Source organism: Cervus canadensis, chromosome 5 (genome assembly GCF_019320065.1).
Source record: "Cervus canadensis isolate Bull #8, Minnesota chromosome 5, ASM1932006v1, whole genome shotgun sequence".
NCBI classification, from domain to species: domain Eukaryota; kingdom Metazoa; phylum Chordata; class Mammalia; order Artiodactyla; family Cervidae; genus Cervus; species Cervus canadensis.
Genome location: NC_057390.1, coordinates 59941603 through 60085781, shown reverse-complemented (window position 1 = coordinate 60085781; position 144179 = coordinate 59941603). Strand labels below are relative to the sequence as shown.

The 144179-nt window shown below is 41.6% G+C and overlaps 2 protein-coding genes and 1 non-coding gene across 10 annotated transcripts; 1 reads left to right on the top strand and 2 right to left on the bottom strand.

Moving 5' to 3' along the window:
• Positions 1 to 15520: 15520 nt before the first annotated feature.
• Positions 15521 to 15593, bottom strand: TRNAC-ACA. The gene has a single exon. It is a non-coding gene; the product is annotated as a tRNA-Cys (tRNA).
• A 35035-nt stretch (positions 15594 to 50628) lies between these two features.
• RAB1A (RAB1A, member RAS oncogene family) lies at positions 50629 to 80003 on the top strand. Its single transcript, XM_043468904.1, has 6 exons — positions 50629 to 50866; positions 66145 to 66217; positions 72060 to 72155; positions 76260 to 76355; positions 77725 to 77856; positions 78200 to 80003. Exons 1-6 carry the CDS (start codon positions 50844 to 50846, stop codon positions 78395 to 78397), a joined length of 618 nt encoding a protein of 205 aa, XP_043324839.1. The 5' UTR covers positions 50629 to 50843; the 3' UTR covers positions 78398 to 80003.
• CEP68 (centrosomal protein 68) lies at positions 78534 to 105258 on the bottom strand. Of its 8 annotated transcripts, XM_043468902.1 has the most exons (8): positions 105111 to 105258; positions 99346 to 99433; positions 95324 to 95719; positions 92275 to 93777; positions 90739 to 90861; positions 87938 to 88034; positions 84119 to 84291; positions 78534 to 83181 (listed from the first exon to the last, which is right to left on the bottom strand). In XM_043468902.1, exons 3-8 carry the CDS (start codon positions 95675 to 95677, stop codon positions 83158 to 83160), a joined length of 2274 nt encoding a protein of 757 aa, XP_043324837.1. In that variant the 5' UTR covers positions 95678 to 95719; positions 99346 to 99433; positions 105111 to 105258; the 3' UTR covers positions 78534 to 83157. The 8 variants fall into 8 exon arrangements, 4 of the variants coding, with proteins under 4 accessions (XP_043324837.1, XP_043324835.1, XP_043324836.1 ...); XM_043468900.1 differs by having other exon boundaries at positions 78534 to 84291; XM_043468903.1 differs by lacking the exons at positions 78534 to 83181; positions 84119 to 84291 and adding an exon at positions 84296 to 85491.
• Positions 105259 to 144179: the final 38921 nt, after the last annotated feature.

Genomic DNA, 144179 nt, shown 5'->3' with positions numbered 1-144179 from the left:
CACCCCGCCTCAGGGAGTGAGCAAGGGAACCTGTTACTTGTTTTTCCCTTGCTCCTGCTGCAGTCCTAATAAAATCTTGCCTGAATTCCTCATCAGGCCTCTTATCAATTTCTATTGACTAGAGAGCCCATGAACCCCAGTCAATAACCAAATTACCGTAAAATGGTAGGAGCTTCTACTTTTGCTTTCTGTGGTCTTACTGCTTCCAAAAGGGTTCTATCACTACATCTTGGACCAATATAAAAATTAGGTAATAACTTCTTATCTATTTCAAAATGCCTATCTAGACTTCTTTAAAAGCATTGTACACACATACGAATCTGAAAGTCGACCCTTGAAAAGCAGATATAACAGTAACAAAAAACAGGGATTCTCATTTGCTGAAGTGTTAAAGGTAAAAAAAAACAAAACTTCAGAAAGTAATTAACTGATAAATTGTAAATATTCTTCTTTCTTTGAAACTCTTGCTAAAAATATTATTAAAAATCACTTGACATATTCAGCAAGTGGGCAGCAAGGACACCAATTTTGTAAAATATATCTTTTCTTTAGAAATAAAAACATTAATGATTTCTTTTTTTTTTTTTAGCTGTGCTGGCTCTTTCTTGGGGTACAGAGGGCAGTCTCAGTAGTTGTGGCATGTGGGCTTGTCTAGTTGCAGTGCAAGGTCTTAGTTGCCCTGCGATGTGTGGGATCTTAGTTCTCCCACCAGGGGTCAAACCCATGTCCCCTGAATTGGGAAGGTGGATTCTTAACCACTGGACCAACAGGTAAGTCTCTAATGATTCAATTTAACAGCTCACCTTCCTTCTCCTAGCTTCATTTTATAAAAATATTAGAATTCTTTCTCCCCAAATAACCAGTTTTGTATCCTAATTCATCCTTTTACATTTTGGGGTTATATAAAGAAGATTCATTATACATAAGAAATAGTCTATATTACTTTTTAATTGAAGTGTAATTATCACAAAGAAAAATGCACAGATATGAAGAGTGCATTTTGTGTGTATGCACACATGCACAAAATGCACAAATATGAAGTGTATATTTTAATCAGTTTTGACAAGCACATAAACCTGCATAAACCACACCCCAAAACCCAGAGAGCTACTGGTGCCTTCTTCTAGTCAATCCTCTCCAGAAACAATCTGTTCTGATGTCTTTCATCATGGATTAACTTTGTAGGTTGTAGAACTTTACATAAATACAGTCATTCAGTATGTACACTTGTGTTTGTCTCTTTGGCTCAGCATCTTTTTGAAATTCATTCATATTGTTGTATGTTATCAGTATTCCATTCGTTTTCATTGCTGGGTAGTATTTCACCCAGCAATATACTTTATGAATATACTTTACTTTGTTTATCCATTCTTCTGTTACTAGATATTTTTTAAAGTAATTTTATCTATTTATTTTTGGCTATGCTGGGTCTTCATTGCTGCACACAGGCTTTCTCTAGTTGTGGAGAGTCGGGGCTACTTTCTAATTGCAGCTCATGGGCTTCTTATTGCAGTGACTTCCCTTGTTGCTGATCATGGGCTCTAGGGCTTGGGAGCTTCAGTAGTTGTGGCTTCTGGGCTCTAAAGCACAGGCTCAATGGTTGTAGTGCACAGGCTTAGTTGCTCCAAGACATGCTTGATCAAGGATCAAACCTGCATTGGCAGGTGGATTCTTTGCCATGGAGCCACTAGAGAAGCCCCCATTAATAGATATTTAGGTTATTTCCAATGTTCCACTATTATAAATAAAGCTACTTTGAATATTCATAGACAACTAATTTGTAGACATGTTTTTATCTCTTTTAAGTCAATTCCTAGAAGCAGAAACAGTTGGGCAGTGGATCAGACTATGTTTACTTTATGAGAAGGTGATTAACTCTGACAAATAAGAAAAAGACAAACATATAGAAGAATAGTAGAAAGACTTGAGCAAATTTTACAAAAGAAGAGATCCAAATAGTCAATAAATATATGAAAATATCAGTTATCACAGGAAAGCAATTTAAAATGCATTACCACAGTGACTAAGGTAAAAAGATGGAAAATACCAAGTATTAGTGAGCAGATGGAATGACTAGAAAGAACTTGCGTAGACTACTGGTGTTGAGTGACAAAAATCAGACACACAAAGGTGCTTTCTTTATGATTTTATTTACACAAAGTACAAAACCAGTCAAAACTAATCTATGAGTTTGAAGTCAGCATAGAAATTATCCCTCTGTGTGAATTATGGTAGTGACTGAAAGGGAACACGAGGACACTTTTGGAATAGTGGTTTAGTTCAAGAAAATTCCATGAACTCTACACTTACTATACATGCATTTTTTTTGGAGATATTACAGATCTGGTTCCAGACTCCTGCAATACAGCGAACATCAAAATAAAAAGTGTGTAACATGATTTTTTGTGGTTTCTCAGTGCATGCAAAACTTATACTGAAGTCTATTAAGTGTGCAATAGAATTATGCCTAGAAAAACAATATATATACCTTAATTTAAAAACAATTTATTGCTAAAAATGCTAATTATTATTTGACCCTTCAGCAAATCATAGTAGTAACATCAAAGATCGCTGATCACCATAATAAATAAATTAATAAAGAAAAAGTCTGAAATATTGCAAGAATTACCAAATGTGACACAGAGACACAAAGTAAGCGAATAGTCCCAATAGATCTGAAAAAATAGCCCCAATAAAAAAAAAAAAATAGCCCCAATAGACCTGCTTGACACAAACCTTCAATTTGTAAAAAACACAATATCTGCAATGTACAACAAAGTGAAGTGAAGTAAAACAAGTTATGCCTGTATACATAGTATAATTAAATAAAAATTAAAAAAAAACAAAGAGACCACAACCCAATACCATCACATACCCACCAGAATGGCTAAAATTAAAAAGGCAGAAAATACTAAGTTCACAAAGATATACAGCAATAAAAGTAGTCATACAATCCCTTTGGAAAACTGGTGGTATTTACTAACTTTAAAAATATGTATACTTGTGTGTATATGCAACTGTATGTATATTACCCTGCACTTCCATTCCTAGGAATACATGCTCAAACGAAATATATATTTTAAGAAATGTCCAAAGCAGCAGTATCCATAATAATCCAAAGCTGGAAATCACCCCAATACCCATCAATGATAGAAAAGATAAGTTGGGGTATGCTCCTACCGCCCAACACTATGCATCAATGAGAATGAACAAACTCCAGTTGCATGCAACAACATAGGTGAACTTCACAAACTTAAAAGTTGAGAATCCAGATATCAAAACATAGGATTCCATCTACAGAAGGTCAAAAATAGGTGAAACTAATCTATGATGTCAGAGGGAGGATATGATTAACTTAGGGGGCTTTGTGATTGGTAGCAGACATGAGGGCTCTTGGGGTTGTAATAACGTTCTGTTTTATGGTCTATGAACATTACACAAGAATGTGAAGTTTTCAAAATTCACCAAGCTAAGCATTAATGGTCTGTTCTGTGTACTTTTCTGTATGTATATTACACATCAATAAAAACTGACTTTAAAAAGGCCCTCAGATCTGAGATCCAATATGACCTAACCTTACTCACATGCTATCTTGTCTCTCTGGGTCACTAGTTTTTCCTTTCAAGGTTATCAGAAACAGTACTATCAAAAAGGGAAGTTCTTTTGCTCCTTGCGGCACTGTGAGCATAATACACACGTGTTTTCTAGAACAGTCTAGGGACACAACGTTAAGCCATTAAGCCAGTCATCAATGTATAAAAGCTGACTAGTTTAGAAAAGCAGAAAAAAAAAAAATGCAGTATAGAGGTGGCATATGGTATCTACGCTAGTTAGGTAAATCATTAACCCGGGCGCTCTGTGGTACAGGGTATTTGACTAACCTTGCAAATTAAGTCAGGCAGCACAAGTTGAGAACGCTGTGGCCATCTTTCTGTCTCAAGAAACCAGAGAAGAGAACTAAGTTTGCAAGGCATTCCAAGCACCTGGTGTCTCAGTCCAGTTGTTGGTTCTCTCGCTAAATTTGTTCCCTCTAATCTGTAAGGGAAAAAAACACCTTCAAGAAAGATTTTTAGATCCTGCTGTATAACACCGGGGACAATATTTGATATCTTTGATAAACTATAATGGAAAAGAATATTTTAAAAGGTATATCTATGTGCATTAATATAACTGAGTCACTCTGCTGTACAGTAGACATTGGCACAACATTGTAAATCAACTAAGCTCAATAAAAAATTAAACTAAAAAAGAAAAAGAAAGAAAGATTTTTTAAAGGATGTAAAGGAAAGTCCAAACGAAATATCCCTTCCCCGCCTCAATAAATTCATGGGAAACTTCCTGGGAGAGTTGAATGGGTTGTTGATTTATCTACTGCCAAAGACTGAAAAATAACCTAAGGAAAGCTTAAATGATTTACCTTTTCCCAGAACTAACTTCCCCCTCCCTTTCAGAAAGCAGTTCTGTGTCAACTTCTGGCTGAGCAGCAGCTGCAAGGAATACGGATCATGCAGGGATGTGTGCTTACTCAGCCGGAGGGGGCCGCGCAGGAACGTTACGGGACGATTTGAACGGAATCAAATAGTTTCTGTTTATTTAAAATCCCACTGTGGCTGCCAGATTAAGTAAGCCAGGACAAAACTGCCTCAAAAACTTGGAACAGTTCGCCACCACTTAACAAAGTAAGCCCAAACTCTGTATTCTTCAAAGTTCGTTCAAGGTGACTGTTTCAGCGAAAGGTGGTGTATTTCTGTCCTTGTTGGGAAAGTATGAAATCAAACACGGTATATTGTAGGCGTCTGAGTAGTGGGAGCAATAACAATTTTGTTCAGCCACCTTACTTCCTCCATCCCGTTTCGGTGTTAAAAAGGCATTGCTCTTGAGGGAGAACAGAGCAGAGAGCCAGCACTGGTAAAGAAATAGCGAACGCCAAAAAATGCTTTCTCTGGTATTTAAATGTAAGTAATTGTTTTCAGCTATTCTCAGTATTCAAACCTGGGTCTTGTGATTACCTGTAAAGAAACTACGATAGTTTCAGGACTACCACATTTTTCAAGTACCACTGGAAAAAACTCACAATTAAGAAGTCCTCATCTGATTTCATCTTATCAAATGGTTAATATTTCTCAACTTCCTGGTAGCTCAGATGGTAAAGAATCCGCCTGCAATGCGGGCGATCTGGGTTTGATCCCTGAGTTGGGAAGATCCCCTGGAGAAGGAAACGACTACCTACTCCAGTCTTCTTGCCTGGAGAATTCCATGGACATAGGAGCCTGACAGGCTACAGTCGTTGGGGTTGCAAAGAGTTGGTCACGACTGAGTGACTTTCAACTTCCTGCTAGCAAAATATTAAATGCTAGGCTAGCTGCTGGACTAATTATTTTTAGTTGTATATACATTGCTTCCTCAATTGTATAGGAAAGCTTTGAAGACAAACGTGGTTCCAGTTTAGCTTTTCAAGAGTTTTTCAACCCCCCTCCCTGTCCAATCCAGGGTATCCATATGTGTCCCATGTGTTGTCTGAAACAATGGTGCTTGCAAATAAATAGCAATAGAAAAAAATAAAATAATGAACATTAGAAACAAATTTGAGAGTATATTTGTATAACCTTGTGGATAGGGAGGTCTTCCTAAGCAGGACAGGAAATTGAGAGAAATTAAAGAAAAACTAGGCATGTTTGACTACATAAAAACTAATATTTCTTTGCAAGGCAAAAGATACTGTAAATAAAAAGAAAAGAAAAAGTGAGGGAAAATGTCTGCAGTAAAAATGACAGAAAATGGTAAATATCTTCATAAACTAAACCTCCTACAAGTTGATAAACAAAGGAGAACACAATAGAAAAATGAGCCAGTATATGAAAAAGCACTTCATATAGGAGGAGCTAGGAGAAGATGCTCAGTTGCACTGGGAGTCAGGAAAATGCTGTGAATTCATGAATAAAAATATGTACAAGAAAGGCATAAAAGTAGCCAATCTGTAAGTGGTTGCCTCAGGGACCAGAGGCCTAGGGGAGGGTAGTAGATCTGGGATTTGACGGCAAAAAGGATTTCAACTTGAACTGCAATGCCTTCTTTCTTTTATTAAAATATGTTAAGATTTAAGGGAAATGTGACAAGAAAGTAACAGCTATCAAACTTGAGTTATGTCTGTTGGTGAACATGTGTTTGCATTTCTTTAGGTATACGCCTAGGAGAAGAATTGCTGGGTCATAGGAAATGCATATGTTCTAGTAATGTCCTGTTTCTCAATCTGAGGTGTTGGTTGCAGGGTGTGATCAGATTATGAAAATCCACTGAGAGATATACTGATGTGTACACTTTGATAAAAAGTTAAACAAGAACAACAAAAAGTGAAGTTTAACAACTTTGCTGAGATAACTTTGACATATAAAGACTGTATACATTTAAGGTGTACAACCTGATGTCTTGATATATTGTGATACCATTTTTGTGTGTGTGATACCATTTTTAAATGATTAGAGGATTTAACTGTATAGCACAGGAAACTCTGCTCTGTGGAGATACCTGGATGCGTATGCTGATTCACTTCAATGTACGGTAGAAACTAATACAACATTGCAAAGCAGCTATGCTCCAATAAAAACTAAAAAAATCAGATGAGGGGAAAAGCAAATTATATAGATTGAAGGTATGACCTTTATACAAATCAAATCTATGTATACTGACTTGGTGGGATGTCCCTGAGAAGCTAAGTGAAGAAAGCAAGCTGAGTATAGACTGACCTCATTTTTGTAAAGATAAAAAACAAAAATTCCTCTAATGTGCTTTTGTGTATATAAAATCAAGAAGAAAAGATTGCGAATAAATAGATTTACATTTTATTATGGAAGGGCACAATTAAAAGAGGAATGAGAAGAGAGATAATTAGCTTTTCTTTGGTCAGCCTTATATGGTCTGGCTTGCTAAAATCAGAATAGTTTCTAGGTATTTTTTTATACTTCTTTTTTTCCCTTTAAGGTTTAAGATTTTATTTAACTCTTTGATCCAGGACATCATCTCTTGCTGAGTTAGATTATATCCTCAAATGTATTTTCACAAAGGTATGTCAACCCTCTTTGCATATTTAGAATGCCTTGTTGCTATTTTTATTGAGCTATATAATATTATAAAAGTTTCAGAGTATACAGCATAGTGATTCACAATTTTTAAAGGTTATATTCCATCTATAATTATTTTTAGAGATTGGCTATACTCTCTATGTTCTACTATATATCCTTGTAGGTTTTATTTGATTTATTATAGTTTGTACCTCTTAATACCCTACCCCTATCTTGCCCCTCCTCCCTTCCCTCACCCCTCTGGTAACTACTAGTTTGTTCTCTGTATCTGTGAGTCTGCTTCCTTTTTGTCATATTTGCTAATTAGTTTTATTTTTTTGATTCCACTTATAAGTCATATACAATATTTGTCTTTCTCTGTGTGACTTATTTCACTTACCCTCCAATTCCATGTTGTTACAAATGGCAAAATTTTATTCTTTTTTAATGGCTGAATAGTATTCTATTGTTTATGTATATATAGCACATCTTCTTTATCCAATCAGCTGCTGATGGACACTTAGGTTGTTTCCATAGCTTGGCAATTATAAATAATGCTGCTATGAACATTGGGGTGCATGTATCTTTTTTTTTTCATTTATTTTTATTAGTTGGAGGCTAATTACTTTACAATATTGTAGTGGTTTTTGTCATACATTGACATGAATTAGCCGTGGATTTACATGTATTCCCCATCCTGATCCCCCCTCCCACCTCCCTCTCTACCCGATTCCTCTGGGTCTTCCCAGTGCACCAGGCCCGAGCACTTGTCTCATGCATCCAACCTGGGCTGGTGATCTGTTTCACCATAGATAATATACGTGTTTCGATGCTGTTCTCTTGAAACATCCCACCCTCGCCTTCTCCCACAGAGTCCAAAAGTCTGTTCTGTACATCTGTGTCTCTTTTTCTGTTTTGCATATAGGGTTATCATTAGCATCTTTCTAAATTCCATATATATGTGTTAGTATACTGTAATGGTCTTTATCTTTCTGGCTTACTTCACTCTGTATAATGGGCTCCAGTTTCATCCATCTCATTAGAATTGATTCAAATGAATTCTTTTTAATGGCGGAGTAATATTCCATGGTGTATATGTACCACAGCTTTCTTATCCATTCATCTGCTGATGGGCATCTAGGTTGCTTCCATGTCCTGGCTATTATAAACAGTGCTGCGATGAATATTGGGGTGCACATGTCTCTTTCAGATCTGGTTTCCTCAGTGTGTATGCCCAGAAGTGGGATTGCTGGGTCATATGGCAGTTCTATTTCCAGTTTTTTAAGAAATCTCCACACTGTTTTCCATAGCGGCTGTACTAGTTTGCATTCCCACCAATAGTGTAAGAGGGTTCCCTTTTCTCCACACCCTCTCCAGCATTTATTGCTTGTAGACTTTTGGATAGCAGCCATCCTGACTGGCGTGTAATGGTACCTCATTGTGGTTTTGATTTGCATTTCTCTAATAATGAGTGATGTTGAGCATCTTTTCATGTGTTTTTTAGCCGTCTGTATGTCTTCTTTGGAGAAATGTCTGTTAGTTCTTTGGCCCATTTTTTGATTGGGTCATTTATTTTTCTGGAGTTGAGCTGCAGGAGTTGCTTGTATATTTTTGAGATTAATCCTTTGTCTGTTGTTTCGTTTGCTATTATTTTCTCCCAGTCTGAGGGCTGTCTTTTCACCTTGCTTATAGTTTCCTTCGTTGTGCAAAAGCTTTCAAGTTTCATTAGGTCCCATTTGTTTATTTTTGCTTTTGTTTCTAATATTCTGGGATGTGGGTCATAGAGGATCCTGCTGTGATTTATGTCGGAGAGTGTTTTGCCTATGTTCTCCTCTAGGAGTTTTATAGTTTCTGGTCTTACATTGGGGTGCATGTATCTTTCTGAATTAGTATCTTCATTTTTTTCAGGTATGTTACCCAGGATTGGGATTGCTGGGTCATTTGGTAGTTCTATTTTTAGTTTTTTGAGAAACCTCTATACTGTTTTCCATAATGGCTGCACCAATTTACATTCCCACCAACAGTGTATGACGGTTCCCTTTACTCCACATCCCTGACAACACTTGTTATCTGTGTCCTTTTTGATGATGGCCACTCTGACAGGTGTGGGGGTGATACCTCATTGTGCTTTTAATTGGCATTTCTGATGATTAATGATGTTGAGCATCTTTTCATGTGCCTGTTGGCTGTCTCTGTTTTCCTTGTAAAAATGTCTATTTGGGTCTTCTGCTCATTATGTTTTTATTTATTTGCTCCACCAAGTCTTCACTGCTGCGAGCAGGCTTTCTCTGTTTTCGGTGAGCAGGGACTACTCTCCAGTTGTGGAATGTGACCTTCTCACTGCAGTGGCTTCTCTTGTTGTGGAGCATGGACTTAGTTGCTCCATGGCTTGTGCAATCTTCCTGGACCAGGGATCAAACTCATGTACCCTGCGTTGGCAGGCAGATTTTTAACCACTGCATCAGCATGGAAGCCTTTCTGCTCACTTTTTGGTCAGGTTGTTACCAGAATTGTTTCTAGTTATTTTTAATTGAGAATAATTCACATATGATAAAATTCACCATTTAAAAGTATATAATTAAAAAAAAAAGTATATAATTCAGCTATTTTTAGTATATTCACAAAGTTGCACAAACATCATCACTATTTACTTCCAGAACATTTTAATCACTCTGTGAATCTCTACTCCCCAAATGCTATACCCATTAAGAATTACTCTGTATTCCTCCTGCCTCTCAGCTCTCAAAACTACTGAACTACCTTCTGTCTCCTTGAATTGCCCATTCTGTACATTTCATATAAGTGGAATCATATGTGTATGTGCCTTTTCATGCCTGATTCCTTTCACCTAGCATGATGTTTCTTAAGTTCAGCCATGTTGTGTATATGTGTATATGTGTGTGTGTGTGCACTCAATCTCTCAGTCAAGTCCAACTCTTTTGCAGCCCCATGGACTGTAGCCCGCCAGGCTTCTCTGTCAGTGGGATTTTTCAGGCAAGAATACTGGAGTGGGTTGCCATTTCCTCTTCCAGGGAATCTTCCTGACCCAGGGATTGAACCCGTGTATCCTGTGTTTCCTGCACTGGCAGGCAGATTCTCTACCACCAAGTCACCAGGGAATCCTCAACCATGATGTAGCATATATCAATACTTCATTCCTCCTTATGGCTGAATAATGTTCCAACCTTTTTTAATCCATTCACCAGGTGATTATATTGTTTCTACTTTTTGCCTCTTATGAATAATACCATCATGAACATTGTGTACAAGTTTTTATGTGGACACAGGTTTCCAGTTTTCTTAGGTATATACCTAGGGATGGAATTTTTGGGCCATCACTAACCCTTAAGCTTCCCTGATGGCTCAGTTGGTAAAGAGTCTGCCTGCAATGTGGGAGACCCAGATTTGATCCCTGAGTTGGGAAGATCCCCTGGAGAAGGAAATGGCAAGCCACTCCAGTATTCTTGCCTGGAGAATTCCATGGAGAGGAGCCTGGTGGGCTTCAGCCCATGGGGTCACAAAGAGTTGGACATGACTGAGTGGCTAACACTTTCACAGTAAACCTGCATTTAACCTTTTGAGGAATTGCAGACCACTTTTTAAAGCAGCTGCATCATTTTACTTTTCTACTATCCATGTATGAGGGTACTAATTTTTCCACACCCTCTATGACACTTGTTACTATTTATGTTTTTTATTACAGCCATTCTGTTGAGTATAAAGTGTATAATGTTTGTCTCGATTTGATTTTCCTTGATGACTAATGATGTTGAACATCTTTTCATGGGCTTATCGACCATGTGTATACCTTCTTTGAAAAAAATGGATATTCAAATCCTTTGCCTATTTTCAATTTGGTTGAGTTTCTGTTGTTGAACTTTAAGAGTTCTCTGTATATTCTGAAGTCTCTTGTCAGATATATCATTTGCAAATATTTTCTCCCATTTTGTGGGTTTCTTTTCATTTTCTTGATTAGTGTCCTTTAAAGCATGAAATATTTTATTTTTTATGAAGTTAAATTTGCCTATTTTTTCTTTGATTGCTTGTGCTTTTGATGTGATATTTAAGAAATCATTGTCTAGTCTAAGGTCCTGAAACTATACACCTAAATTTTCTGAGTTTTATAATTTTCTGTCTTAAATATTGATCTTTAATCCATTTTTAGTTAATTTCTGTGCATGGGGTGAAATAGGAGTTTACCTTCATTCTTTTGCATGTGAATATCCAGTTCTCCCAGCTTCATTTATTGAAAAGTCTATTCTTTCCCCCATATTGAATTGTTTTGGTTTCTATATGATTGTATAGGTTTATGTCAGTGCTACTCCATTGATCTATAGGTTTGTCCTTATGCCAGTAGCACATGTCTTGACTGCTGTCTAGGTAATTTTTAAAAATTAACTAATTTAAAAAATATATTTGATTGAATTTAGTCATGTAACATCAAAGTAGTGAGCTCTCTCTGGGGATTTTATTGTTTTAAATTTTACTAATCCTCATATTAGTTTTCTTTAGCTGCTGAAACAAATTGCCACTAACTCAGTGATTTAACACAAAAGCAATTTATTATCTTATGTATCTGTAGGTTTTAAATCTGACATGGGTCTCACTAGGTTTAAATCAAAGGGTGAACAGGCCTGAATTCTTTTCTGGAAGTTCTAGGAGAGAATCTGTTTCTCTGGGCAGCTTTTTGCCTATAGTCCTTGGCTCACCCCTTCCTTCTCCTTCAAAACCAGCAGGACTGCATCTCTTTGACCACTCTGTCGGCATGTCTCCTTCTGGTTCTCTTCTGCCCCCGCTTCCATATTTAAGGACCCTTTTAATTACATTGACCCACTTGGATACTCCAGAATAATCTTATTTTAAGGTCATCTAAATAGTAACCTTAATTCCATCTGCAACCTTAATTCCCCTTTGCTAATTTATTCACAGGTTCTGAGGGTTAGGATGCAGACATCTTTTCTCGAGGATGGGAGACCATTATTCTGCCTACCACATTCCCATCACAAACTTTGAATCATAATACAAATGTTTTTTGATAGTTTTCCTACACTGTATGATGAGCTTTAAGATCATACAGCAAGTAAATGACAGAGCAAGAGAGGACATAACTGTTTTAATTCCATGTGTGGTGATCCATTTGCCTCATTTTTCATTCAAGAAATACTTATTGAACATTTATTAATAGATCAAGTGGCAGGCAACCTTATGCTGCTTTAATAAAGGCATTTTAGACTTAATTGGCTTGTTAGGGTTGAAGATCTCCAACATTAAATTTTTAAAAACAATTTAAAAAGAATATTTAATGATGGCTGATTATTTCTAAAGAGCTGACAGTACAAAACTCACTGATCAAGGGAACTGAAAAGTCATCCAATTCACCAGGATTGTGATACCAAGGTAGGAAATGCTAGTGAGGTTGGTAGGAATGGAGCAAAGCGGGGTGGGACACAGTCAAGGGTGGATGCCAGTCCTTGCAGGGATGCTCATTGAATGGACATGTGGCTTTTACAACAAACCCACCAACCAACCAGATACTTTCACCTCTGCTCTAGATGCTTTGTTACTGGGAAAAAGCTTGAGAAAAAGGGAAAGGTGTCTATGCAATGAAGGGGGAAAAAAAACAACTTGTAGGAGAGCATGTATCACAGAGCATACATCACAGAGCATGTATCATTCATTTACTCAATCACTCAACAAGCATAAGCTCCAGGCATCATGCAGGGAGTCAAGAATATAGCTCTGAACGTGGCACGGAACTCCTCATGCAAACCACCTCCCCAGCTGGGTGCTCCCTTAGTTGGGTGCTGCCATTCAGAGGATTGGTGGGACTGAGAAGGCTGTGTTCCTCTGCACCTGCCTGCTCTGTCCTCTTTAATTCTCTGAGGCCTGCACCTCAGTCTTCTTCCTGCAGGGCATGGCTCTTTCCTTCCTCCAAGTCCCTCAACCATAATAGTCCCAAACAGTCCATTTCCCAGGCTGCATTTATTTTCAAATAACCATGTCAGGGTGAGGCAGGAATGTTACGCAGGACTACAAGAAGCAGAGCAAGGAGGCCTATAAGGCAAGGGGCGAAGGAGGAGGAAGAACCTTCCAGTTTCTCTCCTCTTAAAAGCACAGTGGAGGGACTTCTCTGGTGAACCAGTGGCTAATACTCCACACTCCCAATGCAGGGGACAGAGGTTTGGTCCCTGTTCAAGGAACTAGGTCCCACATGCCACGACTCAGAGTTCGTATGTGCAACTAAAGATCCTACATGCTGTAACTAAGACCCTGGCACAGCCTAACAAATAAAATTTTTTAAAAAGGCACAGTGTGGTGAAATGGATAAAATCTGGTGTCTGGAGGTCCAGGTTGCCTGGGTTCAAGCTTGGGCTTTTCTGCTTGCTGCCTGAGCCACCTGAGCCACCTCAGACGTGTTCTCTAACCACGTGTACCTGTTTTTCCATTGCTAACATTGGAGGCATAGTTATTTCCTAAGGCTGTATTCATAATATGGAAAAGCATTCCAACAGCACCTAGAACATAATAAACACTCTATGTTAGCTGAAAGCATGATTTGAGGGGGCCTCTGCCACTGTGACATCAAGGTAGACCTGCTCAGCTCTCTGTCTTCCTCTGCAACTCTATTCCCGGTGGCCGTGGGTGGTTGTTGTTCAGTCACTCATTCATGTCCAGCTCTTTGCAACCCCAAGGACTGCAGCACGCCAGGATTCCCTGTCATTCACTATCTCCTGGAGTTTGCTCAAACGCATGTCCGTTGAATCCGTGATGCTATCCGACCATCTCATCCTCTGTTGTCCCCTTCTCCTCCTGCCTTCAATCTTTCCCAGCATCAGGGAAATGAGTCTGCTCTTTGCATCAGATGGTTGGAGCTTCAGATTCAGCCTCAGTCCTTCCAATGAATATTCAAGGTTGATTTCCTATAGGGTTGACTGGTTTGATCTCCTTGCAGTCCAAGGGACTCTGAAGAGTCTTCTCCAGCACTACAGTTTGAAAGCATCAATTCTTTGGTGCCCAGCCTTCTTTATGGTCTAACTCTCATATCTGTACATGACCACCGGAAAAATCATAACTTTGACTAGATGGACCTTTGTTGGCAAAGGGGTGTCTCTGCTCTTTAATACACTATCAAGACTTGTCATAGATTTTCTTCCAAGGAGCAAGTGTCTTTTAATTTTGTGGATAGCCCTCAGGCAAAATTCAACATACTCAATGTCCTAAAAACTCCTAGGGACAATAATCTAAATTTATACCGAATGGAAAAAGGAAGTTTGGCTCAAAGAGACAAATCTGCAGAAGTTTTTGAGAGGACCTTCTGCAAATAACCTCTGAGGTTATTATGCAGAGTGAGTTCATTTCTCTTTTTTCAACTTCCTGCTTCTAGACTTGTCCAGGAGCCTACCTCTGCCTCCCAAAGCCCATCTCAGTGCCTTTCCAATAAGATACATCGGTTGGCAGCCCTCCTAGTATGTATAAGCAGTTCATTTTAAAATAGAATCCATTTCTTGCTTTGATCTTTCTACAGTTAGTATTTAGTGTGCTAAGCAGAAAAATAGTCTTCATAGTCCTTCCTCCTACATTCTTCCCTTCTCTGTGCTGATCCTTTTCTTCTGGGTCTCTCTTCTTCTTCTTTTGTTTCCTTTGCTCTTTGTTTCCTTGAATTTCTCCTTATGACTCAGATGGAGCTGATATTGTCCTGGACTTGATATTGTTCTGAACCAGATGGATGAAGCAGCAGTACTTTTCTGAACTTGGTGTTTGACTGAAAAAGAAGAGACAAAGCTTCTTAGATGAAGAATCAGAGCTGGAGAGAGAAGCAACAGACTCCAAGGAAAAGACATTCCCTGAGGTGATTGGTTCATTTTTGGAGCAATCACTCTTCAACTTCCCAGGATGGCCAGACTTAGTTTCTCTTAGTTCTGGAATGAAATGCATGATGCTGGACTCAAGTGTTCCCCTAGTCTTCAATCCAGTGTCTTGTATCTCTGGGTTTTAGACTATAGATGATATCAGCTGTTTTATTATTTATTGTAAAGTGCCTGTCTCATCTTGGACCCACATATGATGAGTTTTGGTTGGCTGTTATTTCCTGAGTCATGAAGGGAGGGGTTCCAGTGTTCAGGAAGCCCAAGAGATGGATGAGGTTTGCTTGACTTCTTGGCAAACTCTGTTTAAAAACAAATCTTTTCAGTGATATACCCAAGGACCAGGTACAGGGTAGAAGTTTGCTCTTACCCCAGATGCCCTATTTATCTCAGTTGTAGTTAGACTACAAACAGTACTTCAAGAAAAAGAAAGTAATTTTAGTTTTGGACCATAGTTTATTTTGTGTGAAAGTGAAGTCACTCAGTCGTGTCCGACTCTTTATGACCCCATGGACTGTAGCCTACCAGGCTTCTCCATCCATGGCATTTTCCAGGCAAGAATACTGGAGTGGGTTTCCGTTTCCTTCTCCAGGAGATCTTCCTGACCCAGGGATTGAACCTGGGTCTCCCGCATTGTAGGCAGACGCTTTACCATCTGAGCCACCAGGAAAGTCACTAGTAAATAGCACCTTTGGACAAAAGGGATTAAAGTGATTAAAACAAAAAATCAACTTGTCATCCAACTTTTTTTCCCCTTCAAATTAGTCTCTGAATTTGATTGATTGGAGTTTATTTTAGAAACTGATTTTTTTTTTTTTTTAAACCAGTTCAGACAGCCATGTTGAGACTTGGCTTCTTGATCCTATAGAAGAGAAAAAATAATTTTTCCTCTACTCTTCTGAGTTCTTGGCTGAGACCTCTGTAATAACAGACAGAATAATGAGGGAAAAGTTAACAGAAGTTGATTAACATACATATCCCATGTATACATGGGAGACACCCGGGGAAAAATGAGTAACTCTTTGAGGTGGCTAGAATTCAGGATTAACTTCATCTTAGTAGGGAAAGGGGAGAGGGGCTGTAAGTCTCTTAAGGAGAGTAAATGATTTTTAGGGAAGATGAACAAGTCTTAGAAGAACAGATGGGAGATAGGATGGTTTGTGACAGAGTCTGTCTGGGTGTGGCATGGACTTCTAGTCTCCTGTCTTGTGATAAGGATCAGCCTTCTCTGGTTGATGGAACTCCTGGGGCAGGAGATTTATGACAGCTGAGTTTTTGGAGGGTCTGTCTTTAGGCAGATAAGAAAAGTCTATTTTTGCATTTGCTATTTTTCAAGTGTCTTGAGCTCAAAATAACCCAGCATACCAAAGCAGTGTGTTTTGAGGTGGCAGAATCTGCTACCCTTCAACCTTTCATTGAGAGTACACATGTGCACACACACATACACAGAACCCCTTCATGGAGGCTGTGACCTGGGGCGTATTAGGTTGCTCATTTAAAACAATCCAAGGGAGTTACCAGATTCTTCTCATAATTACTCCTGTCTTAAGTAGACCAAGGAAAAACTGATCAATTCCACAAGTGTGAAGGAGAGAAACTCTGAAGTTAGACGAGCAGATCCCATGAGTAGCTCTTCTCTCTGTACATTTCAGTAAATGTCAGCATTCAGAAGAGAAGGTCTACTACCATTATACTACAGCTCATCATTACACTCTTTCTGCTTTTTTTCTTCCCTCTGTGGCTTCTTCTGGTTCTTCTTCCTTTCCCAAAACTCTTACCTTTGGGGTGCCCCCAGGCTCCTTTCTTGGCCCTGGGCACTATCTGCTTTCATTCCCCTGCTATCTCCTTCAGTCTTGTGACTTGCCATTCCACTCGGGAATGCAGGAGTGTGCAAAGGTGAACAGCAAGACACCCTGAACTCTGAAATGGTTCTTTTAAACAAAGAGAGTTTGAGCGTGTACAAATAGAGACGCATAGAGCAAACATGGCAAAATGCTAAGAACTATTGAATGGAAGTAGAAGGCTTATGTACTAAATATATGTACAATTCCATATGTTTATAAGCGTACATGTTAAAAAAATGGAACTAGGTATATAAATATCCTCTATACACTGACAACTCCCAAATCATGTCTCCTGCCCAGAGCTTTCTCCTAAACTCCAGACTACAATTGCCCCCGTGACTTCCGCATTAGGAGGTCAAAGTAATATACCCCAAGCTGAACAGATCTGCCGTGCTCCTGCAAGGCTGCTCTATCAGTAGCTTCCCCACCTCATTTGATAACAGCTCCATTTTTTGGTAGCTGTTCAGACCAAAAACCGTGGAGGCAGTTTGACTCCTCCTTCCCTCACAGCCCACATCGCACCTGCGAGAACTCCTGTTGGTTCTGTCTGCAGAGTGTATCCGGGAGGCCATTGCTTCCCCCTCCACGTCTCTACACCCCAGGCTAAACCGCTGCCGGTCCTTCCTCGGATCACTGCAGTGGTCTCCCCAGTGGTCGCCCTGTTTCTGTCTTATCCCTTTCCACCTATTCTCAACTGAAAAGCCAGGGAGACTCTTTCAAAATGACGTCCCGTTGTGTTCCTTCTCTGCTCAAAAGCACAGCCTCAGCCAGAGCAGACAAGAAAAGAGTGGAAGCTGAAATCCTTCAGCAGCCCTGGGTGCTGTGTGGTCTCCGTCCACTTCTCTCGTGTCCAGCTCTGCCCGGGTCACCCCGGGCCCCTCGCTCTTTCTGGAATAAGCCCAAGTGCTCCTGCCTTCTTGGCTGTGACCCTTTTCCAGAAGGCTCCTCCCACCTTTTCCAAGTCTTGGCTTCCTTCTTCTTTTTGGGGGGCAGGGGCGGGGGCGGGGGACAGAGCTGAGGAGGTATGTGGGATCTTAGTTCCCAGAAGAAAGATGGAACCTGGACTCCCTGCATAGGAAAGATGGAGTTTTAACTGCTGGATTGCCAGTGAAGTCTGCTTACTGTAACTTCTTAACAAAGCCGTCCCTTGTGATTGCAGCCTGCTCTCCACACAGGCTAGATCCATCTAATTTTGCTTATTTCTCTACAGCACTTGCTACCTTCTGTCACACTCTTGTTTCACTTCCATACTGATTACTTTCTCTCCTACTTGAATGTCATCTTGGTGAGAATAGGGATGTTTTGCCTGCTGTTAAATGCCCTGTGCCGGGAATCCTGCCTGGCTCAGTACGGAGCCTAGAAGGCAGTAAATATTGGTAGAATAAATGAGTTGAATGAACAGTGATACTGTGGTTACTTCTTGAGCCAAGAACCTATACTGTGACCTTTAAGAGGCTATGAATTAAATTCAAGTCAAAAGTCTTCTAAGTTCAGAATCCTGAGCTAAACTCTCCTGTTACTCCAGTTTGTTCGTTATTTTCTTACTACAGTGTGCAAAACTCTCTGTGAATGGCCTCTTCTATGAATGATTTCATTGTTCTTTTTATTTTCTGTATGTTGCAATTCTTGGAACTCATATCAATCAAGCTGTTTCATTGATTTCACTTAGTACTTCCTTAAGGTGAAAGGACACTACTCAGTATGTGAGAATCAATGTGAGTTAAAGTCAGAATCAGATTCAAGGGTGAGTTAAAGTCAAAATAAGAATAATCTCCCTTTGAACTGTCAGAAATTGAAGTGTCACGTGGGATATGAAGAGGCACCTTTGAGAACACTCTGTAAAACTCACCCCCATCTCTACATCCAATGACAAGCCAGGTTCTGCCTAAATGTTATTAGTCCCCTGGACCACTATGAAAAATTTCCTTTTGATAACATAATAGATTTTTCTCAACCTTTCTTGGCTGATTCCTTAAATAGGAGACACAGAATTATCATTGTGCTTCCAGAAAGGACTATTTATGTAATGTGACATTGTTCTTTTCTATAGTAATTCTGCTACTAAAAACAGTCTATTCTAGAAGATGGTCTCACTTTCTTGTAACTTAACCATATTCCTAGACATTTTAAATGCCTTTCTTGGTTTCTCAAACTAAATCTTATGGTTTTAAATGGATGAAAACCCAGTAGTTACTGAATAGAAAAAGCTCATCTTATCCTTTCTACTCCTTCCTTTTCCCTTTCTATTAAGACATGAAAACTGGTGAATTCATAGAGAAAAGACAGCTAATAAAGGCACTAAAGGGAAATTAATTTTACAGCAGTAAGTTAAATAAAGGTTTCAAAAAAAGATCTGATCCCTGAGAGAGAAAATGGTAACATTAAATGTGGCAAAATCCCCACCAAAATTCTGTTGGTGAATCTGGTTGGGCAAAGGGTATCTGGGAGTCTTTTGCACAATTATTCCAACCTTTCTGTAAGTTTGGAATTATTTCAAAATTAAGAGTTTAAGGAACTTGCCTGGTGGTTCAGTGGTTAAAAATCCTCCTTCTAATATAGGGGATGCAGCTTTAGTCTCCGCTTAGGGAACTAAGACCCCGCATGCCACGGGGCAACTAAGCCCGTGTGCTGCAGCAAAGACCCAGTGCAGCCAAAATAAAAAAAATAAAAATAAATTTTAAAAGTAAAGGATTTTTCTTAAAAGAGTTTGATCCCTTTGGTAAAAGTGTTAGTCAGTAAGGCATCAGCATGTATTAAGCATCTAGCAGTTGCTAGGGAATACAGAAAGATGAATAACATTCAAATCTTGTTCAAATATTATTCATAGTCCAGAAAGGAAGAGAGACATGTAAATAAATGTCATGGGATAGTGAAGTGGGGCATCTCTGTCTCAGCTTCAACTGAGGTATCAGTGAATAGAGATCAGTGTAATAAAGTCAGTTGATGATAAGTATCCCCTTCCCCATGCACTATTTACATAGGAAATGAAACATAACTTGTTTTGCAGTTCCTGGACTCCTTAAACAGATCAAGTCTATAACGAGGGCAGGGGGCCCAGTCTTTGAGAAAAGAGAATTAAAATGCGACCTTTTTAATCCCATGCTTGAGGGGTACTCAAAGTAGATACCGTGGAGGGCTTTCAAATGTGTGCTTTTCAGAGAGAATAAGCAGAAAACAAAAACCCGAATGGCAGACTTAAGCCCTAACCTACTGTTAACATAAATGGTCTAAATAAACCAATTGAAACACAGGGCTTGATGGAGTCAACAAAATACATGACCCAACTAGATGCCGTCCACAAGGAACTCACTTCAAATATAACCACGCAGGTATGATAAAATGTGTTTCTTCCAGTTGGCGGTTGCAAAACTCAGACCTGAGACGTTTCAAACAGAACACAGAACAGGGTTTGAGCGAGGAGGGTTTGAAGGTAGGGTCAGAAGACTGCCCTGCGTTGGAATCGCCCTGCACTTCTGTACCCTGTCCCATAGGAGTGACTGCCTAGAACAGAAGAGGCTGGAGGGGGCCCAGAGGCCAAGAGGCTGAGGATGGAGACACGTGTGACTCTCCAGGGGAGCAGCGCATCCTCTTGGCAGGGAAACGGCAAGGAAGGGGCCCACTCATACCTCTCCCCCAGACCCCTAACTCTGGCAGAGTAGGAGAGGAAATGAGAAAGAAAAAGAGCAGAAAGAAGATCTAAGTTCTCCTTCCTGGTCCAGTAGGAAGATACTACCCCCTATTTGAGGCTCTGAGCTTTGATTATTACAGGAAATAGGACATTTTGGTTTTTGAAATGAGACTGTATTTGCTATTTCAGTTGACTCTAGGAAAAGCAAGCATAGGTCTGTCTATTTTCTAAGACTGAGCAGAGGCTTCACAGGCCAACTGGAATTTTCAACTAGTGCCAGAAGAGGCACTCCATGGAATAAAAAATGACAGCACTTTTATGAACATTGATGCTATCAAGAAATTATAGGGACTTTCCTGGTAATCCAGTGACTAAGACTCCACTCCTATAGTCCAGTGCAGGGAGCCTGGGTTGGATCCCTGATCAGGGAACTAGATCCCACATGCCACAACTAAGTTCTCATGCCCCAATTAAAGACCCCATGTTCTGCAACTAAGACCCGATGTAGCCAAAAAAGAAGAAACTATGGTTAATTTTGTAAAGAATGGCATTAATATCATTATCATGTTTTTTTTTTTTTTTTTAAGATTTCTTATCATTTAGAGATGCATCCTGAGGTGCTTATAGATAAAATGATATTGTCTGGCAGTTGCTTCTGAATAATACTGTTGTCATAAGTCATAAGTGTTATTTCCTCAGTCGTGTCCAACTCTGCGACCCCATGGACTATAGCCTGCCAGTCTCCTCCATCCATGGGATTCTCCAGGCAAAAATACTGGAGTGGGTTGTCGTTTCCTTATCCAGAGGATCTTCCTAACCCAGAAATCGAACCTGGGTCTCCTGCACTGCAGGCAGACTTTTTATGGTCTGAGCCACCAGCGAAGCCCAATACTGTTATGGAGAGAAAATTAGCACAGGCATAGGTGAACAGTTTTGGCCATGGGGTGAAAATTGTTGAAGCTGGGTGATGGGGACGTGGGAATTATTATACTCTTTTCTCTACTTATATATAGGTGAAAATTCCATTATATAAAATTAAAGAAAAAAGAAGAGTGAATCAAAGAAAGTAGGATTTTGATTACAATCTATGCATGATGCTTGCTCAACCTGTTGGTTCAACAGGCAAGTTAAGCGAGTGACACTGAGGGCATAAGACAGTAACAAGGGTAATAGCTACTCAAAACAGAGAACACCTCATGTAGGAGAGTGAAGAATGCTTTACACAATGGGCCATTTGTTTGGGGTCTGGAGAGTTAACTAGGAGCTTCTAGGCCAGAAGTGAGGGATACATTGAAGATGGAAGAAATTGTCATGATCTGAGGCAGGATTGTGAAGGGACGTGGTGTGTTCAGAGGTTGACTGCAAGCAGAATATGGCTGTAGTGAAGAGTGTGTGGGTACAAGGTGGAGAATGAATGGTTGGGTAAGGATGGGGCAGGCTTTGAAAGCCTTGGGTACCATGTTGGGGAATTTGCATTGTATCATGTAGCAGATAGAACAGAGCCTGCAGAGACTTTCCAATAAAAAAGTTGCATGATTCACTAGAAAGATGGTACTGACGAAATTATTTGCAGGGCAGCAAAGGAAATACAGACATAGAGAACAGACTTATGGACACGGGTGGGGGAAGGAAGGAGAGGGTCGGATGTATGGAGAGAGTAACATGGAAACTTACATTGCCATAGATACCCAATGGGTATTTACCCAATGGGTAAAATAGATACCCAATGGGAATTTGCTCTATGACTCAGGGAATTCAAACCAGGGCTCTGTAACAACACCCTAGAGGGGTGGGATGGGGAGGAAGGTGGGAGGGAGTTTCAAGAGGGAGGGGATATATGTATACCTATGGCTGATTCATGTTGATGTTTGGCAGAAACCAATACAATTCTGTAAAGCAATTGTCCTTCAGTTAAAAAATAAATAAATTTAAAATTAAAAAATATAAATTACAAAGAGTTGCATGATTCTATTAGGTTATATTTTAAACAGAGACTTTAATGACTGAGGGCTTCCCTGATAGCTCAGTTGGTAAAGAATCCACCTGTGATGCAGAATACCCCAGTTTGATTCCTGTGTTGGAAGATCTGCTAGAGAAGGGATAGGCCACTCACTCCAATATTCACGCCAGTATTCTTGGGCTTCCCTTGTGGCTCAGCTGGTAAAGAATAAACCCGCAATGTGGGAGATCTGGGTTCGATCCCTAGGTTGGGAAGATCCCCTGGAGAAGGGAAAGGCTACCCACTCCAGTATTCTGGTCTGGAGAATTCCACAGACTGTATAGTCCATGGTGTCACAGAATCAGACACGACTGAACGACTTTCACTTTAGTGACAGAATGAAAAATGTCCCATTGGGCGGGTGAGGTCAGTGACAGGGAGCCCAAAAGGGAAGTTATTGCTGCAATGCAGCGGACACAGGAAAGGGAAAATGGAGCCAAATGGAGTCTCACCAGAAACCTGGGTATTATTTCATCCTGTCTTCTAATAATTACTCTTTCTTCCTGACTTTCACAAACAGCCCAATCACTCCTCACTAGAAACCCCACCTAAACTCTCAAGCTACTTAATAACAACAAAGACAGAACATAGAGAATCCAGAAGTTGAAAAGATAAGACAAAGAGGACCAAGATAACTGTGCTGGGCACATGTCTCCTGTTTTTTGCCAGGGCACTTGCTAATGTTCTCCTAGGGACTAGGCACACAGCAGGCAATTAATTACTACTGTTTTAGGCAGTTGGATATTATTATATCTTCTGATGTAATGCAAGGAAGTACCAATATCACTGATGACATAGTCTAGCCAAAAACATCCAGTTGGACACATGAAACATTTTGATCTAATTTATAGCTTGTAGGAAATACAGGAGATAGAGGACCAAACTCATATATACAAGCAAGCAATCAGACAAAAACCAAAAGATGGAAAACCTGGCCAAGTCTCTTCATTAAGTTAATGTAGTGCTGCTTAGACTAGGCTAAATTAAGAGATGTAAGGGGCAGAATAACCAAATGAGATAGAAAACCTAGACTGAATCTTCCTCAATAAGATCAATGATAAAGATAATTAGGGATCCAGATATTGAGATAAAATCTGCTAAAATGAAAAGATAGCAAACATTGTCTGAAAAAAAAGGAATGAGGTTACAAAGCAGTATGTAACATATAATCTAATTTGTACGTTAAATTATTTATCTTTACAGAGATAAAGATTTCAAATATGTGCTAATCTGATGATCTCTGGTTTTGATTTTTGTTTATTTGCATTTCAAATTCTTCACTGCATATATCTGTAATAATAAGAGGTCATTTTAAAAATTGTAGAAAATATATTTCTTTTACTTCAGCAGGGTGGACCCAGCTCAACTTCCTCTCCCTATGATTTCTCACAGTTTATTCACTATAAAATATAATACTACCTTGCAAAAAGACAATGTGTAATTGGTTTAATTGTGAGGGGAATTCAATTTCACATATATTTAAAATTCATGAGTTAGTTATTCATTGAAATTAATGAGTGTTGCACCAAATGATTTTAATAGTGGACAGATTATACACAGCAATTTTTACGCTTCAGTTTATATTCCAGTGACTTCATTCCTTATTACATATTTGGTGACAATTCAATAAATACTTGTTGATGATTATGCAAAGGAAAAGTGAAGTTACATTTGCTCTTTCTTTGCCATCAGCACTATAGTTTGGAGACCAAGTTATGTGTTTCTGTCCTCATTTTCATTTTATTCCATGGTTGAAGCAGATGACCCACTTACTGTTTCCTGATTTTGAGGTAATTATATGCGAGCATTAGTGCTATTGCTATTTCAACTTCCAGTAGTTCTATAGATCAGAAATAGCAGTGGACTCAGAGCTACCATACTTGAATTCTAATACCAATTCAGTCACCAGCTGCCTTAATTTTTTCACGTATTTGCACAAGGCTAGATGATATCTAGGATTCTTCCTAGCTCCAAAATTCCATAATTCTAAAACATTGCATGTTTTTCCCAAAGTGAGATTCTCCAAGCAAAAACAACAAAACTCCATATGTACTGTGAGGCTTTAGCCAATTGGTATGAATGGGGTCCCATAATTTGCACACAATGACTTCATAGAGAGATTCAAACAAGAAATTGTTATTTTTTATATTTCCAGTACAAATAAAAGCAGTAAGTTGCCTCTAGTTCTATAGATGATCTGCTGGATTCAAAAACTACTAAAGACTCAAGCAGACTCTAATAAACATAGCAACATAAGATGCCCTGTTATTCATCACAGGGAAATACAAGTTTATAATTCAAGTTAGATAATGTTAACGAATTTAAGATATCTTTTATTTTCGTGGGCTTTGGGGTCAGGCTAACTCAGGTTTAAATGGCAGTTTTGATACTCTACTTCATTTTCCAAGCCTTCTATAGAGCTTTTTTTTTTTCTTTCTATAGAGCTTTTTATTTTTGATTTCCAAGGCCATTCTCTGTTTTCTTTTTTCACTAGTAACATACTGTGCTTATTTCACATAACATCTTCTCCCTGCACCATCACTGTTTCCAACAATTTCTTCTTTCTCTTTGCTTGTCCTGATCCACATCTTGACCCTAGAAGCTTTCTTCTGATGTCTGTTAATCCTCAGGTGTCTGCTTTTTTTTTTTTTAATTGGATTGTTGCTTTTTTTGTCATTGAGTTGTAAGACTTGTATTAAATATTATGGATGCCTGCGTGCATGCTCAGTCATGTCTGACTGTTTGCAATCCCATGGACTGCAGCCCACCCAGGCTCCTCTGTCCATGGCATTTCCTAGGCAAGAATACTGGAGTGGGTTGCCGTTTCCTTCTCCAAGGGATCTTCCTGACCCAGGGATGGAACACGGATTTCCTGCATTACAGGCAGATTCTTTTACCACTGAGCCACCAGTGAAGCCCCAAATGTTATGGATAATAGACCCTTGAGAGATAAGTGATTTGCAAATATTTTCTCTCATTCTGGAGGCTGCCTTTTTACTTTCTTGATAGTGTTCTTTAATGCAGAGATGTTTTAAAATTTGACAAAGTCCAGTTTATCTATTTTTTTATTTTGCAAAATGTGTTTGGTGTCATATCTAAGAAACCATTCCCTAATCCATGGTAGTGCAAATTTTCTTGTTTTTGTCTAAGAATTTTATACTTTTAGCAGTCCTGTTTAAGTCTTTGATGCATTTTGAGTTACTTTTCAAAATATGGTGTGAGGTAGGGATCTAACTTTCTTCTTTTATGTGTGACTGTCCAGTTGGCCTAGCACTATTTGTTGAAGGTATTATTTTTTTCCCCACTGTTGAGAATCAGTCACATTTGTTGAGATTTAGTTGACTGTAGCTGTATGGATGTACTTCTGGACTTCAATTCTAGTCTGTTGATCTATATGTCTGTTAGTATGTCAGTACTACATCATCTTGATTATTATAGCTTTATAGAAAGTTTTAGAAACAGGAAGTGTGAGTCCTCAAGCTTTTTGTTTTCTTTTTCATGATTGTTTTGCCTTTTCAGATTCCCTTACAATTCTATATGGATTTTAGGGTCAGCTTTTCTCTTTTTGTGGAAAAGGCTATTGAGATCTTGATCCTGAATCTGTAGATCACTTTGGGTAGTACTATCATATTAACAGTATTGTTTTCCAAATCATAATCATAAGATATCATGCTGTTTATTTAGCTGTTTAAAATGCTGTTTATTCAGCATTTAAAAAAATTTTCAGTGTACAATTCTTATATTCCTTTGGTTAAATTTGTTCCTAAATATTTATTCTTTCTAGTTTTATTGCAAATGGAATTATTTTCTTAATTCAGTGTTAAATTGTTCACTCCTAGTGTATATGGAAATATGACTAATTTTTGTGTGTTGATCTTATATCTTGTAATTTTGCTGTATTCATTTCTTAGCACTAATAGTTCTGTGTGTGTATGTATGTGTGAATGTGTGTGTGTTTATGATTTCTTTAGGATTTTCTGCAACAGGGATAGAGATAATTTTATCTCTTCCTTTCTAATTTGAATGCCATATATTTCTTCTTCTTACCTAATGACTCTGCCTAGAACTTTCAGTTATAATATTGAATAGAAGTGGTGAAAATAGGCATTCTTATCTTGTCCCAATCTTATAATGCTTTTATTTGAGTGTGTGTGGAGATGGAAAATCTGATTTGAAGCTCCTAGTGCGTACATGGATCTTATAAACTGAAATTCTCTGTAGTTGATCCAGCTGGTTGGGAGATCTTCTCTTATTACTTTTAGGCTTCTTTGTTCTGCTAAATCGCTTGCTCCCTGCTTTCTGGCTTCCAAAATTGTGATGCTGTTGTCTCTTCTTCCATTTTTCCTTTCCTTGTGAGTTTACACCTTAAAAAATTCCTTTATAATATATTACTATTGTTTTAATGGATAAAAGTATCATCTTTCCCTGGAACTCTAGAACAGAAATTAATAGGTTTTGTGCTAGCTATTATTTGTCATTCCTGACTCAAGCCCTCAGGCCTAATTCAGTTCCATGGATGAAATATGTTTTCACTTCTTAGTGACCCAGCATTACTGTTACTAACAGGAGTGTTTCAATAGTGCCTGTTATGACTTCCTCCTCCACCTTCTTCTCCAGATTTGGATCCCCTATCCACTGCTGCTGTCTTAGCCTCATGGTGGTACCCTCTGATTCCCACCCCTAAGCTGTGGACTCTGGGGTCCCCAACATTTCCAGGTTCTCAGAGCCCAAGAACAGTGCTGAAGCAAACAGAAGGGGGAGGAAGGAGCCTCCACTTATTCCTTCCCTGTTATTGACAGGTCTCCCAAAGCCCCTCTTGAATAGTTCCATCAAATTTTGCCTCTAAGCCTCTCTTACTAGTGAGCTCAAAACCAGTCCAAGGAACTAGATGGATGCTGGAAGCCCTTCCATTTCCTTCCATTCTCCATCCTTAATTCCCGCCTCACCCTGTCCCCAGACTTCCTCTCCACGTCCTGTTCCGAAAAAAAGACTCTGGCATAGGAATGTGTACATGCTAACTGATACAGACCTGGATGTAGGATTGGTGATGGAAGTGGGGTGTTTATGCTGACAGTAGCCAAGCAATAAGTGTCCTGTTTTAAATAGAAATGTTTGGATAGTGATTGCACTTCATCCCACATATGACAACTCTCTTTTCCAACTTTTTATTTCATTAACCAGGATAGAGTATCATTTTGTCCACAATGCACTTTACTAGAGATAGACACTAATTTTTTTCTATTATTAACAGAACAAATCAATACCACAGTGTCAGATATTTAATAATAGGGTTTGGGGCAATGATAAGAAGTGGGGGATCTCCCTGGTGGTACAGTGGTTAAGAATCCACCTGCCAATGCAGGGGACACGAGTTCGATCCCTGGTCTGGAAAGATTTCACATGTCACAGGGCAGCTAAGCCTGTGCATTACAATTACTGAGCCCATGCTCTAGAGCCCACAGACTGTAATAACTGTGCCCTACATGCTGCAACTACTGAAACTCACACACCCTAGAGCCTGTGCTCCACAACACGAGAAGCCACAACAACGAGAAGCCCACACACCGCAACTAGAGAACAGCCCCCACTTATTGCAACTAGAGAAAACCCGAGTACAACAACGAAGACCCGGTGCAGCCAAATATAAATATAGATAAAATAAATAAAGTTTTAAAAATGAATTAAAATTAAAAAAAGAAAAGGGATGCTGCTCCCTCTTGCAGCAGTGGATGAGAGAAACAAGATTCATTCTCAGCTCTTAATGATCTGAATAGTTTTTGAGCCTTAACTGGCACTCTGAGGAAAAGGCATAGTGAGGGCAGATCCTTCTTTGGAAATGCCTATATGAGCTTAGAGAGTTTATGTGGGGTTGACTTGCCTCAGCAATTGGATTTCAGCGGTAACTGAAATAGCTGATTGGCCACAGGACGGTCCAGCAGAATGTCTGGAAACACATTTAACAAATTCCAAGGAACAATGGGTGTGTCCCTGCATATGACAGTGATGTCATGCACTTTGCCCCAGAGAAAAGTGCTTTCTGTGAATGAGGTATTCAGTATTACAGTTGCACATTTTTTGGTACATATTTTAGTTTTTTTATATTGCTGGTGTTCCAATTTAATTTTTTCATTGTGGCAAAATGCACATCACAAAATTTATCAGTTTTCTCGCTGTAAGCGTACTGTTTGTTGGCATTTGGTGCATTGTTGTGCAAACCATCCCCACTATCTAGCTCCATATCTTTTTTAATTCTCCCAGCGAGAAACCCGGTGCCCATTAAATAAAAACTCTCAATACCTCCTTCCTCCAGCCACTGGCAATTGCCATTCTACTTTATGTGCCTATGAATTTGACTATTTCAGGTACCTCATATAAGTGGAATAGTGCAATATTTGTCCTCTTGTGATGGGCTCGTTTCACTTGGCATAATGTCCTCAAGTTCATCAGTGCTGTGGCTTGTGTCAGTTTCTTTTCTTTTTAAGGCTGGATAATATTCCATTGTATTTATATTTCACATTTTGTTTATCCATTTTGTCCAACTGTGGGTGAGCATTTAAGTTAATCCCACCTCTTGGCTGTTATGAGTAATGCCGCTATGAGTGTAGGCATAGGGCAAGCTGAAAGCTATACTTCTTACTGAGCACTTTTCAATCCTATCAAAGCAATTTGAAAATTACTTTTGTATAAAAAAATTAAAGAGAATTTGTGTAAATTCCTCAGATAATGTCGTTATTTTACTTAAGAAAAAGTGAAAGAAAAATGTTATATCTAAAACAAATAAGAAATTATTGAAAATGTTAGAAAAATATCAAGAAATGGCATTCTATGCATCATAATAGGTAGGTGAATGTATTTTTTTTTTAGATGAATGTATTAATAATTAGGTCTGTGAAACATACAGTTCAAAGATAGGTTTCCACTCTTGGCTACCTGTCTGATTTAATGATTCAGTTTGCATTAAAAATCCAGTCAGAGAAGATCCTGGGGGAAATTTTTGATCAACTTATAGAGTTCTCTTTTTAAAAATTTATTTTATTGATGTATAGTTGATTTAAAATGTTGTGTTAATTTCTGTTGTATAACAAAGTGATTTAGTTATGCATATATATATATATTCTTTTTCACATTCTTTTCCATTATGGTTTATCACATCATATTGAATATAGTTCCCTGTGGTGTACCGTGGGACCTTGTTGTTTATCCATTTTGTATAGAATTCTCTTAATGCAAGAATCTTGGACAGGGATGAAAGGGAGGCACGAGAGGAAGGGGATACATGTATACTTAGGGGTGAGTCATGTTGTGAAACCAACACAACATTTAAAGCAATCATCCTCTAATTTTAAAAAAAAGACAAGAAGAAAAAAAGAATCTTATGTTTTCTTCTCTACTCTTGGCTGCAACTTTTGATCTTTGGGCATAAAATAAATTGAGTTTGAAAACACGCTTAGAACAAGCACACTGTACTAGTGGTTCTCAACTGGAGAACTGTTCGAGACGTTTGGCAATGTCTGAAGGCAGTTTCGGTTGTCACAACTCCAGGGGTGCTATTAATGTCATAGGTAGAAGTCAGGATGGTGCTAAATGCACAGGACGGCCCTCACAAGAAAGAATTACACGGCTCACAGTGTCAAATGTCAATAGCACCACTGTTGAAAAACCTAGCACTACACAGAGAAAATATATTGAAAAATTACAATCAAGCTGAACAATCGATGTTTGAAAACAGTTGATCACAATGAGGCTACATTTCCACTTCTCATAAAGAATGCTGACTATGCGGCTCTGATATTTCCTTTTCTTTCTGTTTCTCTCTTTTCCCCTTCATCCTTCCTTTCTTCTTTTCTTTTTATATGACATGAAAGAAACTTATCTACCATCTTCTACGCTCATTCTGGACTTTTGACATTATTTTAAAGTGGTAGGAAATGTGATGGGAGAGAGGAGGAGGGTTGGCTTGGAAGTGAAGTGGAAAATATCGGCTGTGTGACCAAGAGGCATAGTTTTCCTAACCATCTATTTCCTCCTCTCACAAATGGGTTGGGCCGCTTTTCCTCTGGGCTCTGCTCCAGCTACACTGGGAGTTCCCTGCCAGGGTCACTTCTGATTGGTTCTTTCCTCATTTAGACCCATGGCACCTAAGCCATGTATTGTTACTATTGCCACCGAAAGTGGATGTAGTAACAATACTACCCACCCCAAAGGGCTGGGAAGGATCTGTACAGTAACTAAAAATACCTTCAAAAAATAACAATCATATAAAGGTAAACTCTAAGGGAATGAAAAGATATTAGGTTACCAAGGATGACTACCCAAAGATCAAAATCTGCATGGCCACATCTGGGGGTTCAGGAGGAGGTTATTTTCTCTTTTCTTTAAATTTTTTAAGCTGAGACTTTGTTTCTGCTACCATTGAATTGGGAGAAAATAAAGGCCGTTATGACCTTGAACTCAGAGTAGTTCAAATCCTTTTTTTTTTTTTTTGGTCACCGGAGAGCAAATTATGACAGAAAAGAAAATCTTCTAAATAATTGGGGCATCATGGCATGGATCCATGTGCACCCTTCTGGGGCAAGATTTAATCACTTTGTAAATTGCTTATTGTGACTGTGTTATAAACAATAATCCTGTATGCCTCATTAAGCCCCAAATGTAGGTCCTTGAATGAAACTCACTCCTTTCCTTGCCACCTTGACTAGATGCATTGTCTTGGAGGGTGTCTTGGAAAACAGGTGCACCTGGTCCAGAGTTAGGCAGGTGTGAGGTGTGTCAAAGAGCAGTGAGATTTTATGCTCATCAATTTTGAAAATCCACACTCTAGATTAACTCTCAGGGTGCTCTCTCTGCCCGACTCCCTTAATTGGTGGATCAATTAATAGAAATTGCCAGGCAGGACAAGTAGCTTGCCTCCTGAGATTCTGGACAGTCGTATTCTATATTTAAGTCTTGAGACAGAGTTTTATGAAATTCCAACCTGTCCTAATTTCTTCCACTAAAACAATTTAAAATATATTGGCTAAGAATGAGCCAATTTCCTCAGAGGTGGCAATGAAAAATAAACATAAATGTTGAATTCCCACCTTTCTATAGAAGTTTTTTTCCTGTACTTCATTTACAAGAGACCTATTTATTGTGAAGGGCTTCCCCGGTGACTCGGTGATAAAGAATCCACCTGCCAATGCAGGAAACGCAGGAGATGTGGTTTTGATCCCCACGTTGGGAAGATCCCCTGGAGAAGGAAATGGCCGCCCACTCCAGTATTCTTGCCTGGAAAATCCTATGGACAGAGGAGCCTGGCAGGTTACAGTCCACTGGGTCACAAAACACATGACTTAGCGACTAAACAACATTTATTGTGAACAGACAGTGGGAGTTTGTTGTCTAAGACAGAGCCTCGTAGGGCAGTGCCATTCAAGGTGGGATCCACTGACCAAGACCAATTGGCTAACTGTTACTTGTCCATGACAACATAAGCATGTGAATTGAGAGTCAGCATCTAGGAAGTTTCACAGCAATCTAAGCATGTGATTATTCTTTCTAGTACTTTATTTTCATTTCATTTGGCGAAGGTGTCAATAGATGTTGGATCGGAAATGAAAAAAAGCTGGTTCTTCAGTGAAGCTAGTTTGAGAATGCCGTTGTAGGGATTCTTTCAGCAACTGGGCTATCTTCTCCAGGGATGATTGAATTCATGTATTTTTCTTAGGCTATCTTCTCCAAGGATGATTGAATTCATCTGTTTTTCTTAGGCTGCAGAATAATTCTGTTCTGTCCGTTTGAGCTGCTCTACTTGAAAATGTGAAGATGCACACTTCAACTGCAAAGACCAGCTCTTTGATGGAGAATGAGTTTCCATCCCTTCTGCTTTTCTAGCCCCCTTAATTGTTTCCCTGTAGGAGTCATTTCATTTCATATCTTATGCAATACAAAAGGGTGCCCTTTGTGAAGTGTCTGTGATACACTGGCTGGGCCCCTATGTTTAAGGGGTGTTGAGGAATATCTCCTCTCTCTGGTGCCTCCACATTCCTTCATCGAATTCCAGGAGGGGGTGTATGTTATTATCATTCTTGTATCAGAGATGAGTGAGCTTAGCTGAGATGTGTGGTAGTCTGTAATGAGAGATGAGATCACCCTCTCACATTCTGTCATGGATTGTAAAGGAGGCTGATTTAGGCGTCTTCCTGGCCTCTTTGTTATCCTTTCAGCCCACACGCCCTTCCCCACCCTGAGAAGTCTTTCAAGGCTCCAGGGCTCCTCTGACTAGTGACACAGCATCTGATCAAAACTGATAGCTTTAGAGACCCTTTCATAGATCTGTATCTACTTTTTTGGAGGAGTATACGTGTATTGGGGGGTAGAGGGAAAATGGATAACTTTTTAAAGAAAAACTTTCAAACCTAGAATTAACAAATGATAATTATATCTTTCTTCAAGGTATTTTTTTATTTGTATTTAAAAGACTAACATTAGTTTCTCTGCAGTCTAAATCTTCTTCCTTTCCTTCCGAGGTGTATTTATTATCATTAAGTTGGCAGCTTATCAGAAAGGCAGAGACACTTTCTGTCCCTGTTTTTATAATTATCTATTTTATTTATTTTAATAAGCACCTATATACACCTTATAGTCATCTGTTGCTGCATTACAAGTCACCCCAAAACTTACTGGAGTAAAGTAACAACAGTAATTTTATTATTATCTCTCACGGGTCTGAGGGTTGACTGGACTCCACTGGGCAGTTCTCTCATAAGGTTGCAGTCAGATGGCAGCTGGGACTAGAGTCATCTTGAAGGCTTTCTCACTTACAGATCTGGTGGCTGATGCTGACTGTAGGCTAAGAACTCATCTAAGGCCATCAGCTGGAATACCTACGTGCAGCCTCTGCGTGTAGCCTGGGCTTCTACACAGCATGGTGGCTGGATTCCAAGAGGACCAAATAGAAGTTGTATCACTTCTTTTGACCTGTGTTTGGAAGCACATGGCATTATTTCTGCCTATCCAGATTCAAGAAGGGAAAACATAGACACTCCCATTTCTTGATGGGAAGAGTATAAATGTCACAATGTAAGATGAGAAATCTTGTTGTGGCCGTCTTGGAAAGTACAACCCACTGCAAGTACTTATTATGTGCCAGGAACTACTCTAAGTGTTTTACAAACAGTACCGATCCACAGTCAAGATGTGATACCATTTTGTATGCTTTTAATCCTTTTATAAGTGGCGGCATATCTTATACATCATTTTTGTCAACTTTTTGCTCAGCTTTATAGTTTTGAGCTCTATGTAGCTGATACATGAGGGCTAATTCATTTCTTTTTAATTGTTATTTTGTATATCATTGTAGGAATATATCACAATTTATGCATTCCTCATGCCCATATATCTTCATTTTTTTAACTGAAATCATATAGTATGTATTACTTTGTGACATCCGTTTTTAATTTATTTTATTTGGCTGCACTGGGTCTTAACTGCATGTGAGATCTAGTTCCCTGACCAGGAAACAAACCCAGGCCCCATCCATTGGGGGCACAGAGTCTTAGCCACTGGACCACCAGGGAAGTCCCTGTGACATCCTTCTTTAAAAAACTATAATAAGTGGTCAGCACTTTCCCAGGCCACCAAATACTCCACTAACACAAACATTTTAGTGGCTACATTGTATCCATCTATCATATGGATGGAACATAATCTTGGACTAAACCATTAGAGTTGAACGTTTAGATTGTAATTTTTTTCCCCTGTTATAAATAAAGCCACCAAAACCATCCATTTATATATTTGTGTACATTTTTATTGTTTCCTTAGGAAAATTCCTTTTAAGAAGCATGAGCAGATAAAGAGTATAAACAGTTTTGAGGCTTTCAATACACATTACCAATTTTAGATACACTTTTATTTTTACATTACAATCAATACCAGAAACACCTATGTATCCCCCACTTAAGTAAAACTGTGCCAACAGTTGAAGCCTCTTGTATGTAGTTCTCATTTCATCCTCCTCCTGTTTCCAGAGGACCTCGCTCTGCCAAATCTGGTATTTGTTATTCACACATATTTTTATATTTATATAAAAAATTAAACTACATATATAAAGATGCTTTCCATGTATTTGCATTTTAATATAAATGAAATCATACCATATGTATCCTTCTGCCACTTTGCTCAACATTACATTTGTGAGATTTATCTGTATCAATACATGTAACTTGGGTTCACTGACTTTTACTCCTGTGTAGTATTCCATTGAATGGATATATCCTTCAACTGATTTACCCAACAGCAATTTGCCACACTTAGTACTGTCAGATTTCCTAGTTGGATGGGTGTGAAGTAGAATCTCACTGGGGGTATCACATTTTAAAAAGCTTCTGAAAACTGATCTTATATCCAGTGAAAAGTGTGAAGGCTGATGAAAATTGTGAACGAATATCACTTTAAGAAATAGCTGGAGACACTTCCCTGGTGGTCTAGTGGTTAAGAATCTACCTTGCAATGCAAGGGCCTGGATTCCATCCCTGGTCGGAGAACAACAATCCTACATGCCTTGGAGCAACTAAGCCCATGCACTACCGTTAATGAGTTTGTGGGCCTCAGTGAAAGATCCCGCATGTTGTAGGAAGATCATGTGCTGCGACTGAGACCTGACACAGCCAAATAAATAAATAAATATTTTTTAAAAAGAGTAACTGAAGACAATAAGGCTACTTAGAAAAATCAGAAAACCAACAAGTTATGATGACAGTTCTTAAATGTAGGAAAGGCAGTGATATGGAAGGGATCTTGAGTTATTTGTCATTCCAGAGAACAGATTTACTTAAGGACTCCATTTCCCAGATGTGGTCAAGCAGCGATGAATGGCCAGCTTTCAGGAATGCAGGGAGCCCTGGGAATCTGGGAGGGAGGGTGGTCAAGGATGGACTATGGGAGTCCAGTGATGCCCCCAGAGATGTTGGCAAGCTGCTCACTTTTGCGGAACAGAGTTCTTAGCTTTTAGTCTCAGAAAGGTATAACCTAGATGAGATAAGCTGGCTTAAGATCCACCCCAAGGACCATCTAACCAGCTTTGGGGTTTTGTCTTACTAGTGGAAGATGCTGAGTGTTTATTGATGGGGTAATAGAGGGGATGGAGAGCAGGGTAGAGGATAGATTGTGAAGGGAGATTAGGAATAGTTAGTGAGGTAGGAATGGTTTGGGAGAGAGAACAGACATGTCTAATGGGAATTTTTTGTTATTTTGCTCTACTATAAACCTTCCCCAGCTCCCCAGGCAAGATCAGTTTTCTCTCTTTGAGAGCACTTACCACAATTCTAATAAACAATTAATTGTGTAATTATTTGTTTAATGTCTGCCTCTTCCACTAGAACATAAGCTCCATGATAGCAGAGAACATTATCTTTTCTAGTTCCCAAACCCTCATAGCCTCAGTAATTATTTATTGAATAAATGAATGAGTGAACTCAGGAATGTTTAGATGTTTAGATGTAGGTGTTTAGATGATGTCACCATCCCCTTTCATGGCCTCAGCTTTCAGTGTATTGGTAATTGAAAAAAAAAATGTATCTTGTCAATCCTATTTCTCTTTTGAAATTGAATAATAAAGTGATATTCAGGGAAAGTCTCTTGTCATATTCTAAGGCAAGTGCTAGAACATCAGAAGAATTCCATATAGATATTTTGAAGATGCCAAATGTCAATGAAAGGGGCACACGATTCAGCGATTGATCTAGGAAATAGCATTTGATGGCCCACAAAATGCAAGGAGATGATTCTCCATGGGTTGCTCATATTTCTTCATGTCTTGTGAGCAAAGGCACCAACAGGCTTTTGTTCCACACTATATTTTCAAGCATAATGTAGCCTGGGAAGCTGGAGATAGGAACAGAAGTTTTGTTTGCTGTGCAGTATAATAAAGACAACATCTTCCTCTGGGGCAAAGCTTGGGCAATGGGTTTGCTTGCTGTCCATTATCCAAAATTGGAGTTTCCTAAAGCTTGAGGCTCCTTTCCTGGAATGTAACTCACCGCATGTTCAGGCGTCACCTGGCCCTTGCTATGTCACCTGTAGGAACTGGAGTCAGAGAACTGATGTAAGAAAATGATAGTTCTCTGGCTACTGCTCTTGCTCTGAGTGATAAACTGACCTTTGTCACTAACCCAGGAGATTTGTTTTTGGTTAGCCTCCACAAAACTGTGGCAGACAAACTTGTTCACTTGCAAGTAGGATAGAATCTTAAATTATTCACAGTTCTTAACACAAGCAGCTGCTTATAAACATTCATATTAATTGATGACCAAGAAGAAATGTTTTAAGCATTTTACACCCTAATATGATTGATTGTCATTTACATATAGATATATTACAGTGGTTTTTTTGTTTGGTTTTTTGGCTGCACTATATAGCATGCTGGATCTTAGTTCCCCAGCCAGGGATTTAACTCATGCTCCCTGCAGTGGAAGCTCGGATTCTTAAGCTTTGGGCCATCAGGGAGTCCCAGCAGTGTTTTAGTTTTGATTTAAAGATTGATCCCCTGGAGAAGGGAAAGGCTACCCACTCCAGTATTCTTGCCTGGAGAATCCCATGGACAGAAGAGCCTGGTGGGTTACATTCCATGGAGTTGCAAAGAGTTGGACACAACTGAGCGACTAACACTCACTTTCACTTTGGAAGATTGATCAGGAATTTGGAATTGATATATAACTGATTATACTTTTTCCCCCTTTAAATAGTCTAAATCAGGCTCCCAGTTGGGATTTTTACAAAGAGTTTCTACTTTTCAGAAGCGTTTTTCTGTGATGAGCTGGGAGCTGCCTGTGTGTTTCTCGGTACTGACTGGTATGTGGTTTTGGAAGTATCTTAATTCATTCTCTCAAGTGTTTAGCATTGCCAACAACAAGCTCAGAGGCAAGAGCAATGCATGTTATTCTTTTGCACCCTCTCCTCCTTCTTATAAGGTTTGGCACAAGCTTCTATCAGAATATCATCACTATTCTAATGTGGTAGATTGACTTTCCAAAGATTGCTGCAGTGATATCTCCCACCCCACCCTCTTGCTCTTGTACAGTGTGACCTTGTCCTTCCCTCATCGAGAGATGGAATCTGATGTCCACACTGCTATATTTAAAATGGATAACCAACAAGGTCCTACTGTATAGCACAGGGAACTCTGTTCAATGTTATGGGGCAGCCTGGATGGAAGGGGAGCTTGGAGGAGAATGGTTACATGTATATATATGGCTGAGTCCCTTTGCTGTCCACCTGAAACTATTCCAACATTGTTCATCAGCTATCCTCCTGATAGCTGATATACAAGTTTAAAATAACAAGTTTTAAAAAAACAAATAGAAGAAAGAAATGGAACCTGTTTCTCCATCTCCTCGAATCTAGGAAGGCCTTGTTACTTCTCTGACCAATAGAACATGGCAGAAGTAACACTGGGGAAGTTTCACCCAATTTCCTTTCCTGGCCCAACAGTTCTGTTGCTGTCTCTTGGAAAGCATGGTTCCTGGGCTGCTTCCTCTCATAACTCAGCCTTCATTTTGTGAGAAGCCCAGACCATGTGGAGAAGTCCCATGTAGGTACTCCAGATGGCAGCCTCAGCTGTGCTCCTGACCAAAGTTCAACATCAAACTGCCAGCTAGGTAAATGAGCCATCTGAGTTGTCTCATCTAGCTGAGTCCTCAGGTGACTGTGGTTCCAGCTGACCTACAGCAGCAACTGACTCAGGGACACCAAGCAAGAAGTGCTGACCTGAACTTAGTCAACCCACAAGATCACGAAAGATAATAATAAATTGTTTGGAGGTAGCTTGTTACACAGACATAGAGAACTGGAAAAAAAAGGCCCCCGAATAGAGAATGTCATTTGACCGTGTAGTTCTAGCATTGCCATTGTTCTTATCCTCAATTGCTTAGAATATTTAAAAACAGGAAGCAGGTTTTACTCAAGATCTAGCAGAACAGCTGGTATCTAGCAGACATTATCAAAGTATTTTTAAAACTGAATTAATAGATAATTGGATATAAAACAAAAACCACTGTAAAGGTGTAAATCCTGGACTTTTCAAAAAAGAAATGTTGATTTTAGCTCATTTACAAATTAAGCACTTGGGAATTACTCTGCTTCCTTAATTTAAATTTATCTGCCTTCCTGGGCATGTCCTGATCTCCAGACCAGTATCAAAACAACCTGTTTGATCACAAGTTTGAGTTCATGTAGGAGGGTGTTCTAGAACTGGTTTTGCTATTGTTGGGCAACAATTTTAATCTGATGTTCTAGTAAGCTAGCATGAAGGCCCATTCCTTACCCCTTTTAAAGCTTTGAGAATGTTAGATTGAGGTTCTGGGGATGCTTTCTTTGGATCCAAGGGCATAAAGTGTTTTTTCTTTAAGAAAAAAGAAATCACTCTGAAGTATAGCAGTGAGCAGCAATCTCCTCCCCACCCCACCCCCAAGCCAGTTAGCTTACTATGTGCCAGTGTCCTCTTAACCTTGTGCTCCAGCCCTGCTGATCTCTCGACAAGTCCTTAAATACACCATGCTGCTTCCTGCCACTGGACCTTTGCACATGCTATCTTAGCCTCCCAACCCTGCCTCTCCATTTCTTCCTCTAGCCTCTAACTGTGCATCAGTTCAAACACAAGTTCCTCAAAGATGCTTTTTCTGACCTCTGCAGAGTAAGCGAGGAGCCTCAGTTACATGTTCCCCTAGCACCCTGTGTTTGTCCAGCATGTTTTGCAATTATAATTATATAATTCATTAATAACTATTTGTGTAACCACTTTATTTCTCTGAAGACGCATATTTTTCACATGTTTAAAAGGCCATCTACATAGTTTACTCTATACATTTAACATGACTTTACTATTCTACTGCTGTCATCAACATAATTTTACTCTTCTAGGAAACTTTTGACCAAGAGGATAAAAGTTACAAATGACTTTACTGTTGATTCCAGGGCCTTTTTGAAAGACCCATCATCAGCTCTTTGAAATAAATCCTCAAATGAAGATTTATACTCCAAGACTGTTGGAGCCCATTGCCTCAGTTTCTTTATTTAGTTAGTTATTTTTGGCTGTGCTGGGTCTTTGTTGCTTCACATGGGTTTCCTCTAGTTGCAGTGAGCAGAGGCTACTCTCTAATTGCGGTGTGCCAGTTTCTATTGCTTCTCTTGTTGTAGAGCACGGGCTCTAGGTACTTGGACTCAATAATTTTGGTTCTCAGGCAGCAGAGCGTGGGCTCAGCAGTTGTGGTACAAGGGGTCAGTTGCCCCACGGCGCGTGGAATCTTCCTAGACCAGGGATCGAACCCCTGTCCCCTGCATTGGCAGGTGAACTCTTTACCACTGGACCACCAGGAAAGTCCTATTGCCTCAATTTCCGTATCTACCAATCCAGACTATTTTATTGTGATCCTTATCCAGTGCTAACCATGACTTCCCTCACCCCTCAGTAAAAGACCCACCTTGAACCAGACTTTTAAAGCTCAACAGATAGCCCAATTTGCCCTTACTCCTCTTTGAGATGCTACAAAGTCTGTCTAGATAGTGTCCTTCTTTACTTTAGTAAGAAATAAACTGAGTTTTGTCATAGCAACACGTTGCCTTGGTGACGTTTGCAGGGAGGTATTTTTGATGCTAACATCCAATCAATGTACATATTTAGCACTTTTTTTCCCCTTGAAAATCTGCTATTAAATCCATGATGGAAATCAATGATGCCTTAGCTTTGAGGGAACACAGTCATTGACTTATAGATCTCTCATGAGAATTTACATTCCTCATAAGGGCATAGACCTGGTCAGTTTTGTTCTTTGGTTTATCTCTGTGTCAGAGCAGAATAGATATTTAAGTACACACTGCTATATTTGAAATGGATAACCAACAAGGACCTACTATATAGCACTTGGAACTCTGCTAATGTTTTGTGGCAGCCTGGATGGGATGGGGATTGGGGGGAGGATGGATACATGTATTTGTATGGCTGAGTCCCTTTGCTGTTCACCTGAAACTATCCCAACATTGTTTATTAATTGGCTACACCCCAACATAGCTGATGGAGAAGACTCATGAGAGTCCCCTGGACAGCAAGGAGATCAAACCAGTCAATCCTAAAAGAAATCAACCCTGAATATTCATTGGAAGGACTGATGCTGATGCTGAAACTCCAATACTTCGGCCACCTGATGTGAGCTGAGTCATTGGTAAAGACTGTGATGCTGGGAAAGATTGAAGGCAAAAGGAGAAGAGGGCGGCAGAGGATGAGATGGTTGGATGGCATCACCAACTCAATAGACATGAACTTGGGCAAACTCTGAGAAATAGTGTGGGACAGGGAGGCCTGGCATGCTGCAGTCCGTGGAGTCACAAAGAGCTGGACACAACTTAGCAACTGAACAACAATAATACCTTAATACAAAATAAAAGTTTTAAAAATAGGTGCTTAACATGCAATTGTTGAATCAATGAGTGGATCAAAGAATAGATGAGAGGCCAAGAGGGATTTCATGGGCAAAGGCAGCTCTTACTGATGAACCTTCCTGCCTAAGAGTCCTGTGGCAAAGTGACCCAGAAACGGTAACTCCACTTTCTTACCCTTCCTCTCTAACCCAATTCCAGACACCATCATGCAATCACACAGGACTTTGCCTGAAGTGCTGATGGTGACCTCACAGTGTCTTAACAGCTGCTTATCTGCTAGATCATCATTTTTATTTGCTCAGCTACTTATGTAATATTGCCATTAGAGGAAACAGAAGTTGTCCACTCAGGGTGCCATTGTTTGAAAAGTGAGTTATAAAAATGAGTTCCTTGCACATAGTAATGTCATGTGGCTTGGCTAATTGAAGAATGACTGGGAACAGAATATGGCATCCCAAAATATGCCACTTGGCATAAGGATTATTCTGAGCTGAAGGCAGTAAAAAAGAAGCAGATAAAAAAAAAAAAACCAAAACTTCTTTACCCTCTCATAGTTGCCTAAAAGCATAACATAAATTTGTAAAGCTGTACCACTCTCTCCTCTCTACCTGGAATGATAGAAGTTAATCATCAGAGACAGTTCTAGACCCTTATCAGCCCAGACATGGCACCAGAGGAGTCTAAATAACAATCATTGTTAATTGGCGCTTTTCTTGCATTATATAAATATAATGTATTATATATATCTCTATATATACACCTTTATATATATAGATATATATACACCCCATATATATATATACCTTTCCATAATTTGCCACTGGTAGAAACTCAAAGTCCTTTCCCTTCCTCTTGAAACTTCTCTAAAAGTTTATTATTCTTTTGTTGAAATGCTAACATTGTGTAAGTTACTCAACTCTGAGTTACCATCTCTGAGTATGCCCATGTGTATGTACAATAAACATGTTAATAAACTTCTGTTTGTTTTTCTCTTATTAATCTTTTGTATGTCTAATTTATGGGGCACTGGTTAATGAACCTAAAAAGATATGTTTTGCTCTGCAAGAGCGTCAGCTGAAACTCGGCTGATCCTGTTCAGAAGGTTATGCTGCTATGCCCATAGGTGGTGCCACGGCAGCAGCACTGGGCATGTTCCATAAGATGAGCCATCACTGAGATTTGTCAGCCAGTGTTGTAGCTGATAAAAACCTGACACTGTCATATACATATTAGAGAGTAAGTGACCAGAAGACCATGACTTGCTTTTCTATAGATCTAGAAACTTCACTCACTGTGCATTTACTCAGCAATTAAACCATCTTGGGCTTCCCTTGTGGCTCAGCTGGTAAAGAATCCACCTGCAATGAGGAAGAACTGGGTTTGATCGCTGGGTTGGGAAAATCCCCTGGAGAAGGGAAAGGCTAGTCCATTATTCTGGCCTGGAGAATTCCATGCACTGTAGTCCATGGAGTCGCAAAGAGTTGGACACGACTGAGCAACTTTCACTTTAAAACGTCTTAGGCACTGTGGAAAGTGCTTTGAGAGACGTGAATATTTTTTGAAGGACGCATTAAACACCTTTGTCCTGAATACATCCTTTTATGGAGAAAGATGAGCAATACCTGTGTTCAGTATAATTGACCATTTGTTAAAATATATTTGTTGATTTTATAAACAAGTCAAACACTAGGTATTTATAGAAAATCTGTTAGAGGCTAAGCCCTGGAGACGCAAAGAAGTTTTACAATCCTCAAGAAGCATACATGGAAGGGAAACTAACAAAATACCCAGGCCAACAGAATTGTGAAGGGCTCAGTGCTGTTGGTAGTGGAAGCTCAGAGGAGAGAGAAATCATTTCCCACTAGATGGTCAAGAGGGACTTCCTGGAGAGAAAGGAGACTTGAAATTGCATCATTAGAATGGGTATGACTTAGACGAATGGGAAAAGGAGGTGTACCTCTGGGCTAGATGCTAGAGAGGGAAACTTCAGAGGGAATTGACATTTTTGAGGTCCCCTCTACGGCAGGCACTTTCACAAACATTGTCTTCATTTAATCACCTCAAAAAATGTGGAGGACAGTGATGGCAATGAGGTCTCTGCTCTCAAGGGTACAAATTTTATGCTTAAAACAATTAGAAAACAATAGAAGCTGTTAGAGAAGAGAATACTAGACTGAATATAATCAAGTGTAGTTCAGCTCTTAATTTGTTAATGGATTTCCGGGATAGATTGAGGCTTCCCTGGTGGCTCAGATGGTGAAGAATCTGCCTGCAATGCAGGAGACCGGGGTTCAATCCCTGGATCAGGAAGATTCCCTGGAGAAAGGAATGGCTACCCACTCTGGTATTCTTGCCTGAAGAATTCCATGGACAGAGGAGCCTGGTGGATTACAGTCCATGGGGTCCCAAAGAGTTGGACATGAGTGACTAACACTAACTCTTTTCTGGTTTTAGTAACTGAGTCCAGAAGCCGGGCTGACTGAGATCAGGTCGGTACCTGAGAGCTGGGGAAGGTCAGGCTGTTGGAGGTATGCTCTGTTGGAGGTCCAGGTGACTGGCTGAGAGCCCTTTGTCATCCAGTACCTTGTGTATCTGGTATTGTTCTGAGAACTATTTAGGGAACTTTCAATCTGATTTTATTCAACACACCTCTGACTTGCCCTACTGATTGCTGAACAGTGTGGTGGCCTTGGCAGCACAGAAATATTGCAAATTGGAGACAACTTCACAGGAGGTTGAAGTCAAGGAACTAGGCATTCAGAGGGAGTTCTTCTGAGAGGATCAAAGGCCTGCAGTTTGATATCCATGGCAGCCATAGTACACTGTAGCCAATCTCTTCCTTTGTCCTTTCTTCCTGCTGACCTTGCCTGGGTAGATAGGAGTTTCTTATCTGTTATGCTTCAAGGCATTGTACCTCTTTCTGGGAAGATGGACTGAACTTTATTTTTGGCTGAAGAAAAAAGCGAAAAAGATTTAAGTAATCCTAGATGATTCTAAGGGCTTCCCTGATGGCTCAGTGGTAAAGAATCTGCCTGCCAAGCAGGAGACATGGGCTCTATCCCTGGGTCAGGGAGATCCCTTGGAAAAGAAAATAGCAACCCGCTCCAGCATTCTTATCTGGGAAGTCCCATAGACAGAGGAGCCTGGCCGGCTACAGTACCTGGGGTTGCGAAGAGTCGAACATGACTGAGCAACTAAACAGTCGCAGCAGCACTTACTAATAAGGCAATGCTTTCCTAAGGACCCAATCAATGAATATGTTGGATATTTATTAGGTATAAAGTACTATGCTATGTGCTGGTGGGAAGGGATACAGAGTTTGATAAGGTGTGGTCCCTCCTCTCATGGAGCTCATAGTCTAGCTGGAAAAACAAAACATATACATAAAATATTATAACTAATGATATGTATTGCTGTGCAATAGAACTTTCCATGAGAATGGAAATGTTCTACAGTGTGCATTGTCTAATAAAGTAGACATTAGTCACATGCAGCTGTTGAGCATCTGAAATGTAGATAGGGCAACTGAAGTGAATTTTTAACTTACTTAATTTTTTAAAATTAAATTAAATTAAATTATTTTATTTTTAGTTGCACTGGGTCTTCATTGCTATGTGCAGGCTTTCTCTAGTTGCAGTGAGAAGGTGCTTCTCATTGCAGTGACTTCTCTTGCTAAGCACGGACTCCTGGTGAGAGGACTCAGTAGTTGCTGCTCATGGGCTCTACGGCATGGGCTCAGTAGTTGTGATGCACAGGCTTAGTTGCTCTGGGGCATGTGGAATCTTCCTGGACCAGGGATTGAACCCATGTCCCCTGTATTGGCAGGCAAATTCTCATCCACTGTGCCACCTGGGTAGCTCAACTGGAAAAGAATCTGCCTTCCAGGCAGGAGACCCTGGTTTGATTCCTAGGCTGGGAAGTTCCCCTGGAGAAGGGATAGGCTACCCACTCCAGTATTCTTGGGCTTCCTTGTGTGGCTAAGATGGTAAAGAATCCGCCTGCAATGTGGGAGATCTGGGTTCAACCCCTGGATTGGGAAGATCCCCTGGAGAAGGGCTTGGCAACCCACTCCAGCATTCTAGCCTGGAAAAGCCCCATGGACAGAGGAGCCTGGCAGGCTACAGTCCATGGGGTTGGGCACGACTAAGCACAACACAGCACAGTGCCACCAGGGAAGTCCTAACTTACTTTTTTTAAAGTATATTTATTTATTTGGCTGTGCTGGGTCTTAGTGGCATGATCCTTGATCTTTGTTGGTGCGTGAAGGATCTGTAGTTGTGGCATGCGAACTCTTAGCTGTGGCATGTGGGATTTAGTTCCCCGAGCAGAGATTGAACCTGAGTCCTCCTGCATTGGGAGCACAGAGTCTTAGATACTCGGTCAACAAGGAGGTTCCAACTTACTTTTAATTATTTTAAATAACCATATGTGGATCATGGCTTCTGAATTGGACAGCTTTGTATGAGGCATTATGAAAAGCACTAAAAAAAGGAGCTGAGGTAAACAAAAGGGCAAAGTTTAACCCCCTTTAGGTTGATGTTGACAGCAAAGGCTGCCAGGAAGGGGTGTGGTTATAGTTGGGTCCTAGGAATATATAGAATTCCGATACGAGAATAAGAAGTTATTAGGTTGGTGCAAAAGTAATTGTGATTTTTGCATTGTTGAAATTAGCTATTTGATATTGGGATACATTCTTAAATAAATGTGGTTATATCATTTTAACATGCATTTTTCACTTTATATTTTTTACTAATGATGTATTACTTTCTGTTCATTGCATATATATTTGTTTTACACTGTGGAAACACTATTGGTGTTCAAAATGGGTCGTAAAGCAGTGGAGATAACTCGCAACATCAACAACGCATTTGGCCCAGGAGCTGCTAATGAACGTTCAGTGCAGTGGTGGTTCAAGAAGTTTTGCGAAGGAGACAAGAGTCTTGAAGATGAGAAGCAAAGTAGCCAGCCATCAGAGGGTGACAACCAGCAATTGAGAGTAATCACTGAAGCTGATCCTCTTACAACTACAGGAGAAGTTGCTGAAGAACTCAAGTTCGACCATTCCACGGCCATTCCGCATTTGAAGCAAATTGGAAAGGTGAAAAAACTCATTAAGTAGATGCCTCATAAACTGACCACAAATTAGGAAAAAAAAATCATCATTTTGAAGTGTCATCTTCTTTTATTCTACACAATAACAATGAAACATTTCTTGATTGGATTGTGACATGCAACGAAAAGTGGATTTTCCACAACAGCCAGTGATGACCAGCTAGCTCAGTGGGTGGACTGAAAAAAAGCTTCAGAGTACTTTCCAAAGCCAAACTTACACCAGAAAGGTCATAGTCACTTTTGGTGGTCTGCCGCCCATCAGACAAGGATACTGGAGTGGGTAGCCAGTCCCTTCTCCAGGGAATCTTCCTGATCCAGGGCTCGAACCCGTGTCTCCTGCATTGCCGGCAGATTCTTTACCATCTGCTGTGTATGTGTGTGTGTGCTTTTCAGAAGGGGTACAGTTTCTGGTAGTTCTAGTACTTCCACACCAGGGCAGCTTTAACTCTGACCTCAAATCGCATAGCACTGCCTGTCTTCCTCCTTCTCTACACTACTCCAAGCCCCTCTTCTGTTCTCTGACTTGGCTGGGATCTTGTTCCCAAGTTGTCAGTTAAATTGGATATCTCTGGACCACTTTAAGCCCTTCATTTCCCTTCACACCTTCAGATTCTACCTTCTTCTCTCTGGAATTGCCCCTCCCTTCTGTTTTATAAAACATACCATCTCTCTCTTTTAAAAATTTATTTTATTGAAATATAGTTGATTTACAATGCTGTGTTAATTTCTGCTGTATAGCAAAATTCAGATATACAGTGATTCAGATATATATATATATATTTTTTTTCATATTCTTTTCCATGGTGGTTTGTTACAGGATAGTGAATATAGTTCCCTGTGCTATATAGTAGGACTATTCTATATATAATAGTTTGCATCTGCTAATCCCAAATCCCCAAATCCATCCTCCCCCTACTCCCCACCCATTGGCAACCACAAGTCTGTTCTCTATGTCTGAGTCTGTTTCTGTTGTAAAGAACACAACATCTCTTGCCTAAATGAATCTACCTTTTAACTAATCTCCCTACCTCCAATTTCTATGGAACTCCAGAGTGCTCCCTTTAGAATACAGAGGTAGTCTCCTTATTTTCCTTCTTGGAAACTTTCTTGGTTCTCCACTGCCTAGTGAAGAAGGTTGAAACTCTTTAGCAGGTATTTGGAGCTCCCCACCACCTCGCTTTAATTTAAATATTACCCACCTCATCTCCCATGGAACCTGTGACTACCATTCCCTAAACACATGGGTGTCTTCACATTCTAGGCTTGTGCTCACTTTCTTTTGTCATTCTGGCATAAATGGCTCCCTCTCCCCCATCTCTGCCAATGATTAAAATTTTATTCTTTTTCAAGACTTAATTCAAATATCACCTCCTTCATAAAAGCATTCCCAATAGTTTGAGTTGAAATTATTTCCCTCCTCTGTACTTCCATCCCATATCACTTTTGAAGGTCAGGTTTGTAATCCAGGTATAATTTATACACTATCAAATTTACCCCTTTTAGGTGTATAGTTCTATGAGTTTTGACAAGGCATATACAGTTAAGTAACTAACCATAACCACAATGAAGCAATAGAGTCTTTCCATCAAACCCCAAAGTTCCCTTGTGTCTCTTTGTGAACAATTCCCTCCTCCCATTCCCAGTTTCTGGCAGTCACTGATCTGATTTCTGTCTATACACATTGTATCATTTAAATTTATTTTTGCATTTCCCCCTCCAAGTCTTGTTTGTATACACATCTTTCTCTCAATAGGTTGTTATCTCACAGACAGAGGGCTGTAATCATTCACTTTTGTATTCTTTATGGTTCCAAGCATATTTATTACATGGCAGGTCATAAATATTTAATAAAAGAAAAAGGGAAGAAAAGGAAAAGAAAGGAAGGAAAAAAGGAAGAAAGAAAAGAATGAGCCAAATAGCAAATGGACATACAGCCCTAGAAGAGTTAACAATAGGGCAACCAACAGGCCTCATGCTAGTTTAATGAATTATTGAGTTATTAATCTGAACTATGAAAGTAGCTACTCTTAAACACCTCATATAGAATATATTGGGACTCCCCTGGTGGTCCAGGGCTAAGAATCAGCCTTGCAATGCAGGGACGTGGGTTCAATACCCAGTCAGGGAACTAAGATCCCATGTGCCACAGGGTAACTAAGCCCAGTGTTGCAACTACTGAGCGCACATGCTATGGAGCCTACGTGTCACAGCTAGAGAAGCCTGTGTGCCGTGGATAAGATCCGATGCAGCCAAAAATCAACCAATCAAATATTAAAATAAAATAAAATATGTTAAGATTTGAATCAGCAAAACTGACACTTTTGGGGGAAGGAAGTCAATTGTAAATGGTATACAGGTGTTGTATGGGTTTCCCTTATACCTCGGTTGGTAAAGAACCTGCCTACAATGAAGGAGATCCAGGTTCGATTCCTGGTTTGGGAAGATCCCCTGGAGGAGGAAATGGCAACCCACTCCAGTATTCTTGCCTGGAGAATCCCATGAACAGAGGAGCCTGGCAGGTTATAGCCCATGGGGTTGCAAGAGTTGGACTCCACTTAGCAAGTAAACCACCACCATGGGGTGGGAAACATCTGCGCACCACTGCCTCTAAGCTCCTTGCATTCTATTAATACATCACAACTAGGATATAAAGCATTCTGTCTTTGGTATACAGCAGGTACATATAAAACTTTCAGGGAGAAAGGTAGTTACTATTTACCATGTATCCTTAAAATCACTGTATTATATGCTTTATAATGTTTTGTTTAATTCTCACAACTACTCCCTCACTTAGGTTAAAAGCTATTGGTTATTTGTTGGGAAAGGAAATAATTAAAGAAAGTATAGCCACGTGGTTCAGTGGTAGAGAATCAGGAGATGTGGGTTTGATCCCTGGGTCTGGAAGATCCCCTGGAATAGGAATCAGTAACCCACTCCAGTATTCTTGCCTGTGAAATCCCATGGACAGAGGAGCTTGGCGGGTTCCACAGGGTCACAAAGAGCCAGACATGACTTAAGAGACTAAATAACAACAATATTATGGGTATACCTCCAAGGAGAGGAACAGGTTAAATTTTTTATCTTTGGCTCAAGATGAATTTTTCAGAGGTTTTCTGAGTTTTTCCTCTGTGCAATCACAATAAGCAGGAAGAGATGAGAGTCTAGGATAAAATACACTTTTTGATGACTATCATTGATCCATTCAGGGTATTTTCCTGATGTGTTGATCACATTCACTTCAGAAGCCAACATGATAAAAAGGAATTCTAGCCTACAGTTTGATGAGGTGGTCCACTAAAGCACATGTGTTGTATTTGTGTGCTAAAGGGGTATAGTGGGTAAATAGGTAGAAACAAAAACTGCTTTCCTTCCATATTTTGACGTTATGGGAATCTGAAGTGATCTTGCAATCAGTCTTTGGAGATAATTTTCTTGGTTCTAAGAACAAGTTGGAAGATAAACTTTGACCAGTGTGTTATACCATGCCCTTTGTAATTAAGTAACTCAAGATAAAATGTTAAAGTTCAGGGAAGATTTAAATTCCTGAGCTGATTAAAAAGAGCTGTTAATATGGTTTTTAAAAAATGTGTTCATGTTACTTCTGGAGTTTCCAGGCATTATACAGTAATGATCTGCACTATCGCTTACTACTTTCCAATCTTGTAGAATGGTTCAGAATTAAATAGCAACTAAAAATAAGTACATTTCAACCGGAAGGCTGGAACCAGGGCAGGAAGATTACTAATTTTTGTTTGGCTCAGGGTTGTGTCCTGTCCACGCAATGCGGAGGCAGTGAAAGGTGTGGGGTTAGAGATGGAAATATTTCAGGAAGGCAAATCTGGATGTGAGTCCAAATGGCTTGGGGCAGAGAAGAGGCAGAGGCAGATAATCCACTCGGAGACTGCTGCAATATCCAGGCTGAAGTGATCAAGCAGGGCTAGAAAGGGAATAGTAAGAAATCAAAAAATAAAATGGTCGTGCCAACACTGGTCTTTGACCAGACCCAGTGGCGTTGGGTGAGTGAGGAAGAGAACGGAAAAGAAAGGCTTCGTGTTTTCCAGAGACCCAAAGTTTTCCGCAGAGGCCCTCGAGTCTTCTTCCATCTTTAGAGCAGACATCCTGGGACCAGCAGGGAAACTGAAGCCTGAAGCAGGTCAGACAAGCAAAAGGCACACAGGAGCCGAGAGCCCTAGGTCCCCTTCCCTCCGCCTACGCTCTCAGGCGGTCCCTAGGGCTCCGACCCCTCTCTCCCCAGCCCGCAGGGTCCCGGGATCCCCACCCCCTTCTTCCGCCAGCTGCCGGCACCGCCCTCTGTCCCTCCCCTCCCCTTCCCCCTCCCCCTCCCCCGTGGGGCGCTGACTCGCCCGGCTGCCACGTCTCACTGATGACATCACCAGGGCCGCTCGGCCTTAGCCAATCCGCTAGGGGGAGTCCGAGCGAAGTCCTAGCCAGCGAGTCAGCGGGGAGGGGAGCGGGGAGGGGCGGAGCGGGGGGGTAGTTGAGAGAGGGGGGAATGGGGCGAGCGACAACCCCTCGAGTACGCGTGCGCCAGAGGCGCGGGGCTTGGCGGGAAGCTGAGTCCAGGTCTTGGCGCTGCACCGTGGTTCCCCAGCGCCCGCAGCCGCGCTCGCAACTCTCTTTCCCGGCATGCCACGCGGTGCGGCCGCCCTTTGGGCTGTGTAAAGGCCCCTCGGTCTAAGGCTTTCCTATTTCCTGGTTCGCCGGCGGCCATTTTGGGTGGAAGCGATAGCTGAGTGGTGGCGGCTGCTGATTGTGTTCTAAGGGGACGGAGTGGGGTAAAGACGTTTGCTCTCCCGGAACAGCCTATCTCATTCCTCTCCTTCGACTACCCGTGGCGCGGAGAGTCAGGGCGGCGGCTGCAGCAGCAAGGGCGGCGGTGGCGGCGGCGGCAGCTGCAGTGACATGTCCAGCATGAATCCCGAATAGTGAGTGCAGGAGAGCACCGGTCGGCTGGGTCCGTGGGCCACCTTGGGAAGGCTTAGAGGGGGCGAGGAGGGCGGAGGAAGGGGCCTCGGCTTCCGTGAGGTGAGGGTGATGGGGCAGGAGAGGTTGGCAGCCGGGAGTCGGGCCCCATTGTCTGACGGAGGAGGGGCGGTCGAGGGGAGGGGTCGGGCCGGAGGGGTGAGCCGCCTGGGCCTGGACCCTGCTTGGTTGTAGTATTGGCCTGAGTGCCGGGCCGGTGTGTAGCGGCAGTCCGCGAAGAGGGTTGGGGCGTCTGGGAGTCGGTGGTGGGGCCGTAGGAAGGGGTAGCTTCTCTTGGAGGCAGTGACTTTTCAAGGAGGGCCAGTTTTTTAAGGGGTGGGGATGAGGTGAGAGAACTCTCTTAGAGGGCATTGTCAGACCCTGCGCCCGCGCTCTGCGGAGCTGTCAGAACCGTCGGGGTGGAAACCAGCTTTACTTGTAAATCTTGAGCTTGTTGGCTATCTCTTCCACCCTCCTCTCCAGGTTGCAGGTAATACGGATGCTTTTCAGGGCTGCGTGGGATTAAGGGGAATGAGTAGATGGTGAGAAGCGATTTAAACATTTTAGTTCTGTTTTTTACTTATTTCCTGGAGTTCTTTACGAACTCAGCGGGCCCATTGCCTTCCTGGGCGTTCGTGAGAATTTTTTTTTAGAGGACGCTGAAGTCCTTTTGCCTTGTGTAGGTCAAGGGAAAAACAAAACAAAACACTAGCACTAAACCTAGGGACATCTTTGTGATATTACCAAAGAAAAGACTTTGCCGTAAAGTTGCAAGAAAAACGAATGGGCCCTTTGATAGATAGATCTGTAGGTTTTGAATTACCTACTTGAACGCTTGCAGATAGGGAATGAGGTTCCGTGACGTGTCATGAAAAGTTAATGCATTTCTTTTTCTTGCTTCCTCAAGAAGTCACGACAGCAGATGTGGCACACCCGTCACCTTTCCTGGGAACCGGTGTTTCTTAGGAAGACTTTGTTGGGTTCTCCTTAATGGCCCTTAAAAATATCCTACTACAGTTTGCATTTTGAAATTAGTGAATAATTGAAGGAGATTTAATTGGTATTCCTCCTCGGTGTCAGAAGGATCTGGGGGGAGATGGGGAATTTTTTAAAGCAGAGATCAGTCTTTGACTTAAATGTTGAGTTTATTTGCTGTTTTGGTCAATTACTGCTAAATATTTCCCCTAAAAGGTCCACCCATGGGTTTAGCTGACTGTCATGTGTGTGTCACATGGCTCTTGCAAAATGCATTCTGACTTCAAGTTTTGTAATACTGTGGTTTGACGCCGAAATGTCCCTTTCTGTTCTAAACAGAAGCCGTAGTACTTTATTAAAATTTTATATACTTTAAGAAGTTGAAGATAGTGTTCTAATAGTGTCTTATTTGCTATGCTGGCAGTTTTTTATCAAGGGCTCCAAGGACAAAGTTGGTTTTGCGTAGTTGGACAGAGTTGAACTTGAGGTCTCTAATTTAGAAGTTGTCCTGGCAACAGTAAAGTACATGGATTTTCCATTTTATGGAGGTTTGTCTTCTGTTCAGGGAGTTTCTTAAATTTGCTGCATGTATATAGTACTGTAATGAGGATTAATTGAACAGAACCATGGCAAATGATTTAGACTCGGAATTTATTTCTCCTTTTGTAAAATAGGACAACAGTGTTTATTCCTATCGGGGATATGTATATGTAAAAGAATTTGGTAAACTGTAAGAGCAGGGTACATCATTGTATAAGGTTTTCCAGTCATGGTAAAATTTAGGAATATAACCCTTATCCTCAAGGAATTTATAATGGAATACAAAAAAATAGATATTATACATGTTAAATAACAGTCGACATGGCAAGTTCCAGATGGGTGACATGGATTGGAACCACAAGATTTTAAAAGAAGTTGTGGGGTTGTGGTTGGCTGGTACGGTTCAGGAAGACCTTATAGAGAATAAATCAGTAAGGGAATTATTAGCATTTGATTTGGAGAAGCAGAGGGAGTGAGATTGTTCAGGAGGGAAGAAGAAAGAATGGTTAATAAATGACAGGGATAGTAATTCTTAAGTAGAGTGTCAATCCATCCTTTATTTTGAGGGTTCTAGATTAATGACCTCAACAGAATCAATCCCAGAAATCATTTTTATATTTTTATGGCATGGAGTGTGCCAGTACCTGGGCTACTGTATTTATATTCTACGCTGTCTCTTAAGTAAAATAACCTCGTAGCTTGGGAAAACCTTTGGAAAAGCACTAGTGAAAAGTACTTAAGGTGAGAACAGGTGGTATTTTATTACGAAAGGTCACAAAGGCAACCAGCAAGCAGATTTTTAGAATCTGACTTCAGCAATTTCTTCTTTAATCAAGCTTATTAGCATCATTAAAGTAATTAGAAAAAAATTGGGAACTAGAGAAAAGAAGGAAATTCTTAGAGTTTAATCATCCAGACACAAGCCCGTTTGCTTTAAAACTGAGTTCTAAACTTTAAAATCAAAGGTTTTTTTTATATTAAGTTAAAACTTTTAATGGATGAGTGCCTTTTATGATTCCACAGTGTTACCCTAATAGCTAACATTTATGGCCACTTATTATATGCCAGGTACAATATATGCATTATATAATACACATGTATTATAGTGGACACTTTATAAGCTAATTTGAAACAATAGTATACAAGGGAATATTTATAGGTGCACCCCAGATGTTTCTTGTTTTGGTTTGTCATGTTCTTACTCCTTATAGAAACTTTTAAAATCTGCTGTATGGGTGCTGCTGAATTTGGTAATGAAAATGTGTTCTTGACAAAAGTTTGGTTCTCAGAGTGAACAAGATTTTAGATTTGTGTAGGTTGACACGATTACCTGTTGGTAGCTTTATTACTAAAGGCTTTTATTTTGTAATCTTTGAGTTTTTGGTTTGGGAGTGAGGAGAATAAGAAATACGTCCATCAATGATTAATTTGAAGGTTTTTCTTTGACTGCTTTCCATGTTATTTGGCTGATTTGGGAGAAATGGTCCTAGGTTATCTTTATTAGCAGAAATTAAGGATAATGACTGACTCATTTGAACTTCAAATACTACAAACAAAATGCAACCAGAGTGGAGTCTGAGCAGTGGAAAAAGTAGATGGAAAGCATCAAAGCTCTTTCTTTTTTCCTGGAGATTTGAAGAAAGATTTTAATTTTCCTGAGCAAGGAGGTGAAGTAGGCAGTGATTATTTCAGCACACTAGTTAAGAAATACTTAACATTATTCTCATACCAGAAGCATTTTTCCTAATCCACTAGCTTCTGTTGGATTTTTTTTTTTTAGTGTCAAAATCATTTTGGCTGCTTCATCTATAAGGAGCATGTTAAGAATGAAATACGTGTACCTATCTCAACCAGTTAACTCCAGTCGGAAGACCTATATGTAGTAGTGTCTTTGGATTGGCTAGTTTTTGTTTTTTTTTAAAGATCACATTTTTTTTGACATGTACAAACCTCTTTATTTATATATTTTTGGCTGCTCTTAGTCTTTGTTGCTGCACGAGGGCTTTCTCTAGTTGCAGCGAGTGGCGGCTACTCACTAGTTTGGGTGCCCTTGCTTCTCATTGTGGTGGCTTCTCTTGTTGCGGAGTTGTGGCACAGGGACTCATTCATTGTGGCTTATGGGCCCTAGAACGTGCAGGCTTCAGTCCAGAGGGCTCAGTTGCTCCACCATATGTGGAATCTTCCTGGAGCAGGGATGGAACCCATGTCTCCTGCATTGGCAGGTAGATTCTTATCCACTGTGCCACCAAGATAGTCCCTGGATCAACTAGTTCATTGCAGAAAAATTTGTGAAAGAAAAAAAAAATCTTAAACCTTGTTTTATTACGTTTTAACATAATTATGGCATGTTTTAATCAGTCTCCTAAACTTTGTTTTCTATCATGGTAGATTCAAGGAACATTTGACTTTTTTTCTTTTTTTTTTGGCCAGTGCTATGCTTTGAATAAGTCTACCTTTTAACTTAAGGATTTGAAAGTAAAAAGTTAATCAGTTCTATTATCTGGCTAACAGTGTAATTTCATTGATAAATACATCATTACTGCCGTTTACATAATTTTTAGTTAGAATTTTTTTATTAGAAAAGAAGCAGAAACCAACTAAAAATAGGTTTTATTTTTGTTGGCTGCTTTGGTGACTTTTTGATGGTGTTAGTAGTGATTTGGGAAATTCAAAGAAGTTTAAAGAAGTATTCTCACTGTCCAGAATATGACTATTTAATGTCTGTAGAGAATCAGTGTATGTAATTTCTCTGCATAGTGTAAGTTGCCAGTAGCTATGTAGACTTTCCACAAAATGCATCTTAAGAGTTTGGTGTGAGTAGATGATCTTGTAGGATCATTTAAAGAAACTGAAATTTTACATTAAAATTAAAATTACATAAAAAATTCTCCTTTTTATCACGAATAGGTTAAAGTATAGGATGTTGACAGTGTCTTATATATTCAGTTTTTTTTTTTTTTTTAAGATAGAAGAGCTTTAGAATCAGGTGTTCTCTTGCCAACTGTTTAGTTGACTTTTAAAGGGACTTTTGTTTGTGAGTGATTTTATTTTAGTGTTTCAATTTTTGCTCTAGAAGCAATAAGTGATTTATCTAAGTGATGTAACAAGTGCTTACTTAACCTTTTGTTATATTCATATCCTATCAGCAATCGTTTGACTGTGTATGTGTTTTTGCTCTCGGCAACTTCTGACTACATATATTATGATGGTTTTACCACTTGTAGTTGTAATAGTTAAGTTTCATTTTTGATAGTTAAGAGCTTCCTTTTGCTGTTACCTACTCTTGTCTGTTTTCTAATGTATGAAAATGGGGTTAAATAAAATGCTTTTTAAGATTCTGAGATTTTTTAAAATTTGCAAAAAAAAAAAAAGATGAAGAGAAACTAAAAATAGGTGTAGGATGCCAGTGCCTGAGATACCTTAGATATGTTGACTTTCCTGCTTTTTACCACTGTTCGTCTGAACTGCATTTTGAAGTTTTAGTAAGAGTTAGACAAAATGACAACCTCCCCGCCCTGCTCTAGGAGAGCAGAACAGTCAGACTTTTCCACTGTTTTCTTGTAGAAGGTGGGGCTGAGGAGAGATTGCTTCTTTGATATCAGGAATAGAATTCAGGGAAGAAAACGGAGGACTTGGCTTTTCCTTGGACCCACCCTGTGATGTTTCAAATTATAAAAGGGTAGTGGTGTAATGATACTTAAAGGGAAAATAATCCTGAGGCTTTAGGGAGCCAGAGAATAAATGTTTGTTAGTTTGTTTACTTACTTAAATATGTGAAGAAATAGGGTACAAAGGAGAAGTAAGAAATGAAATTTTCCTTGGTACTTTTGTGACTCATGGTTCGGTTGGTCAGAACACCCCACTTTATTAAATCCAGGGATGCTGATAGGTTCCAGTTAGTTTGCTCTGTTCCGTATTTATAGATTTTGACAGGTAGTATTACTTTTGCTTATAAGAACCACTCTTTGGAAACATTATTTTTAATAATAATAACTACTAATTGACAAGTACTTACTCTCTGTGCCAGCTACTTGGCTAGGGTCTTCACATAGGGCATTTTATGCACTCTGTACCTCAGACTAGTGAGCTTTACAAATGAGATTGAGTGAATTATATAATTGAAGTTTTCCAGGACGGTGATGAATTTAACTTGTCTGACTGTATTTTCTTTGAATAACAGTAGTACTTAGATGGAATTATTACTTGTACTTGCTGCTCTGCCCATTTAGGGCAGTTATTCTTAACCCATTTATGGTCATGTACCCTTGGGAATATTTGATAAACACTGTGGATCTGTTGCCTATGTATATACATACTCATAGCATTCTGCATAAAGTTGCAAGCTATTCACATTCCCTAAGCGTATTCAGGAACCTCAAAGTTATAAATGCCTGATGTAGAAGATTGAAAACAGAAAAGATAATTTTCACTACCATTCTTTTGAAATGCAGAAACCCAAAGGGGACAGATTTTAATTTTAAATCCGGGATCTTGAACTACTTTCAAAATGTGAGATTTGTTTGGGTATGGCTTATTTTCATGATCTAGTCTGTGCTTTTCTTTTCTTCTCCTTTTATTAAAATGTTTACCTGTTTGTTTCTCATTAAGTTATTGATATATGAAGTGTTTCCAAGATTCTTGAAACAAAGATACCCTAAGTTCAAACAGCATTAGTGTTCACATAAACAACAGTGTCATCTCTGCAGTATCTTTATTGCCGTAAAATTTATGTGGATGTAATTAGGGTAAATGCCTAGATCAGAGTAATATGTGATATATTCTCAATTGAATTATATGGGATTTATAAAAGTAGTTAAATTTATAAAAGGATAGTTTAAGCCACTTTGTCAAATTATTATTTATTTAGTGCTTAATTTATAGGTTGGTGGCTGGCATTTGTCCTCATAAAGAGCAATTGGGTTCATCACTTACTAAAGCTAATGAAGTCAGAACTCCAAAATTTACCATGCTGTTTTGAGCTGAGCTTACTCTCTACTAAAACAAATGTTCTAAAAAAAAAAATAAAATAAAACAAATGTTCTAAGTTAATTTAAGCAGTAAGTTACACTTTATATTTGTTCAGGTTCTGTGTGCTAGTTCATAGATGGCTGATTCATTCTGATAGGTTTTGTATATAAAGTAGGACTTATATACTGACTTTATTATCATCTGAGAGTATAAAATATTATCATTGAAGGAATTGGTGAGAAATGGTGGGGAAAAAGAAACCAAGCCAGAATTTTGAGTTGAAAACCATAGGTTTAAGTTCAGACTACCACTTACTTCATACAGTCCATTTATGCCTTTTGAGCTTGTTAAAGTTTTTCTAACACATTTAATCATCAAACATGGATCACTGACCTGTCTCTTTGAAAAATTTTTTCAGTACAGATATTTGACATCTTTCCGTGAGCATACACTTGCACACACATGTAGGCACACACACGCAAAAATCTAATTTCCGTGGAGAAAAAGCTTGATAAAGAAAACAGCCAGCCTTTTGTCATCAGACTATGCTAGGAGTTGAGGGGTTTTTATTTTTTAACTATACAACATAGACTTTGCTCCCAGGTGCTTACCAGTTAGTTAAGATGACTCAAACTTAAGCAAGTATAATCAATTTAACAGTAGTAGTGCAAATTAAATCTTGTGATTTTTTGTAAAGAATAGGTTGGCATAATGGTGCAAAAAAATCGGAGAAGAGGCCTAGGATTTCAGTTATTGACAGAAAGTTAGGTTGATTAAGCTGGAGAAGAACAGAGCACTGAGGAGGACTCACCAGAAGCCCTGGTGCTAGTCTTGAGTTAAGGTCAATAGGAAACAACTTGAGTTCCCACCTCTAGTCAGAAATTTTACTTGTGTCCATTATTTCCCCTAGTCCAGTGAAGAAATAGTGTCCTAATTTTACAGGCGTCGGAGGCAGAGAAGAGTTAAATGACTTGCCCAAGGCATTCAGAGTAAGCAATAGAATTGGAATTTTAACTCAAGGGCCTATGATTTTACAGTCCAAGTACGCTGTTTCCAGTTACTGTGTGTGGTTAACTTCTAGGAATTTGAAATTAAGCCAGTTAATTAGGCAACTAGTATTTTTGTGGTCAGTTATGTCTAAAATTCTTGATTGGAGAGGTCTTAAAAATGTTAAAGTATACATATATCCCCTCCCTTCTGTGGCTGATTCTTGTTGAGGTTTGACAGAAAACAACAAAATTCTGTAAACCAGTTATCCTTCAATAAAAAAATAAATTAAAAAAAATGTTAAGGGTTTGTGAGGTACGTATTGTTAATAGGCCTTTGACTTTCTTCACATCTTGTGTTTGGTTGATCTTAAGAGCTTCTCTCGACTTGAAGTTAATTATTGTATCCATTTTCAGTTTTTCTACCCTCATGACTGTTTTTTTTCCCCTCTTGACTGTTCTTGACTAGTTGGTGCCTTAAAGTCATGCAAGCCTTTTCTCTGAGAAAAGCAGGTAAAGCAAAATGCCTTTCTTTTACTGGAGAGGCAGGCTTATTTGCTGTAGACCATTTTACTATTGTATGTGTTGCTAGTTGTGATCATTGTACTTACAACTGTTAGCTGGTAATTTTTGCACTTTTACTTTATATTATAAATTAAACTGGTAAACTCCTGTGATAATTTGTCACACATCATCTGTACAGAAACTTTGGATAAACAACTTCAATGTTTTTGTCTGTCGGTCTTGAATTTTTTCATCAGGTTACATCCTGGATTGGAGGGAGGAAGGGACAATATTAATTGCCACTTACTGTGTTCCTGTAATGTACCAGACACTGCTAAATATTTTAGAGGCAGTATTTATAATCTTGACCAGAGCCTAATCAGGTGGTTCAAGTGTGTGCCTGTGTGCTCAGTGGTGTCCTACTCTTTGGGACCCCATATACGTAGCCCTCCAGGCTCCTCTGTCCATGGAATTTTCCAGGCAAGAATACTGGAGTAGGTTGCCATTTCCTGCTCCAGGGGATCTTCCCAACCCAGGGATCGAACCCTCATCTTCAGTGTATCCTGCATTGGCAGGTGGATTCTTTATCACTGAGCCACCTCGGAAGCCCTCTAATTGGGTGGTAGTGTGCTAATTCAGTCTTTTTACAGATGAAGAAATAGAGCCTCATAGTGATAGGTGAGTACCTTGCCTTAAGATTTTGTAGCTAGTATTTGATGGAGCCTGAATTCAAATACAGGTCTTTCCAGCTCTAAAACCCATGCAGGCTTTGAAAGGTAAGGAGGTTGTGGACACTTGGTGTGTTTTTCAGCAAATGTTTACTGTTCAATATGTTTCAAGACCATTTATTCTTTTGTCCTCTTGTATGGCTTACCACTTCCAATCAACCAAAGTTTCTCTCATTTTCAGAATTCCAGCTTTGGGTTTTTGGAACACTTTTAAATGGTGCCTAAAATGGAGACGCGGAAGTTAATCTATTGTCTCTAAATATATTTTATTTAATTGTGGTTTTAGTGGTCAATTGTGGGGAGAGTTGTTTTTTTAATTGCTTGGCTATTTTCTTAAATAAGAAGGAAAGACTGTTGCCCTCTCAGATTCTTAATTGTTTATTTTGACTAAGGTTGTTTTTGGCCATTACTGAAGGTTTATTTATTTCTTTTTATTAATTTAATCAGAAAAGTAGTATGTGCTGTATAAAATTCAAACAATACAGTTGAAGCATATGAAAAAGTTCTTACCTCTTTTCTCTAGCCTAATGATCAATTTTGAATTGTATTCTGTGGATCATACTTAAAGTGAGTAAAGAAGAAGAGTTGATGTCATGCACAATTATTGCAGCTCCAAAGTTTTATTAATTATTTTAAACCCCAAACACTAATTGGCTAATGTGTAGTTTAAAGATGAATTAAAATTTGTTTGGCCCACTATATCATAATCATGACTTTTGTTTTAAATTTGTAATATGAGCTTAGTTTTAGGCTGTTTTCAAGTATGATTTTATAAAAAGATACAACTACATGTTTCATGTCATACAAGTGAACTTGTTCTAGGTAAAAGAGAACAAATTACAGGTTCCGTTTAACTTTTTAAAATAGCTGGTCTTTTCTAAGGTATACTTATAGCTGACATTGTGAAATTTGTGTTTTGGGGGTTTCTGTTTGGATAAAAACAATTATATAATTCTCCACTGTTTACTTTTGTCTTGTCTTCCTTGGTGTGTTTCCAAAGTGTATGTTAAAAGTTGTGTTAATGTCAGTCAACTTTCTTTTGTAACATTTTCATTGACAGGTGAACTGTGTGTGATAATCCAAATTTTATTTGAAGATAAAAAATGTTTATTTTTATTTAATCCAAAAAGTTGATTCATATCTTTGTTGCTTATATTGGGAGTGTGCCAATGCGACCTGCTTCCAGCCTTGACCTACTCTGCCTACTTACATGTCATTTGTGTTAGGGTAGGTATGCTGAAAGAACTCATTAGGTCACTGAATAAGCTATTGATTAAAATTTTTCCTCTTCTCAAATAGCATTTTTTTTTTTCCTGGTTACAAAAGTAATAACAGTGTGATTGCAGACATTTTAAAAAATATAAAGAAAAGACAAGTATAATCATACAGTTTAGAAGTGTCCATCCACTTCTTTCCCCAAATCTTTTATGTGTGTACAAATTGTTTTTTTAACAATAATGGGTTATACTGGACAAAGATGTTCTATAATCTTTTTACTTAATAGTATATCATGGTAATAGTCTCTTGATATTATAGAATTCTGAGGAGTATTTTAGATTGAGCAACAAGCAGATTCATCTCCTTCCTATTTTATGTATGCAGTTTGGTAACTTCATAAAAAGGAAAACATTTTATCTAAATAGAATTTCAAATGGAAATGGGTTTTAAGTAACTTTTAAAAATTACTCTTCATGTTCTCAAAATAGTGATTTTTTTTTTAAGGTATGGAAAATACTAATGCTTACATGCAAAAATGGCATGGGTATTAAGATTATGTTCAGATTGTAAATAATGGAAATAAAGGGTCTGCAGTATTGATAAAGTAGACCATGAGTTGACCTAAGGAGAAACTGATAACAAAAATAATTTTTCACTTGTTGTCTTTGGCATCCCACCATCCATTTGTTAAAAGGCTGAATCTGCCCCCCTTCCATCCAGTCTTAATCTTTGTCAGTTTTAACTGTCTTACTTTCTCACTGAATTATCTCCACTTTACAGTAATTTTCTGAAAAAATACTTGTGCCTCAGAAGCAAAGTTTTTATTTTACAGATTCCACCATGATTTATGATTGTTGATTTAACTCAAGAAAACACAAAATTTCTCTCTCACATTTAAAAAATATCAGGAGCTAGCTTTTTTCAATGAGATTACACCTATTTCATTAATGTCCTCATAGTTTGTTTTTCTAAAATCTTTTTATTTTGAAGTAAATTTAGATTCACAGAAGAATTATAAAAGTAGTACAGAAATTCCTGTATGCCCTTTGTCCGACTTCCCCTAATGTTAGCATCTTATATACCGTGGTATATTTATAAAAATTAAGAAATTAACATGGGTAAACTGAACTATAGACTTTTATTTCAGTTTCTCCAGTTTTTCCACTGATGTCGTTTTCTGTTCCAGAACCTAATCCAAGAGACCATGTTGTATTTAATTATTATATCATATTAGCCTCCTTCAATCTGAGTTTCTCAGTGTAGTTTTTCATTATCTTGGCAGTTTTGAAGAGCTTACGTATTTTGTAAATTTCCCTCAGTTTGCATTTGTCTGATGTTTTCTCTTGATTAGATGGGGTTATAGATTTGGGGAGAGATACCATAGAGGTGAAGCACTCTACCCGTTACATCATGTCAGAAGGTCTGTAATATCAATGTGACATTGCTGGAGATGTTCACCTTGATCACTTTGTAAAGGTGGCATCTGTCAGGTTTCTCCATTGTAAAATAACTATTTTTCCCTTTTCATGCAATGTTAGAAACCTGTCATTAAGAACCAACCCACCCTCAGGGGAAGGGAACTAAAGAAGCTCCATCTCCTGGAGGGAGCAGTATTCAAAGAATTTGTGGGCATATGTTAAAACCACTGCAGTAATAAATATTTGAGGTGGGGGGCATATTTTGAGGTCATGCAGATATCTTAATTCTCCTCAAAGTTTCACCCACTAATTTTAGCGTTGATCAGTGGATCTTGTCTGCAGCAGTGAATCTACTAGTGATTTTCTACTTCTCTTATTCCTTCTACATGTATTATTTGGAATCCTCGTGTAAGGAAGAGTTGTCTCTTCTCTCCTCTTCAGTTAATCATTGTACCTTTATGGACTCATGGATATTTATTTTATTCTTTGGGTTATAATCCAGTACATGATGGTTTACTTTGGGGCTCAAATTGTTGCCTTGGCGTTTGAGGTTTGCTGCTGTCCTTTTAACATGCTATGTTCCTGTAGATTTTTTTCTCTGGCATTTTGCCCAAAATGTTACTCAAGAATGACTAGTTATGAGAGAGACCTGATTAAAAACACAAAATTAAAATGTTCTCTGAACTCTTGACACGGTACTTTGTTAAAGGCACAATGTTATATTTTGGATGAGTAAGTCAGTTTACCATCACACAGAGAGAGATGTTAAACATCAGAGTGAGGAAAAACAGACTCCAGACTACTATGGGGAGAAGGTATGACGTATCATTGTCATTGTAAATTAGACGTGAAAAAGACTAGAGAAAGTTTTGATTGAAAACGGTGGGTAGAATTCACTGAAACAATCTAGGAGAGTGGCGATTATAGTTGTATTGTAATCTGTAAAGATTTCTTTACTTGTGCAAAAATTTCTCAACTGATAGAATTCAGTTTTTCACATAAGTTAAAATGGTATTGCAGACTGAAAACTTAATCCAAATTCTTAAGAATAAAATAAAAATACATTCGAAGTCTTACTATTTGCTGAATTTTTCTTGGCTCTGTATCAGAACTGATCTTGAGCTTTCTAACTTTAGATTTGCGTATTTCCTATCAACATTATTACTTGTTCTCTTTTGTAAATTAGTTACAGAACTATCTGTAAGTGATCTCAAATCTGAATTATCCTGTATTAATACATCCTGTATATTAATAGTTCAGAAATAAGCTACTACAGGAGTAGGTAATTTAAAACATTCCAGTGCAGGTAATGTGCTGATGATCATAGTCTCTTGGTGTGTGAATACAGGAAGGCAAGAAATTTGTTGGTTGATTTTGTTTGCCATTCTTTTCCATGTGTCTTGTCACGTTGGATGTCTGTCTTGTCTGGTCATGAAGCTGATGGTTTGGGAGAGAACAAAATAGGCTTCTTTAGCAAGACTCATTGCGGAGCACAGTGCTCAACTCTTTATGTTATTTATAATGGCTCTGGGCTTTAAATTATCAGAAACACATAAATGGTGTTTTAAAATAATGCTGTTTGTGAAATTTAAAAAGAATGTGATAATTGAAAAAGGTAGTTTAAAAAAATTGACTACTAATTTCTTTGAAACCATAATGTAACTTGTAACATAGTTAGGAAGCATTCATGTTTTTCTCCAGCCTTATGGTTATTCTGGAAGAGAGAAATTGATCCTTATGGTAATTAGTGACATCACAGGCAACATCTGTAGCCCATTGCTATCCTTTACCAGTACTACTGATTCAGGGCATGTTTGTTGAGTGTTTACTGGACACTTGGCACTGTGCTCAGGAAAGTTGGTACGTTCAGGGCCATTTGTTGTGTCATAATTTCTGTTAAAATCAAAGTAACTGTAGTTGTATTGGTGCTGTGATTTTTCTTGCTAACTGAAATGTAAACTTGTAAGATACTCGTTGCTAATGTTCAGTGTTCATCATTCTTAAGAATTCATTTGGTCTAATTAAAGAGAAAGGTATCAATAGTACTGAAGCCAGTCAGCAAATGTACTGACTAATAGAAGTTGTTTGGTATTAGGTATCAATAATTTATTAAGGGCAAATTTTTATAATACTTGTCCCTACTATCCCCTTTTATTCTTTAGGCTCTCAAACGGGAAAGGGTGTTAGTTATTACGTTCATACTGTGCTTCAATCAGCCCTTCTTAATCACTTATTTTAAAAGCTTATTTCCTTCTGTGACCTTTATTTTCCCATTTACTAGGGCAGGATTTAAATTTTTTTTTTCCTTTTTGGTATAATTAAGGACAATAAGTGTACTACAGTAACTTGGTAAACCAGAAAGCTATGTGGTTTTTGTTTGTTTTTTTAAATTTTTTTTTTTTAGTTGGCTGCATTGGGTCTTAGTTGGCGGCCTGCGGGACCATTCCTTGTGGCCCACAGCCTCTAGTTACGGTGTGTGCGCTTTGGTAGTTGTGGCACTCTGGCTTCGTTGCTCTGCAGCATGTGGGATCTTAGTTCCCCAACCAGGGATCGAACTCATGTTCCCCCATTGCAAGGTGGATTCTTAAATACTGGACCACCAGAGAAGTCCCAGAAAGCTATGTTTTAATACTATAAACCTCAGTGACAGTGAAAGTGTTAGTCTGTCAGTCATGTCCCACTATTTAGATCCCATGGACTGTAGCCCACCAGGTTCCTCTGTCAGTGGAATTTTCCAGGCAAGAATACTGGAGTGGGTTGCCATTCTCTTCTCCAGGGGATCTTCCTAACCCAGGGATTGAACCGAGGTCTCCTGCATTGCAGGCAGATTCTTTGCTAGGAAAGCCCCCCTGGTGTTATAAATGTCGGTAAACAGTTGATTAATAATCCCAGAGGTAATCACACCTCAACATCTTGCTTACATGTAAATACACTTGTAATCTACATTTCATTTGCAAGTGATATTTGGGTTTCATTTTAAGTGGATAGCATTTTATAAAAACTAAGTCACAGGGAAGAAATTTAAGAATCACATATGTCTTCTGAAAAAAATCTGTAAATTCTGGATTTTTTGTCATTTTGAAATTGCTTTAAAAGAACTTATAAAACTGGTCAGAGTTGGGAAAAATAGAATTTATGAGTGGTTCCTTTGGAGACCACGGGCAGACTGTTGTCGTGAGGTTTATGAAAGGCTCCCTGGAGATAATTTTTGAGTTAGTCTCAGTGAATTTTTGAGTTAGTCTCAGTGATGGTAAATGTGCATAAAAAGCCTAGCTTTCAGTGTTGTTGTTTTTTTTTTTTTCTTTTCAGTGTTTTCTGAAGTATGCTTTAATACAAGTTTAGAATGTTGGTTAAGTTGTGCACAAACAGCCCCCTTGATTTTATTGCATCTCCAGTTTAAAATAAAAGGGGAGAATTCCAGGTGGCTGCTAGGGAAGGATCATAAAAGCCCTTTGTTGGAGGATTGCTATGAAATAATGATTTGAGCTTTGAAGTTGAAGGAGAGATTTGTTTCACTGGCAAAAACAAATGAAACTTTAACTCCCTGTATTCTACTATTGCAGAAGAGTGGGATTTTTCTAGCGAAAGTCTGTTGGACTCTCTAAGAATGCATATCATTTGTGTTTCCTTTCATTCATTGCTTGGACGTGGAAGTTCAGTGATGTTAGAGGTATGGGTGGCATTATCTGTCTTATTTATGCATAATTCTGTCATGTTCAGTGATTTCATCAAAAGGGCCCCAAACTGCTGTTTTTTGGAGTTTGGGCTTATTAGGGCGTCCATGGGCTTTTCAGAAGCTGTAGTCTTCCTCAGTGAGCTATTATTCTTGGCTTTATTTTTGTTGTTGTAGAACTTAAAATACAATATGCTTTTTATTAATGTGATTTTCTTTTTCTCTTTGCAGTGATTATTTATTCAAGTTACTTCTGATTGGCGACTCTGGGGTTGGAAAGTCTTGCCTTCTTCTTAGGTTTGCAGTAAGTTGAAGTCAAAGTGATTTTAAAGGAATTAATGCTGTGTATATTTTCTGGGTAGACAAAAGATAAAACAGTTTTATTCAGGATATTCTTCCAGAATTTTATATATGAAGCCTCCAAATACACATCCCCAGTGATATCTAGACTCTTTAAATAGAAGAAATACTGTTGCTAAAAGAAATTCAAGAAAACTGTAGTTATAAAGTCAAAGTGTCTTAATACTCTGCTTGGAGGTCAAACAGTGTTTCATTCCAACATAAATAATGAGTAAGGGAAAAAATGGTAAGTTTGTGTTGAAAGTGACTTGATGGAAGACAAATCTTCAAGTAAAACTTTAGTAGAATAAAAAGAAAAAGCAGGGCCTGGTACAGACTATTTATTTTTTTGACAGTGGCATCGTTGTCATTTGACAGTGGATGAAATTTACAAACTGATAAATAACTTAATGATAACTTTCAACTTAATAAAATGCACTGTCTTGTTCGTAGTGTTTATGAACTGCCTTCAAATTTAACATGTTTTCCTTCTCACTGTCTTGATCATTGCTTCTTAAGATATGAACCAGTGGGGATTATCAAGACCCTCCTGGAGTCCGTGAGATCAAAAACCACTTGCTAATAACACTAAATCATTAGTATAAATAATTACCAAGTAGTTGTACTGAGACAAAAGACGTTTGTCTTTTTTCCCTCTGTTGATCTTTGCCCTGATGGTGCAAGAGCAATGGTAGGTAAAACTGCAAGTGCCTTATTAGTCCCTTGTTGAAGTAAAGCTAAGCCCCAGATTATGCTCCTAGTCATGGTGTTTACCTCTGTTCGCTCACAGGGGAGGAAAAAACACCGTTATCACTTAAGTGTGTCTTTGATGAAACAGTAAAAATGATTAATTTTTTTCATACTTTTTAAAATTGAGGTATAGTTGATGTTCAGTGTTATATAGGTGTTAGATGTACAATATAGTGATTAACAATTTTTAAAGGTTATATTCCACTTACTATTACAGGATGTTGGCTATATTCCCTGTATTGTACAATATGTCCTTGTAACTTTCTGTATTATACATAGTAGTTTGTACCTCTTAATCCCTTGCCCCTATATTGCTCCTCCTCCTTTCTCTCTCCTCCAGTAAGCACTAGTTTGTTCTCAAATCTGTGAGTCTCTTTTTTTCTTATAGTTATTAGCTTTTTTTTTTTTTTTAAGAATCCACATATAAGTATTTGTCTTTCTCGGTCTGACTTGGTTATCATAATACCCTCTCAAGTCCATCCATGGTATGGACTAGTATTCCATGGTATGTATATATGTATGTATACATCTCCTTTATCCATTCATCTGTTGATGGACACCTAGGTTGCTTCTAAAAATGATTAATTTTTAGAGATCTTGATCCTTGTTGAGTGTTTCCTTTTTAAATATTCTGTGTGAAAAAATGAGTACACATAAAACAGTTTTCCTGAAGACTGAAATGTGTTGATTGTCTAAAGGGAGAGAAAAGCATTTGTATAGTTGTTTCCATTATGAGCTAAACTAGCTGCTTTCTTCATTGAACTTTTTTTTTTTAAACTTGAAAGAACAACTAACAGGCTATATTTATCTAGAATTGAGTATTGGGTATACATTTTATCAGATAAACAGACATTGTCACTTCAAGGAAAATACCTGATAGTATTTGTTGCCTATAATAACTTCAAGTTTTTCAAGGGAAAATTAGAATTTTTAAAAATTTTAAATCCATCAGTGCAAGCTTGACAGCATCTCAAATATTTAATATTACTTTTCTGATGGGATGTTAGTGAGTCTCATGTATATTCATTATATAATAATAATTTGAAAATGAGACCATGTAAGTACCAGAATAAAACCTAGGTGGCTCTTTAATCTTATGTGAAAGTATTTAATAACAGGAAAAAAATCAGGAAAGAAAGGATTGTTAAATTTGATTGCATTAAAATTAATGTTGACACATAATGTTAGAAAACAAGTGGTCCTAGCAAAAAGTATATGGAGGAGGAGGTAATAGTCTCAATATATAAAGCACATTTATACACTAGTAAGGAAAGGATATTTGTCCTAATGGAAATAAGAATGAATGCATGAGTGGGCAGTTTACAGAAGGAGAAATACAAATTGCCAGTAAATATGAAAAAAATGTTCAGTTTTATTTGTAATTAAAGGACTTAAAAATTTCTTTTTGTTTAGTTGCTCAGCTTTGTCCAACTCTTTGTGACCCCATGGACTGTAGCCCACTAGGCTCCTCTGTCCATGGAATTCTCCAGGCCAGAATACTGGAGTGGGTTGCCATTCCCTTCTCCAGGGAATCTGACTAGGGATTGAGCCCAGGTCTCCTGCATTACAGGCTGATTCTTTACTGTCAAAATTAGACAATACTTCATATTTATTAAAGTGACAAGTATTAAAATTAAGAATAATTCCTAGTATTAAATCAGTAATCTGGGTGGGTGGGAAGAAACTAGCATCTCTTGAGGAAAATGGCTGTAGCCTGAGGTATTTGTGCTTCAAAGAAAATTCTTTCCAGATTCCTACTGACCCAAGTCACAGGTTTTCAGTATTACCTACACAGAATGAGCCAGGAAGCATTTTAAAAATACTGATTCTCAGATCCCTAAAATAGATTCAAGCTGTAACAAGTATGATTAAGAAATGTATAATAAGCTTTGAGAGCACACAGGGAAGAATCTCTTAACTACTGGCCAAGGAATTGAAGAATGTTTGGACAATCACTGTTGCCTGAACTCAAATTTGAAAAATGGATAAAAATTGCCAACTTGCCCACGGGCTGGGGAGTTAGGGGGATAAAGCTTGGGGAGAAAGGGGGAGAAAGAGATACTAAGGATTTGGACAGTTGAAATGGGAAGTGCAGTGGCTCAGAGGCATGCAAGTAAGGGTCATTTTGGGGTATATAAGAATTCTATTAATAACAGCATTTATAAGTTTTTCTAACAAAGCACTTGGCATGTTCTAGTGCTGAATGTTGTTCTCTATCCATTTTCTATAGTATGTGATACTTACTTGAAAATTTAAATTTAAAAAAGGAATATCTAATGATGAGTATTTTGTCAAATTGCATTCAGTGCTTCAAAAATATCCTTTTACCCAGTGATTCTGTTTATGGCAAAATGTGAATATATGTGGAGGATAAGTCAACATAGCTATCTCTAGCCACTTGGAACTCTGATCACATTTTACAGTTTGCTTTAGCCATCTTTGTCTCAGTGTGATATACACATCTGATTCAGCATTATCAAGACTTGTCCACACTCGTTTCATTTAGTCCTTTTTCTCCTTCTTTTTGTTGGAGTGCTACAAATAGAAATCCCAAATGTGTCATTTCCCCTTAACATACTTTATTTAATATAGGGTTTCCCTGATCTCAGATGGTAAAGAATCTTTCTGCAATGCAGGGGATCTGGGCTCAATCCCTAGGTTGGGAAGATCCCCTGAAGAAGGAAATGGCAACCCACTTCAGTGTTCTTGCCCGGAGAATCCCATGGACAGAGGAGTCTGGCAGGCTATAGTCCTCAGCATTGCAGAGTCAGACACGACTGAGTAACTAACGCACATACTCTATCATATAAAAAAATTTGTTGACTTACAAAATAAATTTTCCTGGTTGTTTTAAAAAATTTTCCTGGTTGTTTTAAAAAGTGTGGTGTTAGTTTGAATCACAATTCAAAACATGGTTCACACAGACTTATCACATAGAGAACAGACTTGTGGTTGCCAATGGTGGGGAGGGAGGATGGAGAAGGATGGGAGCGGGAGTTTGGGGTTAGCAAATGCAAACTTTTATATATAGACTGGAAAAACAAGGTCCTACTGTATAGCACAGAGAACTATATTGAGTTTCCTGTGATAAACCATAATGGAAAAGAATATGTATGTTATTATTCAGTTTTGTATGTATAACTGAATCACTTTGCGCTATAGCAGAAATTAACACAACATTGTAAAGCAGTGTTCATACTTTCATTTTGTTGTTTTGCTGCTTAGTCTTTTAGAGTTTTTCCAGCTTCTCACTTCCACCTCCTCCTTTTTTATTTATATATTTTTCGTGTCACTTTCTTTTTGCAGAAACTGGGGCAGTTGTCCTATAAATTGTCCAACATTTTAGGTTTGTCACTTTGCTTCTCTGTGGTGTCTTTAAACTTGTCCCCCTGTTTCTGTAATTGGAAGTAAGCCCCAGAGCAGTGCTTTATCTATCATTATCGTAGTTACGAGTCCCTTGTGATTATTTTAAATTTAAATAAAATTGAATGGAATAAAAAATTCAGTTCCTTGTTCTCACTAGCCACATGGAGCTATTGGATACTATATTGCAAGTCACAGCCTATAGAACCTTTCTGTCATCAAAGAAAGTTCTTTTTAACAGTGCTACTCTTAATAGATTTAGGCTTGATTGAGCCTAAATCCATCTTTGTTAGCAAAGTACTTCCTAGGTGGTGCTTTATGCCTGATGATTGTACAGTGGGGTTACGTGGTGAAAGCGTGATCTCTCCATTTACATATCTTTTCACTTAAAACAATTTTGTTTTCATTATGAGTAAAATAATTGTAATAGGTACTTGAGGGAAAAAACAGGTGTAATTTTAAAAGTTTAGCCTTGGGTTAAATGTTGTTCACACAAAAACTTACACACAAGTGTCCATAGCAGCATTATTGATAATAGATGTAGAAACTACCCAGATGTCCATGAACTGATAAACAAGATGTAGTATATCTATACAGTGTACTGTTTTTCAGCCATAAAAAGGAATGAAGTACTGATTCATGCTCTAACATGGCTGGGGCTTCCCTGGTGGCTCTGTGGCAAAGAATCTGCCTGCCAGTGCAGGAGAGACAGGTTTGATCCTTGGTCCAGGAAGACCCCACATGCTGTGGAGCAACTAAGCCCATTGCGCCACAAGTACTGAGCCTATGCTCCGCAACAAGAGAAGCCGCTGCAAAGAGAATACCCCCATGCAGTTGAACTAGAGAACAGCCACCACTCACCACAACTAGAGAAAAACCAGACCCAGCACAGCCAAAAATAAAATAAATTGTGTGTCTCTCTGTATATATAGATATATATATATAGATTAAAAAAAAAAAAGGCTGAACCTTGAAAAGTTTATGCTGAGTGAAAGAAGCCAAACACAAAAGGTCACATTGTATGATTCCATTCATATGAGGTATCCAAAACAGACAAATCTGTGGAAACATAGATTAGTAGTTTCCAGCGTCTAGGGGGAGAGGAAGAAATCTGACTGCTGCTGGGTATAGGGTTTTCTTTTGGAGTGAAGAAAATGTTTTGGAATTAAAATAGTTGTGATGCTTGCACAGTCTTCTGAATATACTAAAAACCACTGAGTTGTATATTCTAAAGGGGTGGATTTTATGTATATGAATTATATCTCAATTTTAAAAGTCATAACTAAGAAAATTGACTTCTAAAAGAATTTCAGGAGAGGGACATGATCCATAGGTTTGTGTTGAATAAACTGAATAACCAGTGGGGGTGGAGGAGCAAGAATTCTGCTGATTAGCAAATTAGAAAAATCATTCATAATCATTCAAAATATAAAACCTTGTCTGTATGATATATGTAAAGAATTTGCCAAGAGGTGATTGGAAAACTAAAGAATAGCTATTGGGAAAAAAATCTTAAACCATTATTAAATAGCACTTTGTCTTCAGAATGTGAACTGAGTGCAGGAGCAGGATGGAGTGGCTGTTCTCAGATTGTTATGTCTTACAAACTTTATCAGCTTTCTGGATAAAAGTTAACATATTTCTTATTTACTCTATTGAGCATTCATTTTAATTGTTAACTTTTTTCCCTTTAGGATGATACATATACAGAAAGCTACATCAGCACAATTGGTGTGGATTTCAAAATAAGAACTATAGAGTTAGATGGGAAAACAATCAAACTTCAAATAGTAAGTAATTTTTGGACTAGAAATTTTTTGGAAATTATTTTGGTAAATTTAGAATATTTGTTATTTGTAATATGTTAAAATGAAAGTATCTTAGGAATCATTCATCTGTGACAGAATGGTAGAGTAAGAATTGTTTAGATTGAAAGTGATTTAAGATTACCTTCTTCATTGAATTTTCTGTTCATAGAGTTGAGAAATACATGTTTTAAGTCAAACCTGGTCCTAGTTCTTTTTCTTGCAGTTTTATTAGTGAGGTCTACGGGGTCTAAGTTGATGTTTGTTTACTTCGTCTTATAGAAGAAGCATACTGAGCAGTTTTCATATGTCTTTCATTGTGCTGAATACTCTGGATCCAGGAAAAACCTAGGAGAGGTTCTTCATATTTGTTTTAGTTGAGTATTTATTAGATAGTATGTTCCAACGCTGTAGAAATGTAGAATTTTATTGGAAGGGAATATAGCTTTTGTTACATATTTTACAGCTCAGAAAATGGATGCTGAGAGATTTAATGACTTGCCTACCATTAGTAGAAGAACCAAGTGACCCATAGCTCTGTTTTCAGTATATTGTGTTCCTGTGCCATCCTCACTCCCTTACCCATCCTTAAAACCCCAACACTGAATTAAAAATATGCAGTTGTAGTAGAAACTTAACATAGGTCTGGGTACTACCAGGATGCACATACCTTTGGTCTTTAAAAAAAAAATCTCAGGTATCTTTTAGAATTGGCTCTTACTATGAGGTAATATGGAAAACAAGTGACTGCTCTTTTTATGGAATTGATAACACCCTGAACTGGAAGTAATTCTGAATTTGGAGTCAGAAAACTTGGATTTGTTGTGTTCATTCTGCTATTTATTAGTTGGAGAGTCATGGGTTTAACTTAACTTCAACCTTTTTCCTGAGACTCAGTTTCTTACCTCTAAAATGAGTGTGATGATACTTGACTTACTAATAGGTAGTTGTGAGAACCAAACCTATAGTTTAAGTAGTTGTGAGAACCAAATCTATAGTTTTGTGTATGTATATATGTTAATCTGTGTAAAAACTCTTTGTAGCTGCCTAATCAAAATTAATTTCTGTTGAGAGCCTGCCATTTAGATTGATCTTATCACAACCTGTCATTCCTTTTTAGAAGCATGTTTTCAGAACCTTTTACAATTTAGGTTACTCCTTTATAAGTGCCACTTATTAAAATATGATTCCTAAAATCAAATATAAGATAGTATCTGGCCAGTGTGGACTACATGGGGTAAATTCTCTATTGATTTGGTCTCTGAATTTCTTTTTTTTCCTATCAGACTTTAGGGACTCTTGCCATTTTCTCATCATTGGCCCATACAAGGACATAAAAAGAAAGCCTGAGTTTACTATTTGCTATCTCAGTAGCTATTTTACCTACTAGTTTGGGTCTTAAGGTTTTGGTTTGTTTTTTGTTTAAGTCTTACATTTTGTGACTAGGGCATTAAAAATCTAAATGCAAGATTTTACTTTTAACCCTGCTACATTTCACCTTGCCTGGCTTGAATTACCCTTTCATGTTTTCCAGGGTCTTTAAAAAAATGATTGGGTTTATCTATATTTTAATTATTTTTTCTGCTTTTCCTGTTCAAGTGTGCCATCAGGGTCTTTATCACAGTTGGTGATTACAAAACATTCAGCACTGCAGGGCATGTATGGAGTTCAGTCCCATGAAAGGCCTCTTTCTGTGAATGTTGATTCATTCACGAAGCTTTATGGAAATGCTCACGTTACACAGGCATTCAGATAGGTTCAAGGTTGCAGGGATGGATGAAACATAGCCCCATAGGGGATCCCATTTCAGTAGGAGAGACACAGCAGGGAAAATCAGTTTACCTCGTGATTATGAGGGGTAATGAGGATTATGAACATAAAGGGTGATCAGTTACAGAGGGAAGGTAATGTTAGGATGTAGAGAGTCAGGAGAGTTATCAGAGTGGCAAGAAGACAGCAGAAGTTTTACTCTTTGGATGCCATTGCTTAGCTACAATTCTTTAACATGTATTCAGAAATAGTTTCTTCCTGTTCTTGTCCTATCCTTGTGAAGGGGGTTGGTTAGTGGTGGAGAAGAGAAGGGAACTAACATTTTATTGAGTAGCTACTATAATGAGGTATTGTGCTAGGCATTTTATAAACCTTATTTCATTTAAACTTAGCAGTTTCATAAAGTAGTGATATCTGGAATTTATGGATGAAGAAACTGTAATAACCAGGAACCTAAATTTAATGTTTTGAAGTCAAATTGACTTTACTCTAGAGATCCTGTTTCTCCAAGGGTATCCTGAAAGACTTGAGGCTCCCTACTGATGGTCTTCTGCCTCTCATAGGCTAGTACTTTGGATGAAAAAGGTAGCTTTTGCTTGTTTTAGATGAACAAGTGTTAACATATTACTTTATTACTTCATTATTATTTCTCCCCCTTGAAGTATGTTAAAGTGGTTATTGACATGATATTTTACTACAAAAATACTATGCATCTATTTTACTATGTAACCACCGTTACCACTTCTAACAAAACTGATACTAATGCCTTTTTTAACTTTTTGTTTTGGGGTATAGCCAATTAATAATGTTGTGGTAGTTTCAAGTGGGCAGCAAAAGGAGTCAGCCATACATATATGTGTATCCGTTCTCCTCCAGACTCCGCTCCCATCCAGGCTGCCACATAACACTGAGCAGAGTTCCATGTGCTGCACAGTAGGTCCTTATTGGTTACCCATTTTACGTACAGCAGTGATACTAATGCCTTAATGTTATCTAATAGTCTGTATTTAAAGTTCCCCAGGATTGCAGCTTACTTTTAACAGCTCTGTTGGCTGGGTCTTAGAAAAGGAAGTGATTTCACTCAGTGCTCCTGAACTCCGCCCCCCCCCCTTTTTTTTTTCCATTTAGGACACTAGTGGGGAGCAATGTCAAGTTCACATATATATTCCAGAACTTTACAACTTCTTCCCACGAAAGGCTGTTTCATCATAATCTCCACTTGTATTAGGCTACAAGTCTATCTTTTGTTTTTTTAATGGTTAACCATTAAGTAACCGTTCAGTTATTTCCCCATCAATCAAGTATTAAGTTTTAGTGGGGTGTGTGCTAGGTTGCTTCCATTTTTTCTGACTCTGTGTGACCCTATGGACTAGAGCCTGCCAGGCTTCTTTGTCCATAGGATTCTCGGGCAAGAATACCGGAGTGGGTTGACATTTCCTCCTCCAGGGGACACAACTGAGGGATCTAACCTGCATCTCTTATGTCTCTTCGCCACTAGTGTCAGCTGGGAAGCCTGTTAGTGGAGTAGGTAGCTTTTCTAAAAAAAAAGATTTTTTTAAAGGGAAAGGTCATTATTTAGGAGCAATTGAAACAAAATTCTCATTGCGCTTGTTAAAATCATGGTTTTTAAAATGAGTTTACCTGATATTTTTTAATAGTTTTAACTCTGAACTTTAATGTGGCAGTGTATTTGTTTCCACTGTTGGAGCCTAAATGGTTGAAGTGTGGTAAATTGCTCTTAAAATGAATTTTATAAAAGTATTTGGAATCATCTTTCTTACATTGTTTTCCCTAGGATTAAAATAATTGTTCCTGAGATGGCTAAAGTGCTGTCTTGACTGATAGTTACCTGAATTAGGTCCTTTCAGTGTTTCCCATGATGATAAAATGTGCTAGCAAGAGATTTTTGTCTTATGTTTGATGAGAGTTATAATGTGTTAGCATTATACTACCACTAGACCAGTAGATTTGCTAATATCAAGTCAGCCCATCTTTGCATTCATAGTGTAAGCTTGGCACAGTGCTAAAGGCTATTGAGTATATGAAAAGTATGACATAGTTGCTGATCAGAGGGCTTATAGTTTACAATATTGGTAGCATTAACTGCAAGCTAAATTAGACTCTGCCTTCTTTTTTGAACCTTCAGATATTTGGCAGTTTCTTTGTGATTTAGTAGTGTGAGCACAGAGAGCTAATGTTCCCATAGCAAATCCTGGTAATCCACAACTATGTAAACTAAACTGTTCTCCCTCCTTGCCTCCTTTTCCCCAACTCTTGTTTTAATGGAATTGTTTGGATTTCTTGATTATTTTATGATAGTGGGACACAGCGGGCCAAGAAAGATTTCGAACAATCACCTCCAGTTATTACAGAGGAGCCCATGGCATCATAGTTGTGTATGATGTGACAGATCAGGTAAGTTCCAGGAGAAAATTGTGTTTCACTAACAATGTAGTAAGTTATTATTTGATTAAATATCACACTATTTTTACTTTGCATACAAGCAATGAGTATTATTTATATAGCAGACTTTGTCCACCCCAAATGAAGTGAATGATACAAAAACATTTATCTTAAACCAGTTATTTTTTAAGAACAGGTACAGTGTTATTTTTTCTCGCCTACATTATTTGAATACCTAATAAACTGGTCAACTCAAATTTCCTATTTTCCTTTAGTAAACAGAAAATTTAGTAATTGGATTTACATTTGCTTTCAAGGGACCCAAATTATATTTATTATCAATTAAACCATTTTGTCAAGAGTTTGTAGGGAACTGGGATTGTTTGGCTCATACTGTGTCCTTGGTGATAGGTGTTAACAGAAGTTTGCCTGGTAATTAGACCTGTTGGAATTGCCAAAAGTAAGATTAGGGGTCTCTGCCTATGGAGACCCCTAATGTGGTTCAGAAATAGGGATGAGCTTTGAGGAACATTTTAAGACGACAGTGAATATCTAAAGATAAGCTTGTTGAAAGAAGGTAGGGGGATGTGAAGAATAGTGTAAGAATGTGGTTCAAAGGCAGTAATTGTTCTTTTGATCAGAAAGTTAGAAAATTTCAGGGTCCTTCTTTTGCCTGCCAAGGAGTGAAAGATGAACTTTGAAAATTACAATGTATAATTCTTGTAGAAAATGTTCATGAAAATTACAATGTATAATTCTTATAGCAAATGTTCAATCTCCAGTCAAATATGAAATCAGAGCTAATTAGGAGATAACTAGAATTATAAGACTTCAGATTCAGCACCATTAGGAGTACTGGGTGATTAAACATGAAATCATTGCTAGTTATAAATCTCAAGTCATTTCCTTGTAATATTTAAAATGGAAATTTTCCTCCCTTAAATATGACTGTGGAAAACAAGTATCTTTATGTTGGACCCATTTATTTAATAACTTTTGACATCTCTAGTAGTTAACAGTTAGGCTACCTTATTCATAAGCCAGAATTTTGTCACATTGCAAAAACTAGGTTTTGTCATGCATATAAATAGCATATTCCAAAACAATGGGATTTGCCTGAGCTATAGTTTAACTCTGAGCTGTATTTCCCTCTCAAATAAGGCATTGTCATCCTCAAGCTTTCAAATTCTGTATTCTTATTCATATAAATATGCATCAAAATGTCAGTTCACGTCTTTCCCAGCATTAAGAGTTCTTTTTTAATAGCTGTATTGTCTCACTAGCTCTTCTTAGGTCAGGAGAGACACTTCTGTTTATCACTTGCTTCATTAGAATAGTTATGTTCAGAACTATATTATCACTCTTTAAATTGTCTTTTTAGGAGTCCTTCAATAATGTTAAACAGTGGCTGCAGGAAATAGATCGTTATGCCAGTGAAAATGTCAACAAGTTGTTGGTAGGGAACAAATGTGATCTGACCACAAAGAAAGTAGTAGACTACACAACAGCAAAGGTATGTTTCAAGTTTGACTTTCAGACTGAATTGGAAGGTGCTGAATTTGAATTTTATATGGGTATAGAGTCACACAATGGCTGCAGCCAGCTTAGCTTTTATTGTTAAGTTTTTCAACCAGAGATTGAACCCATGCCCCCATATATTGGAGGCACGAAGTCTTCACCACTGGACTGCCAGGGAAGTCCCCACCTTAACTTTTAAAATACATGCACTAGAAACTTTGACAATGATAATTCGTGCATTGTCTTATCTGAGTTCAGTAAACTTAGTCATTCATCATTCCTTATTTCAGATGGTGAAAAAGATTTTTCAATTAATTTTGCCTTACATATTCTCTTAGGAATTTGCTGATTCCCTTGGAATTCCATTTTTGGAAACCAGTGCTAAGAATGCAACGAATGTAGAACAGTCTTTCATGACGATGGCAGCTGAGATTAAAAAGCGAATGGGTCCTGGAGCAACAGCTGGTGGTGCCGAGAAGTCCAATGTTAAAATTCAGAGCACTCCGGTCAAGCAGTCAGGTGGAGGTTGCTGCTAAAATTTGCCTCCGTCCTTTTCTCACAGCAATGAATTTGCAATCTGAACCCAAGTGAAAAAAACAAAATTGCCTGAATTGTACTGTATGTAGCTGCACTACAACAGATTCTTACCGTCTCCACAAAGGTCAGAGATTGTAAATGGTCAATACTGACTTTTTTTTTATTCCCTTGACTCAAGACAGCTAACTTCATTTTCAGAACTGTTTTAAACCTTTGTGTGCTGGTTTATAAAATAATGTGTGTAATCCTTGTTGCTTTCCTGATACCAGACTGTTTCCCGTGGTTGGTTAGAATATATTTTGTTTTGATGTTTATATTGGCATGTTTAGATGTCAGGTTTAGTCTTCTGAAGATGAAGTTCAGCCATTTTGTATCAAACAGCACAACCAGTGTCTGTCACTTTCCATGCATAAAGTTTAGTGAGATGTTATATGTAAGATCTGATTTGCTAGTTCTTCCTTGTAGAGTTATAAACGGAAAGATTACACTATCTGATTAATAGTTTCTTCATACTCTGCATATAATTTGTGGCTGCAGAATATTGTAATTTGTTGCACACTATGTAACAAAACAACTGAAGATATGTTTAATAAATATTGTACTTATTGGAAGTAATATCAAACTGTATGGTGATAAGTATTGTTTTAATTCTTATGGCTAAAGGGAAATAGAGCCTTGCATTATACTCAAAACAGCCATTTGTGTGTGCAACCAGGGCATTGTAGACCTATTTTAGAGCAGCATCCAATATGCTTTCCAGATAATATACCCAGTAAATGACCTAAGGAGGCTTCTGCTGCACAGGGATTTAACCAAGCTTAGTGGTTCAGGGAGATTAAATTGTATGAAAATAAGTTTTAGAATGTATGCTACCTAGCCTATTATCTCTGATCCTTCTCTAGAACCATTTGAAATGGCTTCATTGATCAACACTTGATTCTTCTGTGGTAGAGGTGGAAAACACCACCTTTCCTTAATTGGCAGACTAACACGTGTGCTAATATTGTTTCTTCCATGTTTAGAGTCTGATGTCAGCTGTTTTATCCTCCACAATTGTATACCTTAGGTTGGAGGCGAGTTAAAGCATTTAAGTAGGAAGCAGGACATGTACTATTTGCCCTAATATGTCCCTTAAAATTAGCTGAAAACATGAATGCTGGGCGGGAGTGATAAATGAGAGAAATATTTATTTCAGTTGAATTTTGCACATGTGAAAATTTTGTTAACTAGGACCTGAAAGATCCTAGGGTTTGTTTTTATTGTGGGGGAACAAAAATCTTTTGCTAACTCTGGCATTTTAAGGTGATAGAAGTCAAAGATTGTTTCCTTGGGGTTGAAATAGTAACCAAAATATTCTTTACTTAGGGGCGTGGGATGTGGCTGTTGGCTACACATTTTATGGTGGGGTCTTTAATTCAGTGATAAAATTTAAAAACAAGCCAAAAATTATAGGTTTCTTTATTTTCACTAAACAGGCAATTGAAATACATGGTACAAAAATAAGTGGTAAGATTATTGTAAAATGAAATGGACAGAATAAATATTCAATTTAATTTTCCATCTATGAGAATTTCACAATAAAATCACAGTTTACTTTGTATTATAGATGTGCTTGTTGGGTCTATTCATCTTCACATAAGGCAACTGAAAAACTCCTCAAGCTACCAATAGTTATTTGGGTGAAATTTTTTTAATGCTTCAAAAGGTTTTTTTTGCCTTATCAATACAGTACAAACAAATAATTTAGAAATATTTTTAAAGTAGATGATACAAATTTCAGACAATGTAATGCACTTTTGTTTTATACAGCAAGTTGTTCAAACTGTCAGCTTTTTCTTGGTGAGTTAGCAAAAAAATTTGTGAATTTGAGGTGTAAGCATATTTACATATTTATTTTTGAAAATTCTAGTGTTCTTTTCCTTGTGGTAGTCAAGACTGGGACAAGATGTTTCAGCATGCTTCACTACTCACTTAATAAATGCAGTTTTTGGGGCAAATACTCCTATTCCTACCCCCATTTTCAAGTACAAATATTTCAAGCTATATTATTATGGGCTTTTGATAATCCATTCACTCGAATTATTGCTTGCCGTATTTTGTAAGTGGTTGCTATGAATTAGCTCACATGTTCTAAACCTAAGCAGTCACAGTCTCTGGAAATCCTTGCAAAATGATAGCCATTCTGGTCTAAGCAATGACTTTTTTTGACTACGGACCAAAATTTCCTTTAGCATGTATGTTGTCATTGCAACATATTTTACATCTGCCCTTCTTTGTATTCCCATTTAAGCTTCAAAATAGTATTGTACTGACACTGTCTACTATTTGCAGATGAGGTTAAGCCGTGGAGCTGCAACAAGAACCCAGGTTTTGAAACTGCCAATCTAGCTCCCAGTACTGCCACTTTCCTGTGGACTTCAGTTCTGCTACTTTAAGGGGACTACTGGGAAATTATACTACAGGTAAACTTGGGCTTTTGTAACTACACTGAGCCACTGCTGTCCTTAAGGTAACGTGGACCACAGAGCACTGGCCAGCTAGGCTCCCAGAATCGAACCTGGCCGTGTTTGCTTACGAAATGCTGCTGGCTCATCTTCTAGTCAGAAACAATTTCTGCTTGAATTTTAAGGGAGGTCTTACACCTATAGCACTGCTGAAGATACCATTAATAGCTTTCCTGATACTCTTCGGTGATATTCATGAGTAGGTCCAGAGTAGGCAAAGGAAGTGAACAAAAATATCTTTAGATCATCGCTTGGTAAAAGTAATAGATTTTTTACAAAATAGGGTACTCTGAAATAAAATATTCTGTGAAAATTTCTGTCAGCTGAAGCTAATTATTAGATTGAATGGCACTTTCAGCATTCAACTACTGTAAAGTACCACTGGTCACTTTGAAGATGACAGTCCTATAGAAACAGTTCTTTTGCTAACTAGTTAAGGCATTTTTATGCCTAGCAAAATGTTTGTAAATAAATGGGTTTAACTTCCAAGGGCTTGTCCTGTAACACACTCATTGGAAAGGCATGTACCAATTTATAGTTACATCAAAGAGAAGGTGAAATATATCAATTTAAGAACAGAGGCTATTAGATATGTCTTCTTAACCAATTAAGGCCTTTAAGACTATTTTACATATATAATAATCTGCTAGGAAGGTGTTTTGTCTTTTTAAATCTATGTACAGAACCAAGATTAAAAACAGAGACAGCAGAACCAAAATTATGCCCTTAAGCATTTTGATAAATGCTTTAGGCATTTTGATAAATACTAGAATGGCAGAGGCACTTGAAATACTCCATTTTATATAACTCCTACTGAATTTTATAGTTTCCCTTTAGAATTAAAATCTTTAAACATTAAAACTTATTAACAGCTTATTTTCCAGTTTAAACTCTTTAGGATTTTAGTTCACAGAGGTGGATGAGATGGTGTTAAGTGGCTCAGCCCCCAAAATTAAAGTTCTAAGCTTCTCTTAAAGAGGGTAATTTCTACTAAGTATTTTATTCTGAGGGGATATCAGAAGGCTCCTTTATGAAAGCAACTGTTCTAATGTTACCTGCTCTGGGTTCAGGTGATTTGTCCATTTCTTTATAAAGTATCTTCCTTTCTTAAGCACCCTCCTCAAGTGAGAACCTAGAGTTTGAGAAAGGATCTTGACTTTCTTGAAGTGTTGATCACATATTTAAGTGTGGAGAACCCTTTCCTCAGGTTGTAGCCTACTGGAATACAAGTGCACAGGGAAAGTGCTTTCCTCCTTCCATGTGCATTCACAGCCCAATACAGCATTTTTAAAGCACTTTGTTTTTGCAGAATGTGTGATTACCAGCAGTGGCCAATCATTTTACTTTAAAAAGCTACAGAGTTGGCTTTAAATGGTTGCTCCTTGGTTACACGCCCGCCCCCCCCCCCCCCCAACAAGGTACTTACATGTCAACTCCCAAAGCAACAAAGAATTCCCTTTTTTCCTCACTATGAATAGCCTTAGCTTCTATAGTTATTATAGACTGTGTGAGCCTACTCATGTCCTTCTCTGACTCTTCACAGGGAGGAGAGGAGAATGCCTCCTCCTGAAGGTACCCTGAAGGCAGATCATTAATGGACTGAAGCTCAATGGCAGCTTCTTAAGCCCCTATCACATTCTCCTTTAAAATGTTGGGCAGGCAGATGGAGCCCTGAGCACTTAAGATGATAAAAGGTATCTTAGCAGCCCAAACTAGTTTGCAGAGGTTCTATTTGTTCAAAACTTTCTGTTATTTTGGAGAGTTTGTCTTCTACAGTCTTCAAAGAGTGATTTATAAGCCTATGCTTCGCTTTATGAAAAGATCCACCTTCCTGGCTCACCAGTCACCTTTTGTCTCTTGGATCCTCTTGCATGCCTGAGAATACCAAGTACTGGGTACCTTCTTTCTCATACCAGCCTTCTTTAAATGATCTCAGTACGCAGACTAGTTTAGGAGTTCTGTCTCCTCTTTTTAACTGGACATAGGGAGGGGAAATCCTGTAAGCCTTGTTGGCATTATTTTATCAACAACTGGAAAGCTACATGCTCTTTGTAAGAAGCACCAAAGGAAAACCTTAACTGGGAAGGACTCATTTTAAATAAAAACAGTAACTCAGCAGCCCTTCCTTTCAGGGAAGAGCTAGCATTTTAAAGCTAGTACATTAGAGTCACATTTCCCCCTTGGTTTCAGTATTAAATAGCTCTCACAAGGACTTCCGAAAGTTTCCCAATAGCCACATTTTGACTGACAGATTATTACATCTCTTCCAGAGAAGATGCCTAAAAGAGAAAGAGAAGCATCTGTTATAGGCAGAATGCTGCAGAGGAAGAAGTGACATGGCAATCATCTGCATTCATTTTAGTATTAAAATGACTACTGCCTACATTTATTTGATGCAAATACAGGGACTCCCTGCTCCTGACATACCTGGATTTATCCCTTACCTTCTTTTATCTACAGTGAATTCTCACTCAGGAAATATGAGTTAAATGCCAGGTTTCGGCTGTAGGAGAAGTTTCAGAAGCAGCATGCTCCAGCTGTGGCATCATGGTGTGGGCCAGCAGCCCCTCTTTGCTCTCAGCTTCTGTTCCTATCTGTGACATCTCCAAGGCCCGGTGCACCCATATATCCATCCTCTAGCCTTTTTTTGGAGGGGAGTGGTGTGTGATGCTTACAGAGGGCATTTCCAGGAAAAGGAGAGGTGGGGAGTTGTAACTTAGGATCCCTGTGGCTACTTGGCACTGTCAAGAGTTGCTTACAGATGGAGCACCACACGAGCTGGGTGGAAAGAGCCTATAGGATAGAGGCAGCCTGTACTGGAGAAGCATATGTGCACAGACATAAAAAAGTTGGTACAGGTGAATTTTTGTTTCCATGGGTGGTGGTGTTTCCATGGGTGGGGAGGGGTGACACGTCAGCCATTTAAGATGGAAGCACAGAGCACCCTAGTCCTCAGCAGGCACAGGGCTGCAAGTGAGCAATGGAACGTGCCGCTTTCATCATCACAGAAAGCGCCGCACCGCAGCCCCACTTCCTGGCAATGGCAGCATCTCCCCTTTTCAGTTCTAGCGGCTTCTCCCAGCCTCTCATTTGTTTCAGTAGGTCTTAGTTCAAGAAGCTTCTAAGAAACAGCCAACTATTAGAGCAGAACTCTGTTCCAGAATCAGGCACTGGGGTCTCAGGACACATTTTCTCCTCTGGGGTTGCTGTACTCACCAGGCTAATACCCTTCACACTGGCGCTCCTGTGTGCCGCTGGCGTGCTGTTGGGAGTGAGGGTGCAGCCGGCCAGTGTGTCTAGGGAGGCCAAGATGGTGTCGTACAGGCGATCTGCGTGGCTCTCCAGCGCGCTGGGCTGCCGAGAGATCCTGCCCAGGACATCCTTCAACACTAACAAACGAGTTTTAAAGCAGTAAGGCCAAAGAGACAACACAAGTGTACCTTCAAGGAATATACCAGGGTGTAGCAGAAACAGGAACATGGCAAGTTTCACAATGTCCACTTAAAAAAAATACTCCCCCCCCCCCCCGCCCAGGAATGAACTGCACTGCACTGTGGAATCTATGTTGTTAACTTGTGATTGATGCTGAATTATTTCACTGGCTCCACTCTGTGGAGTTACACAATTCACAAAAATGCAGAGAGACATGGTTGTCTGATGACTGGTATTATCTGACTTTTAGAGATAAGACCCCTGGCTCACAGCCAGATCCTGTGGGGCTGAAGTCTGAAATGAAAACAACATGCCACTATGAGGACTCCGGGTCCTGCTACCAGGTCCGATCAGCTTCTGTTGGCTGTGGGACTGTCATTTAGCACATATATGGGTGATGCGGTAACATAACATGGGATTGCTTGTGAACCCTTTTTGGTGGGTCCTAAATGAATAGACTTCAAAAGAAAATTACCTGAAAGCAGGCTAAGACAAGATGGTTCATGAGGCCAAGATTCCAGCCCCTATAGGCCAAGTATTTTAGGAAGGGAGGGACCAGGTTCAGAGTGCATCACACACAGCAGGCTTGGTTTTTTTTTTTAAACTTGACTTCCTTTGTTAAACACAAAGGCTGCTTTTGCTTCCTGTGCCTTTATCAGCTGTGTTCACCCTCTCCCTAATTTCCTGCCACAGCTGCAACATCTGTGAGCAGAGGAAGGGAAAGGGGAAGCTGAGTTATCTGCAGAGGATACCGACGGATGGGTGGAAGGAGGAATAGGCTGTGGAGGTTAGCCCCGAGGGAAGCCACAGCGGTGCAGCATCATCAGGGCAGAGTGCCAATCTGACAACTTAAGAGCAGCCAGCAGGGCTGGCCGAGGAACACAGCCAGGGCACGGCACAGCTCACCTCTCAGGGCGAGTGGGTCAGGTTCTCTCCTCCAAGTTCACCAGTCATGTGAACAGTCCTGGGTGGGGTCGGTGGGATTCAGGGGGCCTTTATTTTTTTAACTTTTATTTTAAAATGTTAGAACATTTGGTTGGGGCCAAACAAAAGGAAAGCTGGAACAGTGATGAAATTCTTTCCCAGTTGAGACTTCGATGTTTTCATTGAATACGTGCCTGGTTCAGCTTGATGTTAATAGGTTCTAGTCGTCTGATCTAGGATAATGAGGAGTTAGGGTGTAAGGCAGATCTGCTACTTCATGCACCAAGGTAACCGGGTCAAAATGTAGTGAAAACTTGCCAGATAACTACAGGAAAACCCTTTAGCTGGAGGCGAGATGAACACATTTTGAAGGAATTAATTTGACTTGTCCCTCAGGTTTTGCATGTGGCTGAAAATGAAAGCGGGCTCTGAAAAAGTTTGCGGGGACTGGGGTGTCCATGCTTGGGCTCCACTGACTGACACTGTGATCTGGAGGGAAGAGTTGTGCGCCTAGCTGAAGACCCTGTGTATGTCTAGGGGAACCTGTGATTTTCACAAAACAGCCAAGTTCCTGATTAGTGCAAGCAGAGAATTGGGAGGGGCATGGTGTCCATCTGAATGAGCCTGGATACAGATCTGAAAAACCACAAAATACCCCAAAGCATTTTTTTTTTTTTTTGGCCATGCATAGCTTGTGGGATCTTAGTTCCCCAATCAGAGACTGAACTTGTGCCTACAGCAGTGAAAGCGCTAGCTCTTCCCCTCTGGACCACCAGAGAATTCCCTAAAAAAAAAGTCTCTTATTTAGGTAGTAAAATACCTCTACTCCTTTGGAGAGAAGAGCAAAGGGGGACATCATTACTGATTAAGTATTGAGAAGTATTACTGAGTCAATTTTTAAATGAAGGTCCAAGAACAACCTGTAGCTTGTAAGAAGCCCTCTGTTACATGTGGCCTCCAGGAAATTTCCTGGTGCTGAGTTCTTTACACTATTGTGTCTGTGTGGAGGTGCAGGAGCCTGAGTGGGGTGTCAGCGCACAGGGGCTGGAGTCAGGCTGCCACGCCCTGTGTGGCCCCATGCAGTCAGCTCTGTGAAGTGAGAATATGAACTGCCTGCCTCACGGGGCTGCGGCACAGTCTCTGCACATAGTACTCAAGACAGTGCTGGTGTAACAAGTGGCAAAGGAGCCTGGCATACCACGTTTCTGCCCCGATAAAAGTTAAAAAACTCTTAATGCAAGAGCACAGTGGATGAGCCAAAGCAAAGGCGTCCCCAGGGCAAGGGATGGCCGTGGGCTCACGCGACTGACAACGGGTTAAGTGGTGCCCTGCTGAAAACCCTTCAGTGGCTGCCCCCAGCAAAACCCCTCTGCCCACACTCAGTTTTCAGTCCTGGTGGTAGTTTCCTTCCCAGAGGACACCTGGCAGTGTCTGGTGATGTTTGGGGTTGTCAAAACCGAGAAGGTTTACTACTGGCATCTAATGGGCAGAGGCTGGGGATGCTGATAAACTTGGTGCAACAACAGGACACCTGCCCTCGTGACAAAGTATCACATGGCCCAGAGTGTCAGCGGTGCTCAGGCTGGGACACTTGGCGCCACCTCCCTACCACACACCCACCCACCACTGCTGGTCAGGAAAGCGCCACCTCTTCCCTTCTCAAGCCAGTGGGTCCTGCCCACTGTTGTTTACACTGTTTTGCTTCCAGTGTAAATCCCATTTCACTCCAAAACTGAGGCAGAACATAGATGAGCTTTTTCAGCACTTGCTTGCTCAGTCTTACAGAAAAATAGGGGCTGCTTTGAGGCGTCCATCAATTCCTTGCTTTAACTTAGCATTCTTCTGTCATATTCATCCTATCATACCTGCCCCCAGCAAGGACAAGGCCAACTGGAAACACCTGCACCCTGAGATGCACTCTCAGAGTCTCATTTTCACGCCTTCCTAATCTGGGAATCCATCCTGCAAAAGGGGCTCAAGCTTAGTTTGTGAACCACTGTCCAGCTGTCCCTTTCTCCTCAGTTCTTCAGTCTCTTCCCATAGAACAGACTGACTGCTCTCAGGTCCTGGAACAAATCCTCTCCTAAAGCAGATAACCAGAGAGGGGTCCAGCCTGCAGGGCAAAAAGGAAGGGAGCCCTGCAGGCTCCTCACTGTGTCCATGGCTCCCCTAAGCTAAGGGGATCTGGACTAAAGCCAGCATTCCCACCAAGGACTCCACCAAGGAAAGGCAGAAGCTTAAAGAGCACTATTCTTGGGACATCCCTGGTGGTTCAGTGGCTGGGACTCTGTGCTCTCAAAACAGGGGCCTTGGTTTGATCCCTGGTCAGGGGACTAGATCCTACATGCAGCAGCAAGGTTCACACGCTGCAGCTAAAGCTCCTGCATGCTGCTAAGACTGAGCACAGCCAAATACATATTAAAGAAAAGAAAAAAAGGTGCATCGTTCTTGCAGGCTCAGTGCCTGACTTCTCACACTCGCAGGGCTGTGACTGCTTCATCACGTGTTTGTGGGGCCATGAAGATGCGAGAGGCTGGCAGTCAGCTGTGGGAGTTGAAGCCAGCGGGTGTGGACACGAGGGATTCTTGTATTACTGGCTCCGCCTGGTGACAGAGTGAGTCCCAGACTTGCACTGAGAGGTATTAGGCACCGGCTAAATTCAAAACCCAAGCATCTCACCTGGGGTATTATCCAGCAGGCTCTGAAGCAGGACCTCCCCTTTCTGTAAGACACTCTCCGTCAGGGACTGGTGTTCATCTATATCTTTCTTAAATTGCTTAGAGCATAACAAAAAAAAACAGGGAAAAGCTTCATTACCACCATTTCATAAATCATTAAAAAGGATCTTTTGTTTGATAGTTGCACTCCCCTTTAACCCACCCAGTCTTCAGAATTCCCCAAGTAAACAGTGCAGTAGTTTAATTTTGTCTTCTTTGAGCCCAAGGCAAATCCAGAGTCAATCCTTTTTTTCTGTTTACAATTTGACAAGAGCAGAGTTTTCTTTTCCCTGGCAGAACCTGGCTCCTGAGCTTGGAGGCAGGGATTCCTGTGTGCGCTACACCTCACGGGGTCCCCTTTAAGCTCAAGGGCCTGTTGAGACTTTTCCATTCTAGTGGACCTGGTCAGAGCCACCAGAGAGGCGCCTTCAGTATGACCACAGGCAGCAGCAGCCTGCCCCACGTCCTCCCTCTGTCCCGCTCTCTGTGGACCTGAGGCCATGGGAAGGCGTCAGGGAAGCTGTGAGTCTCCTGAGCAGTTGATTTTTTTTCCCCCTGCAGTAAGTACCAGCCTTGTAGCCATTTCTGGTTTTTCCTTCAGCTGCTAAGATGTAAAGTCGTATCCATGACCACCTTCAGCACAGAGTACAGTTTACATTTTAAAGTTGCAGTTTTACTTTTGGATTTACTATATTCCTGTCTTATTTTCGTTTGCATATTAACCTGTATTTATTATTTTCTTCTTTAGTACTCTGCAGTTTATATGCTGCCACAAACCCACTGTGTTAAGACAAAATACACAAGACAGGGTCACAAATGAAAAATGTGTGAACCAGCGTACATGTGCTTAAATCTGGTATCTAAGTAGGCTCGAGGCAGCCCACATGTGGGCATGAGCCAAGCACTATTCTGTGTGGAGCAGCGCTGACAGTGAGGTCCCACTTGGTGACACAGTTGTGTGGATGACACAAGCGGGCTAGGCTTCGCTAACCTGCAGTAACTCCCAACTCAGATCTCAGCTCTACCCACAAAGCAAGACAGGTGCATGTGACCGGCCTGGGAGCGGAGACATGCAGAGGATGGGAGGAGGGATAAAATGGAAGGAACAGAGTTGCTATGAGACACCTGCTCTGACGGGAGGGGGGCAGAGGCCCTCTAGAAAGGCCACCCCGGTAGGTCCAAGCTCCAAGCAGTGTCCTCTCTCATGGTGGTGCTGCCCTGGGCCTCCTGGGGGCGGGCCCTACACGGCTCTGCATGGGGGGCCCTCACGCTCAGCCTTCCTCTCCTCTCTCAAGTGTGCTCTGGGAAAGGAACTCTGGCAACCACTCTCCACTCAGCAGGAAGCAGCATTCCCACGAGGGTAGGGCAGCTGGCCCACCCAGGCAAGGCCTTGCCCCTAAATTTTACTTGGCTCCAAGTTGGAAAACAAAGGGTCCCCCCTCTTGCCTGGGTGTGGAAGGAGCTCTGAGTTGGGTGGTGTGGCCCTGGCTTGGTCACAAGTAAATCACACACTCTTCTACTGAAAGAACTGTCCCAGAAAACTGGATTAAACCACAAGTTGACATACAAACGCTACCTCTGCTCCTTTGGAAGAGGTGACAGAAAGACTTGGTCAACCAGACAGACATGCTGTAAGTCAGCAAGTGGTTCAGTCGATGTGAATATCAGTATCAACTGATACCAGTATCAACTGATACTTTATCATCCAATTCAGAACACTTCTGAGAATGAAGGGGGCCTACTGATAATTATGCCAGAACAGCACAGAATGTCACAAAATACACCCGTTAGAAAGTTAACCAGGACCCACAAAGAGATAGTTAACAGAATCTAAAGAGGTAAGCCCTACCCCCCAAAAAATACCTGGGTCATATTTTGGTTTAAATACCATCAAAAGGCCTTGTGTGTATTCTGGAGTCAGTGCAATTCAGCTCAAATCTTTAAAATACCAGTCAGGGCTGTCCAACAGTTTTCTGTGATGATGGAAATGTTCTAAATGCTCTGTTCAATATGGTAGCCACCAGACAAATGTGATGACCAAACACTTGGAATGTGGCCAGAACTGAAAAACCTAATCTTTTAATTTTACTTAATTTCAGTAGTCTTGTGATTTCCTAACAATGCAGATCTCCGCCTATCAATCCCTGAGACATTTGGTAAGTGAAAGTTACTCAGTTGTGTCTGACTCTTTGTGACCCCATGGACTGCAGTCCATGGAATTCTCCAGGCCAGAATACTGGAGTGGGTAGCCTTTCCCTTCACCAGGGGATCTTCCTAACCCAGGGTTCGAACCCAGGTCTCCCACATTGCAGGTGGATTCTTTACCAGCTGAGCCACAAGGGAAGTCCAAGAATACTGGAGTGGGTAGCCTAGCCCTTCTCCAGGGAATCTCCCCGACCCAGTAATCGAACCGGAGTCTCCTACATTGCAGGAAGATTCTTTACCAACTGAGCTATCAGGGAAGCCTGAGACATTTGGAAAATCACATTGCAAATAATCCTGAAGTATTCTGGATTGAAGATAAATAAAATGCACTTTCTTCAAGCTCTGCTTGGTCTGGGAAGTAACTCCTCCATGTTAAGTTTTTCAACATTAAGGATTTGAAAAGAATTAGATTTCCGGTAAGACCTCCGATTAGATTTCAGGTAAAAGTCAATGGATCATGACATAATGTGCATCAGTCATTTGAACTTTTACTTTCTAATCAAGTAATTTACCACGACTCTAGTGAGTGAACAATCAGAAACCAGGACCACTTATTACCCGGTAAAGCTGCAGGGAAGACTTGAGGCCCGTAAGGCTGGATCTGGGCGCAGTGAGGTGGTCAGTAGCGTCTGCAACGTGATACAGCCAGTGGATAAGCTCTTCCAGCTGACAACAAAATGTCTGTGTAGACAAATAAATCGTGTGTCACCCATGGAACCGCAGGCTACATTTTCACAGGCTAAAAATATCTGGGGGCGCCCAGGCTACACGCTGCACCTTTCCAGGGCATTCTCCACCAAGGCGTCGTCTCCTCTCTGCTCCCGGCCTGTCCCCACCCCGTGACTCCAGACCTCTGCCAGGGCAACATGGAGGGCTCACCCTGGCTCTGTGTCCCGTCTGTGAAGCGCCAGCCCTGTGTGCAGGGGCAGAGGAGGGCACGTGAGGGGAGAGAGTCGGGGGGGAAGAACGGCCCAGAAGGGACCTGCCCGACACAGAGAAAGGGTGACCTTGGTGAGGCAGCCGCTCCAAGGAAGTGTCCTCGGTCAGCACCATACTGACTATACAACTGCTCCTGGGGACGATGTGGACACAGAATGTGGGCCCGTGACCAAGACTGACCTGATCCTACACCTGAAAACTGAACTAAAGCTGCCTGTCCCTGTGCTGCTCCTACCCGCCCTGGGAGCCGGGCCCCCGATTCCTGCCAGCCACTCACCAAGGGGCTGTGAGCCCAGGCCTGTACCCCACGGTTTCAATCTTCCACATGCTAACACCTGTACCACCTGCTTCACAGTACAAATAAAAGTCCACACGACACCACGGGGCAGGTTAAAGCCCTCCTTGAGAGGTAGAATTCAACTGTGATGCCGCTCCTGGGGACATAGCCCTCGGCTGGTTGCCCTGCTGCCGTGTGGACACATCACCTGGGTGCTCAGGCGGGAGGCAGGCCCTGGGCTCTCCCAATGTGTGGACACCTGAACATCCTTGTGTGAGGGACTGTGCAAGGTATGTGACATGAATTATTTCATTCAACCCACACAATGACCAAAAAGGCAAAGCTCCACACTCTACCAACAAGCAAAGTAAAGAGATGGAGCCAAAACTCACAACTACCTGATACTGACAACCCTATTCCATGCAGTATTAGCTCCACCTCCCGATATTCTCAGATGGTCCACAAGAGTCTAGCAAGTTTAGGCAATACTGTACCTGACCCTCTCAAATCTGCAGTTACAGCACTTTATCAAATTAAAGTTCTGGGAAGTCTTTTGGCCAAGAAAACACTTTCACTGAGCCTGTACTTCCTGAAAGCGTCTGAGCACAGGTCCCTCCTGTGCAGAGGGCCTCCTGACCCTCAAAGTGAAGCGCCCTGGGGGCAGCCTGGGGACTGGGGCTCTACTCTCACGGACCGTGAAGGTGCAGGTTACCTAACACCTCGCTGCCTTTTCCTCCAACGGTGACAAGAGAACGCCGTAGTTATCAGGATTGGACAGAAGGTGCAGTACAGTGCCTGGCACCTAAGTGCTCAATGTTACCAAGCTTCACTAGTGGACAAGGGGAAGAAAGGCAACAGTGCTGAAATGCTGAGTTTACCTGCACGCACTGCACGAGTGACTCTTTTCCCTGCTCTCCACCCTTCCTGGGAGGCTGCCCTTCAGCATCTGGATCCAACATTGCCGACCAGGAGGCGCGTGTTCTCACCGGTCCAGAGGAGACCCCCAGGGCCTGGCCGCTCACCAGACTGCCCTCCCCAGCAGAGCGCCTTGCATGGACGAAGGAGCGTAGCAAACGGTGCTTCTGGTCCTCAGCGCTCCAGGACCCTCTGAAGGTAGCCCTGGAGGGAAGCTGGCTTTGGCTGGAGTCTGACGGGAGGGAAGCTGGCCCATCACTGTCCGACACGTCCAGGGAGCTCTGCCCTTCAGCAGCATCCGTGGACAGGGGCACAGAGGTGGGAATGGAGCCCAGATACGAAACCAAGCTAGAAACCTGTGTCAGCCGAGTGGGCAGGGCCAGATACTCGTCGTCACTTTCCATCTCCTCTTGTGGTTTCCATCCAGACTCCGTGCAGGCGAGGCGCCCCAGGCCCTGGCTGGCCCCCTTCTCCCTCTCCAGCCCAGGTGAGGGCCACCCTCTGTCCCGTGTCCTCAGGTGTGGAGAGCCCAGCTCAAGGTGCCTGCCCACAGGTGGCCAGTCCCTCAGGTTCTTCCGGGCAGGCTCTCTGCTCACCCAAGGAGTGGCCCTACCACCTGGGGCTCTGGGGGTAGAGGCAAAAGGGCTGCAAGACGCTAACCCCACACCACCCTGCTTCTGGGGTACTCCAGAGGGCCCCCGCTTAAGGCTTGGCTCTCTGGGTAGAGAGAATGGCACGGCAGCAGCCTCGGCTGGTGGGCAACTGTGGGAGACATTAGTGGGTGACTTGAGGGTGCTCGCCGGGGAGATGGAGAAGCTATCGAGGTCTACGCCTGAGTCCTGCAGGACAGGCTCAGCCAGCACGTGGCTATCGAGCTGCTTCGGGAGCCGGGGCCCGGGCCTGAGGGGATAGGTGTAGTCCAGCAGGTCTTCGTACTCTTTGTTCGGGTTCCAGAGTGGGGAGCGGCGGTCTGGGGAGGGAGGCAGGGAATCGGGCAGTACACAGGCCCAGTACTCGGCCTGGAAGGAGAGGCGTCTCCTGCCCCCCGCTGAGGACACGGGCTGGGGCAACCACTGGAGCCGAGGCCCAGGGCCTACCGCTGAGGGGGCTGACGGTGGGACAGCCAGCTCCAGGCAGGAGGAGACCTTGGTGAGGCAGCCGCTCCGAGGCTCTGCCTTTTCCTGGTGACCCTGCAGACTGCTGCCCGGGGAGGAGGCCGACACGCTGCGGCTGGACGACAGTGGCGCGGGCGTCTCCGGGCTCACGGCCGACCTCCACCTCGACGGGCACGGGAAGCCTGGGATGGGAGACTGTGGGCAGAGGTCTGGCACCTGCGGCGACTCCACAGGGGACGGGTCGTCTTCGGTGTCAGCATCGTGTCCTGAGCAAAGAGCGGCAGCTCTGGGAATGGCTCGGGTCCGAGGTAGCGCCTCCGCCTCCGGGACAGGAAGCCTGGTCTCCTCCATCTAGTGACAGGAGGGAAGGAAAAGGTCAGACAGGCGAGCCAGACTTCTCTCCTCGGGGACAACTCGGGGGTGATTTTGGGGACCCAGATGATCCAGAGGAAAGTTGTGGAAAAGAAGAGCCTGCTACCTGGTGCTAGAGTCAGACTCAGCAGGGTGTGGCTGGAGATGGAGAGGAGGGGGCAGACGGTCCTCCCGGAGCTGATCCCCCAACCCCCACCGCCGGCCTTCCCCGGTTCTTCCTGCACAGACGCCTCGTGTGAGAGCAAGCAGAACTCAAATAGCTCTGTCGTGCTGGAGCTGGAACACACTGCTTAACCTCGGAGAAGCGCGCCCTGGGCAAGCAGGACCTCAGTAATTCTGTTGCCAACAGGACACACATCCGAACCTGGCAGGCAGGCGGCCCGCCAGGCCCCACCTGGCTCGGCTCACACCCAGCGGTGACTCAATAGTGGCAAAATGAGTCATTCACCCCAGCCTCCTCACTCAGACTTTTAATCGGCTCGACGAAGAGCCCACCCCCAAGGGAGGCAGGATGGCACAGAGCTTAGGGTGTGGGCTCTGTAACCAGCAGCCCTGAGGCCAACCCCTAGCTGCCAGCCTCACCCCAGCCTCACCTCCCTCACCTGCAACGTGGGGGTGGTGACAGAACCGCCTCCTCAACTGGAGCTCACCAAACAGCAGCGCCGCAACAAGCACCAGGCGGACACTCACAGACAGCTCGTCTCTGTGTTCGCTCGCTGGCCGCCCACCTCACTGACTCAGGTCCCTGAGCCTCGCAGGGCCCCGGCCCCCTGGCAGGGGGGCCTAGCCTCTGTCTCCTCCCAGGCAGTCATGCTTAGAACCTCCTCATGTCACAGGGCCCCGGGCAGCACGTGGCAGCCAGTGCCACCATGACACAGCACAGATCAAAGCCGTCACCATGAAAGGTCCTGGCAGGCAGACCACCACAGGCTGTCAGAGCTGGGAGGGACAGGTCAAGCGGGTAACTTTCCCCACTGTCCTGAGGGCCTGCAAGATCCGGTGGTTCGCTCAAGGTCAGAGACAGGAAGGACTCCCTGCTCCACACGACACCCACAGGCGAGGCTGCCTGTAGTTGGGGAAGCCCCCGAAATCCTCTTTGCCCAGAGACAGTGCTGCCAGGTCCCCGAAGGCCCAGTGGGATACAGCCCCCAGGAGCCCACGGCCCTGGACCCTTCTTCCCCACGTCTCCCCAGGGGCCCCGGAAAGCCTCCACATCACCAAGTCAAAAATAGGACATGGCCCCCCCACTGCGGCTCCCCTGCCTGGCCTCTGGATGTCTTGGTTACAGCATCCCCAATCCTCAAAAGGTCACCAGTCACACTTCTGAGGAAGAGGAGATGCTGTGAACAGAGCTCTCCGCTGGGCCCACCTGTCCATGTGAACCTGCGGAACAGAAATCAGCACATCCAAGCTACCTAAGCTCCCCCACCTCCCCGCCTCATACAGGCGCTGAGGAAGCTGTAAGATGCTGAGACAATGCTGGAGTGGACTCTCAAAAGGACAGCCCCACTACCCTGGTGCCTACCTGGCTTCCCGCAGAGGGCAGATCTCCAGTCTCCAGGCTGGCAGGAGGAGTCATGCAACTGAGAGCAGGCTTAGACCCACCGGCTGCTGGCTCCCTGCTGGCCCCATTGGCCAGTGGCTGGCAGGTTCTGGAGGAGCCAGGGCCAACCCCACCGTAGCAGGCAGGGCTGGGGAGCCCCTCGGTGCCCCCAACAGGGGAGGCAGGTCCTCCCTCAGCTTCCAGGCGTGGCGGCTGCTCCCCGAGCACAGGCCCTGAGGGGCTCAGCTCCTGCTCCCCGCGGCTCCAGCCCCCACAGGAAGGGGCCTTCTTGTCTGAGGACGCCTCCCCCTCTGCCTTTTCTTCTCCCAGGGCCATTGAGCTGTCCCTGGGTCAGGGTTCTGCTGAAGCTTCAGCTCCCTACAAGATGGGAAAGGGAGAGAAAAAGATAAACTTTCTGCTTCTACGACCAGGAAACCTTTTATTTCTTAATGATTAAGACAAATATTTTTTTGGCCAAAAGAACAAATGATGGCCACTTCCTCAAAGAAAAACAGAGGTCTGGCTTTTCCTCAGCTCCAGACCCTTCCAAAGGGGACGTGGGAACTGTTATCTTGTCCCCTGCTGTTATGTGGCTGCAGCAGCCCCAACAGATGCCCAGGAGGGTCAACGCAAGTCCAAACCAGAGTCAAGGTTTGTGCTGCGTGCTAAGTCACTTCAGTTGTGTCTGACTCTCTTCGACCCCATACACCGTAGCCCACCAAGCTCCTCTTGTCCATGGGATTCTTCAGGCAAGAATACTGGAGTGGGTTGCCATCCCCTCCTCCAGCGGATCTTTCAACCCAGAAATCAAACCCACGTCTATTATGTCTACCTGCGTTGGCAGGTGGGTTCTTTACCACTAACACTGGGAAGCCTGAGTCATGGTTTGGTCCTGCCTAAAGTCACCCTTGTTGTCTGAGCCATAATATTAAAAAAAAACCCTAAGAGCATGGTATCCGGTCCCATCACTTCATGGCAAACAAAAGGGGAAAATGTGGAAGCAGTGACAGATTTCCTCCTCTTGGGCTCTAAAATCGCTGCAGACGGTGACTGTAGCCATGAAATTAGAAGACAACTGCTTTTTGGCAGGAAAGCTATGACAAACCTAGACAGTGTGCAAAAAGGCAAAGACATCACTTTGCTGATGAAGGTCCACACAGTCAAGGCTACAGTTTTTCCAGTAGTCATGTACAGATGCGAGAGCTGGACCATAAAGAAGGCAGAGTGCTGAAGAATTGATACTTTTGAACTGGGGTGCTGGAGAAGACTCTTGAGAGTCCCTTGGAGAGCAAGGAGATCAAACCAGTTAATCCTAAAGGAAATCAACCCTGAATATTCATTGGAAGGACTAATGCTGAAGCTCCAATACTCTGGCCAGCTGATGTGAACAGCTGACTCACTGGAAAACACCCTGATGCTGGGAAAGATTGAAGGCAGAAAGAGAAGAGGGTGACAGAGGATGAGACAGTTGGACGGCTTCACTGATTCAATGGACATGAACTTTGGCCAACTCCAAGAGATGGTGAGGGGTAGGAGGCTGGTGTGCTGCAGTCCAGGGGGCTGCAGAGTCGGACTCGACTTGGTGACTGAACACACAGTCACCTCTCTCTGTGGCCCAGCCCCACGGGGCAAGGGGCCTGGCTGGGGCCCTCACTCTGCCAGCGCTGCAGCAGCTGCGGTCACCACAGCCCCGCGGCAGGCAGGCGGCTCCAGCCCGGCTCCGACTGCTCTCCTCCAGGCTGTGGCTGAGCTCAGGGCTCCCACAGTGCCTGCTCTGCCGGCGAAGGAGAGGCAGCCGGGAGGCCACACCCTGGGCTGTGCAGCAGGTGGGCACTTCTCGTCCCAAGGACGGCCAGAGCTACAGCAGCAACTGTCCTCCCGCTGACCTGGGTTACGATTAACGGGTAACTGAGGGAAGCCATGGAAATCCGGGAGGACGACAATGGCAGCGGCCACACGGTGTACACGCATGTGACAACGAGAGAGAAGTACACCGGGCGGGCAGCAGGGAAGGGAGAACCAGGGTGAGCCCTTGGGACGAGGGAAGGACGATCTGGCAATTGGATCTGAGAACAGGGCCATTCCAACAGGAGCTTCAGGGACCACAGAGGGGGACCCTGAGCCTGAGGGCTCTGCTGGGAGCCAGGGCCAGATGAGGCTGGGATGAAAGCGGGCAGGAGGAGAACTCCAGGACTGAACAGGGAGGCAAGCGCGTGCAAGTGCTGAGGATCTGGGCAGCTGCCTGGAACGCACTGCCAACCTCAAAGCTAAAACCTGGCCAGAAACAGCCTCGTTTCCTCAGAGACATGAAGGCACTGATGGCAACAGGAGGTGCTAGGGCAGCAGGGAAGCCTGAGCAGGGGGAGGAGGCCACGGAGGGGGCGCGTCCTGCTCGGCCCTCACACTGGAAACACCACTGGTGGGGACAGTGAGCCCAGAAAACAAGAGTGTCCTGCCCGGCCTGGCCGACTGGCGAGGCTTCAGTCAGCAGCGAGCCGAGAGCAGAGAACACAGGTCACGTGCACTCTTAGCACCTTCTTATGGCCGTCGCGCGCACAGGGACTCAGCAGAACGACTGCCTTGAACCGGTCACATGTGGTTCAGATAGAGAATACACTGCACATGCAAGTCTCCCTCCCCTACCTACGCCCAGAGGACACGGGCCATGTGGACAGCGCCTGCGCACAGTGCATGGGGCCGGTCACCCGGTGTCATGGGGCGGGGCGGGGGGCTGCGAGGAGACAGAATTAGTCAAGCAACGCACCTTACAAGGAACAAAGGAGTCCAACAGAGGAAGAAAAGCAGCCAATTTTTCATATCAATCAAGCAAAAATATTTACCACTAGATACTCCCACAAAAAAACCAGGTAGGTCTAATTAATGCTGTGTGTGTTTCTCATCTCTCGATGTATATGTAGACAAACACAAAAGTTTATTTCATCCTCCCCCACCGCCCCCCTTAACATGAAAGTAGTTAACTGTACAGGACATACTGTTCGGAATCTTGCTTTTTTTTTTTTCTTTTTTTAAATGAAATACTTTGGAGATCTTCCCTTAGCAATGCAGTCAGCGCCTTCTGGTTTCTGCCACCACCCAGCACTGTACTCCACTGTAAGGATGCATGATAGCTTATTCCACCTACTGGTGGATATTTATGTGATTTCCAACCTTTTGCTACTAATGCTGTGATGAACAAGTGCGCGCACGCGCACCACCCCCCCCCCCCCCACTGCACACGTACTAGCACACCCACAGGATCAAGCCAGAGGAAACTGCTGAGATGAGGGGGACTCACGTGGGTACTTCAGACATCTGGTACACTCCCCACCTGTGGCCTGAGAGCACGCCAGTTTCCCACAGGAGGTGGGTCCTCTCATTCTAATTTCACAGAGGGGGGAAACCTTTCAGAGAGTCAAATCCAGGCCCGAGTGACTCCAGAACCCAAGCTCTTTATGCACCAACTGGGGAACAAGGTACCAAATAGACACAAAGCAGAGAGACTGGGAAGGGACCACGTCCCACAGGGAAAGACCTTCACGGAGCCACATCCTCACCTAGTGGCTATTTAAGAGACGGCACATGAAGACGATGACAGGAAAACTGTTTTCACAATTATAGCAACAAGCTGAGCCCACCAGCTGGAAAAATTAGGGTGAAGGCTGAACCTAACGAGAGGCCCCAATTTCTTGCTCCATTTCTATAAATTCTTTCAATGGCCAGAGTCAGGCCATGATGGGTGGCTAATCCAAATTTACTCTCCTGGCCCCCATTCACCAAAGCATGTGGTCTGAACGACAGGGGACTGGAATAAGATGATGCTGGGGCAATAGAGGGGTACAAAGAAATGATCTCTGTCTTTGTTTAACAATGCGTTTTTGATCTGTCTTGTCTGGATTTCACTATTCAAAAAGAAGGTGTCTCTTCATCCTGGGGGTGAGTGGTGGGCTAGAATTAAAAGCTCCTCTGGAGATACTGCTAGGTAACTTTCAAGCATAGATACAAACCTGAACTAAGTGAACAGTGTCGCCAAAAGTCCTTCAGCAACCAGGAGAGAAGGTCTGAAATTCAGTGATTTTCATGGAAATGGTACTTCTGAAAAGACAGATTATAGGTGGTTATTTTCTCAGTCTGGATACATAGTCTGTTCATAATCTCACTTATTAATCTGTCTAACAAATCAAGGTGTATTTTCCTTGTGCCACACGAGCTTTCTTTTTATTTTTTAAATGAGAATTAAAACAGATTCATGTGAAACGAAAAAAGTCCACCATGAGTGTTCAATCCAAATTGTACATAAGTATTACAGAAAACAAAGAAAGGGAGAACTCAACTGGGATAGGGAAAACTCCTTGAAGGAATGACTGCTGAAGACATCAATCATCAGCCAAGCAAATGGATAAAGGGCTCAGCTCTGTGGGCAAGTGTCAGGTGGGCATCTGTAACACTGCATGCCAGTCCAGCTCTCATTTCCACACAGACTCTAGATTTTACACATCATCGTTTCTTCTCACCCCTCTGAGGGTGAGGGCGGAGAAGGGGGTTCTGCTTGAATTCTTCCATGAGACAAGCTTCCTCCTTTCTAGAACACCAAATGGACTGCTCAGATGAAAACGTGCTATGCTGTCAGTAGCGTTCAACAATCTGGCTTACTCTTGCCCTATGGTAAAGACATGCTCATATATCCTCTATGGGGTCACACTAACTGGTTAAGTCTGGACACCTGACCCTTCCTAGTACTGGCCGCACACTCCTTGTGCAGGCCTGTCACAGTTGCCAGGACTTCCTCCCACTCACTCCTGTCCAGGGTGGAGAACAGAGAACTTGGAAGTCCGTGTGTGGGTGGAAAGGAGGGGGGAGGTTGAGGGGGGGCTGGCTATGTTCTTCTCTTAACTAAACCGTTCAAATGTACAAATGCTCAACTTAGGGGGCAGTGCTCCTCTGATCAGGATTCTCTTAATCACAAGCGCATAAACCATCTGATTTACAGCAACCGTGCCCAGGAAGCCAGGTTCTTCCCGGGACCCATCTCTGTGCCTGGGTTCAGGGGCTAAAGCCCTGAAGCTCCGAGCTGTTTTTGTAGGAGGCCATAGGTGTAAATGGTCAATGAATGCCACACACACATGGCGGCAGAATCAGGCCGGGGAAGCAGACAAAGAGGCTCTCTGTGCAGCTCTTTCTCTAGGAACATGAATCTTCACACAAGGAAGAAAGGGGGGGCAGTGAGGTGGACCCAGCACTGTCCGGTTGCTGGAAGGCTTCTGGGGGAACTAGATGGATGGCAGAAAGGGGCTCAAAGGCAGCAGCCAGTCCAGGCATGGGAGGCAGTACGAAAGCAGGTGAAGACTATGAGGGGAGGCCAACAAGAGGAGCAGTCACAAGGGGCCCAGGCTGGCCTCAGAGTGGGGTGGCTGCCAGGAACGCTGTGCGGGAGGTTTGAGACTGGGAGGCCCATGGCTCAAAGCCATCCCCCTTCCACCTGCTCCTTCCCTGGCTGTGCAAGCCCTGCAGCCCCTTCGGGGCCTGAGCTCCTATCACCATGTGATTGTATGTGAAGTACATCTTACTACTGCACTATTTTTGTTGCTTTTGTTCATGACAAGAACTGTTAACATGAGAATGTATAATATCTTTTACGCAACCAGCTTAATAAAGTTAAAAAAAATCAACCAAAAACTGTGTTCTTTGTGACAAGAGAACCTCACAGCAAGGCCGATCTTTTAACTTGTCACGAGAGGTCTTTAGATGGCCTTTAAGGAGATACACTGCTGCATCTGTTGCTGCTAATAAGTTGCTTCAGTTGTGTCCGACTCTGTGTGACCCCATAGACGGCAGCCCACCAGGCTCCCCCGTCCCTGGGATTCTCCAGGCAGGAACACTGGAGTGGGTTGCCATTTCCTTCTCCAGTGCACGAAAGTGAAAAGTGAAAGTGAAGCCGCTCAGTCGTGTCTGGCTCTTATCGACCACATGGACTGCAGCCTACCAGGCTCCTCCATCCATGGGACCTTCCAGACAATAGTACTGGAGTTGGGTGCCATTGCCTTCTCCGACTGCCACATCTACAAGGAACTTAACTGAGCTTCCAGCCACCCCTCCCCCCACCCCAAGCTCTCTGGCCTCCTTGGCCGTAGATTATTGCCATCCAACGAGGCTCAAAGTATGAGGATGATGGGGGTTGAACATGTCCATGAAGTGGACCCTCTGTTCCCACCTAGGTCTTCCCTGTCGCTCAAACGGTAAAGAATCAGCCTGCAACGCCAGAGATCTGGGTTCAATCCCTGGGTCGGGAATATCCTCTAGAGAAGGGATTGGCAACCCACTCCAGTATTTTTACCAGGAGAATCCCATGGACAGAGGAGCCTGGTGGATACAGCCCATGGGATTTGCAAAGAGTTGGACATCAACGAGTGACTAACACTACTCTGTTCCCACCAAAGAGCAAGGTCAAAAAACATCTGCTCCATAACACAAATCATTCCTGCTGTCTAAAGAAGCTGACCCTGGACCACACGGCTGTAGTTCCACAGGCCACTGCTTTTACTGTGCTGACAGTTTTCTGTAAGTCCGTCGGGCCACACGATGTGAAGATTGATAAGAAACTTACTGATATTCTGGAGATGCTATTAAGAACGCTTCTCTTTGGAGAAGAATTCTCAGGTCTCTGTAACAGAAACTGTGATTTCACTGAGTAGCCAGTTTGCTCTTTACTTTATATAGGTACTGGCAAAACTGATTTAAAAAAAATTCTCCTTTTTGCTCTTGCTGCTTGGAAGCTCAGAGCCAAATCAGTAGTCTCACGCAAGTAAAATGCAGAGGTCAGAGAGGCATTCAACAGGTATTTCACCTGATCTGTCTCAATCACTTTTATGAAAAATCTTGTTACACTGAAATGATTTTTAAAAGATTACTCAAATAATTTTTGGAACAAAATAGAGAAAGTGTTAAAAACAGATTTTTTTTTTTTTAAAGCTCTAAATCCAACACTTCATCAAATACCAGAAGAAAACAAAGCCTGTTTACCAGTACATCTAAAAATCAAATGTAGATCCTTATGTTAGTATCTTTCTACTCAAAGTATTGTCCATGGAAAAGCAGCACCTGCATCATCTCAGGGCTTGCTGGGAATGCAGATTCTCAGGCACCACCCCCAGAGCTCTGGGACCAGAATCTGCATCTTAGCAAGCTCTCCAGGTGGTTGGTAGGCACAGTAATGTTTCAGAACCACCAAGTCAGTAAGCCTGTTTCAGCATCCTGAAAGGGAAATACAGTGGCTTTCCAACCATTCATCAAGCACCCACCTTATGCAAGGCAGACAAAAGAAGGAAATTTACAGTCCCTGTCCTTAAGGTCTTTCCAACAGGACACTAGGAAAAGCTCACACCTTGTGGCCGGTTTCTTAATGGTTAATGACAGGACGTCACAACTGGAAAGGCATCTTCAGAAAGAACAGTATTTCCTAGAAAGGATTCCAGATTCATGTAGCTACACTAAAAACACAGAGAGAATTCTCCTGTGATAGTTACAAGTGAGAAGAGACCCGGTCTTTGTTTTGGAGACTCTGAGTAATTTAAGAGAAACTGACATGCCAAGGGGACCTACAGCTGGCAGGAAATGGACAACTTAAGCCTGTTTCCTGTGACCAGAGAGAGGTACAGGAAAATCTGGAAGTGAGGCAACCTCCCCCTAGGGGGTGCATCTGCCACCTCAAGGTCTAACGAATAGATTCAGAGCTACCAGAAGACTTCTTCCACTGTTCACAATGTTTGTGAACAACTTAAAAGACAGGAGACAGTTTTTTCATGAAAACAGATTTAAGTTAAAATGAGAGACACCATCTCAAGTCCACTTCCATCTGAACCAACTTTTTTGTCAGTCACATCAGCCTCCCTTGCCTCTGCTTCTACATGACCATTTTCAGTAACAGATCACATGAAGAGTGCATCAAATATTACTGCAATACTTGGCCAAACTGTTATTTGGCACTCCATCAATTTCCAGTGGGTGACAGTACTTTAAATGCATAAACAGGTAATCTTCCATGGAATACTTTTACAGTGGGGGAAAAATTCTGGAATGGCTTAAGGAATGTTTTTAAAATCAAGGAACAGATCAGGACCAAAAGGCAGACAGAACCTGAGGGTTAAATACCATACAGATGTTTAGTATTAGTGAATCTGCTCAAATATGTTTATTTTTATCCTAACAAGTGTTAACAGCTAAGGAACACTTTCCTTGTGCCAGAGAACTATGCCAAGCACTTTATGTCAATATATTATTTAATCCTCAGAAATCATGAAGCAGGTACTATTGTCACTCCCATTTTACTGAGGAAACTGAGGCATGAAGAAGTTACCTAACTTATCCGAAGTTAGTAACAAGGTTGAGCTAAAGTCGTGGGGTTTGACTTGAGAGCCACAGCTCAATTGCTTTCCTCACTTGTACGAATAACTGGCCCAACATGTTAATGGAATTAGTTTTTATTTTGTCGACTTTTGGCTACACTACTGATTTTTTGCTTTCTTTTGGCTTCCTTCAACCACTGAGTGTCTTCTGTGTTCCAAGCACCGTCCTAGGGGCAGGGGAAACCACAATACAGTGTGATGAATAAAAACAGAGGCTACAGAAGGCAGATCAAAGTAGGGAGTGATTATTAGTTGAGGGGTAGGGAAAGAACTTTAAAAAGCCTTCCAGAAGAGGTGAAACATGAGTTATTTGCTCTTTCCTGTAGCAGGAGACCCAGAACTGATTGACCCAGGTGGTGGAAGGAACAAGAAGGAGAAGGGATGACTCTATCTTTTTTTCATTTTTTATTGAAGGATAATTGCTTTACAGAATTTTGTTACCTCTACCCCTTTTAATCAAGCCTTGTAACGTTGACTTCTTGACCCCAAACAGTGTCTCATGCATCAGTGTTTAAAAACATCCTTCACATCCTAGGTCTAGGAACATAAGGGTATTTACGAATGTCATCTATCTACGCGTCCGCCCTCCCCACCCTCCTCCAGTAAATTCCCAGTGAGGTCCAAATCTGCTGTGGCACTGGCAGGTTTCCGTTCATTTTTATTACAAACAATACACCGAACCCAACCCAATAATTATAAAGGGCTTGAAACAGGTTTTGGACTTGTGCCCCTGGGCTGAGAACCATTCTAGTGATGGCAGTTGGAAAGGGTGGCCTTTCCAGGCAAAACATGTGAGACGAATTGCATTTTCTCCTCGGCAGCGGGGGCTGCCGCATTCAAAGCGACCAGAAGGCATCGTTCGTCCTCATCTTAACAGCCGGAATGACCCTGAGCGGGTGAGAGAGGGTCTCTAAGGCAGCCCGAACCCAGGAGCAGCTCGAGCCCCTAACTCCCGGAGCACCTGGGCCGGGCGTGCGCGCAGAGTAATAAACAAGACACGCCCGAAACGAGGCCGTGAAGGAGAGAGAGTCCTCGGAAGCCGGGGCAGCAACGCGGCGCAGCTGCTCGGACGGGAGGATGCCCGGACACGCTCACTCCCGCGGCCCGATTTCGCCGCGCTCAGGCTTTTCCAACGGCGGCCTCCCGCCTCCGCGCCCCGACTCCCGGCCGCTACCCTCACCCGCCGTTCCGCCTGCAAAATGGAGGCTCAGGCACGAGGCGCCCCCGGCCCCTTGAAGGCTCGGCGCCCTTAGGGGAGGGGGACGCAAGGCCCCGCGGCCCGCCCCCGCAGGGCGAGGGGGCTGGGCCGCAGCCCCAGGTCTCGCAGAACCTCAAACTCCGCGCCCGTGCACCAGTCGGTCGCTACCTACCGCGTCCGGAACCCTTCGGACTTCCCGAACGAGCCGGCGGCGTCAGCAGTCGCATGCGGCAGCTCCGAAGACGGAGTCCCAGGTGGACACCGCGGCCCTCCCGCCGGAGTCCTGAACGCCTGGGGCGGGACCGAGCGCCGGCCACGCCCTCCGCCGCCCCGCCTCCGCGCGGAGGGCGCCTTCGGAGAGGCGCGACCAATCCCAGCCCTCAGGCCGGAGGCTCGACCAATGCACGACCTGCTCCTGCAAGAACAGCCCACCCCTGGTACCGCCTTGGCCTATGGGAAGCCGGCGCTTCTTCGGTCGGCTGTCCTTCCTCGCCTTCCGCGCTGGCGGCTCACGTTCTAGTGTTCTGGATGAAAGGGGTAGTGAGAGGGCGCGTAGTCCCCGGCCGCGAGGAAGCGTGGGTGCCCTCGGGCGCTCTGTTTTAGCTAGTAGGCCGCAGCCCAAGTCATGCACCCGTTCATTTCCGTTCATTTTGGGCAAAGCGCCTGGCAGTGTTCCTGGCGCGCCGCTGCCAGAGAGGCGGACCCAGTCTTCGTGCGTCTGTTTACATTCGCATCTAAACAATTAGGCTTGTGACCGAGGCCTGAACAGGTGCCACAGCGCTCGAGCGCCGGAAGAGGGCGAGGTGCCCCCCGGCCTGGTGGTTGGGGACAGCTTTGGGTGGAACCTTAGGCAGGCTCGGAAAGGATGGGAGGCTTGTGAATAAATGAACCAGGAGCTGCTTAGCGGCTCTCTGAGCAGCCCGTTCCGATGGGAAATCGGTGATGGAATTTGAGGGGAAGTGGGATCCAGCTCGTGGGAGGCCACGATGCACATCCTCTTCCACCACCACCTCCTCTCCTCCAGCTAGCATGAGGCCTGGGAGCTTAATTGCACAGCTTGTACTGCTGAGCGAATCCTGGGGTGTAAAAGGACTACCACCGGCCTGGAATGGGGAAGGGATCACCTGGTAATCGTGTCAGACCCGTCCTGCATTCTGATACGTTTACCCAGCAGCACTTGAGCAATCTGGCTTACCTTGAATGTCTCACCAGTTCATCAAACAGGTCTGTAAATGTCTGAAGCCCCGCTGTGGACAACTTGAATTACAGAGCACACATTCTTTACCATTAAGCTCTTTGGCCTCAGACAGGTTACCAGATAAAGACTTGTTGGGTTTTCCAGAATCTGCAATGATAGCTGGGGGTTCTGTCTAATCCAAGAGTCATAAACTTTGACAGAAAAGAAACTAACCCACATGGTTTCTTGGTTTTACTTGGGCAATACATTGATTTTGCTTTTGCTTTTTAGATAAGAAATTTAAATCCCATAAGCACCACTTCTGTATTAAGTAACAGCCAGCCACTTCACACAAAATATTACCTGCCTGACACTGAAAGATGTCTTTGTTTGTGGCCCTTGGTCTTCTCTGAATACACAGAAGACCTCTGGGGCTGTCATCCAGTCCCACTGGTTGAGACTTGGGGCTTTCCTAGCCAAGACAACCAGCTGGACAGAGAATGAACCAAGTCCAAACAGGTAACGAGGTTGAGGATAGAATCAGGGTACCAAATACAAGTGAAGGGAATTTGAAAACAAAATCAAGGGCAAATGAGTAAGCTTTCAAAAAGCCAAGGAAGTTATGGGAGGTGGAATTTGAAATTAGCAGACTATAAGCGGAAAAGTAATTCTGAAGTCAGCAAAACACCAGCCCAGTACCCCCGTTGTATGTCAGGTCCCAGATTAAATCCCACCTTGATCTCAACCAGATGTGCCCTCTTCCTCCTTTCAACTCTGCAGCACTGTGTGTACCTTGCACCTAGCCTTTATAATTTTCTACCCTGTATGGTTTCCTTGTCTGTAAGAGGGCGGAGGATGGATGACTCCGGAGGTTCCTTTTAGCAGTGTTCACATCCATGCTAAGTCAGTCAGTTGTGTCTGACTGTTTGCAACCCCATGGACTGTAGCCTGCCAGGGTCCTCGGATTTTCCAGGCAAGCATCCTGGTGTGGGTTGCCATTTCCTTCTCCAGAGGATCTTCCCCATCCAGGGATCAAACCCATGTCTCCTGTATCTCCTGCATTGGCAGGTGGATTCTTCACCACTGTGCCACCTTTTAGCTATGATTTCCTGTAATTATGTGTTGTGAGCATCTTTTGCTTTTGCCTGAGAAGTGATCTTTCCTTTGAGGAATTGTCTGAAATCCTTTGGATAAGATGAGTCTTTAGGGGCATCACATTTCTTGCCTTTCAAGGCAGGAAGGACAGAGAACAAGAAGGCATGGAGCCCAGGGCAGGCCAACTATAATTTCCTTCCTCTTCTCCACAAAGGTGTGACCCAACCTGAGATGGCCTGAATCCCTGTCTGGGATTTTAAAGAATGAGGCTGAGAGAGAGAATTTCTTACCTATGGTGCCTCTAAGCTTAAGCAAAATAAATCTAGAAATGTATATGGTTATATTGCTTATATCAGAAAAGCTGGGAGACCAGGTCTGGAAATGGTAAAAATCCAGGAAGACTGGGGAGCAAGATACTCAGCCCAAGCCACACTGCTCCAGCCGCTCTGGTTAGGATGTATGTCTGCACTTTCAGTGCCTCCATGAATTATTTTCCAACTCTTCTGTGATGTTAGGTATGCATTCAAGATTCAAGTTTTGGGCAGGACTATTGACTTGTCTAACTGTAGGTCATATTCCTGTGTTCTAACTACCATTAGGCAAAGAGAGTTCTGGTTTCTGTCGTGGTTTGTGCTGGATCAGTTGGCTTCTAGTGTGGGAGATGGGCCCAATCTAAATCTAAGACTCAGAGTAGGGGGGCTCACTCCAAATCAGAAGGATATTCAGGTCCTGGTGGCCAAAAGGATCCCCATTATGGTTCATCTCTGAGGCTGCACAATACAACCATGTCTCCTAGAGCAACAAAAATGTCCTCATGCCTGCCCCAAAGGAGAACAGTTCGAAGTCTCAGCAGTCATTGTATCTGGTCCCAGGTCCAAGTATGCAGGTGATGGTCCATTTGAGACAGGCTGGGACCTGGGACTTGGGACCCTTTACTGCAGTGCTGGCACCTGGACATCTCCTCAAGCAACAAAATACAAAGAAACTATAAGAGACTAAAAATAACTGCATGTGTGAGCAGGTAGCCAAACTGAACAAAAAGATACAAAAAGGCCAAAACCCAACTGCCACTTCTGAGGTTCCGGGAGCAAAAGCAGGGTACGGTGCATGATACCTGCACATAGCACCACAAAGGGGGTGGGCAGACCATGCAAACCCCTTCTGGCCCCCACAGATCCACTGCTCCCCTCACCCCACTTAAGGAACCAGCTTTCCCCCTTCCGGAGTGAGCACGGAAACTTTTTACTTGTCTTTCCTCCCTCATGCTACAGTACCAGTCCCGATAAAGCCTTGCCTGAATTCCTCCTCTGTCCTCTCATCAGGGTCTATTGATTAGAGTCCAGGTTGGTAACACATTCATCTTCTAAATCTTCATCAGTATCCTATCTCAATGTAATACATAGACTAAATTTTGGAGTTAACTATCACCGATATACTTTAAATGCAATAATGAAGAGAAAGAGGATGAAAATCGCTTAAAAATCACTGAAAACTTTACATTTGTAAATATAGCAAGAAGGGAGATACAAATAGAGTCTATACTCATTTTTTAAACTGGTATATGCTTGCTTGTATGCATGCTCAGTTGTGTCCGACTCTTTGAACCCTGCGGACTGTAGCCTGCTAGGCTCCTCTGTCCATGGGATTTCCCAGGCAAGCATACTGGAGTGGGTTGCCATTCCCTTTCCAGGGGATCTTCCTGACCCAGTAATGGAACCCTTATCTCCTACATTTCAGGCAGATTCTTTGCCACTGAGCCATTGGGGAAGCCTACACAATGTGAGAATCACGAGTTCAGTTTTATTTAGGGCAAAATGAGGACGATAGCCTGGGAAACAGCCTCTCAGAGAGCTCTGAGGCACTGCTCTGAAGAGGTAGGGGAGGAAGTCAGGACATATGTGAGCTTAGTGAAGGGGTCACTTGTACTTAAGCACACATTTTGGCAGAAGGTTGCTTCTAGTCATGAGGGACAGACGTCTCTGGTAACGATTTTAGTGCTTTTCTAGGTATGAGGAGATGTCAGAAATTGGGCTCATGAAAACTCCTTCTGAAGATATTTATCTAACTGAAGGCCTGTCCTGCCAATTTTCCCCAGAGCACAGAGTGCCTCATTCCTAATGTCCACCCTGAACTCCTTGAAGGATGTGCTGAAAGTCAGAGACTGCAGTCGCCAATGACTTCATTCTTGTAGAACCAGAAGGTGAGTGACAATTTTTATTTGCCGATAACAGTCCATTCATTAGCCTCTGAAGTGGTACCAGATGGAACAACTTCTGCAAAAGAGCTGCTAAACTGGGGGTGCCAGCAGGCATCTTGAGACTTCTAGGAGGGTGTAGTGTCAGGGGAGGAACTTCACTTGGCCTGTATACTCCATCTCACTGACGGAAAGAAGACATGCACAGAGAAAGCTGACTTGGGGGTGATGGTTAACTCTGGACATAAAGTGAAAGTGAGATGTCTAGTGGTGCTGATTTGTGGTTAGTTGGAGACATAAAGAGCTGAAGTTCAGAAGTCAGAGCTGGAGGTGAAAATGAGGATAGATATGGTAAGATTATTGAGCAGAAACCTCAAGTAAATAGAGTTTAGAGACCTGAATGGGGGCTCACTCATGCCCTGCAACCATAGCAGAGCCCAACAGAAAGAAGAAAAGACATCTCTTCTTTCCTGGCAAGGAAAAGTCAAGGACTCTGTTTACTACAGTGCTTTCCCGTGCCTTTGCCCCTCTAAAAAAGCAGTCTCCTTCCCTTACGGTGGGGAACTTGCACGGCAGAGTTGAAGACCCCCGCCTTGCAAATTTCAGTTGATCCCAAATAAACCCATCTTTACTGGAGAAATATCTGACAGTCTATTTTTTAAGTTTTTTTTTTTTAAATGTGGACTGTCTTGAAAAATCTTTATTTAATTTGTTACAATATTATTTCTTTTTTATGTTTTGGTTTTACGGCCAGGAGGCATGTGGGATCTTCACTCCCCCACCAGAGACTGAACACATCCCCCTTGCATTGGAAGGCAAAGTCTTAAGTACTAGACTGGACTGCCAAGGAAGTCCCAACACATCCGTACATGACTATTGGAAAAACCATAGCTTTTACAATCGGACCTTTGTCAGTAAAGTGATGTCTCTGTTTTTTAATATGTCTAGGTTTGTCATAGCTAGACAAGCAAATGTGAAATAACAAAAGCTACAGACAGGAAAGAGATTTCCACAGGCATGGAAGAAACTGGAAAAGCAGAGGGTTATTGCTGTAATATATCTATTTTTTCAACCATTTCCTCTCTTCCCCTTCCTCAAGAAGGTAGCAGGCCCTGTGTTTACTTTCCTCAGGGGAGGTTTGTGGTGACATGAAAGAAGAAGCTGAAAAACATTCCCTTCCTGGCTTTGTTTTCAAAGTCTACCCCACTGAGGTGATTTAGTGTACAGTGGGGAGAAGAGATAGGAAATGGCTCTGAGGAAACCTGAGCAGAGGCACTTGTGGATTTTCTCCAAAATAAAAGATGTCCTCTGGCCAGGGGAAGGGTCCAGGCTACTGCGACAACCAGGACCTACGCTCTCCTCCATGACAACTCCCCAGCCCCTCCTGCCAGGGGCTGGCCAGACCTCAGAGGGAACAGTGAGGTGTCGCCAACCTCACCAAACTTCCACATGCCCTGAGGGTGACATGGAAGCTAGTGGCTATTAGAACTGAAGAACTAAAGAGCCTCTTGATGAGCATGAAAGAGGAGAGTGAAAAAGCTGGCTTAAAACTCAAGATTCAAAAAACTAAGATCACGGCATCCAGTCTCGTCACTTCATGGCTAACAGATGGGGAAAAAGTGGAGACAGTGACAGACTATTTTCTTGGGCTCGAAAGTCACTGAGGACAGTGACTGTGAAATTAAAAGACGCTTGCTCCTTGGAAGAAAACCTATGACAAACCTAGACATATTAAAAAACAGAGACATCATTTTGCTGACAAAGGTCCGGATTGTCAAAGCTTTGGTTTTTCCAATAGTCATGTACGAATGTGATAGTTATGCCATAAAGAATGCAGAGCGCCAAAGAATTGATGCTTTTGAACTGTGGTGCTGGAGAAGACTCTTGAGAGTCCCTTGGACTGCAAGGAGATAAAACCAGTCAATCCTAAAGGAAATCAATGCTGAATATTCCTTAGAAGGACTGATGCTGAAACTACAGTACTTTGGCCACCTGATGAGAAGAGCCAACTCATTGGAAAAGATCCTGATGCTGGGAAAGATTGAGAGCAGGAGGAGAAGGGGGTGACAGAGGTTGAGACTGTTGGATGGCATCATCGGCTCAATGGACATGAGTTTGAGCAAACTCTGGGAGATGGTGAAGGACAGGGAAGCCTGGCGTGCTGTAGTCCACGGGGTCACAAAGAGTTGGACACAACGAGAGACTTAACAAACAACAACAGACCTGAGGGAACCAGGTAAACGGAGACTGGGGGCCTTGGCAGTGACCAGGGAGGACTCATAACCACAGAGTCTTCCAAGGACCTCCCAAAGATGGCATGAGACAGATTTTCTTATTGTTGGGAGTTGAAAGTAACTTGATCTAGATAATTTATTCCATAATAGAGTTTTTAAAAACTTGGAGGGGATGAATGTACTACATCAGTAATACTGCCCTGATCATCTTTGCGCACTTAAGCTTTCTCCACCCACAGGATTCTTTCTGAAAAGTAGATTCACAGAAGTAGAAGAATTACCGATTGAAAGGGTACAGTCATTTTTAAGGCTCTTGGTATATATGGTTTAAATGTCCTCTGGATGGTCTGTGACTTTTCAGATTTAAGAGTTTAAAACTAAGACCGGGACTTCCCTGGCAGTCCAGAGGCTAAAACTGCACGTTCCCAGTGCAGGGGTTAGTTACTGTTAGTTGCTCAGTCAAGTCTGACTCTTTTGCAACCCCATGGACTGTAGCCTGCCAGGCTCCTCTGTCCATGGGATTCTCCAGCCAAGAATACTGGAGTGGGTAGCCATTCCCTTCTCAGGATCTTCCTGAAGCTGGGTCTCCTGCATTGCAGGCAGATTCTTTATCATCTGAGCCACAGCAGTGCAAGTTCAATTCCTGGTCAGGAAACAGATCCCAAAGGTTGCAACTAAGAGTTCACATGCCATAACTAAGACACAGGGCAGCCAAATAAATAAAAAATTTAAAAAAACAAAACAAAAGAACTAGGACCTTTCCCTAGTGGGGTGGGATGGAGGGGCAGGGAATGGAAACTTGTTAGGAGGCTAAGATTATGGCAGTGGGAAAAGAGGAAGGGACAAATTCTAGTGTCATTTAGGAGGTGGTATCAGTAAACCTTCTCTGCCTATCAGTGAAAGAGAGACAGAGTAACCAAGAGCATCTTACTATTTTCCAATTTCAAAACCTGGGTAGATGAAAATCCTATTAATCAGGGGGCAGTGAGGTTCGCTGGAAAGTCTGGGTTACATATTTAATTGACCTAGTTCAAATCTCATCCCCCACCACATCCCTAATTAGCTGTGTGGCCTTGGGTAAGTTACTAAACTCTGAGCCTACATACCTAGATTTCCTCACTTGTGAAATGGTCATAGTAATATACATCAGTCTCCTGGACTACTGAAAGGATTAAATGTGAAAGTGTTTTTAAAGCACCTGTCCTATTGTGGCTTTGAAGAAATTAAAGAAAACCAATTATATAGATAGAAGAGGATGTAGAGACTTGGAGAATAAAGAATATATGTGGTTTGAGAGAAATTGTGTTTAAGATGTCTGCATGAGATTCCATGCAGTAGATCTGGTGTACTTTTTTTTTGGAGGGCGGCGGAGGGGAGAAGGAACTGTGCAGAATATGGGATCTTAGTTCCCTGACCAGAGATAGAGCCCTAGTCCCCTGCAGTGGAAGCACACACAGAATCTTAACCACTGGACCGCCAGAGAAGTCCCTATCTTGGTGTACTTTTTAAAGAGACCTAGAAATATGTAATGGCACCCCACTCCAGTACTCTTGCCTGGACGGAGGAGCCTGGTAGGCTGCAGTCCATGGGGTCGCGAAGAGTCAGACATGACTGAGTGACTTCACTTTCACTTTTCACTTTTATGCATTGGAGAAGGAAATGGCAACCCACTCCAGTGTTCTTGCCTGGAGAATCCCAGGGATGGGGTCGCACAGAGTCGGACACGACTAAAGTGACTTAGCAGAAACATGTGAGGGCTTCTCTCATGGCTCATCAGTAAAGAACATGCCTGCAAGGCAGGAGATGTGGATTCAATCCCTGAGTTGGAAAGATACTTTAGACAAGGAAATGGCAACCCACCTCCAGTTTTCTTGCCTGGGAAATCCCATGGACAGAGAAGCTTCACAGCTGCAGTCCATGGGGTCACAAAAGAGTCAGACAGGATTCAGTGACTAAACAACATCAAGAGGTATGAGAACTGCAAAAGAAGGGGTGATGATTCTGCTGCCCTTGGGCAGTAGCGCAGTTCTCAAATATGGCCACAAGGTGGAGTCTGCTCAGTGCAAAAAGCTTCCTTATGTGGGATTCTTTTGGCAACCCCATGGACGGTAGCTCGCCAGGCTCCTCCATCCATGGGGTTTTCCAGGCAAGAATACTGGCGTGGGTTGCCATTTCCTTCTCCAGGGGTTCTTCCCAACCCAGGGCTTGAACTCACATCTCCTGCATTAAAGGTGGATTCTTTACCACTGAGCCACCAGGGAAGCCCATGCTAATGGGGTGGGAGTATAGTACTGATCTGCCAAACATCTATGGAGCATCTTCCCTGTACTGGACTCTGCCTTTTAGAAGCATCCTGACTTGTATAGTGGGGGATTCCACTTGGTGGGAGGGTACAGGAGTACCACTGTAGGGGTTTAGGCCTTGACCTAATCAAGGGAAGTTTTCCCTCCAGGATGGTGATTGATATATCTGACCAGGTGCAGAGTCAGCTGCAAAACTCAGTTCCCTAAGGGCTTGAAGTAATTTTTGTTTCTGAAAATGCACTTAGAGAACATTTAACAGAACTCAAGCGATTTCCTGGAGCTTTCTACCAAAGCTCTTCCCTACCCTTCATTTCTTTAAAACAAAATAAACAAAAACAAAACCAAAAAAATGAGAACACTGACCCATTTGAAAAGGACAAATCTGACTGAAGGCACAGATCTTCCCTGTAAAGTGTTGATGGACAGTAGACCTCTATTATCTGGAGAAAAGAAAATGCCTTATTAATAGGAAGTAAACTGTTATCAGCATTATTAATATAACTGTAAGTTGAAAAAAGATGGATTTATGAGTTATAATCCAAACAGCAACTTTAGTTTTAAATCCCATTATCCCTTTCAAAAGTGGCTGTTGTCTGACTTTTTGAGACCCTGTGGACTGTAGCCCGCCTGGCTCCCTGGTCCATGAGATTTCCCAGGCAAGAACAGTGGAGTGGGTTAACACTTTCTTTTCCAGGGGATCTTCCTGACCCAGGGATCAAACCCAAGTCTCCTGCATCAGCAGGCAGATTCTTTACCACTGAGCCAGGGAGACAATTAAATACACAAATAAAAAATAATTAAACACTGTCCTAAGTGCCAGAAAAGAGACAAATGAGGTGTTGAGAGAAGAAAACTGCTGATGGCCTACTTCAGATTGTGTGGTCAGGGAAAGCTCCTCGGAGGAGGTGACATTAGGTGAGGATAGAGAGATGAGGCACCAACAAGGTCAGGGAGAACATGAGCTCCAGGCATCCAGATGGGCACAGGCTTGTGAGTGGGTAAGCACCAGGTGCATGGGGAACCTATACGAGGCCTGTGGCTGGAGTGAGGTGGGCAAGGGGCACAGCTGCAGGAATGAGGCAGGAGAGGTGGTGGGGCTTCCTGGATAAGGGTGTGGATTCTGTTCTGGGTGCAGAGAGGAGCCACTGAAGGACTCTAAGCAGAAGTGAGCCTTACTCCAATTCACATCTGAAGATCACACGAGAAAAAGGGGGACACGAATCTGGAACCTGCTGCAACTGTCCAGGTGAGAGATGGCAGATAGATAGGTGCCAACAGTGGGGTGGAGGAACCAAGTGAATCTGAGATCTAGTTTAGAGGTAAAATCAGCAGGAGTGACTTACTAATGGGTGGGTAGGAGGTAAAAGAAGAAAGCAGAGGAACTCTTCAGCAGCTGGTCTGAACAGAGTCGTGCTGATGGAGGTGGGAATCTGGAGTATCCAGCAGAAGCCTCAACACATCTCAGGTCCTAACCACAAATTCCAACAAGAGTAATTGGCTTCCTTTGGGTCAAGTGCCCACTCTGATCCACTGGCTATGCTGAGATGGGGGAAGGTATACAGAAGTGACTGTGTGAGGGCCTGCCTAAATTTCCCAACAATCTTTTAAGAAGGTGGGAATAACCATACAAATAACTAGGAGACAAAGCATTATAAGGCCTGGGACATATACTATTTGGGGGTATCTTCTCAGCCCCGCCAGCGATTCACTGCACCCTTTCTCTGCAGTTGGCCCCCCTGCCCTGGGTTGGGGGCTAGCTACAGCTGACGGCAGAAAGAGACTATCCTATGAGAAAACAAAGAACAACAACAATTCAGTGGAGGAGCAAGGTGGAGTGTGTCCATAGACACACCTCGAATTTTGTGTCTGAAGATCTGACAATTCCACAATGACTTTTGTCCACTTTGATTTCTCATTGATTCCAAGTTACCTCATTTATATATATAATTAATCTACACAATAGATTGGTCACTTTTTTTCACATGCCAGAAAAGATTTAAAAATGGTTTTCAAGTTACTTTATGGATCTATGTCTATCTAAATTTTGTGCCTGATAGGCCCTCTGAATCCATGGAAACTTCTCCATGAATCCTTGTTTACAAGTCACTCAGAGTGCCCTCTGAGTATTTTGGGGCACTGATGTCTGCAAATTCACTGTATAAATGGTCTATCTTTATGTCTAAGTTCTCTATCTTTATGTCTAACTAGAGAGAAAGATGGGCTTTCCTGGTGGCTCAGACAGTAAAGAATCTGCCTGCAATGCGGGAGACCTGGGTTCAGTCCCTGGATTGGAAAGATCCCCTGGAGGAGAGTATGGCAATCCACTCTAGTATTCTTGCCTGGAGAATCCCCATGGACAGAGGAGCCTGGCGGGCCTCAGTCCATGGGGTCGCAAAGAGTCAGACACGACTGAACGACTAAGCACAAGAGAGAAAGAAATATATGGGTAATGTTGGCCTAAAGTTTACCCATTTCTGGTTTCTATCCTAAAAAATTATTCACTGCTTTTCAGCTGGGTTACCAATCTCTTAACCTTTAATTTCTCATTTGTAAAATGGCAATTGTAATAGTGCCAACCTCACTGGGTTGTTCTGAGGATTAAATGGGATAATCTGTGTAAGCCACTCAGCACAGTGCCTGGCACATGGTAAACCAAATACTCAATTACAGTTGGCAGCTATCCACCTGAAAGAAAGAAAGAATATGTCTAAATGCTACCATGGTGTGGTCTCCAGCATGTATGGTGAAGTGAGAAAAAAGCAAGGTAGAGAAAGGTGTACAACCATAAAAAATGTATAAAATATTAAATACATAAATGTATAGATTACATACACACACACTTATATTTAAAAGCCAAGTGATGGAAAAATAACCACTAAAATTTAAAAATGGTTAGCTATGGGGATGGGGCTTCCCAGTGGCTTAGCAGTAGAGAATCTGTAGGCTGATGCAGGAGGTATACAGGTTCGATCCCTGGTTCGGGAAGATTCCATGGAGGAGGGCATGCAACCCAGTCCAGTATTCTTGCCTGGAAAATCCAATGGACAAAGGAGCCTGGTGAGCTACAGTCCATGGGGTCTCAAAGAGTCAGACATGAGTGAGTGACTGAGCATGCACACACCTATGGGACAGAGGGATAGGGTCCTGTGGGAGGAGGAAGACAGGGAGAGAAGTCGGACTTCTCTGAACATGACTTCATATGTAGATCTGACTTTGGAGCTATGTGAATAATATGCATAATTATGAAGTGTGTGTGTGTGTGTCAGTGGCTCAGTTGTGTCCGATTCTTTGCAACCCCAAAGAATCCAAAATTTTAAAGTCAACCATAAAATTAAAAAATGCAGTAAAACAAATCAGTTTTGGGGATAACTCCCCAGAGGAGGAACTCTTCTAAATGACTGAAAAACAGTAATCTAAGGGTACATTCCTGATTGGATATACTCTGAGGACAAAAAAGAATAGCCAAAATAAAAGTATTAAGCTGTGTGGACTTTCCTGGTAGACCAGTGGTTGAGAATTCACCTGCCAATGCAGGGGACATGGATTTGATCTCTGGTCTGGGAAGAGTTCACATGCCATGGAGCAGCTGAACCCGTGAACCACAATTACAACTAGAGAGTAGCCCCCACTTGCCACAACTAGAGAAAGCCTGCATGCAACAACAAAGACGTAGTGTAGCCAAAAATAAATAAATAAATATTAAGCCGTATAATCATATTTTTGCTAGCAGAAGTGCTATTCTGAGATTGCTATATATTTGTTGCAGTATAATAAACCAATACAATATGTGAAATTGGATTTCTGTCACTCCCAGTGTAAATGGGAGACAGATTTCTCAGTGTGGGAGAAAGAGGGTATGGGTATAAGACAGAAAAATCCCTAAGGTCCTGATTTTGAACAGGAACTATTGGGATGAATTCAGAATGTGTTTCTTAGCTCTGTCCATGGAAAAGACCTAGAAATAATGACCAACCCTGTACCAGTAACGAGGATTCCTAGCCTCCAGATTGTGGCCTTGTGTTAAAACACACCCATAGGATATTAATTTATGGAGGTGACTGAGTGATGACACAGGGAGGTCATGCCATTAAAAGAATTTATTACTCACAGTTTCCAAGAGCAGGGCATGCCACACCATGCTGGGCCACGTGGGGAAACACCAGGTTTCGTCAGAAGGCATGAGGAGTGAGGGAGAGCGTGGTTCAGAGCCTTTGTGGTGTTTTCTGTGGGAAAGGCAAGGCAGAGAAGGATAAACAGTTTAGGATTGAATAGTCTGAACAATGTTGGTGGTCTCTGGGTTCTAAGATGGTCTCTAGTTGTCTGGTTCTGGCCCTGGGTTGACTCTGGGCAGGGGAAATACTGGCCTGGTGTGTGACAGTTAGATAAAGAAGGTGGTTGGGGCTATGGACTTAGGGTTGCTTGGTTTGCATGCAAAAGGTACATTTGCAGGGGAGGTGTCTGTTATTTTGGGAATTTTTTGGAGAGGCAGTCTTCTCCCAGTCACCAAGGCTCCCCAAGATGTCGAAATATCATAAAACTCAAGCATGATGAATACATCTCAAAATACCATTTCCTACTAAAAGGAACCAGTAGTCCTGGGAGAAATTGTTGGCTCTGGGAAATATAAGATGAGCCTGGAAGGTCTTATCATACCAGAGAATAAAGTGAAAGTGTTAGTTGCTTAGTCATGTCCGACTCTTTGCGACCCCATGGACTATAGCCCACCAGGCTCCTCTGTCCATGGAATTCTCCAGGGAGTAAGGAGGTTTTTCAAGGATGACTTGGGTCATCCCCAAAGGATCCAAGAGCCAACTTGAGAAGCCTCCCTCTGGCAAAAGATGGGATGATTTCAGCATCAATAAAGATAAAAACTGCAATTTATTAAAATATGTTATATTTAGTGACAGGTTAACAATGTTACTAAAAAGAAGTTTATTGTTCCTGATTAGAGGATGCTGGAAAGTCAACTTTGTGTTTTGAAAACCAGTAAATAAAGAGAAGGAATCAAGTATTTATCCCATTTTTCTGAACTGTACCGCTAGGTAACCAGATAGTAAATGAAAGGTGTTTCAGTGCTGTATAAGGAACAGGGGAATTAGACTATCACCATTTGATAAACCTTTATACGTTAAAGGATCTAGGCATTGAGTGTCAACACCCCTTGTCATAACAAAAAGACCCTGCCAGACACGAAGAGCCTCCTGCTACTACAGTACTTAGGAAGTTACCTTGCAAAAACATTGAACCTGAATCTGAATAGGCCTATAGTTCCAACAATTTATAAGAAATTCAAAGGTGAGGCAAGAGAAATACAATATATGATGCCACCATAGAGTTGTAAACGGCAAAATCCACACTGTGGGAAACTCTCCAGGCCAAAATCCCTATTGTATTCAACAAATTTATTTCAGTGAAAAAGTATTATATGGGGCAGAGGTGAGGGGGACGGGGCATTTATGGACAGATCAATCAGTATCTGTGTGGGCCTGAGATAGATCCTCAATCAAATAAACCTTTAAACATTGTAATTTGGGAATTCCCTGGTGGCTCAGTTGTTAAGATTCACTCTGTGCTTCTACTGTAGGGGGCACAGGTTTGATGCCGTGATGGGGAACAAAGATCCTGCATGCCAACTGGCCAAATAAATAAATAAAAGTTATAATTTTATGAAGTGACTGGAGATTTAAACTCTGATTAGAAGTCAGAGAAATATTTTAAAATTATTGTGTTTTTTTTAAGATATAATAATGGAAATGGGGGGATTTTTTAAAGAGTCCTTACCTGTTAGAAATAGATACTGAAACATTTATGGCAGGGAATGTGTCCGTCCGAGGATGAACACTGTGAGCCGTGAGGATCTGGACCTGCTGGCGGCCTGCCATTTGGAAATGCTGCTCTCCTGGGTGAGATAGTAACCCTGCTCAGAGTCAACAGCAGTGAGGTAAAGCTGGGCTTTGGCCGTTCTGTCCACTTCCAGAGCTCCTAGTCTTCAGTTCAGCCTTTGTCTTCACTGGGAAGTAACTGGGAAACGGGTCTGCAGGAACCCCCAAGCCACTACCTGGGGAAGAGTTTTGGTTTTTGGAGATGGTGAAGAAAGAAAAGGGGGAAGGTATTACTTGTCTCTCAAACCTTGGCTCTGGGACAGAACTGTATTTGAGTGTCTCCTGCGGAGGTACGGGTCAGCAGTGGACTGCTGCAGGGGCAGGGGCTCCGGGTACAGTAGACCTGGGTGTGGCATAAGCCCTCTTGGAGAAGGTTGCCATTAACCCCACCATAGAGCCACCAGAACTTACACAGGACTGGGAAATCAACTCTTGGGGGGGCACAGACAGAACCTTATATGCACCAGGACCCAGGAGAAAGGAGCAGTGACCCCACAAGAGACTGACCCAGACTTGCCCGTGAGTGCCCAGGAGTCTCTGGTGGAGGCGTGGGTTGGTGATGGCCCGCTGCGGGGCTGGGGGCGCTGAATGCAGCAGTGCCTGCGTGGGGCCTTGTGAAGGAGGTCACCATTATCTTCATTACCTCCACCAGAGTTTGAAATGAAAGTCGCTCAGTCGTGTCCGACTCTCTGCAACCCCATGGACTGTATAGTCCATGGAATTCTCCAGGCCAGAATACTGGACTGGGTAGCCTTTCCCTTCTCCAGGGGATCTTCCCAATCCAGGGATCGAACCCAGGTCTCCTGCATTGCAGGCGGATTCTTTACCAGCTGAGCCACAATAGTTTGGCCTCAGGTAAATAACGGGGAGGGAACATAGCCCTGCCCATCAACAGAAAATTGGATTAAAGATTTACTGAGCATGGCCCCGCCCATCAGAACAAGACTCAGTATCCCCCTCAGTCAGTCTATCCCATCAGGAAGGTTCCATAAGCCTCTTAGTTTTCTCCACCAGAGGGAAGACAGACTGAAAAACCACAATCACAGAAAACTAACCAATCTGATCACATGGACCATAGCTTTGTCTAACTCAGTGAAATTATGAGCCATGCCCTGTAGGGCCACCCAAGATGGATGGGTCATGGTGGAGACTTCTGACAAAATGCAGTCCACTGGAGAAGGGAATGGCAAACCACTTCAGTATTCTTGCCTTGAGAATCCCATGAACAGAATGAAAAGGTAAAAAGCTAGGACACTGAAAGATGAACTCCCCAAGTTGGTAGGTGCCCCATATGCTACTGGAGATCAGTGGAGAAATAACTCCAGAAAGAATGAAGAGACAGAGCCAGAGCAGAAACAACACCCAGTTGTGGATGTGACTGGTGATGGAAGTGAAGTCCAATGCTGTAAAGAGCAATATTGCATAGGAACCTGGAATGTTAGGTACATGAATCAAGGCAAATTGGAAGTGGTCAAACAGGAGATGGTAAGAGTGAACACTGACATTTTGGAATCAGTGAACAAAAATGGACTGGAATGGGTGAATTTAACTCAGATGACCTTATATCTACTACTGTGGGCAAGAAACCCTTAGAAGAAATGGAGTAGCCAACATAGTCAACAAAAGAGTCTGAAACGCAGTACTTGGATGCAACCTCAAAAACTAGAGAACAATCTCTGTTTGTTTCCAAGGCAAACCATTCAATATCGCAGTAATCCAACTCTAGGCCCTGACCAGTAATGCTAAAGTAACTGAAGTTGAATGGTTCTATGAAGACCTACAAGACCTTCTAGAACTAACATCCAAAAAAGATGTCCTTTTCATTATAGGGGACTGGAATGCAAAAGTAGGGAGTCAAGAAATACCTGGAATAACAGGCAAATTTGGCCCTGGAGTACAGAATGAAGCAGGGCAAAGGCTAATAGAGTTTTGCCAAGAGAACACACTGGTCATAGCTAACACCCTCTTCCAACAACACAAGAGTTAAGACTCTACACATGGACATCACCAGATGGTCCATAGAGAAATCAGATTGATTATATTCTTTGCAGCCAAAGATGGAGAAGCTCTATACAGTCAGCAAAAACAAGACTGGGAGCTAGATGTGGCTCAGATCATCAACTCCTTATTGTCAAATTCAGACTTAAATTGAAGAAAGTAGGGAAAACCACAAGACCATTCAGGTATGACCTAAATCAAACCCCTTAAGATTATAGAGTGGAAGTGACAAACAGATTCAAGGGATTAGATCTGATAGAGTGTCTGAAGAATCATGGACAGAGGTTTGTGACATTGTACAGGGGGCAGTGATCAAGACCATCCCCAAGACAAAAGACATGCAAAATGGTTGTCTGAGGAGGCCTTACAGATAGCTATGAAAAGAAGAGAAGTGAAAGGCAAAGGGGAAAAGGAAAGATATACCCATTTGAATGCAGAGATCCAAAGAATACCAAGGAGAGATAAGAAAGCCTTCCTCAATGATCAATGCAAAGAAATAGAGGAAAACAATAGAATGGGAAAGACTAGAGATCCCTTCAAGAAAATTAAAGATACCAAAGGAACATTTCATGCAAAGATGGGCATGATAAAGGACAGAAAATGGTATGGACCGAATAGAAGCAGAAAATGTTAAGAAGAGGTGGCAAGAATACACAGAAGAACTATGCAAAAAAGATCTTCATGACCCAGATAACCACGATGGTGTGATCACTCACCTAGAACCAGACATCCTGGAATGTGAAGTCAAGTGGACCTTAGGAAGCACCACTATGAACAAAGCTAGTGGAGATGATGGAATTCCAGTTGAGCTATTTCAAATCCTAAAAGATGATGCTGTGAAAGTGCTGTACTCAACATGCCAGCAAATATGGAAAACTCAGCAGGGGCCATAGGACTGGAAAAGGTCAGTTTTCATTCCAATCCCAAAGAAAGGCAGTGCCAAAGAATGCTCAAACTACCGCACAATTGCACTCATCTCATATGCTAGCAAAGTAATGCTCAAAGTTCTCGAAGCCAGGCTTCAACAGTCTGTGAACTGTGAACTTTCAGATGTTCAAGCTGGATTTAGCAAAGGCAGAGGAACCAGAGATCAAATTGCCAACATCCGCTGGATCATCGAAAAAGCAAGAGAGTTGCAGAAAAACCTCTACTTCTGCTTTATTGACCATGTCAAAGCCTTTGACTGTGTGGATCGCAATAAACTGTGGAAAATTCTTAAAGAGATGGGAATACCAGACCACCTGACCTGCCTCATGAGAAATCTGTATGCAGGTCAAGAAGCAACAGTCAGAACTGGACAAGGAACAACAGACTGGTTCCAAATAGGGTAAGGAGTATGTCAAAGCTGTATATTGTCACCCTGCTTATTTAACTTATATGCAGATTACATCATGAGAAACGCTGGACTGGATGAAGCACAAACTGGAATCAAGATTGCCAGGAGAAATATCAGTCACCTTAGATACGCATATGACACCACCCTTATGGCAGAAAGAGAAGAAGAACTAAAGAGCCTCTTGATGAAAATGAAAGAGAAGAGTGAAAAAGCTGGCTTAAAACTCAACATTTTGAAAACGAAGATCATGGCATCCAGTCCCATCACTTCATGGCAAATAGATGGGGAAACAATGGAAACAGTGACAGACTGTTTTTGGGCTCTGAAATCACTGCAGATGGTGACTGCAGCCATAAAATTAAAATATGCTTGCCCCTTGGAAGAAAAGTTATGACCAACCTAGTGTGTAGTCGCTCAGTCGTGTCTGACTCTTTGCGACCCTGTGGACTGTAGCCCACCAGGCTCCTCTGTCCATGGGATTCTCCAAGCAAGAATACTGGAGTGGTTTGCCATTTCCTTCTCCAGGGGATCTTACCGACCCAGGGATTGAACCTGGGTCTCCTGCATCACAGGCAGATGCTTTACCCTCTGAGCCACCAGGGAAGCCCATAACCAACCTAGAGAGCATATTAAAAAGCAGAGACATTACTCTGCCAACAAAGGTCCGTCTAGTCAAAGCTATGGTTTTTCCAGTAGTCATGTATGGATGTGAGAGTTGGACTATAAAGAAAGCTCAGCACCGAGAATTGATGCTTTTGAACTGTGGTATTGGAGAAGACTCTTGAGAGTCCCTTGGACTGCAAGGAGATCCAACTAGTCCATCCTAAAGGAAATCAGTCCTGAATATTCATTGGAAGGACTGATGCTGAAGCTGAAACTCCAATACTTTGGCCACCTGATGTGAAGAACTGACTTATCTGAAAAGACCCTGATGCTGGGAAAGATTGAGGGCGGGAGGAGAAGGGAAAACAGAGGATGCAGTGGTTGGATGGCATCACCGACTCAATGGACATGAGTTTGAGTAAGCTCCAGGAGTTGGTAATGGACAGGGAAGCCTGGCGTGCTGCAGTCCGTGGGGTCGCAAAGAGTCAGACACAACTGAGCAACTGAACTGAACTGATATGATGTGATGTCTGGGATTTCCTTCAAAATAATGCAGGAGTGGGGTTTCCCAGGTGGTGCTCATGGTAAGGAACTCGCCTGGCAATGCAACCCTCTCAATGCGGGTTCTATCCCTGGGTCAGGAAGATCCCCTGGAGGAGCGCATGGCAACTTCTTGCCTGGAAAATCCCATGGACAGAGGAGCCTGGTGGGCTACAGTCCATGGGGTTGCGCAGAGTTGGACATGACTGAAGCAACAGCATGCTCACACAATGCAGGAGGGGGGATATGGGTGAATCTAGATGAAATGGGATGTCAGTGGGTGATGAGTACATAAAGGTTCTTTATGCTATTCTGTTACTTTTGTGTGTATTTAAAATTTCCCATAATGAAAACGTTTTAAAGGAAAGAATGCAAGGTGACTACAGCAACCAAAAGTTAGCAATTACCCTCTCTATTTCCTGATCTATACCTCTGGCTAGCCTGTAGCCCATCCATGTTAGAAGATCCAAAGACTAGCCATGTATTTGGCCAGTCAAGATTTCAGTTTTCAAATTGTTCCTTAATAGAACTTTCCAGGCACATTTGTAAAAACATTCTATTAATTCTTATGAAAATGAGATAGATTGAATTAGTCATTCAGGCAACTAAAAAATGACCCTTTTATGTTAAATGCTAATCATTTTGATTAAATTTTTTCTCAAATGCTCTATGTCACTCCCTGTCTTAGGAAATTATTTACTAACAACTTAAAAAAAAAATTTATTAGGAAACCTCAGACATTGAGCTGGCTGTAATCTAGCCTAGGGGGCCATTTAATTACCTGCTGTTATTAGTGCTAATTCAAAAGCCCTGAGATTCTGATTCCCTTCTAGATGTTAATCTTCCCATCTCCTCTTTCTTGCTGCAGTCAGCATGTCTGCTCCTCATGCCCCAACCTTGTAATTGTAGTCTGTTGTCTATCCCTTTTGTACTCCTCATCACAGCCTAACAGAGTGCCCTGTTCACAGTAAGCACCCAATAACCATTTACTGAATTGGATTAAACCTGGGACAAATGGAAGGTTGCCAGAAGGAATCAAATAATTAAGCTTATTAAATCATTAACTTTAATTTTAGACACATCACTTAAGCTGCTGAGTGCAGTTTGGGAATTCATACCTGAGTTCCAAATGGTTGAGGTTGCCAGGAGTCTGGCTGCTGAATTAAATGGGGAGTATGACTCTATTATATATCAAAATGTATGTTTGCTGGCACACGTAATTATTGCTAATTTGTACCGCAGGAAGAACAAAAGTAGCAAATTGATAAAGGAGTTCTATTTCTACTACTAATATGAAGAATAGCTCTTGATTACCCAAGTACAATCCCTACTTTCATTGTAAACACCAGTGTACAAAAGTATTATCTGAAATTCCAGGCTATTTGCTGAAATTAAAACACATTTTTATAAAAGATGATGAAATATTTTGACTCAAACAAAGAATGAGGTAAATTGTTTGCAAGGAGAAACAACCCATAATCTTCATTTAATTGGTCTTTTCTACTAAAACATTCAATCTTTTTAACTGTGAGACAAAGTACATCTTTAGTAGGCACTTAATTATTTCTCACTAAATATAGTTTTGTTCAGGCACAAAACCTTGGGGTAATCCTAGATGTTCCTTTGTCTCATCTCATATCCAATCCATCTGTAAATCCTGTTGACACTACCTTTAAAATCCATCCAGAGCCAACATCTCCACCGCCACACCCCAGTCCAAGTCACCACTCTCCCTTTCCTGAGCTTTGTTTTAGATCCTTCTCTGTCTCCTCCTTCCACCACTGTCAGTTCTTTATCTGTAGCTGGAGTTTCTGTTGATAAGAAGACAATCTTATATCTCTTCCCAGCTCTGTACTCTCCAGTGGCTCCTATGACACGCTGCATCTCTTCATGGTCTACTGTTTACACAGCCAGCCTCTGCCTGCCTCTTCCTAGCTCATTCCTTTCATTCTTCCCCTTGGTTGCTCTGCTTCAATCACATGAACTTTCTTGCTGCTCTTTAAATATGCAGTAAATCTGTATTAAATGAATGAAATACAACAGTTGCTGAATGATTGAATTAGTGAATTCTACAATAATTGCAATCAGTAAAACAATTAGCTGTGCCGCTAGCCCAGCCCAAGGAGATGTTCTTCTACCTACCTGGTCTAAACTGGTGGATCTCAGACATTACCTGGTAACAGAATCATCTAGGGAGTTTGTTAAAACTCAGATGGTTGTCCCCACCCTTAGAGTTCCAGAATCGGTAGATCTAGGCTGGGTCTAAAAACCTACATTTTTAATACATTCTCAGGTGATGTTGATGATAGTGGTTCAGGCATATACTTTGGCTTAAATGTTCCACCGTGGAAGGCCAACTGAACATTCTGAGCAGAATTTTGGCAAATTTTGTTCTGGTGTTCCTGTCTGTTTTTTGTATGAAAAGATTAATTGCAGAAACATGTGACAGGGGGGAAAAAACTCTGGACCTCACTTTTTGACACTTAACCACACGGTGGCCCCCTAGTTCCAGTCATGACTCCATTAAAGTCAAGTCGCTCAGTCGTGTCCGACTCTGCGACCCCATGGACTGTAGCCTACCAGGCTCCTCTGTCCATGGGATTTTCCAGGCAAGAGTACTGGAGTGGGTTGCCATTTCCTTCTCCAGGGACTCCACTGGCCCCCATTTAAAATAGCTTTTGCTTTTTGGAGAAGTTCCCAACTATTTCTTTTTTTAAAAAGTGAATCCAGCAATAGGACGAGTAGCTTGCTGTTCACAAAAGGCTGTCTCATGGGACACGCCGGCGGTTTCCTTAACAATGTGAGATTCTATGCTGCTAGAAATCACTACTGTCCTTCACATGGAAATGATACGGGGAAGTAGGTGTGTAAGTGTGAGAAGACTCGCTATCAGAAAAGGAAAGGAGATTTCGTCGTAGCCAACAAGGAAGGGAGCACAGAGAGACTTGGAGCTCTGCGTAGCCCACGGCGCCCCGGACTCAGCAGAAACCACACAGGCCGGCCAGCCTCGCACAGCGCATCTCACTCCCCAACCCCATCCTCACTGTGCTGCGGACAGAGCCTTCCCTTCAGCGGCTGCCTGATCTTCCATGGCGTCTTCACCTCACTCCAGGCCAGCCAAGGGCCCAGGACTAGCAAGAGTCGGAGAAAAAGGACTGAGGCTTGAGAACCGGAGCTCACCGTCTCCCGGGGGAGGCGTGGATGCCTCCGCAGCGGCTGAGCTGGCGGCGGATGGGCCAAAGTGTGGACTGTGCTGGGCGGCGCCGCGTGCGCAGCTCCGCGAGTGGCTCCTCCCTCTTCTCCCCTGCACACCTGTTCACTTGCTTCTTTCTCTCTGCAGACTGAGATATACATACATTTCATACATTCATGGGGTCTGTAAAATGCAGCCAAGTGATAATGTGCAAAAGTTAAAAACAGTCTTCCGCATGACAAGGTGGTTTTCATTCCCAGGAAGGTAAACAAGACGGTGAAATTGCCAAGGGCTCTTTGTTCATCAGACTTAGTCTTCAGTGGTATAGTTTCAGCGATTTAAATAAGTTGTCTATGTGCGATTAGGCAGTTGATCTTTTGTCCCAGTAAGGGTCTCAGTGAGGCTACAGGCTGACCTTTTTAGGGACTGCTAGTAGTTGTTAGCCTTTGTTTCATTTTTATTAAATTTATCAATTGTGTCTCTTATCACAAATAAGTCTCATGCCTATATTTTGTACTCCTTTGAGAGAAAAAAAAGAGCAAGGGGAAGTACAGTTTCGAATAGACGTAAAACAGGTATTGCTGAACAGAGATGGTGACAGAAACAGATCCACCGGCCAGTAGGGAACAGAACTGCAAGACGGCTTGAAGTATTTGTTCATTTGCAAAAATCTGCATGTATCATAATGCAGGCGTTTAGGGGAATCCAGGCCTTGTCTGGAGTAGGGGGATGTGTCCCGTAAATGGGAGCTGTTGCGAAGCCTGCCCATTGGCTCCTTGAAGCTCATTCTAACGCTGTCAGGTGTAAAGCCTGAAAAACCAGAAACCACTTTTCCAGACTTCTTCCAAGCTCTGTGCCTGGGAAGGTGCAAGTGAGGAATACAGGGTAGAGCTGTGCTGGGAGGTCAGATGCAGTAGCTGGTGACAGGGTTCTGCTGTCTGGTTCCTTGTGTCCCAGGTGTGGGGTGGTGGGCAGTGCCAGCAATAGAACCTCTGTTAGAACAAGTTCTTGTAGAACTCGGAACTCTCAGCCGCATTGCTCCTGCCTACTGGCTTTTAGCAATCTGTTTCCCTTATCGTTCTCAAAAGTGCTACTTCTTCCTAATACTCTGTAATCAATGCTTTTCATATCTAGAATGGATTCTGTTGTGTGTAACTTGGAACTCTTACCAGTAGGTTACTCTAATCAAAGCTATTATTAAGACTGGGCTCAAGGCGGTGTGTTGTCACAGCATTCTCTAAACCCCCTGAAGTTGTGATGAATCTGCTGCTACCCTTTCTTCTAGTTACTGTTCTCAGTTTTGATCCCTTCCCCCCACGTGCTCTGATGCTTATCAGTCAGAGGGTGCTCTAGCACTCCCTATCGGACTGCCTCTTCTGCCCTGTTTCCTCATCTAGTTTCTTGAAGGAGTTCATTTTGAAAGCCAGCTGATACTCTTCCTCAGCACTTTTGTGGCACCTCCAGCGCTATCGCTTGGATGTTTTTTGGACAGCTTTTACCATGAGAACATAAACACCTCGGAGAAGTGAATGCATTGACTTTCATGACTCAGAATGAGAAAACAAAACACAAGTGCTCATGATCAGGGGTTACAGAGGCCACGAGAGCTCTCAGCTGAGGGTGTTAATGCTCCATCTACTTGCTAATGGGTATTGTTAGGAAATATCTATGCTAACCCTATTCTATAATAGTGTAATTCCTCATATGAATGGCATTAATCAGCTTTGCATAGAACAATGCTAAATGTAATATACTTTTATTGTACATAAAGACACACAGCAGGAAAATTGAATATAGGGACTGAAAGCTGCCTAGAGATGTTTCATGTCAATAGCACTGACTAGACACTGAGAGAAGGCACCTGGGCTAAGAAAGAAATGTGGCTAGCTCCGACTAACACCAGATCCCAATGTGTGGGTGGGACGAGTTGGTTTTCTCACACCGCTAATCAGTTCCTCAACACCCTCTGGGTGTCCTAAAATTCAACTCAATTTGGACAGTGTTCCCCAGGAGGGAACATCAGATTCTGCAGGTTAAGACCTCGGTCCCACAAGACTGCCCCCACTTCAGATGCCAATCACAAGTCCAGGTTATCACGTGTGCTTCTGACTGATGGGCTATAAATCAGGGGCTCCCATTTTCCCCTCCTTGGTTTTGATTAATTTGCTAAGGCTCACAGAAAATATTTACTAGATTACAGGTTTATTATAACAGGATATAATTCAAGAACAGCCAGATACAAGAGATGCATAGGGCAAGATACTGTAAGAAGGGGCAAGGAGCTTTGTGCTTGGAGTGTGCCCTTCTTCCCGGAAACCTCCATGTGCTTCCCAACCCAGAAGCTCTCTGAACCGTGTCCTTTTGGTATTCAAAGAGGCTTAATTACATAGGCATGGTTGTTTAAATCATTGGCCACTGGTGATCCATTCAACCTCCAGCTCCTCTGCCTTACCCCAAGTCAGAGGGTAGGACTGAAAGTGCCAACTTCTAATCATGTGGTCAGTTCCACTGGACACCAGCTCCCATCCTTAAGTGCCTTCAAAAGTCACCTCATTAACATAAACCAAGTTGCAGTGGAAAGGGATTGCTTAGGAACAATAGGACACTCACTTCACCTTTATGGCTCTGAAGCAATTTCAAGAACTGACCACAAGAAACCAAATATTATGACCAAAGATGCTGCTGCTATTCCTAGCACTCAGGGAATTCCAAGCACATAGGGAGCTGTGGGCTAGGAACTGTGGATGAAGACCAACTGTGTATGAGAAGTATATTGTGGCCACCTGAATGACCAGATATATATTTCTTACAAATCGCTGTGCTTCCCTGGGGGCTCAGCAGTAAAGAATCCCTCTGCCAATGCAGGAGACTCGGGTTTGCAGGAAGATCCCCTGAAGAAGAAAATGGCAACCCACTTCAGAATTCTTGCCGGGGAAATCCCATGGGCAGAGGAGCCTGGCCGACTACAGTCCATGGTGTTGCAAAAGAGTTGGCCACGACTTAGCAACTAAGCAACAACAAATCACTAGCACAGCAATTCTCATCCTTGGCTCACATCCTTGGCTCACCTGGGACTTAAAAAATGTAAGTTATTCAGGTCCAAACCTAGACCCATTGAATCAGACTCTCTACGGTGGGGCTTAAGCATTTTTATGTTCAGGTGATTCTAATGAGAACCACCGGGTAGGACTTTCTACTTTGCCTCATTTATTCTCATGAATGTGGCTTTACTTCTCTCTCTGGAGTGTCTGAGGATTTAAAATGAAGTTAAAGCATAGATTTTTCTAGTAAGTAGCATCTGTGGCTGGAGGCCAGCTTCCAGTTCAAAGACTCTTACACAGGTGAGGTCTACTTGGTGTTGTAACTCCCTTCTCCACGAAGGAATGAATACTCGCAGGCCAGGATCTCTGGGGGCCACCTCAGAGTCTCCCTGAGGTATGTGCCTTGGTTTCCCTTGCCACTGATAAACTGCTAGCCAGTCAACCCACAAACCTCAGGCCATTGTCCTAGGGTTGGGATGGCTGTGCTATCTTTCATGGGCTGAACACCACAGCCTAGTTTACTTGGCTTTCCAGTTTCCAGCAAACCATACCAGTGGCAAATGGATCAGGAGAGATGAGACATGTTTTCTTTCTTTTTTTTTTTTTTGAGACATGTTTTCTTTACAGCAGGGGTTGGCAACCTTTTTCCATAAAGGCCCAGCTGGCACGTTATCTAGATTTTCTGGGACAAGGCCAAATTGAGGATATCATGTAGGTTCTTCTATTAATATAACAGAAGAGAAAATTCCTGCCCCATCCTACCCCCACTTTGCCTGGCATTTGCCATTCCCAGGAGTGGACATCTTGATGCCCAGGTGCCATCAGCTTGGAGATATTTTCAGGACACACAGCCACTGGCCTGTCTGGGGAGGGGATTGATAGACAGTAGGTGGAGGGTTGGCTGCCAGTGTCACCTAGAGCCTGGAGCATAAGTCCAGTCATCTCAACTTGGGCCGCTGGCCACATTTGCCAAGTTGTCAACACGTGGACTGGGCTTCTACTCCCTGATCCCCAGCATTTGCCAACAGCAAAGTTCCCAACATGCAGGTGGTGACAGTGTAGGCCCTGGGCAGGGATAAGATGTAGCCTCCAGCTGTCAGGGAATGTTTGACGGGAGGATTCCTACATGCTGTCTCTCATGAGTCCTTTGTCCCTCTTCAAGCGGAACAGCACGCTGCTCCCAGGGACTGAGGTCATTGTGTGAGGCAAGCATGAGTCTCCTTTAGTAAACATTCTCCTTAGGACAAAACAGCTTAATCTCCTTCCCCTTTCTTGAGATATGGATTGTCTCCTGACCTTGTGGTAACAGTTGCTGTACATTTGGTTTTCTGATCTCTATCATTCCCGAAAGAAGTTTCTTGTACTGCAGCCTATATATACTCATAGAAAAATCATTAAAGCACCTTTGCTCCATCAGAGCTTAGGTCCCCGGGTCTTTTTGTCTCTCTCTCTCTCTCTTTCTCTCTCTCTCTTTCTCTCTTTCACTTTCTTATCGTCGACTCCGCACCACAAGGTTCCGGTCCATTAAAGGACCCCAACAAATGGCGCCCGAACAGGGACACTGGTGTACGTGGCATATCGGGCGGACTGACTCAGGGACCTATTGAGGTCGGTAAGTACTAAGGCATGGGTTAAACGGCTGGCCAGCCCCATTATTTTTCCACTTTACTTCACCATTTGTTTAAATTTCAGAGACTTCTGGCTTCACAGCAATAAATAAAAGCTTGCCTTTAAACAGTAGTTAAACATAATCCTTAGTTTCCTGATAAATGCAGTTTTGATATAAAAATTTGGCTCCAGGTCAAAAAAAAATGTTAAATGAGCAGCCAAACAAAGAAAAAATATTCCAATTGATCTCTAGCCCCTATGGGCTCTTATTAAAGCTATAATTTTGCCATTTCAAAGTACATTCTAGCCCTTCCAATATTTAACAACAGACAAAACACTTATTACATAAATATAAATTAAATGATTAAACTTTACAAAAGGCCCAATTAAAACAATACAAAATATCTCAAAATTTTCTTACTAGCCCTGCCCCGGCTGCTCCAAGTGCTTCTCCTCTGCCAACAGTCACAACTCCAAAAGTCTCTCATTTGTTAAAACCTAATAAAAAGTTATGCTAATTTTTAAACTAGATTAAAAGCTGCTATTTCCCGTACCGTAATCAAAAAAAAAAACCCAAAAAACAGCTAGAAAAATTACTTGCTTATAAAAATGCAAATCAAAAATGTCAAAGAGCTATAGCTGCAATTTGTGAGACTAAGATTATTATTAATTATTTAAAAGCTTATTGCAATCTAAGATCAAAAACTCAAAAGATACAAATGCTGATTGAGGCAATGGCTACTACCTTTAAAAAAAAAAAATAAAAGATGCTTTAACTGTAGAGATAAAAATCATTTAAAAAGGGGCAAGTTCTATCTTTTCCCTAAAACCCTCAACATCCAGCAGTGCTGCCATCGACATACCAGCCCTAAATAATTTTTTCCTTACCCTCAAACAGTCCCTACTAGAGTGCCTACCAGACTTTTTGGACCCCTGCCCCCACAAACTTTTGGTCTTTTGCTTGGCCGATCTAGTCTGACTTCTAAAAAAATTACTGTTCACCCTAAAATAATTGATTCAGATTATAAAAGAGAGATTCAAATTCTGATGTCATCTCAGATTCTATGGCAATTCAAAAAGGGGGACAAAATTGCTCAATTACTTCTTTTACCTTACATTTCTATTAATTCCTCTAATAATGTATAAACAGATGGGTTTAAAAGTACAGATCAAAAACAATCTTTGTAGACATCATTAGTATCTGAGTATGCCCGACCAAATATAAATATCAAAATTAATGGTAAAAGATTTTCTGGTCTCCTCGACACTGGATCTGATATTACTATTATTTCCAAACATTTATGGCCCAAATCCTGGCCTGTACAAAAGGTCTCTCGCCAAATTGCAAAAATTTCTCAAACTAAAGTACAAAAAGTTTATCAAATTGTTCAAATATACTCATGTGAGAGACCAAAAGGCCAACCTGCAACATTAAAACCTTATGTGATAAATGTATCCTTTAATCTAATAAGAAGAGACTTACTTATACAATGGCAAACTCAGATATGCATTCCACATTTTTCCTAGGGGCCACTGCTCATTTAACAAATAAAACAATTATTAATATAACTAAAAAAAATTATGAGCCTATTTAGACAAAGCAATGGTCCCTTATAAAAAAAAAATTACAAGCTACTAAAAAACTTATAAACACACAATTAAAATTAAAACATATTGAAGAATCTTGCTCTTTTTTGCAACCAGAGATCCCATCACCTATTACTGTTCCTCAAAATTGGCACATTATTATTACTGATTCACAAGATTGCTTTTTAAATGTACCTTTACACCCTTTAGACCGGCAGAGATTCACTTTCTCTCTCCCTTATCCTAATCATATTGGGCCTCATAAAAGATTTCAATAGACTATGTTACCTCAAGGTATGCTTAAAAGTCCTGCTACTGCTGCTGCTAAGTCACTTCGGTCGTATCCTACTCCATGCGACCCCATAGATGTCAGCCTGCCACGCTCCCCCGTCCCTAAGATTCTCCAGACAAGAGTACTGAAATAGGGTGCCATTGCCGTCTCCATAACAGTCCTAGTATTTGTCAAAATTTTATAGCCAAGGCTTTACTTCCTATGTGACAACAATTCCCTCATGCATATATCATTAATAATATACTATAGCTACAAAAAAAAATGATATTTTTGACACTGAATGGCTATGATATTCTTTAGACTCCAGAAAAAACTGATAAAAATAAAATATTTTTTAAAATTACAAAACCGGTTCTTCTTGCATGTGCAGTTAAAAAAAGGTTAACTTGTTAAAATATTTTTTTTTTTTTGAGCTAAAGTTCTGCCTAAAAAACAAAAATAGGCCTAAAAAAAAACCTTAAGTTAACTCTTATCATGTCCTTGAGATACACAGCCCACTCTATCTAAGACTCCAGCCATTAACAAATTGGTAGAGCTCAAGATAAATAAAACAAAAAAATATTTTAAATTTCAAACAAAAAACTATGCCTATGTATCTAAAATTATCTATGTCTCAATGTATGTCTTTGTTTTTAGATAATGTAAAATTAATGAGCTCTATTTAGATTCAGCTTTACATAAACTAAAGGGTGTTCAATGTTGGGTATAATGTTTATTTAAATGTAAATGTGATTTAAATATAATTATTTGTTAATCTAGTTGGGACATGTCTTAAGTCATCAACATTATATAATACTTTTATTATGCCTTGGTTTAAGGTAAACTAAGTTTGTCAACAAAAAGGTAACTCTTTATATATATATATATATATATATATATATATATATATATATATACACACACACAAATATATAAATAAAATAAAAACTTTTAAATAAGCTCTTAAAAATAATTGTATTTTTGATAAAATGATCTATTATCTATAATCTAGAGCCGTCTCTTGAGATTGGAGTGACTTAGGTTTCTAGAGTTGTGCTAAACTAAGTAGTAAAAGTTTGTTAAATGGCTGGGTCATTTCCAAATAAAGTAAGATTTTAAAGTGTTAATTGCTAAACATTGGCTTACTCTTAAAAGGGATTTTTCTTACAAAAGAGCAAAAGAGATTTTGAGCTGTTAATAAATATAAATATATATTTATATATAAATAGATATATATATAATAAAATATGATTTGAAAAATATGTTCAACGGTCTATAAAATGCTAACATACAAGACATTTCATGGTTGCTATAAAAAAATAAAATATATGCTTTTAATAAAAAGATATAAAAAATGGCAAATAAAATGATAAATACAAAAATATTTTTTTAATTGTTAAAACATTTATTATAAAATAAAGTGATATTTACATAAACTTTACTAGACTAGTTTTTCATTGTCGTTCTAGCTACAACAAATGTTCTTTCTCCAAATTAAACCAAATTAAAAACAAAAAAAAAATTCTAAAAAAACAATATTTAACAAAATTAACTTTGGTCAGCAAATACATTCAGACTGCAACTATATTAAAAAATGCAGTTGACATGCTTGGGTAGATCACAATAAAAACCACAAAGTATGGTATGTTTATTTAAAATAAACATTAGATTTGTTTATTATGCTATCATACTTTGTTTTGGCCTTTTAACTTTTAAAGATATTTAGTGCTAAAATTTTAAAAAGGCTTATGACAAATAAAAAAAAATTTTATGGCAAATTGATGTAACTCATTGTCCTAAACTTTCTTCCTCTTCCTTCTTACATGTCTCGATCAATACAAATTCTTCTTTTCTAGGGGCAACACCTCTCTAAGGTAAGACTACACAACATGTTATAACCCACCTATCAATTTACTTCACAATAATAAAAACACCTAATTCTATAAAAACAAACAATGACTCTGCCTATATTTCTAAGCAGTTCAAACAATTTTTATATTCATTCTCTATTAAACAGATTGCAGACATTCCTCATAGTCCACAAACACAAAACATGATTAGACAAACACATTACACACTGTAGCTACAAATAAAAAATTAAATTAAAAAAAATACACAAAAACACTTTTGTCTTCCTTGTCCAGAACAAACTTTGCTAGATTCTGGTGTAATACAGTCTTTAAGCCTATAACTATTGTTGGTATGACTATTTCTGTTCCCAATGTGTAAGATTCTTAAAGCAGGGCAAAAATGGCATTAAAAAAAAAAAAAAAAGACACCATTTCCCAAATGGATTATTTGTTCCTAAAAATATCAAAAATGTAAAATGTTTGCCTTCTTTTCAAGTCTGTCTTAAAAGTATAGTCATCCTCTTTAACACACTGAACAGTGAGACTCAACAGTTGCTAAGCTACATTTCTTTTTCAAAGACAAGGTCAAATATATTTAGATGTGAACAACATTTCATTTGTCAAGTTGTTCTGCATCACATTTTCAATAATTTCACTTAAAAAAAAATATTTAAATGGTTACTCCTAATCCTTTGCCCCAAATAACACAAACCACAGCCAAATACCAGTCCCAAACAGATTTCTAAATGATTTTTTTTTCTTTTAGACTGAAATATTTCCTAAAAATGTTTTCATCATTATCGCTTTCCTCTCTTTTTATAACTATTGTTAATATAGCCTTATTTGTTTTATAGTTTTTAAACTTACCACAAAAAAATGTTTTAACAAAAACAAAAAACAAACAAACAAAAAAAAAAGTTTTAAAACATTATAAGACACTTCCTTTCCTTTGCCCATTTGATATCAAGACGGGTTAACTAATCAATAAAAATCTAAAAAACTAATCTTACAGAAAAAAGATATGCTTCTATTTCTCCAAATAGATCCAACAAACTCACATGACTTCCTCTTCAAAAAATTCAACCTAAGGGGGCCCCCAGCATTCAGACTAGAGATAAAACAGCAAAAAAACCCAAAAAAAAAAAAATTCCAATATAAGCCATGGCGACATTAAAAATTTCCAAAATAACGCCGCACTCGACGTCATCAACCTTATGGTCTCCCTACTTGAAAACAGATAAAAACCCTTACTAACTAAACTAAAAACCTGATTTCTCAACAAAAAATGCCTCAAAATCCTAAAAATATTTTTCTTCGCTATGCTTGCTTTGCTTGCTTTTGCTTCCCCCGCTCAGGCTGACCTAATTGATCACACTTACTGGGCTTATATACCTAACCCCCCTTTTTTATTATAGGTTGTAAAATAGACAGATATAAAACCAATCACATCCACTAATGAGTCAACACATATGCCCCCTCCTTAAAACTGGAGGGGCCCTCTCATCCTAAAAAAAAAAAAAAACTAATTAATATCGTTCTAAGTTATAAAGTCCTTCCTTTATATATGGGCCCAGCAAAATTATGTATAAACGTTAGTCGACAAACTTGGGCTTTCGTCCTGACTCCAAAAAAAGATTTTCAGACACTACTTAGATTATTTACTGCCCTTTCTTTGTCAGTAAACCATGTTTATACTACTAAAACTTTAGAAAAAAAATTAAGAAAAAAACAAAAAACAACATGCCAAGGGTTTACTAATAAAAACTTTAAATATATTCCTGATCATTGGGACAAATGTCAGGCCAAATCAAAAAAATTAATGTTTATAGCTAATCATACAATTGTCAATTAAAAAACCCATAATATGTGGTTATTAAACTGCTCAGATGATATTAACAATACTATGTATGATTCTATTACTCAAGTAACATAAAAGGTTACTAATACTACAATAAAACATTACCATGACAAAAGACTTCTTGGCTAGCTTGATAATAAAATGGCCCCCACCTCGTCCTCAAATCATCTTTGATAAACAGATTGGGCCTAAACAATTAGACATCTAAAAACTTGCTACAAACACCAAAAAACTTGAAACTTAGACCAGACATTCCACAGAGACCAATCATAGCTATAACAATTATTTCTTTCGCTATAATCGATCATATTTTATACAAGCCTATGTTCCATTTCCTTTTGTTATAGCTATAAAAAACTTACAATTCAATAAGACTACACGTTTTGTAACTTGCATAAATTGCAGGTTATATACTTGTCTTAACTCCTCTATTTCCTTAAGATATGATTCTCTTTTAATTCTTCGATCTCGACGTAGTCTATGGTTACCAATAAATCTCCAACGGCCCTGAAAAAAAGGTCCCATGGCTGGACTTGCTTCCCGGTTGCTTACTAAATTGCTCTAGCGATGTAAACAATTCATTAGATGGCTGATTTTTGGCATTATAAGATTAATAACTATTTGCACCATTGCTGTCATCACCAGCGTTACTTTACAAACCTCAATTCAAACACATAATTTTATCCAAAATTAGACTAAAAATGCTCATACTATGTGGGCCACTCAGTCTCAAATAGATAAAGATATTCAAAAAAAATACAAAAACTAAAAACAGCCATCAAATGGGTTAGAGATCAATTAACAGATGTACAAAAACAGGTGATGCTAAAATGTGACTGGCATTCTACTCAATTTTGTGTTACTCCTGTTCATTTTAATAATAGTGCCTACAACTAAAAACCAATCAAGTTTCATTTACAAAACATACATGATAACGCCTCTCTAAATGTACAATTATTACAAAAAAAAAATTTTAAAAGCTTTTCTAATAATCTGCCCTCTTCCATTGATATAAAAACTTTAGCTAAACAATTGGCTGATCAATTATCTGGGCTAGACCCACATAAATGGTTTCAAAGTCTTACTCATAACATTAAATCTAAAACCATAATTTTGGTGATTGTCTTAACAATTATATTTGTTGTCTACCATTGCCTTCATGCAAAGATTGTCAAAACTAAATAAACTCTGATGGTCAAAACTCTTCTTACAAATATTATAAATAAATAAGAGAAAATTGTCAGAAAATGTTTGACGGGAAGATTCCTACATGCTGTCTCTCATGAGTCCTTTGTCCCTCTTCAAGCAAAACAGCACGCTGCTCCCAGAGACTGAGGTCATTATGTAAGGCAAGCATGAGTCTCCTTTAGTAAACATTCTCCTTAAGACAAAACAGCTTAATCTCCTTCCCCTTTCTTGAAATATAGATTGTCTCCTGACCTTGTGGTAACAGTTGCTGTACATTTAGTTTTCTGATCTCTATCATTCCCAAAAAAAGTTTCTTGTACTGCAGCCTATATATACTCATAAAAAAATCATTAAAACACCTTTGCTCCATCAGAGCTTAGGTCCCCGAGTCTTTTTTGTCTCTCTCTCTCTCTCTTTCTCTCTCTCTCTTTCTCTCTTTCACTTTCTTATCGTCAACTCCACACCACAAGGTTCCGGTCCATTAAAAGACCCCAACATCCAGCCAGAGAAGTTGGTGCTGGGAGTGGAGTGGGGAACAGGGACAGGGCCATGTATGACTTTCCACCACATGGACTCCTGTATCAGATACACATATTAAAGATTACATTTTGTAACTGTGGTCTGGGCCATGTATGACTTTCCACCACACGGGCCCCTGTATCAGATACACATATTAAAGATTACATTTTGGACCTGTGGTCTTATAAAGACAAATGAAATTCAGTCTGAACTATATGCTTTCCTTCTATTTTCAAAATAAAATATTTTCGTGGGCTCCTAAATGTACTGTGGACCCTCGGCCCTGTGTGTACTGAGACTAATGGGTGATCTGGCCCTGACCTGGGTGGATGGGGCCACCAATGCATAGTCTCCTTGGCTGCTCTTTGTCTGTTGGAGCAGTGCCCGAGACCATACAAAAGCAAGAAGCAGGCTGGCTTTGACCTTGGGGCCACGGTTGGCTGACCTGCTGCTCTGGATGGTCAAGATGCAATTAGCTGAGAGCATTTCCCATGGGCCACAGGACACCTAAGAAAAGACATGGTCACCCGGAGAGACTGGGAAGCACTACAGAGAGCTGGATCTCCTGCCCTGTCATGCCACCAACCCTGTTATTCTTCTTAATGAAGTATTCCTGACTAATGGAAAATGTGTAAAACATATTCGGTCAACTTAATGCATTATCACAAAGTAAACACCCATTCAGATCAAGAAGCAGAACATAGCCAGCATTTCTGGAGGCCCCTGTAGTTCCCGTCCAATCATTGCCCCTCTCTCCACCTGATTGTGGCTACTCAGCTGACGTGTAACCCTGGTCACTTTTGTTGGTATAAATGGAATAATGCCCCACAGAGCATTGCACCCTTTAGTGCCTGGATGCTTTCAGTCCTGGCCATTGTTGCTCTTGTTTCTGGAAGGACTGAATGGAGCAGATTACCACTCACAAGATCCGTTTGTCGTAAGATTGCTTCTCTTACATGGACAAGGCTGGAGGTGAGCGGGGTCTGGGAGCAACCCAAAAAGGCAGCCCAGGGTGCTCTGTGGCCTAGAGAGATAAAGCGTACATTGATGCCACAAAGTGCCTGGCAACAGACCCTGTGAAAGACACACCAACAGGAAAACCAACCTGACTAGGGAAGTTCATTAAGGAGGTTCCTCTTAACCTCAACCTCATTGCCTCTGAGACTCATCAGCCACCACTTATTAAAAAGAAAAGAAAATTTTTTTTTACAGGGCAGACATTTTCGACATGCTTTTTATTTGTTATTGTTCAGTTGCTCAGTTGTGTCCAACTCTTTGCCACCCCATGGACTGTAGCATGCCAGGCTTTCTTGTCCTTCACTATCTCCTAGAGTTTGCTCAAACTCATGTCCATTGAGTCATTGATGCCATCCAACCATCTCATCCTCTGTTGTCCCCTTCTCCTCCTGCCTTCAATCTTCCCCAGCATCAGTGTCTTTTCCAATGAGTCGGCTCTTTGCATCAGGTAGCCAAAGTATTGGATCTTCAGCTTCACCATCAGTCCTTCCAATGAATATTCAGCATTGATTTCCTTTAGAATTGACTGGTTGGATCTCTTTGCTGTCCAAGGGACAGTCTTCACCAGCACCACTGTTCAAAAGCATCAATTCTTCCACCTTCTGAGGTCAGGGCTGCTGTGTATTACCTTAAAGTCCACACAATACACAACTTCAGGGAGCATCGCTTACACAGAACACAATGTGCGCCATATCAGGCATGGAACCGCACAGTGCAGAGAACAGAATGTTTGCAGACAGACTCAGTTGCCTGGATCCAGGCCACACTATAACTTAGCATGTGGTCTAGATACCTAGACCTTCATCAGCTACACCTGTGTGGGGAAAAGTTCTTCAAATTAGTTAAGTGTTCTGGTTATCCATTATTAACCTAGAAATTCAATCCCCTCTTTTTTTTTTTTCCCCCAATAGGCTAAAATGACTGAATCTGTATCTGATGATAATGAAGATCTTACATGGGACTTCCCTGGTAGTCCAGGGGTACGAATCTGACTTGCAATTCAGGGTATGCGGGTTCAATCCCTGACTGGGGAGCCAAGATCCCACATGCTGCAGAGTAACTGAGCCTGCACGCCACAACTAAGACCAACAAAGCAGCCAGATAAATAAATAAATGTTTAAAAAAAGAGAAAATATCTTACAGACTCTCCTGTGGGTGTGTGTGGGAAGGTGGGCAATGATTACACTCTTTTCCCCCAAAGGTAATTTTTTTTTTGCTATGCCCATCGGCATGTGAGATCTTGGTTTATGGGCTAGGAGTCGAACCCGTCCCCTGCATCGGAAGTGTGGAGACTTAATCACTGGACCACCAGGGAAGTCCCAGTGATTTTAAACATCAGTTCTTTTTATCTGGGATGTATCTATAAAAGAAAATATCTATTTCTACAAATACAAAATATTCAGAATAGGCAAATCCATAGAGATAGAAAATAAATTAGTGGTTGTCAGAGATTCTGGGTTTCTTTTTGAGCTGATGAAAATCTTCTGGAATCAGATTGTGGTGATGGTTGCACAACTCTGAATGTACTAAAAACCACTAAACCTTTAAAGAAGAGAATTTTATGGTGTGTGGATTATTTAAAAAAAAATTTTTTTTTTTTGAAGAAGGCAATGGCACCCTACTCCAGTACTCTTGCCTGGAATATCCCATGGACAGAGGAGCCTGGTAGGCTGCAGTCCATGGGGTCGCTAAGAGTCGGACACGACTGAGCGAATTCACTTTCACTTTTCACTTTCATGCACTGGAGAAAGAAATGGCAACCCACTCCAGTGTTCTTGCCTGGAGAATCCCAGAGACGGGGGAGCCTGGTGGGCTGCCGTCTATGGGGTTGCACAGAGTCGGACATGACTGAAGTGACTTAGCAGCAGCAAAAGGGATCATGGAACAGAAGGAAGGTTGAGGACCACAGCGGGTCCCAGATTTAAAAAAAAAAAAATTTTTTTTTTAATTCTATTTTTTTTTTCCAGAAAATGAAGAGACACTGAGTCTTCATCGACCTCAGGACATTTGCTGAAACTTTTTTTTTTTTTTTACAAAGAAGGACCATGTCTGAGCTTAATGCATGATTTTCTTTTTCCCCTAAAGGCAGAGCTAGGGTACAGTCATGAAGACCACACTAAGAATCCCCAAACTATCATCTCAGTCTTGTGTGTCACTCCAAATAACCCTAAATCTGCTAAAAAATCTAGCTCAACACTCTTCTGTATATTGTTTGTAGAAAATAATGTAGGTTTGAGACTCTGAGAAGAGAAAATTTAGGATACTCAGTTCCAACTCTTTGAAAAGATGGAAAACAGTGGGGATCACGGTGCTCTTCCCTTGAGATGGGAAAGTTATCTTCCAAATGACTCAAGATTTCCCTCTTGTTTTATGCTCCCTCATTCTCATTCACTGATAGCCTCAAGAAGGGGGCCCAGGGCCCAGGGCCCTACAGTTGGGAGGTAGACCAGAAGCCTGCCTTTGTGTCCCCGAACATGAGGAAAAGGGGTTGAGCTTAGGCCAAGAGAGCAACTTCCTGTGTAGAAGGCAGGACCCTGCTGGAAGCAGCTGTCTGCATTCAGAGTTGCAACTTGGGAGGATAATAGTTGAAGGAAGGAAAGCCTGAGTTTTCTAGACGTGGGCTTCTGTTATGAATAAGGGACATTCACATGCATCCTGACAATCATTTATAAAGCCTGGTTTCTTTTAGGTAGTTATCCAAATATTTTTAGGACAAATGTTCAAAATGGGCATACTGTCTTACTACACAGGCACAGATATGCAGAAAGGCCCATGAGTTGAAATAGATCTTCCTTTCTGTCTTTCCAAGCCAAATAAGGAAATACCACTCACTGGGCCAGATGCAAAGGGCCACAGGCTGGTTGGGAAGCTCTCATGCCAGTGTGTCTGATCTGAGAGCCAGCATGACAGAGGAACTTTCCTGGGCCAGGCACTCTTTTGAGCATCTTACATGTATCAACTCCTCTACTCTTCACAAGCCTATGCCACCGGCAGGATTATTGTCCCATTTTAAAGATGAATAGACTGACGCACAGAGACATTATCATGCCCAGGGTCATACAGCAAAAAGTGGCAGAGCTGGGACTGGACACAGACAGTGCATATTCCTCCTTGCTGCATCATTCATACGTTCATGGTGTCACCAGATGTTCCTCTGTGCAGGCTTCAGTGACCCAACAGATCAGTACCCTCTCTTCTCCCCTGGGAAGAGGTGGCTTATGGAACTGCCATTCTTGATTTGACATCGAAAAGCTTAATCACTGAGTACTCACCCCAGTCTCCAAATACTCCACCCAGAGAATCAAGGGAGCCACATTCCAAGGTGGGAATCTATATGTCATTAGTAACAAGCCCCATCAGGCACTGGATCTGTGCAGGCTCTCCTCATCCCTTTGGGCCTTGCCCAGAAAGTAAAACTGGCTTCCATATTATGTGGAGGGCTGGATATCTCCAGGTGAGAGCAGGGTTCTCTTCCTTCAGAGGGCCCAGGGTCTGGAAACCAAGGCTGTCATTGGGAGCTGGTGGGATAATCCTACCGTAAGAAGCTTCTAAATTTCCTAATAGTGCTGGGATGCAATGTCACTGAACATGTGTGCTCAGTCATTTCAGTCATGTCCGACTCTTTGCAACCCCATGGACTATAGCCCGCCAGTCTCTTCTGTCTATGGGATTCTTTAGGCAAGAACACTGGAACGGGTAGCCATGCCCTCCTCTAGGAGATCTTCCTGACCCAGGGATTGAACCCAA

Bases quoted from the DNA above. Each gene is read 5' to 3' on its own strand.
- RAB1A (XM_043468904.1), top strand. From the start codon at position 50,844: ATGTCCAGCATGAATCCCGAATA. The intron at 50,867-66,144 runs GTGAGTGCAGGA...TTCTCTTTGCAG, and splicing joins TCCAGCATGAATCCCGAATA to TGATTATTTATTCAAGTTAC. The intron at 66,218-72,059 runs GTAAGTTGAAGT...TTTTCCCTTTAG, and splicing joins GCCTTCTTCTTAGGTTTGCA to GATGATACATATACAGAAAG.
- CEP68 (XM_043468900.1), bottom strand. From the start codon at position 95,677: ATGGCCCTGGGAGAAGAAAAGGCAGAGGGGGAGGCGTCCTCAGACAAG. The intron at 93,778-95,323 runs GTAGGCACCAGG...TCCTGTCACTAG, and splicing joins TGCCCTCTGCGGGAAGCCAG to ATGGAGGAGACCAGGCTTCC. The intron at 88,035-90,738 runs GTAATAAGTGGT...TTATGCTCTAAG, and splicing joins CTTCCCTGCAGCTTTACCGG to CAATTTAAGAAAGATATAGA.